General features: G+C 45.6%; 3 protein-coding genes across 3 annotated transcripts; all 3 read left to right on the top strand.

Moving 5' to 3' along the window:
- Positions 1 to 12,535: 12,535 nt before the first annotated feature.
- Positions 12,536 to 46,787, top strand: Abcb10 (ATP binding cassette subfamily B member 10). The gene is made up of 13 exons (XM_028856350.2): positions 12,536 to 13,038; positions 25,670 to 25,870; positions 26,720 to 26,922; positions 27,965 to 28,099; positions 29,809 to 29,955; positions 31,562 to 31,697; positions 33,864 to 33,959; positions 35,054 to 35,263; positions 37,922 to 38,001; positions 39,435 to 39,615; positions 42,977 to 43,020; positions 44,439 to 44,473; positions 44,637 to 46,787. Exons 1-13 carry the CDS (start codon positions 12,621 to 12,623, stop codon positions 44,866 to 44,868), a joined length of 2,118 nt encoding a protein of 705 aa, XP_028712183.1. The 5' UTR covers positions 12,536 to 12,620; the 3' UTR covers positions 44,869 to 46,787.
- A 3,060-nt stretch (positions 46,788 to 49,847) lies between these two features.
- On the top strand, positions 49,848 to 98,842 carry Nup133 (nucleoporin 133). The gene is made up of 26 exons (XM_028856351.2): positions 49,848 to 50,142; positions 52,298 to 52,416; positions 54,794 to 54,897; positions 57,331 to 57,438; positions 59,706 to 59,840; positions 61,102 to 61,272; positions 62,566 to 62,721; positions 63,377 to 63,447; positions 67,774 to 67,921; positions 71,062 to 71,209; positions 72,573 to 72,730; positions 74,957 to 75,048; positions 78,205 to 78,368; positions 79,533 to 79,627; positions 81,091 to 81,315; positions 82,793 to 82,915; positions 83,614 to 83,713; positions 84,204 to 84,455; positions 85,039 to 85,172; positions 87,015 to 87,173; positions 89,153 to 89,288; positions 91,752 to 91,870; positions 93,623 to 93,703; positions 93,949 to 94,013; positions 95,574 to 95,662; positions 98,603 to 98,842. The coding sequence occupies exons 1-26, from the start codon at positions 49,964 to 49,966 to the stop codon at positions 98,737 to 98,739; spliced, it is 3,468 nt and encodes a 1,155-aa protein (XP_028712184.1). The 5' UTR covers positions 49,848 to 49,963; the 3' UTR covers positions 98,740 to 98,842.
- A 4,573-nt stretch (positions 98,843 to 103,415) lies between these two features.
- Acta1 (actin alpha 1, skeletal muscle) lies at positions 103,416 to 106,518 on the top strand. Its single transcript, XM_028856358.2, has 7 exons — positions 103,416 to 103,522; positions 104,548 to 104,688; positions 104,783 to 105,107; positions 105,286 to 105,447; positions 105,549 to 105,740; positions 105,877 to 106,058; positions 106,135 to 106,518. Exons 2-7 carry the CDS (start codon positions 104,560 to 104,562, stop codon positions 106,276 to 106,278), a joined length of 1,134 nt encoding a protein of 377 aa, XP_028712191.1. The 5' UTR covers positions 103,416 to 103,522; positions 104,548 to 104,559; the 3' UTR covers positions 106,279 to 106,518.
- Positions 106,519 to 116,049: the final 9,531 nt, after the last annotated feature.

Genomic DNA, 116,049 nt, shown 5'->3' with positions numbered 1-116,049 from the left:
GGGATTAAAGGCATGCGCCACCACCGCCCGGTGACTTTAATTCTTTATAGGTAGAGTATTGAAGGTTCAGACTTTAGAGGTGTTTGCTTGGAGTTAATGTATCCTTTTAGTCTACTAAAGAAAAAAGAGTTCTGTATATGCCAAGAGATGGTCTGAATTGAAGTCCTCACCTACGCTAGGAAAACCATACAGATAAGTTAAACTGGAAGGCTTGAGTTCAGAAAAACATGCTATACTTTGAAATATAATATAGCAAGCACACCTAAAACTGTGTGTGCACCAATCCTAAAGGTACACACCTGTAATCCCAGTATTTGAGAGTCAGAGGAAAGAGGATCACTCTATGAGGCCAGCTGGGTACCCAGCAAGACCTTTTCTCAAAAAATAAAAATCAGGGAAAATAAAAATAAATAAAACCAGGAACTGTTCAATGTTTTAAGGATGCCATGATTCTGTATTTCTTGTGTTTGTTCTCATGTTTATCTTAGTTGCTTAAGACATCTACTGAGTGTAGACTAACAATTTTTCCTTTTCTCAGATTGGTCTTTTAATACATGTGGATTAAAAGGATGATCTATACTTCAGCCTGTTTCTTAGTGGCATGTTTTGGTGAAATGCTCATTTTCTACCCCAACCCACACCAACATTTCTGTCACTGATACCTGTAAAAAAGGAAAAGTGCCACCATGGGATTTTCTTGTTTTGTAGAACTAAGGTTTCAACCCAGAATCTTGTTAATGCTAGTCCCACCCTACCCTCATTAGGAAAGGTTACAAGCATTCCTTGTCAAATTGAGTCACTGAAGGGCATTTAGACGACTACAAATATGTGTTTCTCTTTGGTCCAGAATTTGTGTTAGAAGGTGGTATGCTGTGGTAAGCAAAATTAATACTGTCTCTAACCCAGAGACTGTTGGCAACAAATAACACCAATAGTAGGATTTCAATCTGTCAGTGCAATACAAGATGCTCTGAAGGAGGCTGGGGTCTAACTAATTAAGGTTAAGAATTTGCTGAAGCCCTCTTAGAGCCAGGCCAGGTAATACAAGCATATAATCCCAGATGTATAGGATGTCAGGCAGGAAGAGCAAAAGCTTAGGACCAGATTGGGCAGCCTTAGTAAGACCCTCTGTTGAAAAAAGTAAGAGGGGTTGGAGAGATAGCTCAGAGGTTACGAGCATCTCCTCTTGCAGAGGACCCGGTTTAGGTTCCCAGCACCCACATAGTAGCTCATAGCCCACATGGTTGCAGCCATCCTGAACTCCAGTTCCAAGGGATCTGATGCCCTCTTCTGATCTCTCTGAGCACAGTGATGAAAAGATGGTCTAACCTTAAGCTTCTGAAATGGTTTTAAAACAAGGAGATTGCCACTAGACACCCATCAAACAGACAGTAAGGGACCTTGCTCTCCCTGTGTTGGGTAGCTGTTTCCTCTAGAGTGGAAGATCCCTTCTTGGAAGAGGGAAGGCATTCTCAGGATCCGCTCTGAGGTTATAAGCAGTGAACAGTTACGAAGGGAGAGGGGTGGTCTAGCTGTCCAAAGGTTGTATCTAGAACTCCAGGGCTGGTAGCTTTTTTAAGTCCTCTCCCGGCCGGGTGTGGTGGAGCACACCATTAATCCCAACACTCAGGGCAAAGGCAGGCAGATCTCTTGAGTATGAGGCCATCCTGGTCTACATAGTTCCGGGATAACCAGGGCTACACAGAGAAACCCTGTCTCAAACGAAAAAGAAAGGAAAACCACACAGTACTGGGGTGGGGTTTTGGATGTGGCAGCTGCCCAAGTCACCCCAATAAAACCTGTTCATCAAGCTGGACTTGAATAATTTCTTCTGGGCTGGCATTGTTCTCTTTTTAGGGGTGACTAGAAATAGACTCAGGAAGGCACACCACACCCAGAAACACTGGGCCTTCATTAAACATTCTTAAAGCATGGTTAAAGTCATTATTAGCACGAATTAGTGTTAAAATCCTTAAGTTCTAATTTTAAGCACTTCCGATGTTCATTTTCCTGTCAATGAGACGTTGGTGTTAGGAAAATCTGACTTCCTTATTGACAGCTGTTGGACTCTCTTGCCACCCTAGCTCCTACAGCAAAAGGATTGTCAGTCCAACAGCCAGCAAGACGATCCTTATGCCAACACTGCTGTTTTGAACACACTGTGCATGCTTTGAGGAAACCACACACAACTACAGCTTTTTCTTTGGCTCCTGAAGGTATAACACAATCCAGGACTGTTTCAACTGGACTCTTTGCTGTAATAAGCGTCACTGAACTCTAGGTAGTCCTGCAGCCTTTCCACCTAGGTCAGAGTGGAGAGCACTTTCTCTGGTAGTAGCAGAGACCGCTGTTTTGGGTATAAAAGAGTGTTATGACTGGCACAGATAAAAATCTTTATTTGCACACACAGTTCTCTGTAACTGGTACAAACATCCCTTTGCTCTGTAAGCATTTAAGCAGCCTGTTAGCTCACTTGGTGAGTTGGCTGGGAGGCCCTCCCATGCTGCCTTTCTTAGTGTTGCACGGTGGATCCAAATGTTTCTCTTGAGTGGTCTTGGTACTTTCAGTATAGCTGCGGAAGCGATGCAGTGGCGTGCTGCATTGACAGCTGAAGAGGAGGCAGAGCTGAGCTTCCTGTGTCCAACGTAAACGTTGCCGAGCAGCTGGTTGCATTGAGAGCTGCCAAAGAGGCAGAGCGTCAAAACCAGCCATTGACAAAGGTAGAAAGAGCAGCCGCAAAAGAACGACGGTTGCTGCCTCCTGAACAGCTGCAACTGTGACAGAAGGCAGAACAAGAGGCGGTTGAGCAGCTCTAAAGAGTGGCCAGGGCCAGGAGCAAGAAGGACGGTGGAGTTGGGCATGGTGGCACAAGCCTGTAGTCCCAGCAGCACAGAAAGCTGAGGCAAGAAGATTGCCCCAAGTTCAAAAACCAATCTAAAATAAAACAAACTGGAGAGATGGCTCAGTGGTTAAGAGCTCTGGCTGCTCTTCCAGAGGACCCAGGTTTAATTCCTAGCACCCACATGGCAGCTCACAACTGTCTGTAACTCCAGTTCCAGGGATCTGACATTTTTCTGGCCTCCCTGGGCACCTGGCATGCATGTGGTACAGACATACATTCAGGCAAAACACCCGTCCACATAAGTAGATGTTTAAAAAAAAAAGAGAGTTGTCGAAAGATTCCATTCTTCAAATGTTAGTTGAGCATCTTGCCTCATTCCTGTAGTGCCAGCACTTAGAAAGCTGATGGGGGGGGGGGGGACGGACGGACGACTGCCACAAGTTTGAGGCTAGCCTGAGCTATGTAGTGAGATTCTGTCTCAACAACCAAAAGGAGAAAAGGACAGACGTCAAAACAGAGCAGAGCTGAGATTTAAGAATAGAAGGCAGTGAAGAGCCCAGAGAGGAGAAAAATCTAGTTGCCATAGAGTTTTAGAGAGCTGTCAAGGCTTTAGAGCCAAGGGTCTCCAACATTACAGACCCAGGAGCTCAAACATTAGCTACTATTTAGTGCTGAGAAAGCCCATTCATAAACTAACACCAGGGTAGCCTATGCAAGATCCAGTAACACTGTTACGGTCTACACGAAGCATAACACAAGAGGGCGCCATATACCTGCAGTTTACCTTCACCAGCTGCCATTGCTCTTTGCTGGCAAAGTTAGAGTAAGGGACAAAAAAAAGGACCGAAGTACCTACCTAAGAATTCAAGTTTGTAGCCAGTCTGGAAAGCAGTATGGTGTCACCAAGAAAAACACAGCCCATATACCTTATGGTGTTGAGTGAAGACAAAAAAGATGAATTCCTGAACGGTGAGTCCATTCATACAGAGTTCAGAATCAACACTGCATCACTTTTTCCATTGCTGTTAAAATACCTTATTTTTCATACTAAAGATACTTGCCATGCTTTCTCCATTTGTATAGACCCTGCCTAACTAGAAGGTAGGTAGAGAACTTTTCCAGGAATCTAAATGATCATAGGCCTCAAAGGAATCCGTTCAGAAAATATTAGATAAAACCCTTATTCAGGTATAGCTTCTGAAGAGGCTGTAGTAGAGCAGGAAGAGCAATCCAGTGTGGCCAGGTAGCGTAGGGCTGGGCTGGGGTTGACCACACGGGTTCGGATGGTTACTGCACTTGAGCAAACTATGTGGACATCTTTGAATGTTTCCATATCTGTGGTACAGATCTGCTAAGCTGTTACCAGATGTTGTGGTGACAGGACTTAGGTTATATTAGATTTCTGAATGGCTGGCCCTTGATGCCTTCAGAAAATGGCATTGATGCCCCTCCTCGGGCTTCCATTCCCTTTCATGTGAGTTACAAAATGTAGGCTCTTGTTTCAAAAGCCTGTCTGAGTTGTGTTAAGCATCTCTGACTATCTCTGACTTTAAGATCACTACCAGTGGGCATCTGATTGTAGCTCTTCCTTTGTTCTAGAATGTAGGAGCATACTTTCCTGACTTAGCAACATAAATTGTTCTCAGCATTACTGAGTGAGATAGCTATCTTTCCCAGCCTGGTGACTGATAGTCAGCTAATGCCTCCTTATAGAGCACACCATTGCCAGGCTTCCCCCACAGAACCTGGAGACTATAGGTCCAAGGTCAACAAGTCTAGGCTGGCTTCTCCTGAACCTGGTTTTGTAGATACCAGAGGTCATAATTTATCCCTAACCAAGGTTCGTTCTCTCTCTCTCTCTCTCTCTCTCTCTCTCTCTCTCTCTCTCTCTCTCTCTCCTCCCTCCCTCCCTCCCTCCCTCCTCCCTCCCTCCCTCCCTCCCTCTCTCTCTCTCTCTCTCTCTCTCTCTCTCTCTCTCTCTCGGTTAAACTCAGGTCCTTACACATACTAGGCAAGCACTCTCTACAAGCTACGTCCCTGGCCGTTTATTTACTTACTTAAAGTTTGAAATAAGGTCATGCTAAATGTCCCAGGGTGTATTGCCCTTGTAAGGCCTTGAATTTGTGATCCTTCTGCATCAGCTTCCTGGGGAATCACAGGCATTTCCCACCAAATGGCACAAAGGCTCTTTAATAACTATGTCTATGCCTTAAAAAGATCTCAGCAAAGCTTTCTATAGCTTGTAATGCATGATGCCACAGGGAGGCTATTGAAGTAGAATAAGGGGTTTTTTTTTGTTTGTTTGTTTGTTTGTTTTAAAGACCAATTGTTTATTTGGTTTTTTTTTTTTTTTTTTTTTTGTTTTGAGACAAGGTTTCTCTGTGTAGCCCTGCCTGTCCTAAAACTTCCTCTGTAGACCAGGCTAGCCTCAAACTCAGATCCACCTCCTTTGTCTCTGGAGTTCTGGGATTAAAGGTGTGTGCCACCATGCCCCAGAAGATCAATTATTAGATCTACTTCATTCGTTTATGTGGTGATTTATGGAAAGCACTGCTGCTGGTTCTGCTTCCTCGCCAAGCTGGACTTCACTTGCTTCCTGGAACAGAAGGTTCTGGAGAAATGGCTGAATCAGTGGGTCAGTGCCCTTAACAACCGCTGATTGCCTTGTAGGCTTCTGTAAAATCTTGCTTTTCTGCCTTCCCCACTTGAACCACTTTGTGGTTTCAGAGCAGTGGTTCTCAACATGGGGGTCCCAGCCCCTTTGGGGTCACATATCCGATATCCTGTATATCAGATATTTACATTATAATGCATAACAACAGCAAAATTACAGCAATGAAGTAGCAATGGAATAATTTTAAGGTTGGGGGTCACCACAACATGAGGAACAGTATTAAAGGGTTGCAGCATTGACCCACGTTACCCACATGTTGAGAACCAATGCTCTAAAACCACAAAGTGGGGCAGAAAAGCAAGATTTTGCAGAAGCCTACATGGCGATCGACAGGTTGTTAAGGGCACTGACCCATTGTTTCAGCCATTTCTCCAGGGTTTGGGGTTGAATTATAAAACCCTAAAGAAGCTGGGCATAGTGACTCATACCTGTGATCCTATCATTTGGGAGGTAGAGGCAGGGGGGCTGGGGCCAAAGTTCAAGGCCAGGCTGGAAAACACCGAGTTTGAGATGGGACTGCACTGTATAAGGAGTTTCTGAACCCCAAAAGCTCCAGGCAAAAAGATCATCAAAGTTGTCTCAGTGTCCAGTGACTTACAGGCCTGCTAGGAAACCTGTGTTTGTTGTGCTGCTTACAGCTGATTAGGGTATTTCCAGCTCTGAGGGAGAAAGATAAGGAAAGCTGACAGTGTGGCAAATGATATTTCAGAGTAAAGATAACCTAAAATATTATCAGGTGTTGCCATGTTGAAAATTAACTAGGTTTGTGTGTAATGAATGTATCAAGTTTATTGTGTCTTTGAAATAAGAATCTTTCCTAATTAAAGAATGAACTTTCTCATGCTCAGCATCTGTTGGTCCCTCATTGATTGCTTAGCAATAAACCTTTGGCACAGTTGGACTTCATATTTGTATGAGACAGCCATGCCTTGTAATTTTTTGACAACCTAAAAACTATTTTCAGCACTTAATTTAGCTGAAAAACCCCATCAGAATTTTTTTTTGCTTGTTTTTACTTATTAGCTGTTTTGTTTCTTTGTTTTAATCAAACAAGATCTCTCTGTGCAGCTCAGCCTAACCTGGAACTCACTGTATAGCCTGGGCTGGTGTTGAACACACAGCAATCCTCTGGCTTCAGCTTCAGGAGTCCTAGCATTATAGTTGAGAGCTACCACACCCAGCTTCTAGTGTGCTGTTGAACAGCCATGTAGATACCAACTTCCCTTCTCTGTCCTGGAGCTGAACAGGACTGTATGAAGTTAAGAAAGAGGCTGGTTTAAAACTAAGAAATAGCCAGGCGGTGGTGGTGCACGCCTTTCACCCCAGTACTCGGGAGGCAGAGGCAGGCCAGCCTGGGCTACAGAGTGAGTTCCAGGAAAGGCACAAAGCTACACAGAAAAACCCTGTCTCAAAAACCAAAAAAAAAAAACAAAACAAAAACTAAGAAATATACCTTTCATCACATGAATTCACAGGCTTAGTGGTGCACACCTGCAATTACAGGAGTCAGGAGGGAGCACCAGGACACTCACTGGGAGGCTGAGGCCAGCCCAGGCTTACACAGGGAGTTCCAGGGCAGCCAGGACTATATACAGAGATGTTGTCAAAAAACAAAAGACAGTAACAACTACCAGGACATTCTACAAAAATCCAACAGTGACAGCATGTCTCAACAAACCACAGCAACCCTCCCCCCCCCAAAAAAAAATCCCACCACCAAAATAACCTGATGGTTATCAGGTGTTGCTTTCATATTTTTTTAAAATAAGTGTTGATTTCTCAGGTTTTTTTTTTTTTTTTTTTTTCAGATTCTATGGAGCTAGTCATTATTTTTCTTCTTATGTGTATTAAGACGGTATATTAATGGATTTCCAAACATCCAATAACTCATTCCAGGATTAAATGTGTGTGTGTGTGTGTGTGTGTGTGTATGTGTGTGTGTGTGTGTGTGTGTATTGTATGTGCACATGAATCCAGGTGCCCACAGAGACCAGAGTTACTACATTCCTCTGGAGCTGGAGTTATAGGCAGTTGTAAGCTGCCTGATGTGAATTCTGGGAACTCAAGAGCAATGGGTTCTTTTATAAAAACAAAACTATTTATTTTAAAAAATAAATTGATTTTATGTGCATTGGTGTAAAGGTGTCAGATCCCCTGGAACTGGAGTTACGGACAGTTATGAGCTGCCATGTGGGTGCTGGGAATTGAACCCGGGTCCTCTGGAAGAGCAGCCAGTGCAATTACTGCCAAGCCATCTCTCCATTCCCACCCACCCCTTTTTTTAAAAGACTGAGTTTCGCTGTGTATTGTCCTAGAACTCACTATGTAGACCAGGATGGCCTCGAACTCACAGAAATCTACCTACCTCTGTTTCCAGAGTCCTGGAATTAAAGGCGTGTGCCACCATGCCCATTGAGCAGTAGCCTTTTAACTGCTGAGCTATCTAGCTCTGTATAATGTTTCCTTATATATGAATCTAACCCCAGGCTCTTAAAAAAAATACTGTATCTAAATATTGTAAACCTATAGAATTAGGTTCACTGTCTTATTTTATTTATTATTGTTTTGTTGGTACTGTTTTGAGACACAGTCTCACTGTGTAGACTTAGCTGGCCTGGAACTTACTTTGTAGACCAGGCTGGCCTTGAACTTACAGAGGTCTGTCTGAGTGCTAGGAGTGCTGGGATCAAAGACCTATGACATTATGCCTGGCTTTTTTTTTTGTTGTTGTTTTTATGCTTGAAACAGAGGTCCCACCTCTGTAGCCCAGGCTGGACTAAAATCCATCACATTTCTGCCTCAGCCTCCCCAGTTCTAGAATTACAGGTGTGAGCCACTGTGACAACTTATTTTATAAGTGTGTTTTTAGACAAGGTCTTTCAAGCCGTCCTTCCATCTCTGCCTCTCAAGCAGTTGGGGTGACAGGTTATGTTGTGTTTTAAGTAAGTCAGCTGGCATTGCCATAATGATGTACCACAGATTTAGTGTCTTAAGACACAAGGCTGTTATCTCAGGATTCTGGAGGAGAGACGTCTGGCATTCAGCATCACAGGGTAGTCTTTCCTGTCTCCTCACAGCTTTACATGGCTTGCTGGCAGACTGTTCCCCCTTGGGTGAGGACCTGGCAGGTTAACCACTAATGAGCACCACTCCCCCATGTTCAGGCTCTGGAGGGAGGGTTCATTTCTCATTTGTCTCCTCTTCAGTGAACTGCATCTGCCATCCCTAGTTTCCAGACAAGGTTCTGGACTGGGAGTTGGCATTTCAACCCGGCCATTTGAAGGGACCAGCCCTTTTTTTGGACTCTTCTGAGATGCTGCAGCAAACTTTGCTGCCCTGTCTTCCTGAGGCTCTAGCTGCAGCGTCCTCAGAAAGCGGAGTGTGGAGTCACCAGAAGCTTCAAGGCAATTTCTAACACACTTCTACTAGACTGGGGTCTATGACATTGTGGCCGCTCGCTACATAATTCGTCTCCAGGCATCAACCTTCCCACCACTCAAGCTCCAAATACAAGCTACAGGTCTGGTCAGAGCTCTCCCTCAGTTCCTGGATTGCAAGCCAGGACATTGTTTACTTCTGCTCCCACTGTACCCTATGTATTTGCTCTGTTGTCCTCTGAATATACTAGCCCCAGCAGGTAGGGACTGCTCTCAAGTTTCCTCTAGAGATCACTTTAGAATTTGACACCCATGAACCACTAAGCCTCTTAAGGTTTTGTTCACCTAAGGCCAGAACTCCTCCTGGCCAGTCACACCTCCACCCAGGGCTCTTTCTGTCTTGTGGGCAGGACTTGAACTTCCATTTGATCCCAGCATTGCTAAGCCTTTCCCTGTGTTGCTTGGGGATTCTGTACTATTTTGTTTGTCTGTTTGCTTTTTTCAAGTCGGTCTCACTGTATAGCTCTGTCTGGCCTGGAACATGATGTGTATACCAGGCTGTTCTTGGACCCACAGAAACCAAACCCACTGGCCTCTGCTTCCCGAGTGCTGGGGGATTTTGTGCCAGTGACTCGCCCACTTCTAAGTAGCCTGCTTCTTTCCTTGCCAGCATATTTTAGAGCATTCCTTGTGCTTTTATAGAAGCCAAGGAGATTGTCCTAATTTCTGGAGTAATCCATGTCTTTCATTCCTTCCTCCCATCCACAAGGTCTCACTGTGTATGTTCAAGTGTACTATTTTTTTGGGGGGGATAATTATTTTCAGATTATTTCCCTGCTTTTTAATTTTTCATTCATTTAATTATTTTTTATTACATCTGTGTGTGTATGTGTGTAGTTGTGTGGGCATGAGTATGCCTTAGCACACCTACATAGGTCAGAGAACGACCTGTTGGAGTCAGTCTTCTTCCACCAAGTGTGTTCTGAGAATTCAACCCAGGCTCAGCAGAATGCACCTTTATTTACTGAGCCATTTCATTGGCCCTCATTTCTTTTTTGCTTGTTTGTTTGTTTGAGACAAGGTCTTACTATGAGTCTACGTGGCCTGGCATTCTATATGTAGTCAGATTGGCTTTTTTTTTTTTTTTTTTTTTTTTTTTTTGGTTTTTCGAGACAGGGTTTCTCTGTGTAGCTTTGTGCCTTTCCTGGAGCTCACTTGGTAGCCCAGGCTGGCCTCGAACTCACAGAGATCCACCTGGCTCTGCCTCCCGAGTGCTGGGATTAAAGGCGTGCGCCACCAACGCCCGGCCAGATTGGCTTTTTATGTTTGTTTGTTTGCTTTGTTTTGTTTTTCGAGACAGGATTTCTCTGTGTAGCTTTGGTGCCTGTCCTGGAACTCATTCTGTAGACCAGGCTGGCCTCAAACTCACAGAGATCCGCCTGGCTCTGCCTCCCAAGTGTTGGGATTAAAGGTGTGCGCCACTGCAACCCAGCACCAGATTGGCTTTGAACTCATGGTGATCTTCCTGTTTCAGCCTCCAGGGTGGCATGACCTGTAATCCCCGAACCTGCTGCTCTTCTGGAGGACCAGGGTTCAATTCCCCAGCATGTAATCACCATCTGTAACCCCAGTTCCCAGAGATCCTACACCCTTCCCAGGTGAATGTGGTACACAGACATACATGCAAGCAAAACACTCATACACATAAAATAATAACAGCTTTTAAAAAGTGGTTACTTGGAGCCTGGAGAGATGGCTCAGAGGTTAAGAGCACTGACTGCTCTTCCAGAAGTCCTGAGCTCAATTCCCAGCAACCACATGGTGGCTCACAACCGTCTACAACGAGAGCTGGTGCCCTCTTCTGGCCTGCAGTCATACATGCTGTATACATAATAAATAAATAAATAAATTTTTTTTAAAGTGGTTACTTTTGCCATCCTGTACAATATTCATTCCTTGACGCCGTTCAGCTAGGTTCCAAAAAGAGAAGGAGGTACTCTGTGGGGCATTGAAAGGGACCTGAGTCCTCATGAGCTAGTGGAGTGCAGTTCACACTGTGACACCCTGGGGTTTAGAATTTCTGCACTGATGGGGAGGCCACTTAAGAAAACTCAAGTCTCACTGGGCTTCAGAGCTGGATTTTAAAGAAGGACATGCCTGCTTCCCACTTCCCCAACTTGTAAAAGGCAGGGTTAACCTCACTCACATTGCTGCTCATCCCTCTCTACCTCATAACTTCCAGGTGTGGGTGGGGTCTTTCTTGTTTGAGAGTGAAAACATAAAAGATGCTAAAATTCTGGATTCTCAGGAATCCAGACAAATATGGAAATTGTTTATATCAATATTTTGTTGGTTTTTTTGTTTTGTTTTGTTTTGTTTTTTGTTTTGAGACAGGGTTTTCTTATGTAGCCCTGGCTATCCTGGAACTCACTATGTAGACCACTGGCCTGGAACTCAAAGGGATTCACCTGCCTCTGCCTCTGGGTGCTGGGATTAAAGGCATGCCCAATATGTCTAGGCCAAACATGGAAATTTTCTAAGAGAGGAAAAAAAAAAAAAAAGAAAGAAAAAAAAACTCCGCCACCTGCTTGGTTTTGGTTTTTTTTCTGTCTGAACTCAGGTGACCTGGTGATGTGAAGGGAATGCTCTATCAGCTGAGCTGTATCATCTCCCCCCACCCCCCAGTTTAATAAGTGACGTTTCCAGGGTTGGGATTGGGGTAAAAAGAGGAAGAATCCTGCAAATTCAGAGACAGGTTCTGCGTTTGAAAGTCTGATGTTGTGTTCCTTAAGGTCCCCCTCCGCCCCCGCATTCGTGTTGGTTTTTAGGACTATTGAACTAAAGTACTTATTTTAGGTTGTTTTGTGAACCCATCTTTAAAATTTTTATTATTATCTTTTTTCTATGAGACAAGGTCTCAATATGTCCCTCGGGCTGTCCAGCAACTCACTGTATAGACCAGACTGTCCTCGAACTCATAGATCCGCCTGCTTATGCCTCCCAAGTGCTGGAAATAAAGGCGTGTGCCACTACGTCCGGCTGAACTCATACATTTTTAACCAATGGCGAGTGCCTCTCTCTTGCATTTCGTTCTGGCTCAGCACACTCTCCCCCTTCCTCACCCTGAGCCTCCATACGGTTCCCACCCCCACCCCCGCTGCTCTCCTTAAGACCACTGCAGGCGAGGCCACTTTTGCTCTCTGGGCCTCTACGCGGTGCAGCTCCGGAGTCCCGGCCTCTGCGGAACCTCCTACATTGCTCAGTCCTCCAAGATGTGGAGACTTCACTGTCCACCAACCGCACCACAGCGGCCCAAGAACTGAGCGACTAGGTACCATCCTGCACCCAATGGTCTCAGCCTTGGTCTGTAGTCAGCGACCTGAGCACCGCGCGTGCGCACTCCGCCTGTCTCCGGCGAGAGAAAGAGCTCTGACGCTCCCGGGTTCGCAAACGAAGGGCTCTAGAGCGCGAAAAATCTTCCGCGTGCAGCTCGCGGGCGCAGGCGCTTGCTACTGCCGCTTAGACCAGGCATTGCTCTGGAGCCACCGGCTGGTCGCCGCCCAGGGGTGGTCCCTGCGCGGCGGAAGGCGCGGCCCGGGCGCCCGCCCGATGGGGCGGGAGGGGCGGGTCGCTGCTGCGTCCCCGCCCTGCGCTCGGGCCGGGCCGGGAGGGTCCCGGGGCGTGCGGCCGGGCCGGCGGGTGAGGTTCTCCAGGCAGACGCAGCGCCATGCGCAGCCCCCCTGGGAGGGCGCTGCTGCTGATTACGCGCCGGGGCCCTGCCGTGCGTGCGTGGGCCCCGGCCGTCTCCTCTAGGACATGGCTGGCTTCTGAGTGGAACCCGCTCCTGCGCGTTTGGACGTCCCTAATCCATGAGCCGACCCCGGGCCTCCGCTTTCCCGCGCCCCTCTCCCGACTGCCCGGTGGCGTGGGGCGGTGGGCCACGTCCTCAGGGGCCCGCAGGTGCTGGATACTGGCAGGACCCCGCGGCTCACATCCCCTGTTCGCCAGGTTCCAGGGAGTCCCGGCAGCCGCCGCCAATGTGCGAGACCTTGGGAACGACTCGCGGCAGCGGCCCGCGGCGACCCGGGGCTCAGAAGTGTGGAAGCTCCTGGGGCTGGTGCGCCCTGAGCGCGGGAGGCTGTCAGGTAGGAACCCTGGGGGACCAGTGGGCTGCGGTGGGCCCCGACCTGACCTCGGCCTCGACAAGGGCGTTCAGATCTGCAGACACCTGTTGGAAGGCTATGGGTGCCTTTTCTTAACTGGCGGGCGCTCACCGAGTGAGGTCAGTAGAGCCGGTTACCAGAATATTTAGATCGGCCCCCATCAGCTTGTTGGCAGCGTCTGCTTTGGGGCATTGTCTAAATAAACTGGAGTTTACTCCTTTAAGAAAAAAGTTTTTGCCAGAACCATGTCTACTTTGTATTATACGTTTATAATGTTTTTAAAAACATCACTAGGGCTACACAGTATCAAGCAAACCAGCAATATTTCACATGAAGCTGAGCACTGTGAACCTCATGCTAGCTGTCACCTCCCTAATCGGTCAGTACCAGGCATTGGCCACAGCATAAAGAAACTAGACAGTAACTCAAACGAATCAATGAGTGACTTTAAAAAAGAAATCAGAATTGGCTGAGTCTAAATGAAAATATCCTGTAACTCCCCATTTTTAGCAGTCACTGGAGGGATGTTTGGAGCAAAGACCTACTGAGATCTAGAGAGTCCTGAGGGTTTTCTAGATCTACATTTCTTCTGTGACTATGGATTATGCCCTCCTTCTGTGGGATTGCCTTGGGAACAGACGCATGGAGTCCTGCTCCTGCTGGGATTCCCTGCTTAGTGGGCAGGAAAATATTTGAATTAGAGATGAAATGGAGATAGGCATGGGGGTTTTGCAAAGGGAAGGACCTTGTCCTACAACTCTTGAAACAGGCAGGACCCCAAGTTGTTTGCTGAGTCCCTCGCTGTACAAATGACTCTGTTTGGGAGAGATTGGGCTCGGAGAAGGGTGTTTATGGAGCAAGGGCACATGGATCTGCCATCTACAGAAGTTAGGAGGGTGTGGAGTCCTTAGGTATAAGAAGACACACTTTACTATGGTTGTCGTGGATTTTAATGGAAAAAGTCCCTTTCTTCTTGGCTATTTTGTAAGCCTTTTTACCCCTGTGTTTTATTTTTTTTTAATGAACTGTTTATTTTTATTTTATGTGCATTGGTGTTTTGCCTACATGCATGCCTCTGTGAGGATGTCGGATCCCCTGGAACTGGAGTTACAGACAGTTGTGAGCTGCCATGTGGGTGCTAGGAATTCAACCCAGGTCCTCTCAAAGAGCAGTTGGTACTCTTAATCTTCGAGCCATCTCTCCAGCCCCCTCCTCTGTGTTTTATTGAGGCAGGTTTAATGTAGTCCAGGCTGACCTCAAACTCACTGTGTAGCTGAGGATGACCTTGAACTCCTGATCCTTTTGTCCATCTTCTGAGTGGGGGATTACAGGTGTGAGCCACCAAACCCAGGTTTAAAATATATTCTTGAGTGGGGGGTACAGAGCAGAGTGTGCATGGAGGAGCTTGGAAACCTGGGCAGCTGGGTGTGCCCAGACTATGAGGGGCTGGGTTAAGAACCTAGGTTTCTGCTTCTGAAACTTCAGATTTCAAAGTTTAGGGGAGTCAGGCTCTGCTGGTGCCACCTAGCCCTTCCCTGTCTGCCCTTGTCTGTCATTTCTGACCTGTGACCTGACAGCATGCTGTGAAGTCTGCCTTAGAATAAGTCAGAAACTCTACCAACTTCCATCATCAGAGCAGTCAGTCTGCCTTACTGAAACATCAAACGTATGATTTGGGAATTAACCTTACTGCAGTTGGCATGGTAGTGGGCTTGTTTTTGAGTCAGGGGCCTGCTCTGTAGTCCAGGCAGGCCTCTAACTTGAGATCTCTTGCCTCAACTTCCCAAGTGCTAGGAATTCTTAAGGCTTCTAAGTAGATAGTAAACCTATTCTGTCTTCAGGGCTTCTGAAGAAGAACTCTTTATGTAGCCTGTGTTCTCTTCAGAAGTCATTATAGGTAAAGCCAGCCTGGTTGTTGGTGCTGGTGAATGTAAAAGGAAGTCGTGGTCACCGTTAATTTGTAATAGATCATGCTAAGCAAGAGTTGGCACATCTCTGAAATGCTGGGGGAACAGAGCTGTTGTGTAGGTTTGTGTCTGTCTGTCTATCTGTCTGGTTTTTGAGACAGATATGACTTTGTAGCCAAAACTGACCACAAATACACAACAATCTTCCTGCCTCAACTCCCCCAATGCTAAAATTATAAGCATGAGCTATCATACCTGTCATTATTTCATTAAAGAGTCCCGAAAGTGTGGGGGGAGGGGCTTAACGGTTAAGAGCACTGACTGATCTTCCAGAGGGCCCAGGTTCAACTCCCAGCATCCTCATGGCAGCTAACAACTGTGGTCTGTAGTTCCAGGATCTGACTCCCTCACACATGCATGCAGGCAAAACACCAACGCAAATAAAATGAAAATAAATAAAATTTAAAAAGCCTTAAAAAGCAGGTAATAAGAGAAGAAATTCTGATGTTAGATTCTCCACCCCCCTCTCTCTTTCTCTTCCCCGTTTTTTGAGATGTTTTGCTCTGTAGCCCTGGCTGACTTGGAACTTGCTCTGTAGACCAGGCTGGCCTTGAACTCAGAGATCTGCCTGCCTCCGCCTCCCGGGTGCTGGAATTAAATGTGTGCCCTACCACTGCCTGGCTTCTGATGTTAGTTTTCTCATTTTAGAGAAAGTTAACATCCCCTAAACTGCAGGGTGTGTTTCAGTAATAGCCCTTCCTTCCCCACTCTTCAGCAGTTTGTTCCCCAGAAGATTTTGATGTTGGAAAACAGGACCTCCTGTTTGAAATGTCTGTAGATGCTTGCCCAGAGCAGAAGTAGCATGATGACTCTTCCTCCAGGCAGCCAGCCCGCTCCTACAGGATTTTGGCTGTCTTGGTATCACTATGTCTGCAGTGCTACCCAGAGCCATTTTGCATTGATAAGTTTTTTCTTATCACTTTGGCCACAAGGACCCTCAGAAGGTGCTGAGCCCGGCATCATCTGGATGTGCACAAAGCAGACAAGAGGTACTTGTTCAGGCTTCCTGTGTGCTTAGCAGATAGGAGGCCAGGGCTCAGCTGTCCCAGTGATCAGTGGACCCCAAGATGAGAAGATGCTTAGAGTGCTGGATCTTCTGGCTCACAGAGCGGGCTCCCAGCTAGACTGTAGTTAGACTGTTGGATGGTACATTCTACTCTTTTCCCTTCGTGTTTCAGACAGTGCAGGTATGCAGGGTTAAGGCCTGCTGCTCTCTTGAATTACTGGTAAGGGCTGCGTTTCCCTGTGTAACAACCCTGCCCTGGCTGTCTTGAAACTCACTTGTATACCAGGCTGGCCTTGAACTCACAGAGATCCACCTGCCTCTGCCTCTCAAGTGCTGGGATGAAAGGTGTGTGTCACCACTGCCCGGCTTGATAATGACTGTTCTTGAAAGCTGATGCCTGCCTGGAACTATGGCTGAGTTTGTGGCTGACTTCTGTAGATATGCCTGAGGGGTGACCATAGTGAAATACAGAGAGGAAAGGATGGAGACTGCCTACAGCTGCTGTTTCCTGAAGCCTAGGCAGAGCAGTGGTCCAGCAGGACAGGGCTGAGGGACAAGAGGAACGGCCTGAGATGTGGGGGCTACTCCGGGGATCCGAGTATCTCCTGAACCCCTGTTTCTTGCTCAACTTCATTCTAGGTTTTCAGCCCCCAATCTTCACTTCCTTTCCTCAGCTTACGGGAAGAAACTGCCCTCCACCCTGTTCCCTGTCACACCATCCCTGAAAATGTCTCCCTGACCCCCGCCAGATCCCAGCATGTCTGCAAACAGCTACCACTCTCCTGAGGAAGCTGCCTTTTTGCCTTTTTCCTTCCAGTCCCAGGTCTCTGTGACAGAACAGCTGAATTATCTCTGGACTGAACCACAGCAGAGGTCATTTCTGAACTGACAGCAGGATTGATAAAGGATGTAGCTGTGTGCTTGTTTACTAGCTGCTGGGCCCCATGCCAGATGCTTTCTCTGTGTGTGTAATCTCCTCAGGGCAGCTCGGTGAGAGGGTGTTGTCGTTGTTTTGCTGTTTATAGTAGGAAAAATTGAGGCAAAAAGGATTTGAATGGCTTGTGTTGGGTCAGACATGTTGGTGGCAGAGCCAGGTTTTTTTGCTGTTAGGCTCCCCTTTAGAACCAGCTTTCCTGACCCCCCTGAGCCTCTGACCTCCCACACCTATGTCGCAGACCTGAGACCATCTGCGTTTACTGTCTCCGAGCCATCTGAACACCAGGACTCAGTAGAATGAGGATAAGGTCACATGTTTGAGAGCATCAGTCAGGAAACAGCAGTAGAAGCCACTGGGGCTCATCAGGCCAGATGAGAGCAATAGAAGCCGCACCGTGGTGGAGAGGGAATCCCAAGTCACAGAGTGAGGACCGGGATTTAGGGTGGAACATGATATTCCACAGCCCCATATGGATTCCACAGCCCCATATGGAATCCACAGCCCCATATCCCAAGAATCAAGATGACCAAAATCCATTTTATTTACATTCAGATTCTTAGTTAGCATTTTACTGCTGTGAAGAGACACCATGACCACAGCAACTCTTATAAAGGAAAACGTTTAATTGGGGCTGGCTTACAGTTCAGAGGTGTAGTGCAGTATCATGGCGGGAAGCATGGTGCACATGAAGACATGGTGCTGGAGAGGCAGCTGAGAGTTCTACATCTGGATCTGCAGACATCAGGAAGAGAATGTGAGCCGCTGGCCTGGCTTGAGCATCTGAGACCTCAAAGCCTGTTGCCAGAGACACACTTCCTCCAACAAGGCCACATGTGCTCCAGCAAGGCCACACCTCTTAATAGTGCCACTCCCTATGAGCCTATGGGGGCCATCTTCTTTCAAACCACTACAGATTGTAATACAAAGGGGTACACAATAGTGAAATAAACCTAGGGTTGAGATATAATATCTCAGTTGGCAGAGTGCTTGACCGAGCACACACAAAGCCCTGGGTTTGATCCCAGCACTGCATAAAACCTGGCATGTTGGCACACACCTCTAATCCCAGCATTCTAGAGCAGGAGGTAGAAGAACTATCATCCTTGGCTGCATAGTTAGTTTGAGGATATCCTGGTCTACATGAGGCCCTGCATAAAAATAAATCAGTAAATTTGGGACTGGAGAGAAGACTCAATGGTTGAGAGTGTGTATCATCCTTCCAGAGGACCAAGGTTTATTTTCCAGCACCCATATAAGGCAGCTCACAACCACGTAAAACTCCAGCTCCTGGGGATCTGACAGCTCTGACCTCTGTAGGCACCCATACACACGTGTATACACAGAATTAAAAATAAATAAATTGGGCCTAGAGAGATGGCTCAGCACTGGTTGCTCTTACAGAGAACTAGGGTTTGATTCCTAGCATCCATATGTGGCTCTCAACCATGCATAACCCCAGTTCCAGGAGTTCTAACATACATGCATACAGGTAAAGCCTTCATACATATAAAGTAAAATAAATCAACCTTAAAAATGTTTTTAAATAATAGAATAAATTGGAGCTGGAGAGATGGCTCAGTGGTTAAGAACATTGGCAGCTCTTTCAGAGGTCCTGAGTTCAATTCCCAGCAACCACATGGTGGCTCACAACCATCTGTAATGGGATCTGATGCCCTCTTCTGGCATGCAGGTGTACATGCAGATAGATCCCCATATACATAAAATTAATTTTAAAATCATTTTAAAAATAATAGTAGAATAAATTAATAAGTAGATGGAATATACTGGGATGATTTTGGATTTAGCTAAATAGCCCCACCCACCCACCCACCCACCCTTTTTTTTTCAGACTCTATCTCACTGTGTAGCCCTGGCTGACCTGGTTCTGGCTAGGGAGACCATGCTAGCCTTGAACTTGCAGACGTGCTTCGGCAAATCAGGTTACCCCCTCATCTTTGTATGGATGCCTCTACTGTGTAGGAACTCAGTTGGAACCAAAGATATCTCATTCACACAGTGCAGATTCTTCGTGTCATTTAGAAAACTAGAGAAGCCTGGCGTTCAGGAGTCAGAGGCAGGAAGATGACTGCAAGTTTGAGGCCAGCCTGCTCTGCATGTGTTCAGGAACGCCTGTAATCCTAGCACTCAGAGGCAGAGGCAATAGGATCTCTGCAAGTTCAAGCCTAACCTGATTTATATGAAGTTCCAGGCTAGCAAGACCTTGTCTCAAAACGACAAAGAAAAAAATTTTTAATTAAAAAAAAAAAAAGGAAGGAAGGGCGAAAGGAAAGAAAAGAAAAACTAGAGGAGCAGAGTCTTTGGGAAGGGTTTTGCCCTGATCTTCAGTCATCAGGATGGCATCTCCCAGTTCAGTAATTAGGGTTGAGCTGTGTGGAACAGAGTCAGCCACTCTCCCTGCCCTGTCCATCCCTGGGAGCATGCTGCTTTACATCAAAAGGGAATTACTTCTGGCCTGGTTCACATTATCCAGTTGGATTGAGATTATGAGTTGTGTTGGTTTGTTTTTTGTTCTTAATATATGTAGCCTGAGATAGCTTCAAACTCTATAGGTAGCCGAGGATGACCTTATACTCCTCCCTCTCTCCTGGGTATGGGATGGGACTGCAGGTTTGCCAACACACCCAGCTTGTGATTGTGGGTTTTGTTGTTGTTTTTCTATTTCTTTGAGATTTTTGTTTTTTTGCTTTTGTTTTTCAAGACAGGATTTCTCTGTGAAACAGCCCTGGCTGTCCTAGAACTTGCTCTGTAGACCAGGCTGACCTCAACTCACAGAGATCCACCTTGTTATTCATTAAGTAGTGCTGTTTACTGTGTGGGGGGGGGGGGGGGGGGGGGGAGCCACAAGGTACAAGAAAGCCCACTATAAGAGTTTATTAAGGGAAAGGAACAAGAGAGGTGTGCAGAGGCCTATGGAATGACTGTGCACAAAGAGAGGGGAGGGGTAAGTGGATCCTGCTTTTATAGATACACACACACACACACACACACACACACACACACACACACACACGAGTATATGGGTTTATGTAGCTATGCCACGCATGCGCATAGATTACATGATCACTCAGCGCACGGATTATGTAGGACGTAAGGCCCTAGGATGACTAAGCATCTTGCCTGGCTACTGGACAGGGCATGTATGGTCATGTAACTGGGAGAGTGGCAAGGAATTCTAACACGCCTCTGCCTCCCAGGTGCTGGGATTAAAGGCATGTGAAACCACTGCCCAGCTTAAGATATATTTTTTAAAAATTATTTATTTTTATTTTATGCATGTGCACATGTATGTATGTATGTGCACCACATGCATGCCTGGTTTCTGCAGAGGTCAGAAGAGGGCATTAGATCTTCTGGAACTGGAGTTATGGATGGGTGTGAGTCACCATGTGGGTGCTAGGAAGTGGACAAGGATCCTCTGCAAGAGCAACAAGTGCTGCTGACGGCTGGGTCATCTCTCCAGCCCCTGATGTTTTCACTCTTGAGTATGAGTTTTGAAAGCTGGTGTGTGAACTCCCTGAGTGGCCAGGCCTGACCTTCCCTGTTGAGCTGGCAAAGGACTTTGCTCTGGTAAGATACTTTCCTGCTTCCCTTGCCAAAGGCACCCTGCCCCTTCATTCATTCAGTAGGTACTGACTGAGTTCCTGCTGTGTGCTGTAGGAGAGGCTGGTGGACTTACTTACAGCAGCAAGCAAAGCAGACATAAACAGTAAGCCTGTGATAACGTTTAGAATTCCAGGAGGGAAAGTGGGAGACAAAGGAAGGGCAGGAAGGCAGGAAGCAGTGTCAGATGTCTTCATTTTAAGTGAGGCTCCAGAGCTGGTGCTTTGAAAAGGCGATGCTAGGATGAAGATAACAAGGCCTTTTGCCTGCTGAAAAGCCCACTGCCCCCACACATATGCTGAGAGCTCTGCTTACTCCCTGGTTGTCTCAGTTAGGGTTTCTATTGCTGCAAAGAAAGACCATGGCCAAGGCAACTCTTATAAAGGAAAACATTTAATTGGGGCTGGCTTACAGTTTCAGAGGTTTAGTCTTTTATTGTCCTGGTGGGGAGCATGGTGGCACACAGGCAGACGTGGTGCTGGAGAAGGAGCTGAGAGTTCTACATCTGGATCTGCAGGAAGCAGGAAGAAGATGCCACACTGGGCATGGCTTGAACTTCTGAGACCTCAAAGCCCACCCACTAGTGACACACCACCTCCAACAAAGCTACATCTACTCCAACAAGGACGTACCTCCTAATAGTGCCACTCTCTATGGCCAAGCGTTCAAATACATGAGTCTATGTGAGCTATTCCTATTCAGACCACCACATTCCACTCCCTATGGCTTGTAGCCGTAACATAATGCAGAAATGCAATCAGTCCTATTTCAAAAGTCCAAAGTTCAAAGTCTCTTCTGAGACTCACAGAGTCTTTTAACTGTGATCCCCTGTAAAAATCAAAATGAAAAGCAAATCACATACTTCCAACATATAATGGCACAGGATATACATTACCTTTCAAAAAGGGAGGAAAAGGAACATAATAAAGAAATACTGGACCAAAGCAAGACTGAAAACCATCTAGGCAAACTCCAAAGTCTGCATCTCCACGTCTGATGTCAACATGCTCTTCAGATCTCCAACTCCTTTCGGCTTTGTTGACTGCAACAGTTCTCTTGGGCTGGTCCCACTCCCTGTTAGCAGCTTTCCTCAGCAGGTATTCTATGACTCTGGCATCTTCAACATCTTGAGGTCTCCGAGGCAATTCAGATTTCACCTTTACAGCTTCACACAATGGTCTCTCAGAGCCTCCATGAAGGGACGCCCCTGCCAGACACCTGGCCTCAGCAGCTTTCCTTAGTCAGGGAGAGAGATTCCATAATCCCTCTCTTCTGTCTTTGACTCTAAAGCCAGGACCACGTGGCCAAAGCTGCCAAGCTCTGCTGCTTGCTGGGGCTAGAACGTGCCCCTCTTGTTCAAATACATCTTCACCAGCTTTCTGTTTTCAATGGTTTTCTTCACTGCCTAAGCTTGACTGTCTTGGAACTCGCTCTGTAGACCTGACTGGCCTTGAATTTAGAGATCTGCCTGCCTCTACCTCCTGCCTCCAGAGTGCTGGGATCAAAGGAAGCATGCACCACCACATCCGGCCCTACACTTTAATTCCTTTTCACAAGTTGGAAGCTTAGCTGGGTGGGATCTTTCCTTTATTCCATCTAACACCAGGCTTTTCTTTAATCTGTTTATCGCCTTGAACACAGGATTTAGCTCCACTCCACTTCCTGGTGCCCCCTTTCTCCTCAAATTGTCCATTTTGTAACTTCCTCAGCTTGTTCCTTTCCATCACAGATCTTCACAAGAGTGGCCACTAATAACCAGACAATGGAGTCAATGCTCGGCTGTTTTGAAATTTCCTCTGCCAGTGCAATTAATCCAAAACTCTTCAATTTAGCCTCAGGCAGACTTTTTTGGCAAGGGTAAAAGGCAGCCACATTCTTCACCATAACATCCCAAGAATAGTCTCTAGGCTGCATACTAACATTCTCCTCTGAAACCTTGTGCCAGACCTCCAGAGTTCAAATCACACCACTTGTCTTTCATGTTCCTACTAGGGTGGGCCATTAAGTTCCACTTGAAGCAATTAACTGAGCTAGGCATGGTGGCGCACGCCTTTAATCCCAGCACTCAGGAGGCAGAGGCAGGTGGATCTCTGTGAGTTTGAGGCCAACTTGGTCTACAAAGTGAGTTCCAGGACAGCCAGAGCTGTTTCACAGAAAAACCCTGTCTCAAAAAACAAAAACAATCAAACAAACAAAAATATCAATCAACCAATTAAAAAAATCAATAAATAAAGCAATCAACTGCTTTTCTAATCCAAAGTACCAAAGTCCACATTCCTCCAAACAAATACATGGCCAGGCCTATCACAGCAATACCCCAGTCCCTGGTACTAACGTCTGTCTTAATTAGTGTTTCTATTACTGTGAAGAGTCACCATGGCCATGGCAACTCTTATAAAGGAAAACATTTAATTGGGGCTGGCTTATAATTTCAGAGGTTCAGTTTATTTATTATCATGGAAGGAAGTATGACATCATGCTGGCAGACATGGTGCTGGAGAAGAAGCTGAGAATTCTACATCTGGATCTGCAGACAGCAAGCATGGCTTGAACTTCAGAGACCTCAGAACCTTCCCACCTAGTGATACACCACCTCCAACAAAGCCACATCTACTCCAGTGAGGCCACACCTCCTAATAGTGCCACTCTCTGTGGCCAAGCATTCAAATACATGAGTCTATGGGGCCTTTCCTATTCAGACCATCACACTGACCCATGCTCTCTCAAGCTTGTGTTAGAATGATCTCTTTATCTGAAGTGTGAACATTAGACCAAGGAGAAAGAAGTACCCATCCTCTGCAGATGGGACCAGGGAACTCTTCCCAGATTCATCAGTAGTCCTGCCATAAACCAGCAAGGCTCCGAAGAGGTGTGTTGTCCTAAACCAGGGAAGCCTGGAGGAACAGATCTACCCTACACCCAGGCACAGCACTGCTCTTAAAAGGAGCCTGGACTGCTCTTTCTTTTTTTTCTTTTCTATTTTTAAAGATTTATTTATTTATTATGTTTACAGTGTTCTGTTTGCATGTATTCCTGCAAGCCAGAAGAGGGCACCAGATCTCATTACAGATGGTTGTGAGCCACCATGTGGTTGCTGGGAATTGAACTCAGGACCTCTGCAAGAACAGTCAGTGCTCTTAACCTTTGAGCCATCTCTCCAGTCCATGGGCTGTTGTTTCTTAATATTCTTCCAAAAATGTTCTGTACGGCCAGGTGGTGGTGGCGCATGCTTTCAATCCCAGCACTTGGGAGGCAGAGGCAGGTGGATCACTGAGTTTGAGGACAGCCTGGTTTACAGAATGAGATCCAGGACAGCCAAGGCTACACAGAGAAACCCTGTCTCAAACAAACAAAAAGTTCTGTACTCATATAAACTCTGAGGAAAGAGAAAATAGGAAAACACCCAAAAGATGCTAGTATTATTATCTAGGACTTGTTTTTTAACCAATTTCTTGTCTTTGTCTATGTGTCTGTCTGTCTGTCTTTCTCTGCATTAACAGTTCTGGGAATTGAACCTAGGGTTTCACACATGCTAGGCAAGTGCTCTAGCACTTAGCTACATCCAAAGTTCTCTTTATTTTGAGATAGTGTCTCACTAAGTTTCCTAGACTGCTCTTGAACGTACTCTGTAGCTGAGGTTAGACTTGAACCCTGTGATCCTCCTGGATATCAGCTCTGTGTCGCCAGGCCCAGTTCCCACGGCTGAACTGTAGGTACCCAAAGAGTTACCTCATTCCTTATAATAATGGATTAATATTTATAAATTCTTCATAGTAGCTTCAACTTACCCTGTTTAGGTGGGTGTTTAAGATACTGATTCTTTTGCTGATATAATTAATGCTATAATTGCACATCCTTGGATTTATTTCTCCACACTTGATGTGGAAGTTTGTAAGTAAAATTCTCAGAAGTCCATTACAATTCAAAGGGATTATTCACCTAGGACCTCACTTGTAGCTGGTGTAAACTTGCTCCTCCATCAGTCAGTGTCTGTTCCCACCAATGACAGCCTCCTTCCCACATCTTCACCAACATTGTGAGCATGTAATCTTTGCCAGGCTCATGAGTAAAAAATTGCCTGTCCTATACTTTTATATTCCTTTCTATATGAATGTGGTTGTCTGTGATGTGTGTTCTTTTCAACTGGATTTTCTTAGATTTTTGTTTGTTTGTTTGTTTGTTTGTTTGTGCCAACTATGTAGTCCTGGCTGGCCTGAAACTTACTGTGTAGAATAGCCTGGCCTTGAACTCAGAGATCTGCCTCTGCCTCCCAAGTGCTGGGATTTCAGGCATTCATCACCACACCTGGCTAGAACTTCTTAATAAGCCTCTGTCCCTCTTATCTGTTGTTTAGTTACATGGACAATTAATTTCCTGATTACTGTCATTTCATGTATTCCCCAGAGAAATAATACTAAGAAGGGACATACTACATTCAGAGTGGATCCCAGGAACTGTTCTCCAAAGCTTATGTAGAGAGCTTTGAAATACGAAGCACAGTCAAGAACATTAAGCCAGGCACAATGGTGTATACCTATAATCTCATCACTCAAGAAGCTACGATATGTCACAAAAAGTTCAAAGCTAACCTGGGCTACATTGTGAGTTTGAAGTTAGCCTGGACTACAGAGTTAGACCTTGTCTCAAAAAAGCATCCCCTCCCTCATACGTACAAAAGAAAAAGTTTCCCTGGATAGTTTGACCATCCAGCTAAGGTGTACTTAGATGCCAAGGAGTAACAGCATGTAGCAGAAATGCATGAGAAGCAGGATCTGAAATGAGTACCGAGACCAGCAGACAGGAGGGGGCCAGTCAGATGTCCATGGTTAGCCTCAGGTTCTCCTAGCAAGGAAGGAATGCACAAACCATAACATCCTCTTGTCTAGCTGTGCACACACACATCCCCTCACAGCCATGCTTCTTGTTCTTAACCTGAAGCCATCTGGTCCTTCCTTGAGTCAGGTCCATTGATGAAGGAGGAGAAAGCCCAGCCACTGAGGCTGCTGTAGGTCTGAGGCCCTTTGTGCTGGGCACCTGCCCTGTGCTGTGGCGTGAGTTCAGAGTGTTGCTCCTGTCTTCCAGCTGCTGTTGGGTTTCTCGCTGTGTCCAGTGTCATCACCATGTCGGCCCCTTTCTTCCTGGGGAAGATCATTGATGTTATTTACACCAACCCAAGCGGGGACTATGTCGGCAGCCTGACTCACCTCTGTGCTGGCCTCACTTGTGTGTTCCTGTGTGGTGCTGCTGCGAACGCCATTCGTGTCTACCTCATGCAGTCTTCAGGTCAGTGTCATTAGGTGGGGGTCATCTCAAAGATGACGAAGGACCTGGGGTAATATCAGGGCTTCGAGTGCCACTGCCCCAGGCCCCAGTCTCTGCCTGGTGTTGCATTCCTTGGGGATAGATCCCACATCCCATCGAGATGACATTATGATCATCCAGTATATTTATTCTCTACTTTTGTGTGGTCAGGGTTGCGCAGGTAGTGAAAGCAAGACCTGTCTGCTCATGCTGTGTAGCTACTGGGATGGGAACCTGAGTGTCATGTCTTTAGAAAGGTCTCGTTAGCAGGCAGGGAACCACCCCAATGCTGGCAGCCGGGGACTGCATTCCATGACTACGTGGCTAGTAAGATGGGCTCTAGGCCTGGGTATCTGATGCTCCTCACACATCAAGGAACATTTTACCTTTTTAAAAAATTAAAATGTATTTTTATTGCTGTTATGGTGTATTTACATACATGTGTGGGCATGCATGCACGTATGGTGAGGTCAGACGAAAACGTTCTGGAGTCAGTTCTCTCCTACCTCTATGTGTGTTTGAGGGTTCCAGCTGATGACTCAGGTCGTCACGTGTGCATGGCAAGCACCATTATCTGACGAGTCATCTTGCCAACCCATGTTACCTTTATCACGATCTCGACTCTCCTTGTATCCTCAATCTGTAGTTACTAACAGGAAGTGAACATGCTGGCCTGTGTGAGTCCATGCCATGCCAGGACCCACTGAGCTGATGTGCTTACTCTACAAACTGGCTTTGACAACGGGCTGTAGACACGGGTTGTTTTTATATGGCTGCCCCGTGAGTGGCAGGTGGCTGCATTCACTGTTCACTGCTCTGTTTGCTTTGCAGGTCAGAGCATCGTAAACAGGCTGCGCACCTCACTGTTCTCCTCTATCCTAAGGCAAGAGGTTGCTTTCTTTGATAAGACCCGCACAGGAGAATTGATTAACCGCCTCTCCTCAGATACCGCACTCCTGGGGCGCTCAGTGACGGAAAACCTCTCGGATGGACTGAGGGCTGGGGCCCAGGCTTCAGTTGGTGTTGGCATGATGGTACGTTAGCCTGTTCCTCTTGGTGCTTTCTGTCAGGGCTCTCAGGGCAAGGGCTTTTGAGCACGAGGGGCTTGAGATGTCCCTGTCATTTTGTAAGCATGTAGAAGCAAGAACATTGCCCCAGACTGGGGACATAGGGATTATCTCTCCTGACCTGGCCTATCTCTCTCTTGAGTGAGTGTTAATCTGAGAATGTTTTTTTTTTCCTGGAGATGTGTAAGACCAGGGTGTGGAGACAGCCAAGAAAGCCAGGCCAAAGAACCCCTTTGGGAACCAAGTATCAGGTTGAAGGGATGTAGACCTCATTTTCTGTGCCCCTGCTGGGTGGCCCATGTTCCACAGCTGTCTTGCTCATCTCTGGTGGTTCAGACTCACTCTCTGGGTAGGGTTTGTGTTCCATCCAGCCCTGCTGGCCTAAGTAACTTTCCCAGTTCTGCAACGTGATGAGTGTTTTGGTGACTTCTCTAACTGGTTGATCCAGGTGGAAACAATTCTGGGCAGTCATGGCTTTAGGGTGATTACGGCCGAGTTTAGAACTCATGATGTGGTTTGCCCAGTGCAGAGCAGAATAGGCCTCTCTGCGGAACCCTCATCCCATCCTGCCCCTCTGTCTGCTGTTGAAGATGTGGGCTGGCATATTAGAGCATGTTAGGCTTGTCCAGAGGATAAGCTCTTTCCATCTTTCCTACAGCTGTCGCAGCCACCGTTCTCCTTGGTAGTATGCACAACTTGAGTTTTTGTGCTTGTTTTGATTTTGAGGCAGGGTCTCACTGTGTAGACCTGGTTGGCCTGAAACTCACTATGTAGGCAAGGTAGCCTCCAATCATAGAGATCACGTGCCTCTGCCTCCTCATGAGTGCTGGGATTGAAAGGCCTGTGCCAGCTTTGACGTTGGGTTTTGTAAGAATTAAAGATGCCAGGAAAATCCAACCCAATCAGGAGGCATGGCTTGGAGACAAGTGTCTTCCCACCTACACACTGTAGGTCTGAGGATGCCTTGCCACTTCAAGGAGTACATGCTCTTGACTTTCGTTCTTGACAGTTTTTTGTGTCACCCAGTCTGGCCACCTTTGTTCTGAGTGTGGTACCTCCGATCTCTATCCTCGCCGTGATTTATGGACGATATCTACGGAAACTGTCCAAAGCCACACAGGACTCTTTGGCACAAGCCACACAGGTACTGACCTCCCATGTGTGCGTTATCTGGGTGTGGGGCTCAGAGCCACAGGCAGAATGGATGGTGTGCAAAAGTGTGTTCCTTTCCAGCACCAGCACCAGGGAAGGAAAGTGCCTTCCTTTTCTCCCAGTAGACCTCAGTGAAATACAGATGTGGAATGCTCTACTCCTGGCTCTCCTCCTGGCTTGCTACCTACCCCAGAGTATGTCCAATTTGCTGTGTAGCCCAGGCTGGCCTGAAACTCATTGTGTAGCCAAGGCTGGCCTCAGATTCATGGCAATCCTCCTGCCTCAGTTTCCCAAGTGCTAGGATTACAGTTGTGAACCTCCATACCTTGCTTATTTCAACTTCTCACAGTTTTCTATCATTGCTCCTGATAGGACAAAAAAAAGCTAATATGACCAGCTGTGGTGGGACATAGCTGTAAGCCCAGCATTATGGAGCCTGAGGCAGGAGGATCATGAGTTTGAGACTAACCTAGGCTCCCTCTCTCTAGACCTTTTCTTAAAAAACAAAAATAAAAATAGAAACTAATATACTTTGGGAAAAAAACCTAACTGGCACTATGTCCTTCATTAATTAGTAAAGTAGACTGTGTAGTACTGTTTTTTTTTTCAAAAAAATATTCATTTTATTTTTAGTTTTATATGTATGTATGTATGTATGTATGTATGTATACATAAATGCAGTTACTCTCAGAGGCCAGAAGAGGGCATTAGATCCCCTGGAGCTGGAGTTACAGACCATTGTATGGTACCTGATGTGGGTGCTAAATCAAACTTAGGTATTCTAGAATAACATTACATGCTTTCAACAACCGAGCTATCTCTCCAGCCCAGCACTATCTTTTAAAGCCCCAAAATACTTGTATTTTCATGTTTCAAAAAGTGTGCTTTTTTATTATTGGAAATATGAAAATATTAAACAACATAAACATAGATAATACTGTTATCCACAATTCCAGATAATCCAAAACTCTGATAATTCGGAGTTAGTGTCATTAATGTTTTGTAGTTTAGTCTTTCCACCTGTCTTTCCTTCTGCTGCCCTATTACCTGTCTGTCTGTCTTTCTAAAGTGTATGGGCACTGTGTGTGTATCTGTGTCTGTGTTGTGTCTGTGTGTGTGTGTATCTGTGTCTGTGTGTGTGCACATGCATACACACACATACACTCTGACGCCAGAAGAGAGCATTTGACTCCCTGAAGCTGGGGTTGCAGGCCTTGTAAGCTACTCACTGAGGTTAATGTGCCCAGGCTCAGTTCCTCAGCAAGAACAGTAAGGACTCGTAACCACCTGCGGCATCTCTCCCGCCCTGCAGTTTATATTTTCTGTCAGCAAGAGGGATTCTTGCACTTCGCTATGTGACCTTGCTTGGCTGTGCTCCACATGCAACTTCCTTTTTAATTTTGCTGTCGATTGCCATGTGACACTCTTCCCTTCGCCGTGTGTGTGTGTGTGTGTGTGTGTGTGTGTGTGTGTGTGTGTATGTGTGAGCATTTTGCCTGCATGTTTGTCTGTGCACCACATGTGTGCTTGGTGTCTGTGGAAGTAAGAAGGCATCAGGTCTTCTAGAACCGGAGTTACAGATGGTTGTGAACCACCACGTGGGTGCTGGGAATCAAACCTAGGTCCTCTGCAAGAGCACCAAGTATTCTTAGCTGTGAAGCCCTCTCTCCAGCCCTGTGCTATGTGTTTGAATCCTCTTAGCTCGCTGAGGAGCGCATTGGAAACATAAGAACCATCCGAGCTTTCGGGAAGGAGACGATGGAAGTGGAGAAGTACACCAGCCACGTGGACCAGTTGCTGCTGCTAGCGCGGAAGGAGGCCCTGGCCCGGGCGGGCTTCTTCGGAGCAGTAAGTAGATCGTTGTGGGCAGTGAGAGTGCAAGAGAGTTTCATTCTGTGGCTCTTGACAGTAGAAGTGATTTTTTTCTTTTTTCTTTTTTCCTTTTTAAAGAAACATTTATAGTCATTATTTTATATAGATATAGATATGTAAATACAACATTGAGTTCAGCATTTTCCACTTAAATGTTTTTTTTTTTGAACATAAAAACAGGTTATAATTCCAAAGTCCAGAGTTACTTGAAACTGGAAAATACTTTCTCTGTAGAAAATAGTAAAAATGATAACATTTCCCAATAAGCCCCTTTAAGCCAAATATTAGCTAAATTATACATATAAATATTGATTAGATCCTGGGATATGGAAGGAACTTGTCTTCATCTGTTCAGAGAGCTATGTTTTACTTAAATTGTGTAAGTGAGATTCCTATTCATCTTCTCCTTCACTGTTTGACTTATAGTAGAAGTGATTTTATTTCAACCCTAAGAATGACTTGGACTTTAAGCTATTTTAAGGGAAGAAGAGGGGAACAAAAAAGTGGAATCAGAGAAAAGTAGTGGCCGGTTGTGGTGGCGCACACCAGTAGGATTTGCTGAAGTAGGCGGAGGCAGGAGGATCATGAGTTTGAGGCCAGCCTGGGCTACACATTTAAAAGAAAAAAGAAAGAAAGGGAGGGAGGGAGGGGAGGAGGAAGAGAGAGAGAGAGAGAGAGAGAGAGAGAGAGAGAGAGAGAGAGAGAAAGGAAGGAAGAAAGGAAGGAAGAAAGAAAGAAAAGTAGTGTGTGTAAGATCTTGTAAGATCTGGTGCTCATCCCCAGTGTGTGGCCAGGCAGCTTTGAGAACCACTGGCATTGAGTAACTGTGCTGTGTGGACCTTAGGACTGTACCACAACATGTTTTCACAGGCTTCTGGGTCCTTCAGATGTAATCTCATTTGGCTACTTCTGTTGAGGATTATATATCTCCAGTACATTCTAGAAGAAAGTATAAGAAACTGATCACAAAGTACCAAGACGCCCTGAATAGAAAACCAACATATGTGCTGGGCATACCCAGGAGGCTGAGACAGGCAGATTGTTGTAAGTTTGAGGCCAGCCTGGTCTACATCGTGAGTTCTGGGTCAGCCAGGGCTGCATAGCGAGACTGTCAAACACAAACAAAAACCAGAAAAAAAGGATAATTGAAACATGTCCATCTAAACTGGAAAGAACCTCTCCGAGGCTGTTTAATGGACTGAGAGGCAGAAGCGCCAAGAAGGCCTCTGTAGGGACCCAAAGCTCCCAGACTGGAGAGCAGAGCTCAGAGGCAGGGCGACAGGTCCATGTGGAGGTCCATGTGGAGGCCATCTCCTCTGAGCTGTGAACACAGCACACCGATTCATCTTCAGTTAGGGAGGCCTGGTTGTTACTCTCACCTTTTACAAGCTGAGTAGTTTGGGGGAAACAGCCTGAGGGGCAATAGCGTCTAAGCTTTTGAGGTGGGGACGCAAGTATTTTCTTCACTGTTGTATTTCAAACCTTTTTTGTAAGAAATGTTATATATTAAAGGGCTTGGTTTATACTTTTGTGTCCCAAGAGGCCTTGGGTCGTACTGACCTTTGTTTTCTCCCCCCTGTAGGCTGGGCTCTCAGGAAACCTGATTGTGCTGTCTGTCCTGTACAAGGGTGGCCTGCTGATGGGCAGCGCCCATATGACAGTGGGCGAGCTCTCTTCCTTCCTCATGTACGCTTTCTGGGTTGGATTGAGCATCGGAGGTATATCACATGAACAGGCTTTGAGCGTACACATTGAAAACCAGACCCCCTGGACGGCCGTTCTCAGTGTGCCATTCCCTGAGCAAAAATGAAGTTCTGGGAGTGGGTGAACGGGTTCCGGGTTGGGTCGGGGCTCTTGGTGTCCTTCCAGAGCTCAGGACCATGGGGAAGCTGTGTTTTCCAGCCTTTCCACGTTATGGAATGTGTCTCCCAGAACCCCGGGGAGAGGAGAGTGGCTGGCGGGAGTGGATGGAGACCCTGGACCTGCTTAGTGAGAAGTGCACCTCACACATTTTGCTGCCCCGAGTCTTAAACTCTCCATATTTAGTCTCTCCTTCCTCTCCCTTCCTCAGAATTAGTAATACATTTTTGTCATTTTATTTTGCTCTCTGACGGTTTCATACTTGCCATGTACCTGGCCCACTGTGCTTCCCCAGCCCCCTTCCTCCCCCTCCTACCGTCTCTCCAAATCTCTTCCCCACACTCAAGAATTTGTGTTCTGTTTTGTGTCCCACTGGGTTTAACCTGGACCGACAGCGGGACTCTGAATTGAGAACTGGGTTTGGGCTTGGTCGGTTCACCGGTGGGTAACAGCTGGAGACAGTGACGCCCTCTTTCCCAGAGTCTGTGGGTAGCCAGAAGTTCAGCAGTGAGTGGTGGGACCCTGTAGGACCCTTTCTTGTCCATTGCAGGGCCAGACTCATTCAGGCCTAGCGTCTGATCAGCCACAGCTGCTGTGAGTTCACGATTGCTGTGACATGTCGTGCCTGGAAGGTGGCATTTCAGAGCCCTTCTTCCTCTCTCCTCGCTGTCCCGTGCTTTGGGCCCATTCCTTGGCAGATGTTCCTAAGCCTTAGAGGGGGTGATGTAAATGCCCTGTGTAGGCCCAAGCTCTCAACTGAATCTCCTGCCGATTTTTAGCATCCTGGCTGAATCTCTATTCACGGCTGTTCGCTACAAGGAAAGGGTTCTCTGAGAAAAGCTGACATTTGTATATTGGCATACATAAATATTTAAATAAATATTTAGGTTTTTTTTTTTTAATTGAGAGTCTTACTGTATAGCACAAGCTGGCTTTGAAATCTGTCTTCCTGCCTCAGTCTCCTAAGTACTTGGATTATAAATGTTGGCCACCTTACTGAGCTTTGGATTTTTTTATTTTATTTTTTTGAGACAAAGTCTCTATGTAGTCTTTGCTATCCTGGAATTTGCTATGTAGACCAGACTGGCCGGGAACTCACAGAGGCCTTAGAATTCTTTTTAAAAAGCAACACTGTTGCAGTTACAGAGATTGCCCCTCCACCCCACCCACCCCCAGTTTCAGGATAGTCATTCTCTTCATCAGAGTGGTCCATTTGATACACAGTTGCTGAGTCTACATTGACACATTGTTGTTATCAAAGGTAACATTGGGCTTAGTTCTTGGTGATATATATATATATACATATATATATATACATGTATATGTATACATATACATACACACACATATATATACAAACACACACATACACACGCACACACATATATTTAAACACACACATATGCACATATTGTGTGAATTGGACAAATGTGTATTGTCCTGGATTTACCATTGGAAAATCACAAAGGAGTTGCCATTGCTGCCCTGTGTATTTCCACTTCTCCCTGTTAATTTTCTGCCCCTGGCATCCAGAGATCATTTTTTACTCTCTGTACAGCTTTGAAGTTTTCAAGCATCATGGGGTTGGAATCAGTAAAGCATTCAGCCTTTCCTGGCTGGTGCCTTTCACTTATTAATGCACAGTTCAGATTCTTCTGTCTCTCCTGGCCTAACAGCCCGTGCAGAGTCTTTGTTCTAGGAGTTTCAGTTCACGGGGGTGGGTTCCCCGAGGCTCTTGCTGTGCTCTGAGAAGGTTGCGTTTCTTGCAGTCCTATGACTTCTCACTGGTGATCAGTGTGGTCACATAAAGCTCCCCTTTTTTACTAGCAATCTGTGAAACCTGAGAAAGAGGAAATGTAGGAGGGCGAGGGTAAGAGGTGGGTGGGTGGAGCAGCTAGTGGCCTCAGCTCCTGTAGTGAAGGTAGCAGATTTCATGTGGCGAGCTGCAACTGCCAGGACTGCCCAGGACAGGAGGAGCCTGTGGCCTTTCTTGTCAGCTAACGATAGACTCTTCTTGTCCTCAGGTCTAAGTTCCTTCTACTCCGAGCTGATGAAAGGCCTGGGTGCTGGTGGGCGACTCTGGGAGCTGCTGGAGAGACAGCCACAACTGCCTTTTAATGGTGGGTCTGGGTGGGGGGGAATGGTCTTTGCTGGGGTTTTAAAAAGCATGCTTTGGACAGTTAGACCAGTATTCTGCCGTCCTCAGAGAATGGGCCACTGCCAGGAGGTGACCTCTGCCTCAGAGCAGGGAGAAGGTCAGGATCCCCATGGGACACTGGTGGGTACACTTCAGGGCATGTTCTGGAAATGGGCTGATGCCATGACATGCTTCTCATGCCCCTGCAGCCAGTCATTACCACCAAGATCAGGACAGCAACAAGCAGGCCTGGTGTGAATAGGAACACCCAGGTGGCTTTCTAGAATCTTCCTTAGTGATTCTGACATTTGCAAGAGGTTACAGGAAGAGGGAGGAGGAAGATGAATGAGAGGCCTTACATTTCTTGGCATTTGGGAATGCTGGTACTAAGTGTCCAGGACCACCTTCTCCTTCCTTGTCATCAACTTCCTTTGAGCCGCGGGCCTAGACCACCTGGAGGAGATGTGGGGGGAGAGTGGCCATAAGTAGCAACACTCAGCCATCCGGGACACCTGCAGTTGCTAGGTGTTTGCCGTGCAGCGAGTTGAATGTTGGTATCGTCCAGTATGATAAGAGCTAGGGCATGAAGTCGTGATAAGTGAGATGTGTACTCACTCCTTATCAGGCCAATCCAGTGATAAGTGAGATGTGGCCTCCATATCAGGCCAGGGTCACACTGGGGCTAAGTAAACCTTTGACCCTCCTTAGCCTCATGGCTATCATGCAACCCCTATCATTGTGCTTTCCAAATGCTTGTTTGGGGTAGATGAAGAGCTCTGCAGAGGAGTTACTTGAGTGCAATGGCACTGAGAAAAGGCACCGAGTGGAAACCAGACTGCCCCAAGGGCGGGTCTTCACATGGCACTTAACTTGAGCAGGCTATTGTGTACAGCCCTAAAATCCTCCTAAGAAAAGGTGGCACACAAGACTGTATGCACGTTGTCCTGTGCATGATAAGCCCAGCACACAGGAGGGTGAACTGCGTTGGGAAAGGACATCTATTTCTGTTCACTTCAGACAGGCATGGGAGCCATGGTCCATTTCTGCTTTAGCTTTCTGTATTCTCTTGTGTTTCAGAGGGGACTGTGTTAGACGAGAAAGGCTTCCAGGGTGCCCTGGAGTTCAGAAATGTGCACTTCACGTACCCTGCTCGCCCAGAAATGGCCGTGTTCCAGGATTTCAGCCTTTCCATCCCATCTGGATCTGTCACAGCACTGGTTGGCCCTAGTGGTTCTGGAAAATCAACAGTGGTCTCACTCCTGCTGCGGCTGTATGACCCTGTTTCTGGTAGGTGACTAATGATACTGTGGGCCGAGGCATCCCTGAGCTGTTCGTGTACTCTTCTGTAGCCTGCTCCCGCCCCATGCCCAGGAGAGGTCACACCTGGAGGAGACTTGTAGTGTAGTGCTCTAGTTTCCACTTACAACACTTCCCTACATTCCTACTGTTGGATGTAGGTCAGTGTCTTAGTTAGAGTTTCTATTGCTGCAACAAAACACCATGACCAAAAAGCAAGTTGGGGTGAAAAGGGTTTATTTGGCTTACACCTCAGCATTGCTGTTCATCATCAAAGAAAGTCAGGACAAGAACTCAAACAGGGCAGGAACCTGGAGGCAGGAGCTGATCCAGAGACCATGGAGGAGTGCTGCTTACTGGCTTGCTCCTCATGGCTTGTTCAGCCTGCTTTTTTACAGAACCACAGGACTACCAGCCTGGGGATGGCACCACCCGCAGTGGGCTAGTCCCTCCCCCAACAATCGCTAAATAAGAAAATGCCTTACAGCTACATGTTCTGGAGGGTTTTTCTCAATTGAGGTTCCTTTCAGATAACTCTAGCTTGTGTCAAGTTGACGTTAGACTAGCCAGCACAGTCAGCAAGACTGTGCCCAGCAGTACCCAGTAAATGCTCCCTAGTGCCAGCAGCCAAGGGTGCTGTGGAGTGTCCCATACCCACCCTGGAACACTGCTCTGCCACGTGCTGAGGTACCAAGCATCTTCTGATGCTTCTGCCTCCAGACTGTTCCTAGACTGGTTTTTTGTTGGTTTGTTTGTTTTTTATTTTGGTTGGGTTTTTAAAGGCAGGGGTGGCCTTGAACTCACTATGTGGATGAGGCTAACCTAAACTTGTGGCAATCCTCCTGCCTCTGCCTCCTGAGTGCTAGGATTCCAAGCCTGCACCACCACACCCACTTCCTTAGTTGTCTTATACACAGTTAATCTGGTGACCAGGGGTCCACTTCCATGTGGTGGTGATACCCCACTAAAAGAGTCTGAACTGGTAGGAATTTTTCCTGTAGACCAGGCTGGCCTCGAACTCACAGAGATCTGCTTGTGCTTGCTTCTGAGCGCTGGGATTAGAGCATGCACCACCACTACCCAGCTACCTTTTCTTTTGAAACAGGTTCTCACTAAGTTTTGCAGACTGACTTTACACTTGTGAGCCTTCTGCCTCTGCTTTCTGAGTAGCTGGGATTAAAGGCCTGGATCTACTATGGTTTTTGTTTTGTAATCTGTCGTGCACTTTATTGAATGCACATCTTCACGTCTATGGCAAGCACTCGACTTCCTGAGCCATCTCCCCAGCCCAGATATTTTCTTAATAGACTTTCCCAGTTTGGGTTTGTGCTTTCCTCTTTCTTTTCTTTTCTTGACACAGGGTCTTATTGTGTAGCTCTAGCTGGCCTGGAACTCACAGAGATCCGCCTGTATCTGTCTCTCAAGTGCTGGGATCAAAGGCATGCACCACCATATTCAACTACGTTTTCAATTGGATTATACCCCCTTTTAAGAGCAAAAGTGTGTTGTTTTATATCTTTATCCCTTTTCCTGCCTAGAGTAGATGATGTGTGCATGAGCTTTAATTTTTGGATTTAGAAAACAAGTCTGACACTGTCTCATTCACTCATAGGACATATGTATATATGCCCTGCATAATCTTAGATGAGGTGGCAAGATAGACTCTAGTTTAAACTTGCAGACACTTACAGAACTCCACCCTGAGCCAGGCCTTCATGGTCTATCCTGATACTGGCATGATCAGGAGACTGTAGAGTCAGGAGGCTGCCATCTGCACTGCTAGCCAGTGGGTGCTGTGTACTCCCCTGTCTCACACAGTTCTCTTTGGAGCCAAGGCTCTGCATAAGACATCAGATTGATGGAACACCAACATTACCAGGTACCCCAGCTTCCAGCAACCTACAGACTCAGGAAGGTGGGCTGGTTTGGCTTGCTGTCCGCTAGGGAGGTCCTAGCCTCAGACCTTCCAAAAGACCCCTCATGCTCTGAAAGTCCAAACCTTGTTGGTTTTAGGTTCCATGTAGACACTGGGGAAGTAAGTTTTTTTCAGTGGTTGGGACGAAACCCAGGCTCTTGCATCTGCTAGGCGCATACTTCACCACTAGCCACATTCCAAGTCCCGAGTACATGTTTAGTCTTTGAAAATTGCCTGTGCTTTGGGGATATGGATCAATTGGTAGACTGCTTGTTTAGCATGTGTAAAAATCTGGATTTGGCCGGGCGTTGGTGGCGCACGCCTTTAATCCCAGCACTCGGGAGGCAGAGCCAGGCGGATCGCTGTGAGTTCGAGGCCAGCCTGGGCTACCAAGTGAGCTCCAGGAAAGGCGCAAAGCTACACAGAGAAACCCTGTCTCAAAAAAAACCAAAAAAAAAAAAATCTGGATTTGATCCCCAGTACAGCATTAAGGGGAGAGGGGTCAAATCACTATTTGGCACACTCCTATAATCCCAGGTTGGAAAAGGAGGATCAGAAGTTTAAGATCATCCTTGGCTACATAGTGAGTTTGAAGTTAATTAGGCTAGGATAGATCCTATCTAAGAAAGGGAGGGACGGGGAGAGGGGAAATGCCTGGAATCTTCCACTGGGTCCTTTTGGTGTTCACTTTGGTTATCAGCCCTGACCTGTGGTGGCCTCTTGACCCTCAACAGGAACAGTCAGTCTTGATGGCCACGACATTCGTCAACTAAACCCCGTCTGGCTGAGATCCAAGATCGGGACAGTCAGTCAGGTAAGAAGTCAGGCTTCCCTTTCATCTCCCTTTGTTGAAACTGCTTTTCCCTTTCTTCTCGTTCTTTCTTTTCTTTTCTTTTCTTTTTTTTCCTTGAGACAAGGTTTCTCTGTGTAACAGTCCTGGCTCCTGGCTATCTTGGAACTCTGTAGCCCAGGCTGGCCTCGAACTCAGAGATCCGTCTGCGTCTGCCTCCCAAGTGCTGGGATTAAAGGCGTGCGCCACCACCGCCCTGCTCCTCTGCTTTTTCTCTTGTTTGATTACATGATCTCATGTTTCTCAGGAGAGGGACAGAGGCTTCCAGATGGACGACACCCATTCCACACACAAATGGCTCACTATAACTCACTCTGTAGCCCAGGCTGGCCTCGAACTCACAGAGATCCACCTGCCTCTGCCTCCCAAGTGCTGGGATTAAAAGCGTGTGCACCACCCCCCGGGCTAGTGCTGACTTTTTATTGAGAGCTGAGACTGATGCTTCTTTGCAGTGTAGAGAGTCTAGAGCAAGGAGAGTCACAGAAGCTCTCGCTGTCCTTCCCAATTCCCGTGCACGGGCCTGGGAACCAAGCATGGTTCCTCTTCTTGAAGCTGCTTGCTTGAGGCTACGTGGAGCAGCAAAATTGTCAGAGCCAGTTTCTCTTACCATTGTGCACCTGTAGTCACACTCACACCTCCAATTTCTACACTCGGATGGGGGACCCCTTCTGTACTAGAATGGATGGATGGTGTAGCTATGGGTACTGACTAGACCTTAGCAGTGAGTGTCATGAGGGCAGAGGAGAGACTGGAGGCCGGTGTGCTTCACGGGCCTCTGTCAGCATGCTGTGGTGGGGTCTGGTTGCCTGTCAGAAGGCAATGGATGGACATGGGCCCTTTGTCTGTAATGGAAGGTAGGCAGTTGGATTTGAGTCTTCCAGGCCTTACTAGCCCTAAGGGAGGGGCTGATATTGACAAGGTTGACATAGGCCAGCAATTGTGGGCACCCGTCTTGGGGTCTCCTTCCCACAGGGTGGTGAAGACAACAGATCAGGTTGGTCTTATTCACAGTAAACTGGTACTTTTTTTTAAATGCATTATTTGTTTGTTTTGTGTATATGTGTGTACACGTGCCATGGACAGATAACAGCTTAGGGGATTTGGTTCTCTTCTTTCGCTGTGTGAGTTCTGGGGACGGACTTATTGAACTCAGGTTGTCAGGCTCCACAACAAGCATCGTTACCCCCGGAGACATTTTGCTGGCCCCTAAACTGGGACTTTTAAAATTGTCTGGGTGAGGTTGTAGAAGAGCAGCTCCTCCGGGCGGAGCCCTGTTCTGGGAGTGTGGGGCACTCCTGGCTGAGGCCTGTCCTCAACTCCTTGGTACCCACGGTACGGTGCCTTGCTGAAGTTGGCTGGAATTTCTGACAAATGTGCTGCTGTATTTCCAATTCCAGGAGCCGGTCCTGTTCTCCTGCTCTGTGGCAGAAAACATTGCCTATGGTGCTGACAACCCATCCTCGGTCACAGCCCAGGAGGTGGAGAGGGCGGCAGAAGTGGCCAATGCCGCAGAATTCATCCGGAGCTTCCCTCAGGGCTTCAGCACTGTGGTCGGCGAGAAGGGCATCCTCCTATCTGGTATGTGGTACTCGGATTTTATTTGTTGGCTTCGTCCTGTCACGTGTATAACGGACTGCCCTGCTGTGTAGTGAAGCACTCACTCCAGGAAATCTTCACATGGCTCCCAGTGCACTGTCATTTGTAGATGAGGTTTTCATCCTCTCTGAAGGGAAGTGTTTCCTTCACTTGCTACCCAGAACTTTCCTCAGGACTGTTGAGTAGTACCCAGTGAAAACAAGCTTCTGTTTCCATCCAAGAAGAGGTGTGCTCTGAAGCCTGAGGCTATGGGGAATTAAAGAAAAGGAGATGGGACTAGGTGGTAGATGATGACCTGCCCAAGGAAAAGAGGAATATCCCAAAGAAGCCCAGTGATGAAAGTTGTCTTAGTTACTGCTCTATTTCTGTAAAGAGATGCCATTACCAAGGCAGTTTTTATTTTTTAAAAAAAGGCATTTAATTAGGGACTTACTTACAGTTTCAGAGGGCAATCCATTATCATCATGGTGGAGAACATGGCAACAGACAGGCAGGCAGTCAGGCATGGTGCTATGGAAGTAGCTGAGAACTTTACATCCTGATCGGAAGCAGGGAGGGAGAGAGAGACAGAGAGAGAGAGAGAGAGAGAGAGAGAGAGAGAGAGAGAGAGAGAGAGAGAGAGCGCGAGCGCAGGATGGACTGGTGTGGCTTTTGAAACCTCAAAGCCTACCCCCAGCAACATTCTTCCAGCAAGGACACACTTCCTCCAGCAATGCCACACCTCTTAATCCTTCTAATCCTCTTCAAACAGTGCCACTCCCTGGCGATGAAGCATTCAAATATATGAGCCAATGAGGGCCATTTTTATTCATATCGCCACAAAAGTGTTCTTATTTTCCAGTGTGTACCAGGGGCCAATGAATTTTCTAGAAAGGACAAAGAGGGAACTCTTTAATGGACCATCTATCATCTCTGTCAAATATAATGTCCTTTTATTTTTTTGTGTAGTGACAGAGATGGAGCCCTGGGCCTCAAGCATTCTAGGCAAGCATTCTGCCATGGAGCTGCTCTGCTAGCCTGTGCTTGTTGCCTTAAAGAACCCTTGAAAAATGTAAAGCACATCCTTCACTTGAGGACTTTGTGACAAGACTGTGATCTTTATGTGGCCTTTGGGCCCAGACATGTTGAAAGACTTTATCTCTGGGGGGCAGAGTTGGCCAGCCCGGGACATCTTCAAGGCCAGCAGACAACTGCACACTGTGGGCACCACATTTTGGGGGGAAAGGAAAGCTTGTTCCCACTTGCTGTAGAATGTGAGGTAGGACCTGTAGCGGAGCTAAAGGGAAGCACATTTTTAGTTAGACAAAAACTTTTTTTTTTCAGTGCAAAGGCTAGAGGTTCTGAGCTCCCATCCTCTAAGGTGTCTGATGGCTAGACCACGCAGTTAGATCACAGAGGATAAATGAAACAAAAGGATGGTGATTATTTTGCCTGATTAAAAGAAAAGCTAGTAGGGAGATGATTTTGGTGTTTTGGATGGACATCACAGGAGATTCATCATAGTGTGGGGTTCATCTTTCAGAGCAAGCCCCCTGTTCCCTTGGAATGATTTCTGAATGTTCTTACATCTTAACAGGATTCTCATGCTTCAGTTTGCAGTCAAGGAAGCTACAGGTCCTTCAGTCTTTTTTTTTTTTTTTTAAAGATTTATTTATTTATCATGTATACAGTATGTATGACTGCAGGCCAGAATAGGGCACCAGATCTCATAACAGATGGTCGTGAGCTACCATGTGGTTGCTGGGAATTGAACTCAGGACCTCTGGAAGAGCAGTCAGTGCTCTTAACCTCTGAGCCATCTCTCCAGCCCGTCTTTTTGTTTTTTTGAGGCACAATTTCACTGTGTAGTCCAGGTTGGCTTAGAATGTTTAATCTTCCTGTCTCCCCCTCCAAAGTGCTAGAACTATAGGTGTATACCACTGCACCCAAATGCCTTTGCAGTTTGAAAGGAATAGACACTTAATTATAGGTTTTCAGTATATTAGTTGGTGTTGAGGATAATATTCCAAGAGGCTGTTAGCTGCTGCTCCAGGATCCCAACCCAGGATGCTCCAAAGACCATTCTGGGGCACTCAGCTAACTACTTCAGAGGGCCAGGCAGGCAATGGCTCCATGTGAGTATGGCACCTCGGCATCTGTTGAATATGATGCACACCTGGATGAAGTGACATGCTACCTAGCATCACCGTGAATGAAGATGTTCCATCCATGGTCAACTTGAAAGGAGTACTGTTAGCACCTGAAGTAGAATTGGGTTTCATTAGACAACCCACATAAGGACGTGTGAGCCTCTGGGAGTTCTGGCTGCTGGAAGATGGAGTCCTTGAGGGAAAGAGCCAAATGCAAGGCAGATTGCTTGCTTCAAGCCTGCATCTTAACACTCCACCTGTTCCCTGGCTTCAAGGGGAATTTGGGCTTAAAAGAAAAGGGGCTTCCCTAATTTGTAACCTCCAGCTTCATGTCCACATGGAACTGCTGTGGGACAAGGAGGCAGAATACCACAGGAAGGGAAGGACTGAAGGCCGTGTGCCAACACAGAGCGATGGAGATGTGCACCCAGCTCGCTGGCTCTTTTTGCTTCCAAGGAGTTTGAAATTCCCCCAGCATGCTGGCCATCATGTTAGGAGGAATGTGTGAGTGAAGGCCAGAAGTGAAGACCCTCATATCAGTGTAGGTGTAAGCCTGCTCCATTGCCAGCTGTGAGACGTTTCACACTGTGCCTCAGGTTTCTTGTGGTGTGTGTAGTTGTTTTATTGTTGTTCTGTTTTTTTTTTTTTTTTTTGGTTTTTCGAGACAGGGTTTCTCTGTGTAGCTTTGCGCCTTTCCTGGAACTCACTTGGTAGCCCAGGCTGGCCTCGATCTTGTTGTTCTGTTTTTTGAGACAGGATCTCACTATGCAGCCTTGACTCACCCAAAACTCACTAAGTAGACCAGGCGGGCCTTGAACATGCAGATGCAGAGGTCTACCTTTCTCTGCCTTCTAAGTGCTAGAATTAAAGGTTTGTGCCACCATGCCTAAACTGAGTTGTGCCTCAGTTTTTATCTGTAAAAAAATGAAAGTAATTATAGGATCTGCCTCCAAGAACGATTGTTATAGATTAACATGCCAGATGCACTTAGCAAATGTCTTCTGTGAAGCAAATCCTCGGTATATATTAACTATGGTAATTGCTCATTTTTTTCTATTTAATAAGACAGTATGTATAAAAAATAAACTTCTGTTGTACTACCCATAAGTTGTGGTTAAATGGAAGAAGTTATCTTCAAATTGTCACTTGTGTCATCAGACAAAAATTTGTTAAGAACTTTTGTTAAGCTTGCCTTTACCGTTTGTTTCTGTCAGGTGGGCAGAAACAAAGGATCGCCATAGCCAGGGCCCTGCTGAAGGTAAGGAAGCTGACTGTTGATGACTTCACCAGTTTCTACTTTTTTTTGGGGGGGGGGAATATATTTGTGTGTGTGTGTGTGTGTGTGTGTGTGTGTGTGTGTGTATGCATGTATATCATATATGGCTGACAGTCTGGTAAAAAAGGTAAATTGGGAGTTCTACTGAGGGCCCATTGTTCAAGCATTTGTCATATTTGGGAAATTTCTCAAGAGTCCAGTGTTAAAGGAGTATCAGCATGGGTTATTAACAAAATGTCAGAGTGGTGCCAATATGTATGTCTAAACTTTACTCAGTTGTTCTGCTGAGGAAAAGATTGGAAGCCTCAGCTGGGCGGTGGTGGCGCATGCCTTTAATCCCAGCACTCAGGAGGCAGAGTCAGGCGGATCTCTGTGAGTTCGAGGCCAGCCTGGGCTACAGAGTGAGTTCCAGGACAGGCTCCAAAGCTACACAGAGAAACCCTGTCTCGAAAAACCAAAAAAAAAAAAAAAAAAAAAAAAAAGAAAGAAAGAAAGAAAGAAAGAAAGAAAGAAAGAAAAAGAAAAGGATTGGAAGCCTCAGGCAGACAGACTCCAGCCAGGAGCAGGAAGAACCTCTCGGTGGGGAGCCAGACATTCTTCTGTAAAGGAAGCGTGTATGTCTGTGCACCACACCTGTGCCTGGTGCCTAAGGAAGCCAGTAGAAAGCATCAGATTCTCAGGGACTGGAGTTACAGAAGCTGCCATATGGGTGCTGGGAAATGAACCCGGCTCCTTTGGAAGAACAACAGAACTTAACCACTGAGCCATATCTCCATCCCCTCCTTGTGGGAGCCCGTTCTGGGGTTCCTCGTGGCTTTACCCAGCAGGTCCGCATAGAGGATGATCAGGACCACGGGCCTGAGTGCAGGTGTCTGAGATGGTCTGCACTTGGCTGTGCTGGGGGAGGAGGTCTTTTGCTCCACCCCTTGGCGTCTCTATAAAAACCCTGGACCAGAGACAGTCCGGGCCCGTTGGAATAGGTTCCAGGCCCTCTCGAGGCTATCCTTTATTTTCTATCTGCTTATCTCCGCAAGATTCTCCGCTATAAATCCTTCTATCTAATATTTCCTGCTGCTCGCACTCAAGAAAACTCTGGGAAGCTGTGGGGGTGGTGGGTAAACGCCCCACACCTCCTTCTGTCTTTTAAAACTGTAATAGTTAACTTTAAATGTTTTTATTTTATTTATTTATCTTGGGGTCAGGGATACACAGAAGGTCAGCGAACAACTTGTGAGAGTCAGTTCTCCCTAATGAGGTGGGATCTGGAAATCAAATTCAGGTTGTCAGGCTCAGTGGTTAAGTGCCTTTACTTGTTGAGCCTTCTCGCCAGCCCATGTCATTCCTTCGTACTGCTCAGACCTATGCTTGCTAATACATCATTGTCCTTCTTCCTTCTTCAGAATCCCAAAATTCTTCTCCTTGATGAAGCAACCAGGTGAGAGTATGTCTGTGACATCAGTAATCCTGTTAGAGTTGTCTAATATGTGTATCCATGTTGGAGGGTGTCTCAGTGACATGTGTGTGTCAATAATGTGTGCAGCCGTGTATGCAACTCTGACATCTCTGCTTCCTCTTGTGTGTGACCTTGTCTGTTCCAGTGCACTGGATGCTGAAAATGAGCATCTGGTACAGGAGGCCCTCGACCGGCTGATGGAAGGAAGAACAGTGTTGATCATAGCTCACCGCCTGTCCACCATTAAGAATGCCAATTTTGTTGCTGTCCTTGACCAAGGAAAAATCAGTGAACATGGGACACACGAAGAGCTGCTTTTGAAGCCCAATGGGCTTTACAGAAAACTAATGAACAAACAGAGTTTTATGTCAGTATAATGGATCAGTTTCTGGAGCCGTCAAAGTACGCAGCCTGTAATCCCAGCTATTGGGAAGCTGGAGCAGGATTGTGAAGACTTCCTCATGTACTTATCAAGACCCTCTCTGAAAACAAACAAAAACAAAACAGTAGTTCCTGAGAGACTTTAAAACCATCGGAGAAAAACAGATCTTAAGAGACTGTGTGAAACCTGTGGATAGTACTTCAGTTATTTGAAACATGCCTATTTTCACAGAGAATGTAAAATCCTGTGTTTAGATGTGTCTGTCTTCTCAGATCTTCTTTGTCACTTTCTAAACTTGGGAAACGCTGAAGTTGCTGCAGGGTTGGAATGTTTAGTTTAGCACAGCCCCTCACTTCCTTTGCTGCCAGAGTCAGGCCGTGACGTCAGGCGACAGCTTTAAAAAGGGAATTCTAAACTAAAGGCCTGACCACTTTAAGCCAGGTTGCCAGTCACTGAGGCACCTCCCTGGGGCCACTGAGGGAAAGCTTGCCGTGTCTGTCCCCGCATCTCAGGGGTCGGAGCTCTGGCTGCGATGGTCAGGGCGTGCGGCGCACAGCACCAGGGTGTGTGAGAGCCTGATGCGTTTCGCCACAGGAGGAAGTCCCAGTCTGTAAACAGAAACACGTCTATTTTTTTACTCACTTCCTTGTTTTCTGACTCCTTTTGAAAAGCAAGGTACAAATGAGCAGGTATTAGCAACAAAAGTGAATGGAAATCAATTTTACATTTGCTGGAGCATGTATTTTGGAGAAAAAAAAAATCAATACCTGTTTAAAATATGTAATTCTCAGATATATTAATTATAGTTTTATACTTGACATTTTCACTAATAAGGCTGAATCTGAGTAATTTTCAGCCTTGAATATGGTGGCTCTTTGGCCTCAGCAGCAGAAGCATGATGACAGAAGGAACATTGTCTTTTTTTTTTTTTTTGGAAAGTGTTGCAATAAGATACATATTGTCTTGCTGCTGTGGTAAATGTGGCTACCCTGCCAAGTGCAAGAGAAGGTATAACTGGAGTGCCGAGGCTGAGATGCAACGCTGCTGGGACCGGGCAGATGAGGCACCAAAAAATTGTTTATCATCCATTCAGACAGGGATTCTGTGAAGGAACGATCTAAAGCCAAGAGGTCGCTGTTGCAGCATCCAGTTCATCTTGAAGATTGCAACAGTCAGTCATGAAACAATTGTTCTGGTTTAAAAAGAAAAAAACCAAGCATGGCGACTCACACCCCTAACCCCAGCACCTGGGAGTTCAAACCCTGCATTACAATAGTGAGTGTGAGACCAGCCAGGACATGAGACCTAGTTTCAAAGACATTGGAAGAGTTTGAAAGCCCTACCCTATGGAATACGTGGAACCTTAACATGGCACTGCCCTATACAAGGAGATGAGTAGTCTTCTCTCCTATGCTTGCAGTTTTAGTCACCTACAGTGTCTCCATTCTTACAGATTCGCCACTTTTTTTTTTTTTGTATCAGTGCTATTAGTTGGATGTTGCCTCAAGAAAAAGTGCTTTTTTATGCTGGTGATGTAGAGCCCGAGGCATAACTACCCTGAGAGTTAAATGGATACACCACCTGCCGTGCCCACTGGCCTCTGGCCAAGAGGAAGAAACCTCTTCATGGAAGCACAGAATGTCACAGTGTGTGGCACTTGAGTAAGACAGGCTCTCTGGATGAGTGTAGTGGTCTCTGAGTTAGTTAACAGCACATCTTTGACCATCATCTCCACTGTCCACGTTTATTCAACTTGAAGGGGGGTTCTCAGAAGACAAAACAGCCCCCAGGTTGGTGGGAAACCCCTTTGCTCCATGGATGTATTTAAAAAACTGAATTGAGTCATCACACTTTATTTCTTAATATGTTTGTCTTTAGCATTTTATATCAGATTAAAATTTATAGCGAATTTAATCTGTCTGTCTGTCACAGTGCTGAGACTGAGCCAAAGGCCCCACACATGCCAAGCACTTTCCCACTGAGTTTATCCACATCCTCAGCCTCCTGTCTATCACTTCTTTTAAAATTTTGTACATATTCAGTTTCTTCATAGAATTCGCTATGGAGACTCAAAGAATGTTTTAATCTAACATGCCAAACACAGAGTAATGACTACAAGTTCCATGCCTTTCTTTCCTCATCAGAGACTCTTAGTGTCCTCATTTGTTTGCTATTTATTAGCATTCTGTCCAGCTACTCCAGTTCCATTACTAAATATTCCCTGCCCCGCCACAAGACCAGTGCTGAGGCCATGAGAAGGGACTCAGCAGTGTCTGCCCTCTAGTGTAGGAGGGGAGAGGCAGGCAAAAATGAGTTTTACAAAAATCTGGCAAAGTACCGTGGCCAGCAAGGTGTTTGGGGGCCGTTTGGTTGCCAGTGCGTGTACACGTGACATTTGGTGCTGACGGACCCATGAGGCAGACAGACATTTAGGTGCCATTCCCCCAAAATCTGCCACTTGTCTTAGTTTCTCATTGCTCTAATAAAATACTGTGACAAAGGCAACTTAAGGGAGAGACGTTCCCTTGCTGTTCCTGAGGGATTCAGTCCATCGTGGCTGGGAAACCATTACAGCAGGTCAGGGGGCCAACCTCAGAGAAGGTTGTATCCAGAAGAGGGCCTTCATTGGCCTCTGGAGTTAGTTACAGGTGATTTGTGTATGGTGCTGGGAACTGAACTTGCTCTGCACAGGTGGTATATATTCTTAACCACTGAGCCATCTCTCCAGTCCCCCACACATTTGGCTTTGTTTGTTTGAGATATTTATTTGTTTGTTTGTTTTGAGACACAGTCTCACTATGTAGCTTTGGCTATCCTAGAACTCACTATGTAGACCAGGCTGAACTCATAGAGATCCGCCTGCCTTTGCCTCCCAAGTGCTGGGATTAAAGGTGTGTGCCACTACACCCAGCAATGATTTTCTTGAAGAGTATAATTTTTCCTTCAGCTTGCTTACCTTTCTGAGCATTTTTTTTTCTTATCCATAAATGTAATCATACCTATATTACCTAATCCTCACTACTCCAGCATCTCCACACAGGGAATGTTCCAGCTCACAGGTGCTGGCAAGTCATTCCAGCTCCACACAAGGGGTGGTTAGCAAACTTGACCTTCTGATCTACTTAACAACTTTCCGTCCACAGTGGTCTCTCCAGTAATTACGTTTTTGGTTTTTCTGTTTTTTGAGACAAGGTCTCATGTAGCCCAAGGTGGCTTTGAACAATCCTGGTCCTTCAGGTACAAGAACAAAACTGACCCCACCAAACCTCTTCAGACACCACCATCTCTACCTCCTACCGCTTCACACCCCTCCCAGTAAAATAGAAACAAAGGGGAAATGTTTGGGGCTTTGTACGACTCAAAGGCAGCTACAGAACAGGATAAACCTGTTACTTTCTCTCAGCTGGGAAAAGATACAAGATAACTGGCAGCAGTACAAATGTGACCTCGGGAGGGATATGAACAACTGGCACTCTGTCCCCACCTCAAATTCACTGCCCAGTGTTTACTTAACCATCCCCCTATTTCAGCAAAGATGCTGTGAAAGTCTCCCGTGTGTTTGTTACAGTGGACACAAAGGTAACAAAGTCACCCCCTCAAAGATATTTAGAAATAGCTGGCTGCAGTAGGGCACCCCTTTAATCCTAGCACTTGGGAGACAGAGGCAGGTGGATCTTTGTGAGTCAGTGTCTCAAAACACCGCTCCTTCCCCCGCTCCCCACCCCCAAGAAAGGCATTTAGAAGCAGCTACTTGGATCAGGTGTGGTGGCACACTCGTAATCTCTGCAGGACCAGGAGTTATTCAAAGCCACCTTGGGCTACATGAGACTTTGTCTCAGCTACCAAAACTACCAAAGACGAAATTATTCAAGAGGTCAATGTGGACACAAAGGTGTTAGGAAGATCAGAAGTATATATTATCTGTTCACGCGGGCAGGGAGGAGGAAGGTCATCCCTGATCTGAGGAAGGTTTCGAGAGATGGCAGCGCTAAATTCGATGCGGGTGGACGCCTGCCAGGAAGGGCAGGCAATCCAGGAAAAAGAAACTTGCGCAATGGCATCGGAGACTTTAATTCGTAGATTGTGGAGCCCAAGTGGGAAGCGGTGAAAAAGGGAAAGGCCACCGGAAGTTAAGTCACAGGAGTTCAGCAAGTAACCCCTGGGTGGTTATCAGCCCTGGATCTTTACAAACTCTAGTGCAGCCTCGAGCTTACGTTAGTTCACTGGCTGAGAGTGTGGGGAGCAGAGTGGGAAAGAAGACACACCCCCTACATGCACCGCGATCCTCCAAAACAGACGCAGGAGACTAACGTAGAGCTGTGTGCATGCCTGCCCATAGGACTTCTACAAGGCTCTGGAACTTCAGGGGTGGGGGGAATGAGAGTCTCTGGGGACGAGGGGAGAGGGGCGGAACGAAACAGCCCTCTTCGTGCCTCGGGCAGTAGGCCAAACCCATCAAACTGCAAAATGCGACTGGGAAGCAAGAGCTGGGGTCCAGGGGGAAGCCAGGACATTAGGACGAAGGCCAAGCCTGCGACCGATCTTGGGGTGGGAAAAGCTCTACTGAGTGCTTGAGGAAACTGCGCGCTACAGAATCGTCACCGCACACCGAGACACTAACTAGCACGGTGACTTCTTCAGCTCCGCCCGCGGACGCCTCCTTCCCCAGTCCGCGCTCCCCGCGGAGGGTCAGCTCCAGCCTGGGCACTGGAGAACGGGGCTGCTTCTCTCGCTCTATGTCCCCGGGGGGTCAGGACTCCGAACCGCTCCAGGTGACGGCCGCATTCAAGCCACACCACGAGCCAAGGGCTTCGGACTCCAGATCTCTTGCCTCCGGTACTGGATGTGACATCAGCGCGTCTTTCCAGTTCCGACCCCGCCTTGCAGTTCGGCACCAACCTTTGCCATCATCGCCCCGCGCCTTCCCTTCCCTAGTTGCACATCATCGCCAAGCGTCCCGCCCCACTCCGTACCCTCAACGTCATCAGTAGGCGCCATCCCGCCCCTTTAGTGTTCAAGCTCCTGGCGCGCGAGGCTCTCTCTTTTTTCCCCCTCTCACGAGTGGAGCTTTCTCTACGTTCCCCGAAGACATGTTTCCATCCGTCTCCTCTCCGCGGACCCCGGGGCCGGGGACCCGAAGGGGTCCGCTAGTCGGAATCGGGCCGGCGTCCACGCCTAGGGCGAGCAGAAGGGGTCTGTCTCTCGGGTCTGCAGTTAGCTCGCCCGTGCTGTTCTCTCCGGTGGGCCGGCGCAGCTCGGTGAGCTCCAGGTAAGTGGGGGTTCGGCGACCAGCAGGCTCAGCTCCAAAGCGGGCAGGTGAACCGGGCCGCGGGGGAAAGCTGCCGCCGAGTTGGAAAGTAGTCACTCTTGCATATTATTGCCTCCCTTCCATGGTGGCCCTCGGTTTGCACTCCCTTGGCTTAACTTTTCATTAATTCATGAATTCACTCAGTCTTCGCGCTACAGAAAAGAATGGAAGCACCTTGTGAGTATCAAAGCAGTGCTTTTGTAAGACAGGAACATACTTCAGATATTGCAAAGATTAAAACAAAAGTGGTTTCTTTATTATAGTGACACAGACAGGAAAGGAAATCAGGTCAGTTTCAGGGAGCTGTTTGTTTAAAGTGGTGGTTTGTCGCTGTGACATTTGTCACGAGTCATTAATTTTGGTTTGATCTAATCTTTTGGTGATCTAGTGTAGAACTGCAGCTCAGAACTGTCCTGCCCACTTTGAAACAGGTCATGCTATGTACCCAAGGCTGGCTTTTACTCAGTCCTCTGTCTTCACTTTTCAATTAAATTATGGCAAGCTAGTGCTATCATAATTTTATTTAACAGTTCCATCCTTATGTCAGGATCTCAGCATCCTTACCAAAGTCATAAGAATCAATATACAGTTGTCCATACAGATCTGACTCATGATGAAAGCCTACAAATCCTGGCAAAATGGTTTTTCAGTGCCTGACAACTGTCATTACTATGTACTGATTGGCAGTTAAAGTACTTTGGGCCAGTGTCACTGGGTTACATAAAACACTTTCTCTCTCTCTCTCTCTCTCTCTCTCTCTCTCTCTCTCTCTCTCTCTCTAGTATTACTAGGTTACATAAAACACTTTCTCTCTCTCTCTCTCTCTCTCTCTCTCTCTCTCTCTCTCTCTCTCTCTCACACACACACACACACACACACACACAGATTGATTTACTAAAACTGTTGGTGTCATGCCCAATCCACATGTCTAGTAGAATTGTTACCCTCTTCCTCATAATACAAAAATCCAGAATCAAGTAACCTTTGTTCCAGAGGAATTTATTCTATTCCTCTTTCAAAAGTGAATTTCTGGGATGGAAAGATGGTTCTGAGGTTAAGAGCACCTGCTGCTCTTCAAGAGGATCTGAGCTCACTTTCCATCCTATAACTCCAGCTCCAAGGATTCCAATGCCTCTGGCTTCAAGACACCTGCGCTTAGGTGTATGAATATACACAATCAAAAGTAAAATAAATTGGGGGCTGGAGAGATGGCTCAGCGGTTAAGAGCACTGACTACTCTTCCAGATGACCCAGGTTCAATTCCCATCACCCACATGGCAACTCACAACTGTCTGTAACTCCAGTTCCAGGGGCTCCAACACTGTCACACAGGCAAAACACCAGTACACATAAAATAAAAATTTTAAAAAGTAAAATAAATTTTAGGTGAATTCCTTCTGCATGAAAACAAGAAATACTGAGTCTGATTGAAACTTAATGGTTAGAAATTTATAAATCAACATCACAGAGATCTGCCTGCCTATGCCTCTTCTCCATGCCTGGCTTTGACTTTCATCTTTTGAAAAGAGTTCTTAACAGTACTGATCTTAGAAGTAGACATGTGCTCCTAATTACTGAGCTTATGGTCAAAAGCCAGGCATGTTGCTTATTTTTTTGTCAACAAAAACTAGAATCATCTGAGAAGAGGGAAGCTCAATTAAGAAAATGCCTGTGGGGTTTTTTCTTGATGTAGAAGGGTCCAGCCCACTCTGGGTAGAGTCATCCCTAGGCAGGTGGCCCTGGAGCGGATAAGAAAGCAAACTGATCAATCCAGTAAGCAGCATTTGTCCATTTTTCCTGCTTCAGTTCCTGCCTCCAGGTTTCTGCCCTGTGTTAGTTACAGCCCTGACTTCTCTTGGTGATGGACTGTTAACCTGGAAGTATAAGATGAAATAAACTCCTCCCCAAGTTGTTTTTGGTCTTGGTCTGTATCACAGCAATGTGATACAGGTTTCCCTAAGTTCTGTTGAAAAATGTGGTTAATTACATAGTACACACAAGCTAGTATCTTTCACCGTTATACCTCATCAGAGATCTCTTACGTGTAGATTCATAAAGGCTAAGATAGTGGGAAATTTCAGATTACAAGTAATATTACATGGTCTCTTTGCTTTAGAGGAACACCCACACGGATATTTCCTCACCATTCCATATCAGAGTCTGTGAACTACGATGTGAGAATGTTTGGATCGTCTCTCCCTGTTAAAATCATGGAAGCTCTGACACTGGCTGAGGGTAGGTGTCATCTTTTCTTTTCTTCTTTATTTTTAAATTTATTTATTTATTTATTATTTATTTTAACTTATTTTTATTTTATGTGCGTTGGTGTTTCTGCCATGGGTGTCAGGTCCCCTGGAACTGGAATCACAGACAGCTTTGAGCTGCCATGTGGGTGCTAGTAATTGAACTCCGGTCCTCTGGAAGAGTAATCAGTGCTCCCAACCACCGAGCCATCCCTCCAGCCCAGGTGTCATTTTTTCATTTGCCCCTGATATCAATCAATAACCAGGTCGAATGCAATGACATTTTGGCATCTGCCAAAGAAGTAGGCAGCCTGTTGATTTTCACTATCATTGAGACATAGGTTTGTGAAGCTGAGTAAATTATTCTAATATGATCATATCAAGTCATTAGTGAGTCAAAGTACTATGTGTGTAAATTTCAGTCCTCTTCAGATATCCCCAACTTTTGAGTTGATTGGATATATGAAATTTAGCTTTAAAACAATCCAAAATGTCGTAACTTGCACTGCTGGGTGAAATAATGTTTTAAGGTCAAGTTCTGCCTCCAGTTCTGTGTGCTGGGTGGTGACCCAAGTTCATGTGACAAGCTCACGGGCTTGTATGCGGTGCCCTTTAAAGACTGCTGGTGTAAAGATGGCGCAGGAGTTGGGGGCACCAGTGACACAGGACGAGGCAGCAGTGAGAATGAGGAGGGGGTGACAGGGAAGTGCAGACAAGAGGCCTTCACCCCTACCCAGGTCACTTTATTACAGGCCAGCTCTGGACCTGCAGTTTTCCAAAGCGATGTTTGCCCAACTGCAGTTGTGACTGAAATCCTGACAAGTGTGGAAGGGAGGTCACATGTTAGTGCATCTCAGTACTCACTGATTTTCATTCATTTGTTGGTTGGTTGGTTGGTTTTTCGAGACAGGGTTTCTCTGTGTAGTTTTGGTGCCTGTCCTGGGTCTCACTCTGTAGACCAGGCTGGCCTTGAACTCACAGAGATCCACCTGTCTCTGCCTCCCGAGTACTGGGATTAAAGGCATGCACTGCCACCGCCCAGCAATTAGGTGCAGACTTAAAGAACTCTCCTTCTGTTATAAAATGACCACGTCTGATGTGAGGTCAGACCTTCAAGGCTTGAGGGCTGAGAACTCTGTCAAGCAGGGTGCTCCGGTCGAGCAGAAAGCTGTGCATAGCTTGAGTGTGATTCCACGTTTTAGCATGTTCATTTCCAATGCTGTGTGTTTTGCACCGCTGCCCTGTCTATACGCAAAGAGCAGAGCTCAAATCAATTAAGATTCTTAAGACTGTGAACACATTTGTGGACGCTTACCACCAGTGCTTAGAAATAGTAGTACGTTGACTTAGTTTTCCCTTAATAAACAATGCTCTTTGCGTTTCCTTACGATGAAATGATTTACTGTATCTTTAAGGAGCTCTAGTTGAAAATCATATTCTTTTGAAGGAATGTGGGGTTTTTTTCTTTGAAAATAGTAGTTAATGGGAGGGTTATTGTTTGCTTTATCAAATTATAAGTAATTCTTGCAGAAGTTAAATTGTTTTTGATTTTTTAGGGCAGGTTGGGATAGAGGTAGATCAGACTGACCTCAGACTCAGAGATCCATCTGTCTCTGCTTCCTGAGTGCTGGAATTAAAGGCATTTGCCACCATGCCTAGCTAAGATTGTCTTTATAACAAAAATGAAAGAGTATTAAACATAAACCCAAATAGTTTTTGCCTTTGGATATGTTTCTAAAGGTGATTATTAAAGCTAAATAAATCTCATTTTGGGTATGGATCATTCCTAAATACTTGGAAATTGTTATGTGACTTGCTTTTTAAAATTAATTTTTTTTTTTTTTTTTTTTTTTTTTGGTTTTTTGAGACAGGGTTTCTCTGTGTAGCTTTGCGCCTTTCCTGGAACTCACTTGGTAGCCCAGGCTGGCCTCGAACTCATAGAGATCTGCCTGCCTCTGCCTCCCGAGTGCTGGGATTAAAGGTGTGCGCCACCACCGCCCGGCTTAAAATTAATTTTATGTTATTAGTATTGATGATAATTTTATGTGTGTGTGCCTAAGTATATATGTGCACCATGTGTATGCATGAGCCTGTGGGTGTCAGAAGGGTGAATCAGATCCTCTAGAACTGGAGTTCTGTATAAGTGGTTATGTGTTGCCGAGTGGGTGCTGGTAACCACACCCAGGTCCTCTGCTTGAGTAGTAAGTCCCTTGAACCACTGAGACATCTCGCCAGCCCGAGTTAATGTTTGTGTGCTTCCGTGACCTGTTTTGATGACAGCTATGGGAGAAAAGATATTGATATGAGGAGACCGAACAACTCCTCATAGTCTCCGTGTGAGATTAATTGTATGTCTTATTTTCCCTCAGCTGACGACCAGCTATCTGTCCACATAGATGAAGGTGGGTGGGCTTGCCTGGTGTGCAAAGAGAAACTCCTCGTTTGGAAGATTACTGTGTCACCTGTCACTAAGGTAACGGCTCTTTAGATAACAAGTGGGGGAAAGGGGTCCCAACTGGTTCTTTATTTTTGCCTTTATTCTTTAAAGTTCATGAGGGATGCTGGTCAGTCTGTGTAAGCATTAGGAATTCATGATATGAAATAATGAATGTAAATTTATAGTTTGTTTGTTGGGGAAAAACAAAACAAAACTGCTCCTCTTTTAATAATTTACTTTTCTTGATGTCTTTAGTTTCTTCCTTCTCAAAAGATGCACTGCAGCCAAAATAAATGAGCATGAGCTTGAGATGTTACTGTCTTCATGGGCTCTGGGTCGTGTGTCCTTTTCCCTCCTGCTCTCTGTGCTTGGTTTTCCACACTGTGTTCTCTCGGATCTGCAAGCTGCCCTGATGTGATCAGCCTTATCCTTCTTGCAGTTGAGGTTTTTCTGGAGGACCAGCTCCATCCACCCACCACAGCATCCTGCACCTTGTCTTGTACCGCACTTAATGCATCTTAATGAAAGTCCAACAGGGTTTCAGAGCCTTCATCATGTGTGAGGGAATACTTTCAGCCTTGAAAGACTCATAAGAGAGAGAGTGGGGGGAGTGGTGTGTGTATGTGCGTGCCCATATTCTCACACACTGAGAATGTAGATTCCTATCCCGTGAGTTACTCTGACCATCCATCTCTCTCCTGGGGTAACTCTCCTCTTTGCCTCTAAAGACCCTGGAAAGGGTTGTAGAGATGCTCAGTGGTTTAGACTACTTGTTGCTCTTCCAGAGAACCCTAGTTCAGTTCTCAGCAGCCACCTGGTGGCTCACAAATATTTATAAGTCTAGTTCCAAAGATATTCAATGCTTTCTTCTGGCCTCTATAGGCACCAGACATATCTGTGGTGAACATACACATGTGTAAGCAAAACACTCATGTATATAAAATAAATTTTAAAACATTAAACAAAACAGCCCAATGTGGTGGTGCATGCCTTTAGTTCCAGACTCGAGAGGCAGAGACAGGTCAGGTGGATCTTTATGAGTTCAAGGCCAGCCTGGTCTACATATCGAGTTTCAGGACTCCTAGGGCTATATATATATAGACCCTGTCTCAAAAGAAAAAAAAAAAAAAAAGAAAGAAAAGATAATCCTGGAAAATCAGCACAATATGTTCTCCCTCCAAGCTCTTGTTGTCTCTTCCTGCTTCAGACTCCAAAATGATTAGCAGGTGGGAGGAAGTGGGGCCAGCCATTGGCTAACATCAACTTTGGATAGGAATGGCTGAAGGTGTAGGGGAGGAATTAAAATATTGCCCTTCCGTGTAGAATAAATATAGACCTTGCAGCCCCAATCCTCAGCCAGTCTTAAGAATCCCCAGCCTTGATGAGGGGACCAGACTCAACCAACAGGTTCCTTCCCTGCACAGAGAGCCCTTCTGTCTTCCTTATCCTTTCAACCATTCAGTTTTAAAGCAAAATCTATATTATTTGCACTTAATAAAATTAGAAGCTTTGAGAATGTTCAGGGACCACAGTGCTGGGCAGTTTGCCTAAGCTGCCCACATACTAAGAACTGAGCATGCTTTTTTTCCTAAGTTGGAGTCGGGTGTGCGCTTTGTAGGTTAACCTTGAGCTGTCAGCTCCTAACAGTGGGACCATCAATGAAGTCTGTAATATTCTCTCAGCAGCCTCTTTTCAAGCACGTCTTCCAGCTACTGTCACTACCTTGTAGGTCATTGTTCCATTGGAGCTCAGGGCTCCTTCCTCCCTAACGCTTGGTGTCTCCAGACTTGCTGTCCTCCCTCAGATGATTAGAAAGGATGTGTATGGTTAGAAGTAGCAGTGAGGGAAAATTCTTAATGTACTGAGTTAGCAGAATGAGTCGAATGTTCAGCTGCAAGCCTAAGAAATAGTTTCAAGGAAACTTGGTTTAATTTCTCTTTGGCCATAATAATTTTACATGTCAATTAAATTATACCTCAGCTGAGAAAATTTTGCAGGATACCTGGTCACTTCTCCTAACACAGTGGTTCTCAACTTGTGGCTTGCGTCCCCACAGGGCTCACATATCTGATATCCTGCTTATCAGCTATTTACATTACGATTTTTAACAGTAACAAAATTACAGTTATGAAGTAGCAATGAAATAATTTTATGATTAGGGATCACCACAGCATGAGGAACTGTGTTAAAGGGTCGCAGCATTAGGAAGATTGAGAACTACTGCTAACCTAGTATGAACACACAGACTAGTTCATACAGAAGTCCATTTTAGCATTTGTGTATTCCTGCCTTTGTGTCTCTTAAGATTCTCTGTTGTACCTGATCAAAAAGAGCTGTGAAAAGAAAGGATATTGTAAAATACTATTCCAGCCATGAATTCATATGAAATATACAGAAGAAACAAAGAGGTCAGAATAAACAAACTGGGTTGAAGGTGAATTTTTTTTTCTGTTTGCGTTTGTCTTGCAGTTATCTGTTTGCAAAGAACTCCAGCTGCCCCCTAGTGATTTCCACTGGAGCGCTGACCTGGTGGCACTCTCTTATGCTGCAACCTCAGGTGAAGTACATTCCGTTCAGGTAGGTGACTTAAAAGCTGATTGAAGGGGCTGGGGAGATGGCTCAGTGGTTAAGAGCCTGTATAACTCATGCAGAGGACATGGGTTCAGTTCCCAGCTCCCTCTTTAGGTGACTCATGACTGTATGTAACTCCAGTTCTAGGAGATCTGACAATCCTTTCTGACCTCTGCAGCTACCTGCAAGCAGGTGGTGAACATACAGACAAGCAAATGTACACACGTACATGTAAATTTTTTAAATCTTTTTTTAATAAAGCTGATTGAGAGCCTGGTGTGGTGGTGTACACCTTTAATCCCCACACTGGGGAGCCAGAGACAGGTGGATCTCTGTGAGGTCAAAGTTAGCCTGGTCTATATCAAATTCCAGGCCAACAGGAGCTTTGATGAGACCTTGTCTCAAGCAATACCTTTTCTAAAATAAGAAAATGAAACAAGGTACAGACTGAGGACTTACATCCAGAATACAGAAAAGTCACAAAGCAAAGTTTGATGAGAAAACAAGCAATTCAATTTAAGAACAGACAGATGGCCCAGAGGTTCAGAACAGCAGAGGACCCCAGTTTAATTCCCAGCAGCCATGTGGTGGCTCACAATAATCTGTAACTCCAGTTCCAGGGATTCATCATTTTGATCCCCAAGACCAAATTCAGAGTTTGGAGTTGGGGGGTGGGGTGGGCTCCTTTTAGTCCACAGTTAGGGGGCAGGGTAAGGGGGTCATGTGCCTTCTGACTTCCACAGGCACCAGACATGTACATGATGCATATATGTACATGCAGGCAACACTCATACACATAAAATATATAAATGAAAGAAGAACAAAACAGGGCAAGGTCTTCATTAGACATTTACTTTACCGGAGAGTGGGTGTAGCAGACAAGCACATGAAGAGCTGTTTAGCATCATTTCCATTGGAACAGTACAGACACCACACCCGTGACCACTGCTGTACAGCTGATAGAATGGCTGATGAGCCTGACACTGCTGGATGAGACAGGATGTGGAGCAGCTGGAACTCCTGGGTGGGATGTAAAACTGCATACTCTTGGTTCCCAGTTTCTTATAAAGTGAGAGTACACATGCCCTGGGACCTAACAGTCCATTCCTGGCCATTTCTCTTTAAAAAAAATGAGAAATATATACGTATTATTAAGTTTCTTAAGGCATTTTTGTATATAGCCTAGCTTGTTTGTTTCAAGACAGGCTCTCATCTTTGTGGCTCTAGCTGTCCTGGAACTCACTGTGTGGACCAGGCTGGCCTTGAACTCATGGAGAGCCACATGCCTCTGCCTCCCAGGTGCTGAGATTAAAGGCGTGTGCCTTTACTATAGGGTCTATAACCTAGCTTTAATTGGCTCTCCTCCACCTGCCTGCTCCTTATCCCTGCTTCACCCCTCCCACTTCAGATCACGTGTTCTACTACCAGCCCCATGCCCCTTAGCGCCTCTTTTATTCTTCCCCACTTTAGTTTCCTGGTCTCTATACGACTCACTGCCACATGAGTAAAAATATGTAAGAAGGAAAAGCTAAGATTCACATGTGAGTGTTTCACATACAGTATCTATCTTCCTGAGCCTGGGCATCTCATTTAATGGAATATTTTCCAGCTCTGTCCATCTACCTGCAAATTTCATAATTTCATTTGAGAAATGAAAACACAAAAAGTCACTTGGGTTATAGCAGTTTTATTTTATTTGGAAACAACCAGCAGGTCCTTTAGCAGACAACTCGTGCAGTGACCCAGAGAAACCTCCGAGAAGCTGGGGTAGAGAAGCAGGGTTGGAATTTAGTCTGTTCTACTGTGTGACATTCTCAAAGTGCCAGATCTGCAGCGATGGACGGTTGCCAGGGTAAAGCAGGGAAGGCATGACCATCAGGGGTCAGCGTTAGGAGGTTTGGGATGACAGAACTGTTCTGTACCCTTAGGGTGGGCGATTACACCATCTACACATGTTGAAATTCACAAACCTGAACAGAAAGGTGAAGGCGGTTTTACTGTTGCATAATCTTAAAAGTAAAGAATTTTGATGGGCATGATTGTACACACCTTTAATCCCAGTACTTGAAATGCAGAGGTAGTCAGATCTCTATGAGTTCAAGGCAGCCAGTGCTACATAGTGAGACCGTCTCTAAAATAAATGAATATGTAAAATAATAATAAAATTATAATAAAAATTAGAAAGTCTTGTTTTCATCAGTATCATGATGTCATAGGCACCTGGGTTTGAGGCCGTCTTCCATTGCTGCTGATGACTGTGGTTTTGTTTTAAGGCTGTTGCTGTCATGGTTGCTACCAAAGAGGGGTCCATCCGCTACTGGCCCAGCCTCGCCAGGGAAGACACCTACTCAGAGACCTGTGTGGATCTGGGAGGCGAGAAGATGTGTAGGTTCCTGACAGCAGTGCAGGTGTGTGTGAGGAGAGCTGTAGTGTGGACTGGTGGGGAGATCTGAAGCTGGATGTGGATCCTGAACAGCTACAGGGACCCGGGAGGTGTAAAAGAAAGGCAAGGAAGAGAAGAGGGTGAGGGCTGTGGTGTGAACTGGAGCAGGGAGGCCTTTCAGTGGGGCAGTAGGATGTTGGTTCATTCCCTTTAAGTATTTTACGAAAGTAGCTGTTACAAACTCTTGGACAAGCCGGGTGCACACCTTTAATCCCAGCACATGGGAAGCCAAGGCAGGCAGTTCTCATAGAGAACTCATCTCTGTGAGTTCAAGGCCAGCCTGGTCTACAGAGCTAGTTCCAGAACAGCCAGAGCTACACAGAGAAACCCAGTCTCAGAAAACAAACAAACAAACTCTTAGACAAGCTAAGCCTGGTGGTACATAACTTTAATCCTAGCACTCAGGAGGCAGAGGCAGGCAGATCTCTGTGAGTTCGAGGACAGCCTGGACTACATATAGAAACCCTGTTTCAAAAAAAAAAAAACAAACAAGCAAATAAATAAATAACTAAAAAGAAGGAAACTAACTCTTAGACATGGGAGAATGCTTGTTGGTGTCTACTCTGCAGTTATGGAAGAAATCTGGGGCTGGAGTTAGGATTTGGTCAGCAGAGCACTTGCCTAACATGCACGGGGCCCTTGATTATGCCATCCCCAGCATTGCTTAAACCAGATGTAATAGTGCATGCCTGTGATTCCAGCATTCAGGAGAACAGGGAATTCAGGGCAATCCTTGGCTACATAGTGAGTTCAAGGCCGCCTTGGAATGAATGCATGAGGCTGCCCAAAAAAAGAAAGAAAGAAAGAGAGAGAGAGAGAGAGAGAGAGAGAGAGAGAGAGAGAAGGAAATCTGACATCTGTTAAACCTATAAATGGTAAACCCTTAATTTAAAATTCAGATTTTAAAAAGTGAACTTTTTTTGTTGTAAGAATATTTCTGCATATTAGTGAAAGGATTTTAATGGAATAATATACCTTTTTAAAATTCTCACAGGTATATTTAAGATAGGGGTAAGTTTTGTCAAAAAAATTTTTTCTTTTTTCAGTTGAGACAAAATCTTGCTGTAGCCCAGGCTGGCATTAATGGTAATCCTCCTGCCTCAGTTTCTCAAGTGCTGGGATTTCAGGCATGCACCACCACACCAGGCTTTGTCAGAGCTTTTTTGGTAGTTCTTGGTCCTAAGATTCTATGTATTCTGAGTTTATCTTGTTCTGTTTGTTCACAGGGAGGAAGTTTCATCCTGTCCTCTGTGGGGAGCCAGCTAATTCGATTGATTCCTGAAAGCTCAGGGAAGATTCACCAGCACGTCCTGCCCCAGGGCCAAGGCATGCTTTCAGGGATTGGCCGAAAGGTTTCTTCCCTTTTTGGGATTCTGTCCCCTACTAGTGACCTCATGGTATGTTTACCAAGAGCTGTTTACACTGAATTGAAAGTTTCCTGGGACAGTGTTACTGGTTTCATATGAATATAAGCTATTGTGTTCTGGGTTTGCTTTTTAATTTTGTGTGTATGAGTATTTGCCTGCATGTATTTCTATGTATCTTATGGTTGCCTAGTGCCTGCCGAGGCCAGAAGAGAGCATCAAATCCCCTCGAGTTGCCTTGTGGGTGTTGGGAATCGAACCTGGGTCCTCTTGAAGAACACTTAAGTATTGTTGACCAGTGAGCCACATTTCCAGTCCTACTATGGAAGTTTTTTTTTTTTTTTTTATGAGTTTTTAAGGTTGAATTTGACCTGAAGTGTGTCTTCTCCCACACCTCCAGTTCTGTGTGGATGACTCAGGATTACCCTCCTGACTTGTCTGGGAGGAAGAGGGCATAGGCCTAGATCTGCCAGCTGCTTCGGTTCTCTTGTGAAGCAGGGCCCTTTCTCTCCATTGTGCGGAAGGAAGCTCAGCTCCTCAACATACTGCTTGTTCCTCACCTCAGGTGACTGTGGCACATGTTCCCTTGAATGTCCTTTAAACCTAAACAGCATGTTTAGACACAAATTTTTCATCTTTTGACATGTCTGTTTCTGTTAATGGCACTGTCCCTTTTCTCAAGTGACCTGGGCTTCAAACCATGGTGATAGTCACTGCGCTTCCCTCTCTGTCATACATCCAGTGGTTCCCCAGCTGCTTCTGGGTACATTTCATCCCATGGTCTGTCTCTCTGTCTCTGTCAAAGCCCTGGACCGCCTCATTGTTGGCCCTTCTTGCCCTGTAACAGGAGAAATGGGATCACTGGGGGTTTAAACTAAAAACCACTGTGTACATTCAACTTACACACATCCATTTCATACAAAAGCGTCTACTCATCATACAAATAATGCCCATGTCTGATGCGTGTCCTTCCTGCCAGGCTCCCTTCAAGTGCTAGACTCAAAAGCTATGAACATCTCCTTGTCTCTCCAGGTTTATAGACACACACTCAAGACTCTGCTGTGGTTTCTTTAAAGAGTTCTTACATATAGTTCCAATTTTATAAGACACTGGTTCTCCGAGGACTCTGTAACTTTCCCATCTTCCAATTCTGCTCTTTCCAGCTCTTTTCTTCCCAGGCCTTTCCTTTGGAGATTTGGCCTTGCTTTCAAGGTCTGTTTCAGAGTTACTCCTTCCTACAGAGCCTGGGGGAGATTTATAGTCAGAAAGCTGTAAAGCACATGAAGTTGGAGTCAATCTCAGCATGGCCCCCTTCTCTCTGCACAGCTGGCCAGTGTTCTGTGGGACAGAGGAAGATCGAGTTTCTACACCCTGACAAGTTCAAACATCTGTAAATGGGAACTGGATGATTCTTCAGAAAAACAGGCTCACAGTTGGGATATGCACAGAGCCCTGAAGGAAAGCATTACTGATGCTATTTGGGTGAGGAACAGTAATGGCTATTTCTGGCTTGATTTATGGTGTGTAACTGTGTTCATTCCTTCTTTGTTTTCTTTGAGACAGGGATTCACTCTGTAGCCCAGGCTGGTTGTAAACTCAAATTTTAAGTCCTTCTGCCTCAGTCTCCCAAGTGCTGGGATTATAGGTAAGCATCGGCACAGCCATCCCATCTACCTCATTGAAACACATTTCCATGTAATAAGTAGTATATATATACATGTAATATATATACACCTATGCAGTAGGAATATAATCATGTGCCACCATACCCAGCTGACCTAATTTTTCTTTAAGACAGGGTTGCCAGGCAGTGGTGGCATATGCCTTTAATCCCAGCACTTGGGAGACAGAAGCAGGCGACCTCTTGAGTTCTATAGTTGGTCTATAGAGCAAGTTCCAGGACAGGCTCCAAAAGCTACAGAGAAACCCTGTCTCGAAAAAGACCAAAAAAAAAAAAAGACATAATTTCACTAGACCAGACAGCCCTGCCTGTCTTGGAACTTACTATATAGATCAGGTTGGCCTCGATATCAGAGAGATGGATGCAGCACCTTTCCAGGTGCTCGGTGCTCAGTGAGTGGAAAGAAAGACACAGTAATTACTGGGAGCTTGCTTACACTTTGCTATTTCCATTTAGGGATCTGAAAGTAACTATGAAGCTATTAAAGAAGGGGTCAACATTCAGTATTTGGACTTGAAGCAAAACTGGTAAGCAGCTAACTTGTCCTAAAGAAGTTGGATGAGGAGTTGACATGTTGTGGTGACCTGTGTCCTGCCTGCTCTGCTGGCACTGCTCTTTTCTGCTCTTCTCACTGTCTGCTAAGCCTCTGGGTGGTCTGCTGTTGCTTACATAGTGATGCTGGTTCATGTGGGAAATTGAAACATTCCTCAACTGTAAATGGTGTGTTCCTGTCCCTGTTGGACCTGAAGCTTCTTGGCTTGCACGGCTGGACCAGCTCTGTCTTTATTCCATCTTAAGGCCAACACCCCCGCCTTTCTGTTGCCAGGGGAGTCCAGAACAGTAGTCTCCCTGGAGACCTCGGGTTCTCATCACTGTCACTGAAGGAGCTCTCATATCCTGTAGTCAGTGGCTAAGCTGTAAGGAGGCTGTGTCCCTCCAGTGCAAGCCAGACTCGGCATGGCTTATGCTTGGAGTGAGTTTCCTCTTAGCAGTTCTCAGGCAGGCCTTGGCAGCTCAGTTTGTGGCCTCAGCAATCAGGAAGGCTGAGGCAGGAGGTTCCTGGCCAGCCTGAGCTATATACAAGACCCTATTGCAAACAAACAAAATTGAAGACTTTTTTGTTGCCTTTTTTGAGACAGGGTCTCACTATATATAGCCTTGGCTGGCATGGAGCTTACTATGTATACTAGGCTGGCCTCAATTTCAGAGCTGCCTGCCTCTGCCTTCCAGAGTGCTGGAATTAAAGGTGTGTGCCACCACACCTGGCACTTAAAGACTTCATGTTTCAGAGTCGTGTTTACTGTGTCCTGGTTTGGTATAGCACAGTTGTCATGCGTGTTTCTCACATGGATGTGTGGTTGTCTCACTGGCACTATTGAGACCGTTAGCATGTTTCTCAGCAGTATTTGAAGACCCTGTAAAAGCTACCAAGGAGGTAAAATGATAGTGTCTCCTTAATTTCTACAAGATTTTTATTAAAGACCATACTTGTTTTCATTTATCTGACTTTTGGATTTAGGGTGTGGCCCTCTGGGCTTGCCGTAACCTTTTTAGGTTGAGAATGTGGAATAAAGCATGTTTAGGAGTTGCTGCTCTGAGACTCCACTCTTCTGTGACACGAGTCCTTGAGAAACTGGAAAGCACTCTCGTTCTCTGTCTTCTTGATGACTGTTCTCTCTCAGTCATCAGTTCTCATTAACTGGAATGCATGCGGTTTCTTCTGGGTGAGAACATCATGTCTCCTTTGTCGTCATTGACTCTTACTAATAATTTGCTGGGTTTTTTTTTCATAGCCACAATCTGAGCTTACATGTTCAAGTGAGCAGACTTAGGAATTTTTATTGGATTATTAAAAGCTTTCTTCATTTTAGATATAAACTTAGGGTTGCTTTGTTTTGTGACAGTCTTTCTTTTAGTGTGTTAGCCTTAGGCTTGGGATCCTGCTGACTCAGTCCCCAGAGTGCTGGAATTACAGGCATGTGCGATCATGCCTGACTGAGATTTTCCATTTCAGTTTATTAATGTGTAGATTCTCCTTTATTTTACTTTTTTTAAAAAATTTTTATTTCATGTGCATTGGTGTTTTGTCTGCATGTATGTCTGTGTAAGGGTGTCATGGCAGCCATGAGCTGCCATGTGGGTGCTGGGAATCGAACCTGGGTCCTCTAGAAGAGAAATCAGTGCTCTCAACTGCTGAACCATCTCTCTAGCCCCAATGTGTAAATTCTTACATAAACTATTTGTCAAAGTTTTACTGATCTGTAAAATTGTGATTATGTACCTTTGTACATACTGTTGTCACTACCTAAAATAACTTCATGGATTTTTTTGAGGGGGGAGTTGTTTTGAGACAAGCTTACTGTGTAACTGTGTGACCTGGGAACTCACAGAGATCTGTCTGCCTCTGCTTCCCAAGTGTGGTTTTTTTTTTAATGATTTACATTCTTTCTCTTCCCTCCCTCCCTCCCTCCCTCCCTCCCTCCTCCCTCCCTCCCTCCCTCCCTCCCTCCCTCCTCCCTCCCTCCCTCCCTCTCTCTCTCTCTCTCTCTCTCTCTCTCTCTCTCTCTCTCTCTCTCTCTCGTGTGTGTGTGTGTGTGTGTGTGTGTGTGTGTGTGTGTGTGTGTGTGTGTACATGCAGAGGCCTGAAAACAGCATCTGATCCCTTGGAGCTGGAGTTTTATGATTGGGATCCTCCTGGTTTGGGTGCTAGGAACTGATCTCAGGCCTCCTGAAGAGTAAAAAGTGCTCATAGAAGTTGAACTGTCTCCGTAGCCCTGTGTTTTGTTTTCAGATTAGGAATTTGGGTTAAAAAAAAAAAAAGTTGGCAAGGAATAATGGCCCTAGGACTACTTTTTAAAGACCCTGTTAGATGAGTTTCCACACTTGGTAGCATGGTGATACACTCTTTAGTGACCCCTTCTTTTTTTGTGTGGGGGCAGGGTGGAGATAGGATTTCTCTGTAGCTTTTGGAGCTTGTCCTGGAACTTGCTCTGTAGACCAGGCTGGCCTCAAACTCACAGAGATCCACCTATCTCTGCCTCCCATGTGCTGGGGTTAAAGGCGTGAGTCACCACCGCTGCTAGTGACCCCTTCTTACAGCCCTGACATAGGCATGACCCACTGTGCCAGCTGCTTGGTATAGAGAGGACACCACCATGGCTTTCTCCTCTGAGACCTCACTTGTAACATTAGCATGATGCCAGTGTGCTGCCATTTGAGCTAGACTTCCTGAATTCCTTTGGTTGTCTGAGTGGCAGAAGGGAGAACTAAGGGAGGAGCTGTCACCTGGGTCCTTGTTCCAGTGCTTAGAAATGGCTGCCCAGAGGAGGTGCTTGCTACCCCATAGATTTCAGATCCTGGAATGAAAGTTGCTCATAGTGCTACCTTGGAAGAATTTGTATTAGAAAACATTTAATTTTTTTTGTTGCACAACATAGGTTAAGAACATATAAGCTTTTACTAGCAAAAAATGAGTTTTCACATACACAGCAGCTTGGATTTCTAGAATTGAGAGTTCAAACTGAAAGCAAAGTGGTTTTGTTTTTGTTTTCTCTAAACAAAGGTAAATTGTAAAGAACACACTATTAATCAATCCTGTGACTTACCTCTGAAGAGCTTTAGGTGACTGTTTCAGGCTGTGCAGCCCAGAGTAACAAGGGTACCACCTCAGCAGTGCTAAGTGAACATGGGTGGCCGTATCACAGCCTTAAATCCAGGCCTGGGTTCTACTTTGCCTGAGGAATGGACTGTTCTAATTCCCAGATTCATGTGGTGATCCTTTAAAAAATGTCTATAGTCAGGTTGGTTGTGCTATAATTCACGTGTTGTGATATTGATCCATTTTGGTATTGAAGTTATGAGGTTTTGCTTGCTTGCTTGAGACAGACTTTCATGTAGCCCAGGCTGGCCTTGAACTCCAGGTCCTTCTGCCACCATGCCCCAAGTAATAGGATTACAGGTGTGTGCCACCATCCATGCCTGGTTTTAATTCTGTGAGTCTTGCTAAGTGCATAGAGGCATCTTTTTTTGTTGTTTGTTGTTGTTTTGAGGTAGAATTTCTTTGTGTAACCTTGGCTATCCTAACTAGCTCTGTAGACCAGACTGGCTTCAAACTCACAGACATTCACCTACCTCTGCCTCCCAAATTCTGGGACTAAAGTCAGGTACAACCGCTGCCTGGCAGCGTATAGTCCTCTTGACCATAGTCATGACATAGGACAGAGCTGGGGGTGTTGCTCAGTGGTAGAGCAGTATCTACATATAGGCAGATTTTGAACCTCAGTAAGGAGCTGGGGGAGGAGGTAGGGAAAGAGATCACCTTTCCTCCAAAATTCCTTTGTGCCCCTGAAAGTCTGATCTGTTCTGTCTTCAAAGTTTTGTCTTTTTTAGAATAGTGTATAAATGTATCGTGCACTGTAAATACAGCTTTGATGTGGTGGATGTAAAACTGATTCAGAAATTTCTTTGTTTTCATTGCTAAATAATATTCAAGAGAATATATGTAGAGAGAGACCAGGATTTATCTACTCGTCAGTTGAAGACATTGGGTTGTTTTCAGGTTAGCTACTGTAACAAAGCCAGTGTAGACATTTTCATGAAGGCAATTATGAGAATATTTTTTTTTCTCCCTTGGGTATTTCTGTAGGTGCAGGGCTCTAGCATGTATGATGAATGTATTTAATTTTGTAGGAATCTGGCATACTGTTTACAAGAAGCCTGCAGGGTGTGGTGGCACATGCCTTTGGAGCTCTGTGAATTCCACAACAGCCAGGGCTATAGAGTGAAACACAGTCTCAAAGAAACAGCAACAAAACACACACACAAGAAGCCTACCTTTTCCCCCTCTTATCTAGTGATGGGCTCCTGGTTTTGGCAGCAGCGTGGCACCTGGGAGACAGTCCCTGCCTCATCTATTACTCGCTGATAACTGTAGAAGACAATGGTAACCAAATGTCAGATACCGTCACCGTGGAAGTTACTCAGTACAACCCACCTTTCCAGGTAAGTAAAATCCCACGGAAGCCACAACATCAGCCTCCTTTATGACCATTGGTGTCTTTTAAGGTGTCATTTGCAGGATTTGGAAATACTTTCAGATTTTACAAAAAAAAAACTTTTTTGTTCTTTTGTCTCATTCTTGAAAGATGACAATGAAGGTAGCCAGTGGCCAGTCCTCTGACTCTTCTCCTGTAGGGGCTCTTTGTTGAGTAGAAAGGAAGTTCGATGGTGAGGTGCATGGTGAAATACTTGGATTCAGATTTTGGTGTGTGTGTGTGTGTGTGTGTGTGTGTGTGTGTGTGTGTGTGTGTGTGTGGTATTTGAGATAGGGTCACTCTATGTAGCCCAGTCTGATTTGGGGTGTGTGTGTGGTGGGGGGGCGGTATTTAAGATAGGGTCACTCTGTGTAGCCCAGTCTGACTATGTAGTCAAGATCTTTCTGTCTCTTGTCTCCCAAGTTGTTGATATTATAGGTGTGTGCCACCCTATCTTCCTGGGGTTTCATTTTGAGACTTCTATATTATGGAAGAATTCCATGTGCCTAGGGAGTGGCTCTGTTCACATGGTCTACAAAGTAAGTCACCGGGAGATAGTCGCACTAGTGCTGAGTATGTAAACAGCGATTAGACACGTTATCTAATAACTGATAGTTAGCAGGGAAGCTATGGCAGCTGTGCCACATACCCCTTAACCTTGTGTAGCATTTAATTCTTTTAAATCTTTATTATTTATTTGAGACAGAGTCTCACTATGTAGCTCTGGCTCACCCTGGAATTCACAGAGTGCTGCTTGCCTCTACCTCCCAAGTGCTGGTGTTAAAGGTGTGTGTAACCACGCCTAGCCCTTATTTATTTGCTTTTTTATTTATTTATGGGGGGGCAATATTTGCACGTACGTACAGATGCTTGTAGAAGACAGGCATTATATGTGCCTCTGGAGCTGAAGTCACAGTTGATTGTAAGCCACCCAACATGGGTGCAGGGAATTAAACTCGGGTCCTCTGCCAGAGCATCAAGCTTTCTTAACCACGGAGCCATTTCTCCCGCTACTAAATCTTTATTCTTAATACACTTGCTTATCTGAATCCCGTAAGAAAACCTGCTGATGGGGTTGGGGAGTTAGCTCAGTGGTAGAGCGCTTGCCTAACAAGCACAAGGCCCCGAGTTTGGTCCTCAGCTCAAAAAAAAAAAAAAAAAAAAAAAAAGAAAAAGAAAAAGAAAGAAAGAAAACCTGTTGTTCTTTTATTTCTAACAAGAATAAACCTCACCATGTGTTTCAATTTAGTATAATTGGAAATCATAACTCATTTAAATTTTTTTAGAAAGTGCAAAAGAAGATAAAGAAAATTTGAGAATGAAAAACATTCTGCAGTCTCACTTTAATGAAATGCTTTAAAAATTAGTTTAGGGGACTAGAGAGATGACTTAGTGATCAGGAGCATCTGTTGCTGCCCTTGCAGAGGACCCAAGTTTGGTTCCAGGTGGCTTATATCTACCTGTCACTCCAGCTCAATGGGATTCAAAGTGTCTATCCTCTGTAGGCACCTGCGTTTGTGTGCACATACCCACTACAGGCACACACACACACACACATACACATTAAAAATAATTTTTATAAAATTTTAATACTTCTTTAGTAATAGTTGGTGACTGTTAGTATTTCCTAATTTTGTGTCTAGTGAGTTCTTATTGTATTTCTTCCTTTGATTTTATATGTGAAAAAATAAATTCAATTGTCTTGTATGTGAGTTTGTTTAGAGGCCTCAAGCTTGCTAAATGTAGGCTTGTATGTGATACTGGATGGTAAAGTAAAAGCCATTTAGGTGCAGTGGCACACCCTTTTCTGGAGGTGCACACCTTTTTATAGGTAGAGATGAGCAGATCTGTGAGTTTAAGGTCAGCCTAGGGAGCTCCAGGACAGCCAAGGTACATAGCAAGACTGTGTAAGAAAAAGAAGCCAGCCGGGCAGTGGTGGCGCACGTCTTTAATTCCAGCACTCGGGAGGCAGAGGCAGGTGGATCTCTGTGAGTTCAAGCCTGGACTATAGAGTGAGTTCCAGGACAGGCTCCAAAGCTACACAGAGAAACCCTGTCTCGAAACCACCACCCCCCCGCCCCCCAAAAAAGGAAGAAAAAAGAAAAAGAAGCCAGAACCATAATATTTTCTTTTGTATCTACCAGTTTAAAAATAGATAGCATAACAAATTAGAGCTTTTTGTTTCTCATTTGTTACAAGCTTCTAGTTATAATCTTTTTGTTAGCTTGCTTGATTTTTTTCAAGACAAGGTTTTTCTGGGTAGCCCTGGCTGTCCTGGAACTTATTCTGTAGACCAATCTGGCCTCAAACTCAGAGGTCTGCCTGCCTCTGCCTCTGCCTCCCAAGATCTGGGATTAAAGATGTTTAATCCTACTACTACTACGGGCTTACAATCTTAACTACATGTGTTTTAGAATTTTGCTAATTGCAGTTCAACAAATAATTCCTATAAGACAAATGTCTTAGTTCGTTTGGGCTGTTGCAGCAAAATACCTAAGGTTGGATCATTTATAAGCTATAGGAAGTCCTGGAGGTTAGAGGTCTAAGATAAAGGTTCCAGTAGATGTGGTGGCCTATTCCTCATCCTTAGCACCTTCTTGTTGGTGTCCTCACATAGAGGTGAACACGCCTGCTCAGCAGAGCCTTCCTAGAGACTCCACATGTTAACACAGTTAGCAGTCAGCATCTAAATTCTTGAGGGACACCAATGTCCATGCCGCAGCAATGACTGTACACCTCTCCTGTGAGTGAGTCATCTTCTGCAGTGTGTTACTTTCACAAGGAGAATCAGTGAACGAGAATTCTTAACCTTTTTGGGGAATGGTGTCAGACAGACAAACGTGGTCGCACACCTCACACAGACAAACGTGGTTGCACACCTCACACAGACAGACAAACGTGGTTGCACACCTCACACAGACAAACGTGGTTGCACACCTCACACAGACAAATGTGGTTGCACACCTCACACAGACAGACAAACGTGGTTGCACACCTCACACAGACAGACAAACGTGGTTGCACACCTCACACAGACAAACGTGGTTGCACACCTCACACAGTTTTGTCTTAATTCTTACTAACGATAATCCTACATGTACCTTTCAGTCTGAAGACCTGATTACATGTCGGTTGATGGTGCCAAACTTTTCAAGCCAGATGACCTATCTCTATATGGAGAATGCCATTTTCGTGTGCTCCACAGGAACTGGGAAGTTTTCTCTTCCTCAGGAGAAGATTGTCTTTGATACACAAGGTACCTGAGTGGCTGCTTTAGATGAAAAGATGCTCTTTCTCCATTGAATTGTATTTTCACCTTCGTAAAAATTTAGTTAATCATATGCATGTGGTATCTTTGTGGAGTCTCTCGTTCTCCCTGTATGTGTCTGTCCATCCCCAGTATTACACAGTCTTCAGTAAGTAATTCTTAAACTCACGCACTTCGGCCAGCTCGTTAGCCATTCTTGGCCTTTTCTCTTCTTTTACTGCACGTTTTGCCTCTGGTTTGCTACCTGCCGGGTAGAAATATTAGTACTGTTTGCAGCAGCTGTATTCACAGCTGTGCTGAATGGATACATCTGTGGGTAGAACTTACACAAGCTGTTATCTTTACAGGCAAAATTAGTACAAAATTTTTTTTTTTCCTCAGAAGAGACAAGAAAGTAAGAATTAACGCAGAGACGTACATGCTTGTATTGGTTTGTGAGAATGGCTCACTCTGAGTTAACACTCCGTAAGCTAGTTTGTCCGGACCCCTGGCAGGAGGAATCCTGGGGAGCTGGCCTAAAACGCAGACCAGACAAGTAGATACTGACCAGGTATAGCCCTACTATGACTGTACGGAGGACAGGGCCTGGGCAAGGCCACAGAGGGAGCCTGGGTGGTGGTCCACACAGGGGGACAGTATTGTGGGCTGTTCCTAAGGCACAGAGCAGGCTGGCTACTGCCTGGATTGGCCCAATAGAAAAAGACCATCAGGCACGGAGCCAGAGGATACCATAGGGCAGAGATGCTGCCATGCTGAGTTTTACAGAATGAAGAATTTGGAGGGACTGAGGAGGGCTTTGCTCACTCCTCTCTTGCAGGGACAAGTTTTGTCGTTTTTGTTTTTTGAATGGTTTTGTTTGTTGTTTGGTTTTGTTTTTTTTTTAGATTTTTATTTATGAGGGACAGGGACGCCAGTGGAGACCAGAAGAGGGTGTAGTCTCCTAGAGACACAGGAAGCTGTGAGCCTCTCGGTGAGGTCACTAAGACTTGCAGAAGCAGCGAGTGCTTCAATGTGGAGTCATCTCTGCAGCCCAGCTGTTCCTGTCTTTAACATGCAAAGACGGTCTGCTTCATTGAGTAGCAACAGGGTCTTGAGATTTTTTTGGAATTTAAAAGCTGAGGCCAAAGTAGAGCATAGACTCCGGGGGCTGAGGCGGGTGATAGCATAAGCTTCCCAACCTGAACCAGTCTGGTCAAAGAAAGTAAATTAAATTAAATTATACTAAATACATTTATGCTGTAACAGTTTTATTTTAGGTGTCATAAAAGAGGAGGGACACAGGTCATCGGGATAGTTGGGGTAAGAGATGTGAGGAATTGTTCTGTGCATCTTTGTGTATTTTTTTTCTCAGGAGATGGCATTTTGGGTGCTGGGTCCTGTGGCGGTGTTCCGATCCTTTTCTCTAGGAACAGTGGTCTGGTGTCTGTCACTCCAAGGGAAAGTGTGTCCCTATTAGCAGAGGACCTGGAAGAGTCTTTGGCCTCTTCAGTTGGTGGACGGGGCAGTGAGGTAAGGTGGTCCACAGACCACTTAGCGTTTGCTTTATCGGCATTTCACACCAGAAGAAAAGGCAGGCAACGTAGAAAGGCTGGGGTGAAGTCAGTTCTTGTTCTCTTGCTCCCATCTCTAGGTCCTCTTTCTCAGGACAGCTGCTCGTGGGCCTCAGTCATTCCTTCTGCTTTGTCCTCGGCATCTCTGAGCCGAATGTGTGTGTCGCTGTTTCCAAGTCACCAGTTTGAAAACAAGGTCTTGGAACAACGTCCGCTTCCTCCTCTCCTTTACCTTCCCTAGGAGCGCGATGGCAGGATGGGTGTTGGAATGGTTCGCTGAGCCCAGGACAGCACAGTGACAGTCCACCCACTGTCCAGCAGCTTTGGGAAGGTGCTTGTTGGCGTAGTTTTTCCTGTGGTCCCCTTGGGAAGTGATGAGGCTTATCCTGCAGTTTGTCTCACTGTCCAGACCCTGAGGACCTGTCCCCATCTGTGCTAGGCAGACCTGTATGCCACCTTACCTGGGCTCTGGGGGTCAAACCCAGGTCGCCAAACCTGCCCAGCAAGTGTCTATTCACTGAGCCATCTCAGTGACTGCAGCAGATGAAGTCTGAGAGGCTTAATGAGATTAAACATAAATAAATAAGAAATCAACTTTCATCAGGTGTGAAAGGTTAGTCCCAGCACTTGGGAGGCAGAGTTTGTGGCCAGCCTGGTCTACAAAGTGAGTTCCAGGATGGCCAGGGCTGTATGCAGAGAAATCCTGTCTCAAAAAACAAACAAACAAAAACCAACTTTCTATTATCTTGAAACCTGAGGTAACTTTATCTGTAAGTTTGGGGTTTTTAAACAGAAAAAATATTTCAGTCACAGAAGGCTAAAAAGAATATTGTTTAGGGATTTTTTTTTCATTTAAATAGTATATGAAATATATAGATAATTTTTTTCAGACAAACTGGTTATTTTGTTTTTTGTTTTTTTGAGACAGGGTTTCTCTGTGTAGCTTTGGAGCCTGTCCTGGATCTTGCTCTGTAATCAGGCTGGCCTCGAACTCACAGAGATCCACCTAGCTCTGCCTCCCAAGTGCTGGGATTAAAGGCGTACACCACCACCACCCAAAGAAACATTATTTTGATGCTAACACAACCAGTTGTATTTATCTTCCAACAAACTCCAAAGCTGGTAACATAAAAATGTTTTCAAAGAATATTTTCACATTTGCTAAAATATAAATGTCTTCTTCCACTGAAATGCATGACAAGTGCACATATTTGAGTTGGTTTACCATAAGACACTGGCTTGTCTGATGTCTGTAATCGTCATACATAGACTTTTTTCTTTTGAGACAGAGTTTTGCTGTGTAGCTCAGGCTGGTCTTGAATTCACGATCCTCTTACCTCAGTCTCCAAAGCACTGGAATAACAGACATGTGCTGCCATGTATAGACTTTGTGTAGACATTTTCATAATTAAAAATTGAAGTGAAAGAAGCCAGTTGGAATCCCAGCTCTTGAGAGGCAGAGGCAGGTGGATCTCTGTGAGTTAGAGGTCACTCTGATCTACATAAAGAGTTCCAGACCAGCCAAGGCTACCTAGTGAGACCCTGTCTCAAAGAAAGGGAGAGACGAGTGCTGGAGAGAAGGCTAAACAATCAAGAGCATTTGTTGCTCTTGAGGAGGGCCTGGGTTCAATTCCCAGCCCCCACATAGTGGCTCACAACCATCTGTTACTCCAGTTCCAGGAGATCCTGTGTCCTCTTCTGGCCTCTGGGTACATCAGGCCAAACACGTGTACACACGTGTACACATATGCGTGCAGTCAAACACACACATAAAATAAAAGCAAAAAATTTAAACAAAAAAACTTGCTTTGGCGGTTTCTGTAGCATGTAACGTATTGGAACTGCTGTTTGTGATCACGTGGTTATAGTAGTACTGCTGCCTGTTCCTGAATTTGTTTTGTACTGTTACGTTTCTTCTTAGTTTGCATTAGTCCTGCTTCACTCTGTCATTCCCCATCCGCTCAATGCATACTGTGAAAGTATAGGGACAGTTGAGACAGTTCCACTGGCCGTGATGAACAGGCCCTGGGTTACCTGCCTTTTCTGTAGGGCTTTGATTGGTCGTTAGCAAACAGATCTGGGGGGGTGGGGGGGGTGTTCTATCACAGGACCTTCCTTCAACACGTACAAACATTTCTGTGCCTTCACCTGCAAGCAAGAGCTTGGTTTTTGTTTTGTTTTCTAGAGTATGGTTTTTGAGACCACAACAAAAAATGAAACTGTAGCCCATGAAGATAAGACAAAACTACTTAAAGCTGCATTCCTACAGTACTGCAGGTAGAGCACATTTCTGTTGGTTTTTTAAGGTAGGGGTGTGTGTGTGTGTGTGTGTGTGTGTGTGTGTGTTCGTTCATTGAATCCAGAGAAGGACATCAGATCCCCTAGAGCTGGAGATACAGGCAATTGTGAGGCACCTGGAATGGGTGATGGGAACCAAACCCAGGTCCTCTGCAAGAACAGCAGCTGCTCCTAAGCAGCCTCTCCCCGCCCCCACTGTTGTTGTTTTAATGGTTCTGGCTGTGTAACGAGGCTGGTCCTCCTATCTTGCCTCTCTAGTGCTGGGATTATAGGCATGCCCATTATGCTCAGCTGGCACAGCACATTTTGTAAATCACAGTTTCCTTTTGTATGGGACCCATTTTACTGATGCTTACTGTGCCCTGGTGGGTAGTGACAGCTAGTGTGGTAGTGTGCCATTTCAAAGAACTCTGAGTGCTAGAGTTTTACCCGGGACTATCTGAGTGTGGCGGCTGTAAGAGGCCCCACCCCACCTAGGTTGAGAGCATCAGATCTAAATCCAGCCTCCATGGGAAGCAGTGACCCTTAAAATTGGCAGCCCTAAAGACGGCAGATAAAATCTCGCATAAAACATCACAGCAGATGAGTTGCAGGTGGAGTTATGTGGGTGTTATGAAAAGGTAGCCCCTACCCATTAGTTGAGATTTAGTCATCACAGCGCCAGTGGTTCTTAAGCCAAGAATCGCTGTGGCCAGACTTCAGTTTCGTACCCCGGCTCCTCACATTTCTAGGACCTTGGCTGGCTACTTCTTTGCTTCCTGTAGCTTCTGATCTCTTCGTTGACGTTTGAGACAGGTGACCATTTGGGGGCATCTGATGACTTGCAAGCTATTGAGCAGTACCCCGGGCCTCTTCTCACTAGAAGCCAATGGCCCTTCCCCTACTTGTTATAACCACATTGTCTCCAAACATTGTCAAATGCCTCTGAGTCAAACTTAATAGATAAAACTTTCAAGCACTGTCTATTTTTTTAACTTCATATTGTTTGGTTTTTATTTTACTCTACTCAAAAAAATGTAAATACAAATGTTTTGTTCATGAGAGTTAAGGAAACAGCTTCTGTAATTATTGGTCAGGTCTTGTACAAGTATTCCTACAACCTGTTGTAAGACTGATTCCAGCTTCAGCCTGGCTGTTCAAACTGCAAGATCATTTCAGCCATTTTTGTCTTGACCATGTATCTTTACCTTTAGCAGATGAGTCATCTGTCTAAAGAGCCTCTGGAACTTAACTGCACACCATCCTGTCTACTCCACTCTCTCACTGGCTATCTGGGCTTGTTTGGGGAATGCAGGATTTCTAATACTAGAGTATGCTTGGGATACAACACCCTTAGAACCATGAGGTCTAGGTATTATGGACATGAATCTACAGCAGGGGTGTCATGGACACAGACAGGTTCACGTTTCAGTTTATGATCAGCATGTTTGATGCCTATTACATACTTTCCTTCATCAGCAGAGTCGTTTCTCATTTAAATAGACACTTGGGAAAATCGTGGTCAAGCCTTGCTGAGTCTGCCTCTTCCCAGAGCTGTAAGGCTTTGGACAAGATAGTTCCTAATTCTGGCACTGTTTCTTCCCTTGTGTGTGGTTGAGAAGAGTGAAGGATCAATAGTTTGCCTAGCACATCTTGGTTTTGAAGAAATGATTTTTTTAGCATTTGCTGCCTCTACTGCCAAGTTCTTAGGTCCTGACCTGACATTCCATTCAGTGGTACAGGGTGGCTGCTCATTCACTGAAGTATAGTATTCGATTCTAAGCTTGTCAGTCTAAGACTGCCTTGCTAATGATCTGCTGCACTCCCTGTCCTGTCCAGATGGGGGCACCACTAAACCGGAATGCTTTACAACCTTGTTTATTGTATGATTGGTTCAATCTGACTAGAAAGATTGGCATTTCATCTTGCACATATGTCTCTTCAGTGACAATTCTGTTAAGTGTACATGATAATAGACCCAGCAACTGTAGTCTTTATTTTGATTTCTTGTGGCTACCAAAACAAGTTACCACCAACTCTGGCTTTGGGACTCGTATCCAACATTACAGGGTGAGTAGGGCTGTGCATCCTCTGGAGGTTCTAGGGAACACTTTCATGCCTCTCCTTCCTGTTCGCACTAACAGCCATGGGCTTGTTGGTGTTGTTACCTTTTCTGCATCTCCACTGCCTCACAGCCTCTTCCCAGGGTTTGTACAGTCCTTAACCACAGTCTGTGGGCTGTGGGTTTCATCTGTTTCGTTCCTTCTCAATGTAGGGCTACGTTTACCTTCCTGTTGGCCTTATTGGTGTCTGGTTATTTTCTCGTGTCTGCCCCATTTAGAAGAGTCCTCTGTTTAGGGCTCACTGTCCCTCAGGCTGTTGCTCTGGAACTTTTCCCCCAGACTCCCTTTCCTAGAAGACCTGTTTTTCATGTCCAATATGGCTTCCTTGCTGACCGGCAGAGCATGCTCTGAGTGGCTGATACCCTCATCATTCTCCTTGGCCTCTTCCTGCAGAGAGTTTCCCGTGCCCTCTGATGACTTTGGTGTCCTTCCTTGTGCTTGGTGCTGTGTTAGTTACTCTTCTCATTGCTGTGACCAAGTATCTGACAAGAAGCAGCTTTTGCATCCCAGGGGAGGCATGGCAGCAGGACAGTAGCTGGTCACATTGCATCTGCAGTCAGGAAGCAGTACAGTGAATGGGCTTACACAGTTCCATTCCGATTCCGTCATTTATTCAGCCTGGCAATCGGATGAACCTTTACCTCAAACTAGAACCATCCAGAGATGTGTCTTAAGGTGATTCTAGAGCCTGTCAAGTTAGCAATATGCTCCATCACCGTTGCTGTCCTGAGTCCTTGCCTGTGCGTGCCGCTGCTGTTCTGTGCTCTGACTCCTGGCGCTGTGACTTTAAAGCCTAGGGCTGGTTTCAGTCTTAGCCATTGTCGAGTGCCTGGCCCGCCAGAAATATTCAGAGTATTGCATTGCTGAAGCCATAGCCACACAGAAACTTTCTTCTGTGTAAGGAGGTAAGTCTTGTCAACAGTCCTTTGGACTAAAGCTGTACATGTGGTTTGTAACCTCATAGTTAGCTTTTCTGTGCTGAGTTGGAGAGTGTTTACCTCCGTTGTACCTTTGTGTTCCCATTTTACTGCAGGAAAGATTTGGGCCGTGCTCAGATGATGGCTGATGAGCTGTTTTCCTCTCACTCTGACTTGGATTCGGACTCGGAGTTAGACAAGGCTGTGACTCAGATCAGCATGGACCTGGTGGATGACTACCCGGCCTCTGACCCACGGTGGGCAGAGTCAGTCCCCCAGGGTAAGCCGACTGATTTATTACAACGGAGGAATTAATACAGAGCAGATGGGAATACTTGTTTCTGCGTTCAGTGATCACTCACTCAGCACATTTTGAAAAGGGCCCTAGAACAGATGGCCCTGTTTGTCAGTTAGAGAGGGTAGAGCCTGAGAGGACATTGAAACAAGTCCTTGTGATTTTCAGCATTTTATTTCTAAAAGAACCTGCCGGGCAGTGGTGGTGCACGCCTTTAATTCCAGCACTTGGGAGGCAGAGCCAGGCGGATCTCTGTGAGTTCGAGGCCAGCCTGGTCTATAGAGCGAGATCCAAGACAGGCACCAAAACTACACAGAGAAACCCTGTCTCGAAAAACCAGGAAAAAAAAAAAAAAAGAACTTGGTGTTCGTTTTGGTCAGGGTTCTCTAGAGGAACAGAACTGGTAGAATGAGTGTGTGTGTGTGTGTGTGTGTGTGTGTGTGTGTGTGTGTGTGTGTGTGTGTATGTACACTACTCCCTTGGGCTACTCTGCATTCCCAGTTACCAGAAAGTGTCTCAGCTACAAGTCTCTGCACAAAGGTCCCGTTTCAGGCAGGTCAGCTGAGCCTTACAGACAGTTGTTCCCTTGCTGTCTTCTTGGAGCCAAACCATACAGTGGCAAAACCAGGGGATCCTTTTGTTTTAAGTAAGTAACCCACTAGGATTTCCTCGGAATTTAAAAACTCTTTTGAGGCAAGGTCTCATTTGGTAGTCTAGGATGTCCTGGTACTTACTCTGTAGCCCAGGTTATCCTTGAACTCAGCAGTCTCCTGCCTCAGCTTACCAAGAGGTGAGATTACAAATGTGAACCACCACTGGGTTGTCTATCCCGTTCTAAAACTCTTGGAGTGCTTAACTAAGTTTTTTATCTATCCTGTTCTAAAACTCTTGGAGTGCTTAACTAAGTTTTCTATCTATCCCGTTCTAAAACTCTTGGAGTGCTTAACTAAGTTTTTATCTATCCCGTTCTAAAACTCTTGGAGTGCTTAACTACGTTTTTTATCTACCCCGTTCTAAAACTCTTGGAGTGCTCTAAGTTTTTTAAGGATTGGTGCTCCTCTCCCTCTAGATCCTCTTAACCTGTTACTTTCTAGCAGCTACTGTTCTAAACTGGCTTTGTGTGTGTTCCTTGCTGCTGTGTTCTGACAGAGGCCCCTGGGCTGAGCAACACGTCACTGATCATTCTGCACCAGCTGGAGGACAAGATGAAAGCCCACTGTCTCTTGGTGGACTTCCTTCACCAAGTAAGCATCAGCACTGGGCTAAGGGGTGGGCCTGGCATTCTAGCCCGGTGAGATACCCCTGCCCTCTGGGTATGTCCTTGGAGGGACCTGGATTGTATACTGATGCAGCAGTAAACAGTTCCAGGGCCCTGGCACACATGTGGATGTCAAAGGACAACTTTTGAGAGTCCTTTCTTCCTGGAGATCCAACCCAGGTGTCAGTTTTAGTGGCTTGTGCATTTTCCCAATGAGATGTCTCACCAGCCTGAATCCAGCATTTTGTACAAACAATTTCATACAGATGTTCTTTATGCTTTTGTGTAGAAACTAGATTTTTGTGTTTTTGTACATTGGTTCTATATTGTTGGGAGGACCTTGGCATTGACCAGATGGAAGGGCTTGGGGAGGGGGCCAAAGTCACACTGCAAAGCTGTGTGCTGAGAGCTAGTGACAGACGTGGATACACTGCTTATCAGAAGCCACAGACAACCAGGGTGTGGGCACACGGCAAGGTGGAAGCCAACAGCTCTAGCTTTCTGTGCAGACCCGATTCTGTGGTGCCTTTTGTGTTTGCGTTTCCTTTTCTGTGACTTGAAGGGGAGTTTCGTTTTGTTTTTTAAAATAGGGTTTCGCTGTATAAATCTGTCTGGCCTAGAATTCACTGTGTAGATCAGGCTATCCTCAAACAGAGACCCAAAAGAGTCATGCCCAGCTCATCTCCATAGCTTTGTCACTGAGCAGGTAGCATTTGCCTTCCTAGCCAGGACACATATACAACCAAGTGCTCTAAAGAAGTACTTCTGTATTTGCAGCCACCCTCTCCTGAATGGAGAAGGAAGCCATGCTAGACTGTGGCTGTGGTCCTGGTGTGTGGCTGGATGATCTTAGTGCACAGCTGCAGCCGCACTCAAAGTGCTCCCCTGAGCACTCCCTGGTGACCTGTGAGAGAAGAGGAGATTTTGAATTCAAATCATGGAACTGTAACTTTTTCTGTGAGAATAAGCCAGGCTGGGCAGTGGTGGCCTACGCACACCTTTAATCCCAGCACTCGGGAGGCAGAGGCAGATGAACCTCTATGAGTTCTACAGAGATATTTCCAGGACAGCCAAGGCTACACAAAGAAACCCTGTCTCAAAAAACAAAACAAAACAAAAATTCAAGTTTCCATTTCCCAAAGGTCTGTGATCCAGGATGGGTCACTGGTACAAATCAGAAAAGCCATTTGATCATTATGATATCTAAACAGTGCTTTGAGAACTGTAATAGCCATGGATAGTAACGGTGAGGTGACTGACAAGAACCTCTGCGTTTCCCTGTGTGGGTGCTGTATGAGCATACCTTGTACACATTGGGAACAGTGGCAGCCAGAGGTGGCCTATGGCAGGGAAGCTCCTAGGAGGATGTGGCCACATTTTCTATGAGTGCTTTCTATGAACACGTGCTTGTTTTGTTTGTTTGTTTGTTTGTTTGTTTGTTTTGGTGAGGTCGGCTTGTTCAGACGTCTGAGCTCTTATCCAATCAGAGGGACGCCCATGACTACCCGACTGCTGCTCTGTGAACATGCAGAAAAGCTGTCAGCTGCCATCACACTCAAAAATCATCACTCTCGGCTGCCTGACCTGGTGAATGCAGCTATCCTGCTCGCCCTGAACAAGAGGGAGTGTGAGGTCCCATCCAGCCTGACTCCTGCTGATGTCTTCTTTCGAGAGGTCAGATACACCCTCGTTCTTGTCGTCCTGTGTCTTCGTCACACTGTGCCGTGTGTGGACATCCCTGGCAGGGCAGAGTGTTAAAGGACCTCACTGAAATGTTGACTTGGACTCCCTGCTTTATGAATCCTATTACTCAGTGTCTCTTGTTTACTGTTTGCCCTGTAAGAGGGGCATATGGTTGACTGAGAAAGAGATTCCCCCTTTCCCTTGTCTCTCCAGCTCCTGTGTGACCAGCACAGGAAGCTGTTCTTGTTCAGTAGGCTCCTGGACCCCTAGCTTGCTGCTGGGGTGAAGAGTTGGGGCACTGAGCAGGTAGAAGGTCAGAGTAGCTGCTCTCCGGCATGTTGGCATTTCCCCTTTGTCAAAGACCAGCTTCTTTAAAAAAGAACAAATTGTTTGTTTTTACTCATTTGTGTGTGTGTGTGTGTGCAAGTGTGCACATGCAACACATAATGGCATATATGTGGAGGTTAGAGGACAACTTAAGGCGTTCTCTCCTTCCACCATGCGGGTCCCAGGGATCAAACTTGCCATACGGCATGGCAGGAGGCACCTTTACCTGCTGAGTCGTCTCACTGGCCCAAGGCCAAGCTTCTGTGCAGCTGACTCCCTATGTCTCATGACCATCCCCTCCCCTCACCCCTCCTGGAGCACTACTTTTCTCCTGTCCACTTGCAAGTAGCAACATCATATTCCTAAAGGGTGCTATTTTTTAAGAAGAGATGGTTGCTCGGCTCAGCCGTAGAGAGAGGGTTCTGCTTTGGTAGCCCTTATAGAAAGTAAAAGAACAATAGGCTTGCTCCTGGAGGTGCAGCCCCCACCTTGCCATTGACTCACTGTGGGAAGAGGCCCGGGACCACTCAAGGCTTCATAAAAGTAGTATTAGCTAGCCAGGTGGTGGTGGCGCACACCTTTAATCCCAGCACTCAGGAGGCAGAGGTAGGCGGATCTCTGAGTTTGAGGCCAGCCTGGTCTACAAAAGCAGTTTCAGGACAGCCAGGACTGTTACCCAGAGAAACCTTGTCCTGGGGGCGTGGGGGGAAGTAGTACCAACTACTCAGAGATAGGCTGTGTTGGGACAGCATAGGAGCTGTGTTTGCTACCACTGAAGACTGGGGGTAAGAGCATGTAGCCTTTTGTTTGCTTTTGTTATAGTCATCCTTGATGTATGCTGAGAACTTGTTTCAGATCCCCCGCCCTATAGACCCCCTAAATCTAAAAGTCCTGTAAATAAAATGGTGTAAGATACAAGCTACACACATCTTCTAGTGTACTATAAATCATCTCTAGGTTCCTTTTATTACCTAAAAGGACAATAACTGTTTGTAAAAAGTTGAAGGCTTTTTTGGTCTTACATCTGCTTTCATCATAAAATCAATATATTAATGTCTGGTGAGTGATGGGAAGACACAGCTTACCAGGTGGGATCCATTATCTCTAAGAGTCTGATGACTGTGACTCTGTCTGCCCTCAGGTGTCCCAGGTGGACACTATCTGCGAGTGCCTGTTGGAGCATGAGGAACAAGTCCTGCGTGATGTTGCGTTGGACTCTCAGGAGTGGGCAGAGGTGGCGATCCATGTCAATACAGTCCTCAAGGTACCACACCACAACAGTGATGTCAACAAACCACAGTCCAATATAGGGAGGGACAAGAAAGTGGTTATCTTATTATGCCTGCTCCATGTTCCCTGATCTAGTGAGGTTACAACTGTTTGTCAAGTTCGAAAAGCTAGAACAGCTTATATTTTTATGAACTGATGAAATTTCTGAGTATTTCCTTTGTGCATACTAATGAGTTTCTGTAATCTTTTTCTGCTTGGTAAAGTTTTTCTTTGAGGAAACTTTTCTCTCTTATATCGTTGCAGATATTGGTGTTAATGTAGCTATCAAAATCCATTCATTTCTCTAGCATTGAACTCATGTTTCAGCCTCAGCCTTCTAGTTACCTGGGGTAAACACATACCACATCTGCCTTCTATTCTTTAATTACTCAAAATTTGTTTCTTAAATTATTACCTAAGGGGTTTCATTCAGTTTTACCTATTAGACTTTATAGTGTTCTTTTTTTTTTTTTCCTGCTTTGGTTATCATAGTTTTCCAAAATGAAGTTAAATTATGGAATAAAACAAATTTTTGAAGGCAGAACCCTCAAGTGCTGAATGTTTTTCTTATTGGTAGGCTGGTATTGCGGGTCTTCCTTAGACACAGCATCCCACAGAAAGAAATTAACTGAATTATGGCATTAACAACAGCCTATTGCTTCCAATGTGTGATGATGCATTTCATTTTCCCAGGACATGCTACAGGCTGCCACTCATTATCGCCTAAACAGAAGCTCCATGTACAGTCGGGAAGAACCACTAGGGGAGGAACCAGAGTATGTGCCGTGGACAGGTACCATGCTGGAGTGTTGACAGCTGTTCGGAGCATGTTCCTATTGGTCTGGCATGTGAGATGTTGTGTTAGTCCCTAGGGACAGTCAAGTGACATCTCTAGACTCACTAGGTCCCTTGAGTGTATTTATTGATCCCACCCTGTTATTTCTTTATCTGAGTGGATTTATGATGCATCTGTTAGGTTTTAGTACCAAGTCCTTCATAGAAACAGATGCTGGCTTTGGAGAAACAGGCTGTATGTTATATTCATGTCACAGAGTAAGTAGAATAGCATTAAAAGAATTGAGTAGGAAGAAGAATCACATGGACCTGTGATAAGGAAATCTCCACTGAGAAGAAAGATGGGGTTCACCAGGGCATGAACAGGCATCACCTGAACACTGCTTTGTTTTCCCAGAATAGTGAGGTAACCTGATTTTTAGGCAGTTGGTCTTTTCCCTTTCCATCATGGAACTCTTTCTTAGGAAGTTACTTTGTGGACTTTACAGCTACAAGTGGTCCGTCCGGTATCCGCACAGCAATCATGCGCCAGCATGGGATCATCCTGCAGATGGTGTACCCTCAAGCTGATAGCAACCTCCGGAGCATTGTAATGGAGCAGCTGGTGGCACTGATTGACTGCTTTCTGGACAGTTACGTTTCCCAGCTGAAGTCTCTAGAGAAATCCAGTGACCAAGAAAGATACAGCAATCTGGAAGTGGAATACCTGCAGAAGAGATCGGACCTCCTCTCTCCGCTTCGTGAGTGTCTGGATTGGAAATGGCTGTGGGCTGCAAGACAGGTGGAGGTCGGAGAACTCACCCAGTGCGGTCCATGCAGAGTTATCTACCTGAGAACAGAGACAGAGCCAGGCACACTCGAATAGCTTCCCGTATTCACGATATCCAGCTTTTTAAAATTACTTATTCTGGTACAAATACCGTAGGAGGTTCAATTGACTGGGGAAAAAAAAATCAGGAAGTTAAGCTGTGGAGATGCCCTTGGTCATTGAGTTCAGCATGCTGAGCTTGGTGGCATTTCCTAGCACTTGAGAGGCCGAGTCAAAACAAACAAACTCAGCCCCTCAGGCCTTCACATGAGCAACTGGTCTTAGAACAGAGCCTAGCAGTGGTTGGTGAAGGGCACAGGTGGCCCAATGTGGCTGCTGAGCAGAAAGCAGTTTTCTTTCATGTTCAGAGTCCGGAAAGTTTGTTCTAGTGAGTGATGGGAATCTCACCTGGGGAGGTAATGCTGGATCCAGGGCTGTGTTTCCCTCTTCGGAAAGTTCAGATGGATCAGTAATGGACATAGTTTATGTTATATCATTTGTTCTTTCTCCTGAAGTCACACTAGGCCAGTATCCATGGGCAGCTTCTCTGGCAGAGAAATACTGCGACTTTGATATCCTGGTACAGATGTGTGAACAGACAGACAACCAGGCCCGACTCCAGCGCTACATGACCCAGTTCGCTGACCAGGTAACCACACTGATGTGTGTGTCAGGGGGCTTGTAAACATACCACACTGTCTGAGGTTTCCTTTCCAGAATGCTGTTTTGGTTTTGAGGTGAAGAATGATTTAGATAGGAAGATGGCAGATTTGCACGTTACATTGTCTTTCGAGCAGACACTTCCTGCTTTTATCTCTGAAGTGTTGGGATTAAAGTCATATGCCACCACCGCTTGGTTTTGTCCTTTTTCTTTAATGTGTTTAGTAATTCCTTTGGAGTCCTGTTGTGACATCACAGTCTGGTCATTCTCCGATTGGCTTCAGCTGCCTGCTTTTTACATTGCCAATGAGGCTTTTCTGCTTTGTACATCATATAATATTTTAGTTGAGTTTTAGATGTATTTGAAAAGACTAGAAAGAGATGCTCTTTTTGTCCTGGGCAAGTCTCCTCCTTTACTGCTGCTTTCCAGTCATTCTTCCCAGCATCCCAACACTTGGTGCATGCCATATGGGGACCACCAGACCCCATGACATTTGGGCTTCTCTGGATTGCATTTTGGCAACTGGCTCATTTAGTTATCTGTATAGGACTCCACTTTAGGGTGACATTCTAGGGTGTCACCTCTTGGTGCTGTTGATAGAACTCCATGTGATGACTGAGATATTTGTGTTATCCAAAAAGGGAACCACTGGTTGTAAGTGGCTGTCAATGGCTTGAGGTATGTATGACCAGTGTGCCTGAGGAAAACAGGTTTGGTTTTGTTTTCCAAGATAGGATCTCTTTCCTGTCTGACCTGGAATTCCTTTTGTAGACTAAGCCTGCCATTCCCTCTGAAGTGCTGGAGTAAAGCCACTGTGCCCAGCTGAAAACAAGTTTTAATGTAATTAAGTTCCAAAAGCGACATTTGGCAGTCAGCTCTCATGAAGGCCAGTGTGTGCCAGTCTACCGTTATTAACACTGATGCCAATGGGAATTTTTCTTTTTTTTCTTCCTTTCTTTCTTGCTTAATTTCTTTTATGTTTATGAGTGTTTTGCCTGCACGCAAATATGTGTACAACACATGCATGCCTGGTACCTGAGGAGGTCAGAAGAGGACATCAGATCCCCCGGAACTATAGTTATTGGTGGTTGTGAGCCATCATGTGGTTCTGAGAACCAAATCCAGGTCTTCTGCAAGAGCAACAAGTGCTCTTCACTGCTGAATCATCTTTCTAGGCCTCATACCGTTGCTTCTTAGGATCCCTGCTGAGCCAGTCGAGGTTTGTCAAGAGAGATTCAGGAGTAAGAATGCATTGTCCATGTGGGATAGACACTAACTGTATGGAACACATGTTTTGTTTTGTTTTGCTTTTTAATCAAATGTATGTGGATGTTTGCCTGCATGTATGTCTATATACCACATGCCTGCCCAGTGCTAAAGGAAGCCAGAAGAGGATGTTGGGTCACCAGGATTTGGAGTTGTGAGCCGCTGTGTGGGAGCTGGAAATTGTACCCGGTTCCTCTGTAAGAGCAGCCAGTGATTGAAATGCTGAGCCACCTCTCCAGCCCCAACACGAGTATTCTTAGAATACAAGAATTACTTGCTAAAAGATTCTATTCGGGGAACTGCAAGGTGGCTTAGTGCCAGGCCTGCTGACCTGAGTTAGAGCTCCAGAACCTCCATGGTAGGAGAACAGACATTCCTCAAGTTGTCCTCTGACCTCCACATGTACACCATGGCACATACAAGGGCACACACATACACAAATAACAAATGTAAAATAAAAATGTGAAGATTTCTCCCAGGAGGTCTTTGAAAGGGACTTACTTAGTGTTTTATATTTTAAAGCTGTCTTACTAACTTGATACATTCTTACTGTATTCTTTGTAGAATTTTTCAGACTTTCTCTTTCGTTGGTACCTGGAAAAAGGAAAGCGGGGCAAACTATTATCTCAGCCCATTTCTCAACATGGACAGTTGGCAAATTTTTTGCAAGCCCATGAGCATCTCAGCTGGTTACATGAAATTAATAGTCAAGAATTAGAAAAGGTAAGACGGTTTGGTTATGAGAAGCAGCTGGTTATGCAGTTTAAGTATTTTTAATTAATCTGAGTCTTAGTAATTAAAGTATTGTTTATATCCATGCAGCCTGGATTTTTTTTCTTTTCTCGCTGGAGACAGGGCCTCACTTTGTAGCTCTAGCTGACCTGGTGTTCACTATATAGACCAGTCACAAGGATCTACTTGTTTCTACCTGCTGAGTGCTGGGATTAAAAATATATGCCACCATATCTGACTTAAAATCCTCTTACATCATTTTGTGTGTGTGCATATGCATGAGCACTGGGTAGGGGTGGGGAGAGGTCAGAAGACAACTTGAAGTTAGTTCTTTCCCAAAGATTCTAGGGATTAAACTCAGATGGTGAGGCGAGGTGCCAAGTGTGTTTATCTGATAAGCCATCTCAGACTCTCAAATATAAGTTCTTATGGTATAGATATGTTAATTAGCCTTATTTACCTTTCTTATTGTATGTATCTATTTAAACTTCATCTTGCATTCTATGAATATATAGATATAGTTAAGATGTGCCAACATACAATTTTTTTTTATTAAAACAAGCTATGAATGGATTGTTAACACATGTGCTTCCTGTCCAAATTTACTTTCTGATGGAGTGATAAACACTGTGACCAAGAACAGCTTAGCGGAGGAAGGGCTTATTTGGCTTACATATCCCAGAATCACAGTGATCGTTGAAGGGAGTTGAGACAGAAACTCAAACAGAAGCAGAGGCAGGAACCGTAGAGGAAAGTTGTTTACTGGCTTCTTTCTCTTCAGGCTCCCATTCAGCTACCTTGTTTATATAGCCCAAGCCCATCTGGCCAGCATAGTACTGCCCACAATGGGCCCTCCTACATCAATTAGCAGTAGAGAAAATATCCCCAACAGACATGCCCACAGGCCATTCTGAGAGAGGTAATCACTCAGTTAAGACTCCTTCTTCCCAGCTACATCTAGGTTTGTGTCAAGTTGACAAAAATCTCACCAGCATACCTCCTGTATTCTCACATCGTTGCAATGGTATTGTCTTACTTCTCATACTTCAAATGTAGGTCACTGTACTTGGTCTATTACAATTTTTAACATTACAGATATTTTATTTTACATAAAAGTCATTGGTCTTTTTTTTTTTTTTTGGAAGTTTATTTATTTATTATGTATACAGTATTCTGTCCACACGTATGCCTGCAGACCAGAAGAGGGCACCAAATCTCATTATAGATGGTTGTGAGCCACCGTGTGTTTGCTGGGAATTGAACTCAGGACCTCTGGAAGAGCAACCAGCAGCCAGTGCTCTTAACCTCTGAGCCATGTCTCCAGCCCCAGTCTTTTCTTATTAATCACTTGTAATGAAAATTCAAATCATGGGATCTAGGAAGGTGGCTCAGTCAGTAAAGTGCTTGCTACACAAATGTAAGAACCTGAGTTAGGATCCTGAGAACCCATGTGAAGAGCCAGGCCTGCAGCGCACACATACAATCTCATACTGGAAAGACAGAGACAGGCAGATCCCGGGAGCTCACTGGACAGCCAGCCTTACCTAGTTTATGAGCTCCACGTTCAGTGAGAGCTCCTGCCTCATAAGAGAAATCAGAGAGCAACTGATAGACACCAAACATTTCTGGCCTGCATATACACATATGTGCATGTGCAAAACTAGTACACATATGTGCAAAACTCAACTTACAAGTGAAAAACGGTACAAATTAAAGTTGTGCTAGTAACAGAGTGCTAAGTGAATACACAGATGTTATGGAGTGGGTATTTTTTAATTCTTCCTTTCCAGTGCTTGCCAGTGTTCGCTTGAGAGTTTGACGTGTATTGCTTAGTGCTTTGGCACTGATCCCAGGTAGGTTTACTGCTTACCAGCATGTCTTCTTTCAGACCTCTTAGAGAAGAAATGGGTTTGGTAGTTGCTGAGCGCCTCCAGGAGCCTCTTGTGACTTTCTTGTTTTGTTCATTGGAGGCTCATATGACACTGCTCGGTTTGGCAAACTCAGAAACTCGTTACTTTGCAAAGAAAAAAACCCTTCTTGGCTTGAGTAAACTGGCTGCATTAGCTTCAGACCTTTCAGAGGACACGCTGCAAGAGAAAATTGAAGGTAAGAAGGAATCAGAATGAGAAGGCACATGGGTCAGTTGCACTATGACCACCTGTAGGCATTCCACACCTGTAGGAATGCTGTTGCTTATTTACTCAACGTTCATACTTCATCATTCAGACATGTGCTTGGAATCATCAATACCATTATTATTCTGCTGGGTAGGAAACGAGGATCCCTGGGGCTTGCTGGCCAACCAGTCTAGCCAAATGAGGGTGCTCCAATTTTTTTAAGAGACCCTATCTAAAAAAAGAAGGCATAGCAATTGCAGAAGACATCCAGTGTCAACCTCTGGTTTCTACACATACAAAAGCTAAACCGTTGAGTTGAGGGCTTGAGGAAAAGATAATCCTGTGTTTCAGTGTCCATACACGGACCTCTCCGATAAGACAAGCCCATGTTCCACACTTCAGAAGCGCTGTGACATGGTCATGTATGTCATCCCACGTATCCGTTTGCCAGAGCTTAGCCTGCATCTGCATCTCATCACGAGGGAATACGGCATTGTACACTTGGTTAGCCTGGACTCGTCATAGTAATGTGAAGACAAAAGAGCAAACTGTTTTAGATGAAAGGAGCCATGGCACTTGGTCACCAAATTAACGCCTTTGATTGGTCATCCTTCAACCAAATAACTGTAATGAATATTTTGGGAACAACTAGGAAAATTTGAACTATTTTTTTTTTTTTTTCTTGAAATAGGGTTTCACTATGAAGCCCAGGTTGGCCTTGAACTTATAGCCCTCTCACATCAGTCTCCTGAATGCTATGAATGAGCATATTTAATATTAGATTATATTACCATAAGCTTCTTAACTTCTGTAGACTTAATACTGCTTGTGATTAGATGTCCTTATTCTGTTATTGTAGCTGTAAATTTCTCTGAACCTGCCTTGCCCATCAGTCCGGATGAATCTCCCCCACCCACTGGTCCCACAGCCACTTATAAAATAATTACTCAGAGGCTTATATTAATTACAAACTGTATGGCCTATGGTTTCAGCTTCTTGCTAGCCAGCTCTTTCATCTTAAATTAATGATTCCTTTTAATATATATGTTGCCACGTGGCCATAACATTACCAGTCTGCTGACATCTTGTTGCTCCTTTGGCAGTGGCTGGCATCTCTCCTGCATCTGCCCTTCTTCCCTCTCTATCTTTGCTTGGATTTTGAGCCTGGCTGTAAGCTTTCTTGCCATAGGCCAACACAGTTTTATTTATTATCCAATGGGACCCACACATACTCACAGCACACAGAAAGACATCCCACAGCAAGTTTGTTTGTTTTTTGTTATTGTTTGTTTGTTTTTTCGTTTTTTCCCAAGACAGGGTTCTCTGTGTTGCCCTGGCTCTCCAGGAACTCACTCTGTAGACCAGGCTGGCCTCAAACTCAAGAGATTCACCTGTCTCTGACTCCTGAATGCTAGGATTAAAGGTGTGCCCTTTTGGTTAGAAATACATACTGAAGATATTGAAGCACTTAGAATTTCAATGCCATGATGCCTGCAGCATCCCTGTGATAGCAAAGGCGTGGGTGGACAAGGAAAGCCAGGCATGGTGGCATACACCTATGATCACTGCACCTTGGAGGCTAAAGCAGAAGAGCTGGACTTTTAAAGCCACTCTTGGCTACATAGTAAACTGAAGGCCTGGGATATATGAGACCTGTCTCAAAAAAAAAAAAAAAAAAAAAAAAACTGAAAGAGCTAGATGTGGTTGTTCACGCCTTTAATCCTAGCACTCAAGAAGTAGAAGATGGCAGATCTGGGTCTCAAAATTAAATAAATAAAATTTGGTTCTATGAGTAATTCCTATGGGAAATTTTAAATTATGGGGAAAGAGGGGTTGTGTTGGATTGGAGGTTCCACCTCCTGAAGTAACTACTGTGATTTTGGTTGTGTTTTGCCCACTGGCAATTTGTGGAACACTGCTGCTGTGTGTGTGAGTAGAAATGCTGTGCTCTTCGGCCTTTGCCTATTGTGATTGCTGTGGTGGACAGACAGCAGTCCATCCTCTCTTCTCCAGCAGCCCAGTGCACAGGGCAGAGAATCTGTAACATGCAGAAGCCTGGCACTTCATCCCAGGTATTCTTATCCATTAATACATGAGTGCACATAGAAAAAAACCCAGGTTTTGTTTTTCTTCTGCTGTATTGTGGTTTCTGAGTGATACTGCCATGCTCTTCCACTGAGATGCTCTAAAGTGGGCCCGCAGCTGGGCCTCCGACCTCCAGAAGTACCTAAGTAGCTTTCTCTCTCCGCATCCGCTTTCTGCTAGTGTGGTCATGTATAGGCCTTGGATCAAACAGTAAATACGTTGTTAGCAGTGAAGAATAAACAAAGACATAACATCTGGAGACTCTGGGGTAGCAATGACTTGCCTTTAGAGTTGTTTGTTTTTAATTTGCATTTGATTGATGATAGCAGAAATGAAAATCTCATCATTGTCTGTTGTTGACCACCAGCAATGGCTGAGCAAGAGCGCTTCCTGCTACACCAGGAGACCCTGCCAGAGCAGCTTCTGACCGAGAGACAGCTGAGTCTTAGTGCGATGCCTGTGTTGACTGCACCCCAGCTCATCAGTGTAAGTGTTGTGTATGTCACGGCCTTGTCCTGTTTCCACACTCAACAAGCCTGAGCTTTCTAGGCCATACTGGGGAGCTTCCAACAGGATCTTTTTCCCTCCTCCCACCTGCCAGAGACCTTTCCCCTAGAAAAGCTATTAGGAGCAGGCAGAATTAGCAGGATGCGGCTCCCCAGGCTCTCCAGGTGCTCATTCATGGGGGACTAGTAGGAATCATGGTAGTTTGCTTTCTCAGAATAGGAGTGTGTGCTGTGAGGTAACTATCCCCCTAGATGTTACTCTGCAGACTCTAGTTAGCAAAGATACACAGGCTTCCGGTACCACCTTCACCTGTTTCCTGGCAACCAAATAATCCAAGGCAAGACCAGAACATCTAGGTTGCAGCAGATGAGCATCTGGTGTTGCGTGCACAGTCTTCCTCCTCCTCTCGGGCGTCTCACCGAGTGTGCTCTAATTGTAGTTAAAGGAAAGCAAGCAGTCCAGAGTCTTGAGTGTAGGCCACTGTGGACAACTGAGCTTCCGAATAGTGCTCTCTGCTGGGAGAGCATTTACTTGAGAGATCTAAAATGTAGGCTGTAAGTACCAGTATTTTATTTGTCACTAAGAAGGAAAGTATGGTGCCAGTCTTGCTCAGACACATCATCTATTTAAATGCTACTCTCCGGTTTCAAAAGTGGAGACAAAGGGATTTTACAAAGTATTAGGTTTAAGCCTGTGTGACAATGAAAACTAGGAGATAGGTTATTTATAAAAGATTTTTTATATTGTTAAAGGATTATATGCTGTTCTTAAAAATGAAATTTGTCCTATTACATATAGTTGTTAGCAAAGGAAGATAGGAAAAATTCATATTGATTAAAAGATGGCAGGATTGGCTGGGCGGTGGTGGCGCACGCCTTTAATCCCAGCACTTGGGAGGCAGAGCCAGGCGGATCTCTGTGAGTTCGAGGCCAGCCTGGGCTACCAAGTGAGCTCCAGGAAAGGCGCAAAGCTACGCAGAGAAACCCTGTCTCGAAAAACAAAAAAAAAAAAAAAAAAAAAAAAGATGGCAGGATTTTGGGGAACATGTACAGTTATCTAACATCTAACTCACCAGGGAGACTGGATCACACAGGAAGTGTTGGTTTACTTCTTTACAGTGTTGAGCGTTGGAACCCAGGGCCTCAATGCTAGGCAGGTACTGACCACTAAGCCCAGCTGTATGCTAGGTTGTAGTTTTTAAAGCCATTTGAAAGAGTAGCATTCCAAAAGCCATGCACTGAGTCCCCTGTGAGCCCAGGAACAAGAATTTATGTCAAAGATTATACATGAAAGCCTGATGAAAAGCTTGCAGTATCTTCTTAATCTCAGAATATACATTTTCTGGGGTTTTTTAAAAAGAACAGCCAGGCGGTGGTGGCGCATGCCTTTAATCCCAGCACTTGGGAGGTAGAGCCAGGCAGATCTCTGTGAGTTCCAGGCCAGCCTGGTCTCCAAAATGAGTTCCAGAAAAGGCACAAAGCTACACAGAGAAACCCTGTCTTGAAAAACCAAAAATAAAAACAAAAAAAAAAAAACATATGTCCCATTATAGAAATTAATTTCTGGTTTAGAATATGCATTGTTAGACAATTTGCTGTAGCCAGAATATAGTTCCCAAATGTGACATTGTTCTTGGCTACAAAAATAGGCTCAGATTATATGAAAGAAATCAGTGACTTATTTTCTTTCTCAACTTTCTTGGGTAATTTTCTACCTGGGGACTTGTTGCAGCTGTACATCTGTGAGGAGAACAGAAGAGCCAATGAGTACGATTTTAAGAAAGCCTTGGACTTGTTGGAATATATTGATGAGGTAAGAAATCACTCTGTCTAGGGGGCATGGTGGCTGGCCTCCCAGGGCATCCTGCACACATACAGTGCACTTAACATACATACAAGCAAAATATTCATATACATAAAAAATTTTACAGCTGGTGGTGGTGGTTATGAATTAATGCAGAACAACAGTGTTAACTATGGGTTAATATAATTAAATTTAAATGTACATTTTAGTTTTAAAGCCTAGCTTTAATGGGGTTGTTCTGTTTTGCTGTGAAGGAGGAAGACGTGAGCATCGATGAGCTGAAGCTGGAGATCCTGTGCAGAGCACTTCAGAGAGATGAGTAAGTCCTTGTTTGGGTGCCAGGTCCATGGGCCGGAACTGCTCCCGTCAGAACTGGAACTTGGTGCACAAGATGGGCTTATATGCTTCTGGTGTTTCAGCATGCTTTGAGCATAGTAGTAGTTGCATTGGTAATCTTTTTTTTTTTTTGTTTTGTTTTGTTTTGTCTTGTTTTTTTTAAAGATTTACTTATTTATTATGTATACAGCATGTATGACCAGAAGAGGGCACCAGACTTTATTACAGATGGTTGTGAGCCACCATGTGGTTGCTGGGAATTGAACTCAGGACCTCTGGAAGAGCAGCTAGTGCTCTTAACCTCTAAGCCATTTCTCCAGCCCGTTTCATTGGTAATCTTACTCTTTTGTTTTGTTTTGTTTTGTTTTTTGAAGCCCTGTATAGCCCTGTCTGTCCTGGATCTTGCTCTGTAGACCAGGCTAGCTTCAAACTCACAGAGATCCACCTGCCTCTGCCTCCCAAGTGCTGGGATTAAAGGTGTACGCCACCAACACTCGGCTCTTTTTTTTTTTTTTTTTTTTTTAATTATTTAGTTTATGAGTGTTTTGCTGAATGTGTGTGTCTGTGCAACACATGCATGCTTCCCACAGAGGTCAGAAGGTGTTCATCCCCTCCAAATTAGAATTACAGACAATTGGGAGCCACGATATAGGTATATTTTGATGAGAACTCCCTGTCCTTGTTTAAAATTTTTTAAAACCGTGTGTGTGTGTGTGTGTGTGTGTGTGTGTGTGTGTGTGTGTGTGTGTGTGTGTGTGCGCGCGCGCACACGCGCGCGCGCACACAGGCCACAACACACATATAGAGGTCAGGGAATCACTTTCTGGAATGAGTTCTCTCCTTCCACCCACCTTGACCAGGTGTCAAACTTGGGTCGTCAGACTTGCAGGGCAAGTCTGTTTGCCCACTGAGCTCTCTTGCCAGCCTCTGTCCTGGCTTCTAATCGAGTTTAGGTTGCCTGTGGCTTGTATACCTTTAGCACTGGAAAGCAGTGCTGTGTGTTCATGTCCACTGGAAAGCAAGCCACTCTTCTTCACCTTGTTGGGGTGAGTTCATGTCAAGAAAGACAGAATTTGCTGAAAATTGTTTCTACTACTGTGCTCAGAAAGACAGACAGCATTTTAGGATGCTGACTAGATTTGTTACTTGAAGCATTTTCTTCAGAAAGATGCCTCACGCTGGGTATAATGATACACACCTGTAATTCTAGCACTGAGAGGTGAGGCATGAGGATCAAGAGATTAGGGCCAGCCTGCACTACATAGCAAAATGCTATGCCCCACCCCCACCCCCGTCCCAAAAAAAGCCTTTTTAAACTTGTGTGATGTGGTGGTTGTGATGGCATCTGCTGCCAGTGTAGTTAAGTCAAAACAGATTGGGATGTGTCCCACATTTAGAATCTATTATTTTGATAACTTGAAGCAGGATCACAGAACTTGACACTCTATCCCGCGGCCATCAGGAGAAAGCCACAGTAGCAAACAAAAACCATTTGTCTCAGCTGCCACGATGATTCAGTTTCCCTCATCATTTTCTTTTCTAGCTGGTCCGGTTCAGATGGTAAAGATGATCCAATCGAAGTATCTAAAGACAGTGTATTTGTGAAGATCTTGCAGAAACTTATAAAAGACGGTAAGTGGTTTATTAACTGTTACAAATTAAATGTTGCAGCCAGAAGTGGTGGCACATGCCTTTAATCCCAGCACTCGGGAGGCAGAGGCAGGTGGATCTCTTTGAGTTCAAGGCCAGGCTGGTCTACAGAGTGAGTTCCAGGACAGCCAGGGCTATTATACAGAGAAACCCTATCTTGAAAAACAAAAATAACAAAAACAAAAAGAAGAAGAAAGAAAGAAATGGAATGTTGCTCTTGGTTTTGAATACGTACCATGGGAATTGGGTGTTGCCAGCATGACATGGGACAGAAGGTCAGATGGAACGAGACCACGTACAGGGTGGAGCTTGTTCTCAGTGAGGCTGCTTTTCTACTCTCCCGCACTGGGGGACCAGGGTAAGGTGCAGGTCTCCAGCGATGACACAGACTCTGGTTGTAACAGCAAAAGTCCCCTGTCAGGCAGCTCACAACTGCCTGTAACTCCAGTTCCTTAGTAAACAGAACCCTCTCTTGCCTCCACAGTCACCTGCACACACATGGCACAAACACATACACATGAAATAAAAACAAAGGCTGCTGAGCATCTCAGCAGGTAAAGACACTTAGACCAAGCCTGAGGTCCTGAATTCAATCACCATGAGCCATATGGTGAAAGGTGCAGTCAGCTCCCCAAGTTGTCATCGGACCTTGACACATACACACACTGAGAAGTGTGACAGTGCTGGAGAGTTGGCTCATCAGCTAAGAACATCTCTTCAGTTCCAGCACCCACATGGTGACTTGCAACTGTCTGTAACTCCAGTCCCAGGGAATCTGAGTCCTATTCACCCGTGCAGGCATCAGGCACACATGTGGTATACATCCATACTTGCCAGCAAAGCACTCATACACATAAAACAATAAAATAAATAAACATAAATAGATATTTTTAAAGAAAATGTATTAAATTACAAATTGGGACTGGAGAGATGGCTAAAACAGTTAAGAGCACTTGCTGTTCTTCCAGAGGAGCTGAGTTTGATTCCAAGCACCCACATAGTGGCTCACAACTATCTGTAATTCCATTTCTAGGGAATAGGACACCTGGCCTCTGAGGACACAGGACACACGTGCACACACAGACATGCAAGCAAAATATTCACATATAAAATCTTTTAAAAAGTGAAATTTCAAGATATTTATATACACATCCATTTTAGACATTAAGACTAACATTCAATTTAGAAATAAAAATAAATATGTTTTATGACTATGTTCTGTGAGAGAAATACCATTTGTGGCTCACACCTTTAATCCCAGCATTCAGGAAGCAGAGGCAGGCAGATTTCTGAGTTCGAGGCCAACCTGGTCTACAAAGTGAGTTCCAGACAGCTAGGACTGTTACACACAGAAACCCTGTCTCAGAAAACCAAAACAACAACAAAAAATTCCATTTGCTGAAAAGGGCTCAAATATGGTACTCTTTGGGAAAGATGAATCTATCTCAAAAAGAGACTTCTGTCTTTCATATACTGGGAGCTTAAGACATGAAGAATGTTGGAAAAGACACAAAGGACAGTACAGTTCATACACAGAAACAGGTCTGATTCTTAAGAATTATTAGATAAAATACTCGGTGGTAGTGCATGCCTTTAATCCCAGCACATGGGAGGCAGGGGCAGGTGGATCTCTTGAGTTGACACCCAGCCTGGTCTTCAGAGCAAGTTCCAGGACAGCCAGGACTACACAGAGAAACCTTGTTTTGACAAAAAACAAACACAAATCTGTTAGATCAAAACACAGGATGCCAGGTCCAGGTAGTGTGCAGACCAGCTAACCTACCTCTAGCAGATCCTTTCATATTTAGAGATGCTATATTTGAGGAACATACAATGACATGTATCCTAAGTCCAGTGATCCTACAGAATGAATAAGAGTTGTATTCATTGGTGTGGCATTTACATGACTCCAACATTTGCTATGCATATGCATGCAAGATATATCATTTAATCTACATAAAACATGCCTGCCCCTACCTGGCACAAAGTAGACCTTTGTTTTTTGATGTTGCAGAATTATTCAACTAATCATTATAACAAATAGAAAAAGATGGTGCTGACTGCTTCAAGAATATTTTTACTGGACAAGTGACTCCTCTCAAGGATATCTTCCTTTAAACTAGAGAACCTTTTAGTAATATAACAGATTATATGCTCTTATTCATGCAAAATTTTTGACCCATTTTCTTTGTCAAATGGGGTTACATGCTCTGTTGTAATTGCTGTGGCTCAATAGTCCGTTGGTTGGTGCTTCCTGGCTTTTCTGACCCCACTATCCTTCTAGTCTCTGACTTGAGTTGAAATGCTACAGTATGTGTGATTTCATTTCTTTGGGACAGAGTCTTGCTGTGCTGCCCAGACTGGACTTGGGCTTTCAGGCTCAAGGGACCCTCCTCCCTCAGCACGCTGAGTGCTGGAAGGATGCACCCAGGTTAAACTGTGACACCTTTACAGTATCGTGGCCAGCTCTGTGGCACTATTTCTGCTACATTATTCCCCAAATAGGACAACACAGAAATAACTATTAGTTGAAAACTTCCACATTGAAGAAATGTCTTTTGGCTTTTTGAGACAGTTTTTCTCTGTAGCCCTGACTGTCCTGGAACTAGAACTCGCTCTGTAGACCAGGCTGTTCTCAAACTCAGATCTGCCTGCCTCTGCCTCCTGAGTGCTGAGGGCTGGCATTAAAGGCGTCTTAAATGGTAGAAAACGAAAGGTGCAGACTCCACTGCAGACCTCACCTGGAGTGGCTGCTTGACCAGTGAGGGCCTGCAGGTGGCTCTGAAAGGTTGTTGTCAGAGGGAGGGCACTGGGACTGGGAGGAGGCTCCAGTGTGGGGCCTGTTAGCTCAGTGACCACCACCAGCCTCTCATCCACTGGGGAGTCTCTGAAATTGTAAGTGACCGTGTCTCTTGTTTGCAGGCATCCAGCTCAGCGAATACTTGCCAGAGGTGAAGGACCTACTTGAAGCAGCGCATCTGGGAAGCCTGAAGTCCAACCCTTACTTTGAGTTTGTTCTAAAAGCAAATTATGAGTATTATGTCCAAGGACAGATGTGACCTTTGTAGAAATGGTTGTTCTAAAATTTGTATAAATATTTGCTTATAAAAAAATTTGAGGCTGAAAAAACTAGGTTTTAATCAACTTGAAGTTTATATAGTTTCATCTGTGGCAGCCGGGTTTTTTCATGCTTTATTTGGGAGCTAGAATATAAAGTGGGGGCATAATCCTAATTTTCTTTCAGTTGTAACATATTTTCTTCTTATTTTCCACGTGAAGTCACCATTGTTTGCATTACTGCCCTTTCTCCAGCCTCCCTTGGTCCAGTGAGGCATGCAGTTCTCTCTGGCACTGCCCCCTTGGTCCAGTGAGGCATGCAGTTCTCTCTGGCACTGCCCCCTTGTGCACATCATGCCTGTTTTGAGGATTGTAAGATTGAGTCAAGTTTGGTGACATGCACCTATAATCCCAGCACTAAAACCTGAGACAGGAAGATACTGAGTTCAAAACCACTCTGGCAAACAAAGCAAGATCTTGTCTTAAAAAACAAAACATTGCCTCCCTCACCTCTAATTGGTTAACCAATACCAGCCCTTAAATAATATACATATAAATAATATTTTATGGACTGAGCAGGTTGTGTTTATATATTTAGGTCAACAATTAAAAGAGGCCATAAATTTAAAAGCAGTGGAGCAGGGAATAATATGAGGTGTTGGAGGGGACATGGGAAGGGGAAAACAATTTAATTATATTTTAATTTCAAAAAATTAAGGAAAACCATGTTTTTCAAGATTGCCCTAGCCGGGCAGTGGTGGCACACACCTTTAATCCCAGCACTCCGGAGGCAGAGGCAGGTGGATCTCTGTGAGTTCGAGGCCAGCCTGGTCTACAGAGTGAGTTCCAGGAAAGGCGCAAAGCTACACAGAGAAACCCTGTTCTTGGGGGGGGGGGGGGGGGGAGATTGCCCTAATCAGTCTCTGGAGTCACTGTGACTCTGGGTATGGTACACTGAGAAGTCTCTGGTGTACTGACATCTCTTTAGGTCAGAGCCAGAAGGAAGTACCTACTTAGCAAAATGAATGTCAGATTTTACTGAGTTACTATATGACTGAGAAACCAAAACAGGGGGTCTTAACTCATGAGAGTTGACAGCTGATAACTCATTGGAAATGAACCTCACTTTTTGCACTGATTAAAACAAACAAACACCAAAACATTTTAGAGGTCTCATTATGAAGCTCTAGATGATCTGGAATTCACAATTCACTGATGTAGACCAGGCTGGCCTCAGACTCACACAGATCACCTCCTAACTCCTGGGATTAAAGTTCACCACACCCATCAATAATGGATGAATCTTAATGAAAGTGTTTTAGTGAGTAAGATGTTTGTGTGGCTTTCTGAGCTATCAGTAAATTGTCACTGCTACCAAATAGGGTACTTGCATTGACTGTAATCTCAGTATTGACTCAGTGAGCCTGAGTCAATGGTTTCATGATGGTTCCTAGTTTCACCATAGTTGGTCCTTTCACAAACACTGCAATGCTGAGGCCAGTCTGCCCATAGATGTTGTTTTATAAGCCCCAGTAAGGGGCCTAGGCAGCCTGTATGGGGCATAGAGGCAGAGGCAGAGATTTCGTTGTTTCATTCTCTTGACTGGATGCTGTGGGAAGGGCCAGAAATCTTCAAGACGGATTCATGGCATCTTAGGCTTTCATGGCCCCATATTCCTGAGTATTTCCAGGCTAACTACAGTTTCACTACAGCCTCCCCCATTCCCATTCTGTCCTCAGAATGACTATATATTCATGTATAAAAAGTCCACATATGACATAGTGGCACATGTCTTTAATCCTAGCACTTGGGAGGCAGAGCTAGGTGGATCTGAATTTGAGACCGTCCTAGTGTACATAGAGAACTCCAAGCCAGCCACTGCTGTATAGTGAGATTCCATCTCAAAAAAATGACAAGAACCTACACACTGATGCAATATGTACTGAAAAGTGTATATGTGTGTAGATATATATTGTATGTGTATATACATTATGCGTGTATATGCCATACAATATGGATATGTGTATATCTTTTACAACATATACATGTATGTATGTATGTATTGTATAATATATATAAAAACGAGCTTCTTTTGTATGCAGCTCTGACTGGCCTCAAACTCTCAGTCCTCCTGCCTCAGCCTCCCAAGTTCTAGGACTACAAGTGTACACCACTATCCCTGGCTAGAACATTTTTAAGGCATGTGGAGAAAATATACACAAGTAACTGTTTAACCTGGAAGCCAGGGTTCCTGTTTTGAAATGGGCCTTGGATGGTATTGGACCATCTTTTGTTTTAAAAATATGAGGTATGGTGAGTACTTTGCACACCTTGACTCTGTTCTCAGTCAAAACCTTTTTTCTCTCCTGCTAGGATGGCAGGTCCATGTACAGATGTACCATGGCCTTAATTAAAACAAAGGGTGTTTTGTCCATAGGAGTCCATTTCTGGGGCCAGTGTACGGTTCAGCAGGCAAGCTCAGCAAGCCTGGCAGCCTGAATTCAATCCCCAGAATCTCCATGAGGGTGGAAGGAGAGAACCAACTCCAGAGCTGTCCCCTGACCTCCACGTGTGCGCCTGCCTCCCTGGGGCTCTGTGGGTCCAGAGCTGCTACAGGGTTAGAAGGGTAGAGTTGACCTGTGCCACTGCCCGTTGCAGTGTTAACCTGTTAACTGCCCCGTTTGCCTCTGAGTAGGGTGTGAGAAGTGAAGGGGCAAAGTAGAAAGAAAAGAAGTGTGAACATACCAGCTCTGCCCACAAGCATTTGCGAGGCCAGCAGGAAGATGGTGAGCTCGAGTCTAGCCAGGATCCCAGAGAAAGAGACCTTGTCAGGAAAAGAAAAGACAGTGCCGCTGAGGTTAGAGAGCGCACCTGCCCTGCTCACCTGCTTGCTGCTGTGCCGGGGGGTGGTGCAGCAGGTCTCCTGGAGTTCGAAGACACTTGTTCAAGGTCAACTTTGGATGTGCTGAATGTCATGCTGAGCTGAGAAAACTTTGTAGTGGGATGAGCTAGAGTCACAGTGAGCAGGCTTGCTGCAGTCTGGGGCAGTCCTTCCAGCCCAGCCCCTGTGATGTCCAGGGAGGGCATCAGCACATTTCTCCCTGCACTCACGGCCCCAATAAATGAGTCCCCAAAGCTGCACGTAGCATGCGTTTGCTGCTTGTTAGTTCTGCTGTCCCAGCGCAGGGTAAAGACAAAGCCACGGAGCTAATAATGGCCCCGTTAGGCTGTGCAGCCCACAGGTTAGGAAGAGCTGTGTGGGAGTCTGGAGGAGCCTCAGCAGAGGATCTGCACCTGTCCCAGCTGCCGAGTTCCACTCCAAATGTGAACAACTATTTTGGGAACGCTTAAGCCATCAGAAAAGTGAATGGCTCCATGGTGGCTTGGCTCTGATGCACCCCTCAAAGTATGTCGTCTGGTTGACCACAGAACACTGTCTTGGGCTTTCTTGTCCTCCCTACCCAAATTGCGAAAGGCGCCAAGAGACAAACGACCTCTGTTCACCCCTACTCCACCTTCCATAAGTAGCTCCTAGAAACCCAAAGGATCCCCATCTATCACTGGTATAAATAGGCCTGGCAGGTGGTGGCTCCAAGGTGGATGGGAAGCCGCCGGGCTGACAGGCATCATCCTCTAAATATAAAGATGAATCTGCCCGGGAGAAGCCACTCCTGGGCTCCAGTGTAAGGTCTTGGTGCTCCTTAGAAGGGACTTCCCTCACCACCTCTCTGCCTCAGCCCCCTCCAGGCTCCAATAGTTCCACTGTGACCCTTTCAGACCCAGGGGAGGGACACAGTGCCACCAAAGGGGAAGGGGTATCATTGGCTCAGCCCAGCCAACTAAATGAAAGTCAGTTCTGGAGTTACACACACACACACACACACACACACACACACACACACACACACACACACCTCTGTTCTTTCCAAGTGTGCACTGCAGAACGTAGGGGGCAGCTCTCATGCCCTGGTCTCACAGGCCGTGTGTCAGGACACAAAGCCCCCATGGCTCTTCTCACCGCTGCCGCCTCCTCCTCTCTCCAACAGTTGTCTGCCCTGTGACAGCTGCATGTCCTACACTGACTGACAGCCTGCACCGAGTGGGGGGTGGGGTGGGGGTGGGTCAGATCTCTGGATTGGGGGGGGGAGGTTGAAGTGGGAAAGAAAATGAAGTTCAAGTGTACGGCTTATTTTCCATCCCTACCTGGGGCCTGTGACCCCTCCCAGCTCACCTGATCCCAGGGCTTGGGCTTAAGCACCAGGGCTTGGTAGCCTGAGTTAACCCATAAGTGGGGTGTAATGTGTGAGGTCAGGAATCAGGTACCTTCTCAGCGACTCATGTGCCCAGGGTGGGCAGAGCTGGGGAGACCTTTGAAACAGGTGAGTTTGGGAAGTGCAGACCAGTCATCTGCAAAAACAGTGACCTTTGGCCCAGCCCATCCCTGCAGTGAGCATTGGAGCCAGTTGGGAGGGGCAGACAGCTGAGGATACTCTCCATATATGGCCCGGTCCGGTCCTAGCTACCTGGGCCAGGGCCAGTCCTCTCCTTCTTTGGTCAGTGCAGAAGACCCGGGCGGGGACCCAGGCTGAGAACCAGCCGAAGGAAGGGACTCTAGTGCCCGACACCCAAATATGGCTTGGGAAGGGCAGCAACATTCCTTCGGGGCGGTGTAGGGAGAGCTCCCAGGGACTATATAAAACCTGAGCTAGGGGACAGGCAGTCACAGGACGTGAAGCCTCACATCCCACCCTCGGCAGGCATCCAGGGCCAGAGTCAGAGCAGCAGGTAGGGTGGAGGTGGGGAGGGTGGCCTGGAGGACCCAGCAGATCAAGCTGTCTAGCCTTGGGCCTGTGTCTAGCATCACACTCTGCCCTAGAGGCAGACGGTTTAAAGAGGAAACTTGGCTCTGGAAATTTCTCCAAACTCATCTCCAGACCATTTGAGCTGCTGACTTGGCATTTAGGATATGCCTGAAGCTCTGATATCTACCCATCACCACCCCCACCCCCACATCCCCCCTAACCCCTCCCTGAGGACTAAATCCAGGGCCTCCTGCAAGTGAGCAAGCCAGTGCTCTGCTACTGAGCCACGTGCCAGCCTTGGCTGCTTGAGATTTCTCTCCCTGAAATATCCTTTTTTCCTTCCCTCCCTCCTTTCATCCCTCCTTCCTTCTTACTCTTTCTCTGCTGGGACCAAATCTGGGTTCGTAGAGCAACACCCCAGGCCCTGGGAGACTGATTTGAAGATGTGTTTGGAGAGATTCAGCATTGTCTTACTCTTGGCTCAACTCCCTCTGAGTCTAAGGCTTTTCTAAAGTCAGCAAGGCCTAGGAAAGCTAATCTTCTCTGGACTAGGAGACAGGTGGAAGTGTCCTTTCTGAGTCTGGAATATTGTGGGTGTTCAAACAGGCAACTTCTCCATAGTTGGGACGGTATTGCCCTTCCCTGGGCAGCGTCCTCCACCCTCTCACAGGACAGGCAGGTGGGCAGTGTGGGCCTTCATGTCTCCCTCACAGATGACATTGGGAAGTAGAGAGGATAGCATTAGTGCCAGCTGTGGGGTGAAGGTAGCGGGCCCCAGGTCTCCAGAGGATGTCCCCTGCGTCCCTAGTTGGAGGACTTAGTGTGGTCCACAGACGGTGATTCCCTTAGCAAAAGCACAGCCTCGGACTGGGATGGCATCCTCTAGCCCTCTGCAAGGGGCTGGGGGAAAGGAATCTCTGGATCTCCAAAGGGAAGGTTGGTTGGGCGGACGTCACCCTAACACACACACTAATGCTTGTCAACACCACTATGGCCTCGTCCTTGCAGAAACAAGACACCATGTGCGACGAAGACGAGACCACCGCCCTCGTGTGTGACAACGGCTCTGGCCTGGTGAAAGCCGGCTTTGCCGGGGATGACGCCCCCAGGGCTGTGTTCCCATCTATTGTGGGCCGCCCCCGACACCAGGTCAGTCTGCTGCCGGGATAGGGCAGCTTCCCTGAGTATGGGCCCATGTTTCCCTCCATCTGTGGTAACAAGTGTCTGATGTCTCCACCTACAGGGTGTCATGGTGGGTATGGGTCAGAAGGACTCCTACGTGGGCGATGAGGCCCAGAGCAAGCGAGGTATCCTGACCCTGAAGTACCCCATCGAGCATGGCATCATCACCAACTGGGACGACATGGAGAAGATCTGGCACCACACCTTCTACAATGAGCTTCGTGTGGCCCCTGAGGAGCACCCGACCCTGCTCACTGAGGCCCCCTTGAACCCCAAAGCTAACCGCGAGAAGATGACCCAAATCATGTTTGAGACCTTCAACGTGCCTGCCATGTATGTGGCCATTCAGGCGGTGCTGTCCCTTTATGCCTCTGGCCGTACCACCGGTAAGTGCCCACTTATGGCCCACTCTGGGCCAGGTCGTTTTGTCCCAACATAATGTCGTCCTGGTTCTGTGCCCTGCGCCATACCCATCCAATCCCTGATGTCCACTTTCCTATCCCAGTGCTGTCCCTGCTCTCCCTGCTGGTCCCCTCCGCTTATGCACGCCCCTCCCCCTCGCAGGCATCGTGTTGGATTCTGGGGACGGTGTCACCCACAACGTGCCCATCTATGAGGGCTATGCCCTGCCACACGCCATCATGCGTCTGGACCTGGCCGGGCGTGATCTCACTGACTACCTGATGAAGATCCTCACCGAGCGTGGCTATTCCTTCGTGACCACAGGTGCGTGCTTCCAACGCCCGCCCGCTTAGGGCAGGCCACAGAGGGCGAGCATGCGCCCCAGGCCTTGCCCTGAAACTTCCCTACTGCTTCTGCCCCTGCAGCTGAGCGTGAGATCGTCCGCGACATCAAAGAGAAGCTGTGCTATGTGGCCCTGGACTTCGAGAATGAGATGGCCACCGCTGCCTCCTCCTCCTCCCTGGAGAAGAGCTACGAGCTGCCTGACGGGCAGGTCATCACCATCGGCAATGAGCGCTTCCGTTGCCCGGAGACGCTTTTCCAGCCCTCCTTCATCGGTGAGCCATCCGCTAGGCTGGTATAGGCTAGTGTACCGGGATCTGTCTCCCCTCCCACCTCCTCACGCCTCAGAGTACCGGTGCCCTTAGTCCCTTGACTCTGTGGTCGCTCACACTGCCTCTTCCTGGGCACCAGGCATGGAATCTGCGGGGATCCATGAGACCACCTACAACAGCATCATGAAGTGCGACATTGACATCAGGAAGGACCTGTACGCCAACAACGTCATGTCAGGGGGCACCACCATGTACCCTGGTATCGCTGACCGCATGCAGAAGGAAATCACAGCTCTGGCTCCCAGCACCATGAAGATCAAGGTGGATGACGTGACTGGTGTGGGCGGAGACGCAGGGGCGGGGGAACACGCAGGCACCTGACACTCTTGTCTTACAGATCATCGCGCCCCCTGAGCGGAAGTACTCAGTGTGGATCGGTGGCTCCATCTTGGCCTCGCTGTCCACCTTCCAGCAGATGTGGATCACCAAGCAGGAGTACGACGAGGCCGGCCCCTCCATTGTGCACCGCAAATGCTTCTAGACGCACCCTCATCTGCGTCCACTCTCTCTCCTCAGGACCGCAATCGTGCTGTGCTTGCAGGGTGGCCCCATCCATCCTCTGCCATGGCTCCATCGCCACCACTGCAGCCAGCACCTGTTTTTGTCCTGTACAGAGATTGACTCGTTTTACCTCATTTTGTTATTTTTCAAACAAAGCCCTGTGGAAGGAAATGGAAAACTTGAAGCATTAAAGCCAGCCATTTTGTTTTGCTGCAATAAAGTGTGTGTTGTCTTTATTTACCCGGGATAGGGGGTACGTCACTTTTCCCGGAGCTCCAAGTGGGTGCTGCTCCTTAGGAAACAAAGTTAAGAAGTTAGATCTTCTCACCCAAACCCCACGGTTTCCACTTCTGGATCGTAGCCCCTCCCCCTATAGGGAGTTGGAGAGGCTTGCCTGGTTCCTGGCGGCTGCTGGGTGAGGCATCTTCTTCCCCCTTTACAAAAGCTGCGGCCACCGCCCGCTGAGTCAGCGGGCGCTGACCGTGGTGCTGGCCGGAGTTCCTCTCAAATCTGCCTCAAGCCAGGGCTGGAAATCAGATCCTCAAATCTAACCAAAAACTTGTATTCTGCATGTAATAAAAACTCTTAACAGTCACCGACTCTTCCAAACTGGGAAGTCCTTTGCTCTCTTCCCATCAAATGCTGGTGGCTCGGAGAAGCGCTCTTTTTTTTTTCTTTTCTTTTTTTTTTTTGGTTTTTCGAGATAGGGTTTCTCTGTGTACCTTTGGAGCCTTTCCTGGAACTCACTTGGTAGCCCAGGCTGGCCTTGAACTCACAAAGACCCGCCTGCCTCTGCCTCCCAAATGCTGGGATTAAAGAAGCGCTCTGCTTGTAGGGCTGTGGAGAAGCTACCAGGGAGGGAGGGCAAGGAAGGATTTGGAGTTTGCAGAGAGGAGGCGGCTATGGAAGGCAGCTGGCCAAGTCCAAGGCTGGCAGCCAGGCTCATAGGGGAAAACATAAGCACAAGAATTGGTTACCACTCACCATTTTTAAAAATCTAACCCAGTGCCTTGAGCATCCTATGATAGCACTGTATCACGAAGCTACATCCCAGCCAACATCAAATGTGAAGCAAACCATGACAGTTTGAAATCCTACAGGAGATGAACAATACCTGCTTTTTGTCTATGTCTTAGACAGGCTCTCGTTTGCAGTGGAGACTGGCCTTGAACTCCCAGCCATCCTCTTGCGGAAGTCTCTCTATTGCTGGCATTGCACCAGTATCAATCACCAGACCCAACTTGCTGTTAGAAGTAGCTTTCTATTCCTAGTCAATTTTCCAGAGCAGTGGTCCAAATAAAACAGATGCCAACTCAAGGAAGGAAACAAACTCACTTAGAAGCATGTTTACAGATAGAGTTGCATATGTGGCTGGGGCCTTATTTCCTCCTTTCTTTCCTATTGACAAGCTCCAGGAGTTTCCAACCCCCCCCCCCAGGATACTGATCAGAAGAACTGGCTTCTAAATAAAGCTTCAGACTTTATTACAATGAGCACATGGTACTAGACTTACTGAAAAGCACCTGTTTGTTCAACCCAGCATGAAGGAAAGTTTTAAATGGTCTATTTTCTAGCCTACAGAGGAGCTCAGCATTTATTGATAACACTAAATATAAATAAGGATGTCTGACCTGCTGGTACACAATAGTGTCTTTAATGCTGGACATAGCTGAACAAACCCCATCCACAGCCCGAATAATTTGCACAGCAAATGGCCTGGATCAGTATTCTCTAAGCTAGCTGCCATCTTGAGTGTGTTTGAGCCAGAGGCTTAAATATGAGCACAACAGGTAATGGCCCATTTCTCCTGCAGAGATAATCACTCAGTAAGCAACTCGAGACACTTCAAAGCTGACAGAAGTTTGAAGACACTCTGGAATCGAATGATCTCCTTGAGCACCAATCAGCATCTAAGACCCACTCTCCCAGCGAAAAGGAGACCAAAATCATGAACTCTATAATTTCATTCAAGATGTATCGAGCCTAAAATTACATTCCTCTCCCTGATATTTCACTGAATAGAAGAAAGCATCATACATTTTGTTAGTGTTCTGTGTCTTTTCGTGCTCTGGGAGAAAGTTGTTGATGTTGTGGGGTATTTACCAGAGAAGACTGCTCAGATATGGGTTTAAGCCAATAGAAAGTCTTTATTAGCTGGACAGCGACTACGGTGGATGTTTGGAATTCCAGTGTAGAACCAAACCTTTCTCAGGGTGAGCTTTTAAACACACAAACCGTGTCCTGGGTTGAAGTACTTCAGTTAACAAGAACATTTAGCCAGAAGTAGAACTACAGAAGCCAAAAGGCAAGGTTAGCACATTTAGAGACTTTCCCACAACTATATGGACTTTGATGGATTAGGCCTTTGTTTTAGTTTTGGCACACGGTGCTGTCTACATGCTGAGTTTAACAGCCTGAATGGTATGTCCATCATGGAGTCAGTTGTGGTAAGGCCTGGGGGCTACTAAGGTCTAGGGCCCTATTACTGTTGATATCTGACAAATTGTGTTAAAAATGAGGCCTGAAAATTCAGTGTAGTGTTTTGTGTGGAAAGGATGACAAGACAAAAACCTAGAACACACAAACATTTGTGCAAGGTTGGGGAACCAATGATTTTCACCGTTATCTAGTGCCTACTGAGTAAGTTGTTTTTGTTGAAAAGCTGTTCAGAGAATCAGTACACATGGCAGTTCTTAAATATTGTTTAGGGAATAAAGATAAGAGAGAATTTGTTTTTTGTTCCCAGCACAGAAACACGCACACACTGGATATGGTAGCACATGCCAGTAATCCCAAGAGTGGAGAGTTAAAAGCAGCGTCAATTCAAAGTCATCCTAGGCCATGCAGAAAGTTTGAGGTCAGTCTGATCTACATGAGACGCTGTATCAACACAAAACTACATAGCATGGCACAAACTATGTCACAGCTGGCAGGCAGGCAGGCAGGCACGCACGCACGCGCGTGCGCGCACACGCACACACACACACACACACACACACAAAGAAAAGAAATAAGACTTGAGCTGTGCATGTCAACGTGCAGTCAGATGACTTTTCATCATCCCTGGGGCTCTGGCTTCACAGTGGGAAGTATCAGCACCATTATTAAGAAACCCGTGGGTAGCAGGCCAGGTGAGCTGTGGTCCAAGCACTGCTTTAGATACTGCACAGAAGCCCAGAACAAGAACAGACAGAAAACACAGCCCACAGGTCGTAGAAAAGTGTCAGTGTCCCTTCCTTGCTTCTGAAGCATTGCTCAGCTCCTGCTTGGAGCCTGGGGAATTTTGCCCCAAACTCTGCTGTTAATGTTGTTTATTTGTTGTTGTTTCCAGTGGGTTTCTTTTAGCCAAAGACAGGATGACCTTGAACTTCTGATCCTCTGGGGCTACAGGGGTGCTCTGGCATAGCCGGTTTATGGAGTGCTGGGGGTAGAAACGGGACTTCACATATGCTGTGCAAGCTGAGCCCGCCCCTAGCCCTGCTGCTGGGTTTCAAGCTGCTCTGTTTCCTGGACTAAACATGAGTCTGCCAAGTCCCCCGGAGGTCGAGCACCAGCTGGGAAGCCGGGGGCCTGGAGGCCCTGCAATCTAAAGCTAACACATAACATGTCCATGAACCACGTGAACCATGAAAAAGAACAAAACGAAGGGCAAATTGACAAGGGAATTAGGTCAGAATGATAAAGCACCACAAAGCTCCCATGGGTAGCATGAGGGCTGGGTTTTGTTTTTCCTGCTTTTTTTTTCTTCTTCTTCATTCTTCCATGTTCCTTCCAACTTATTTTTCCAGCAAATATATGTCATGTTAATACCAAAATGTTGATGTGAAATCAAAACCAAATAATTAAGCAAAAGAAAAGGCCAAACTGTCCCAGCTGCAGGGGTTCTAGTTTGGGTGGCCAGGATGGTGTATTAGTCAGGGTTCTCTAAAGGGACAGAACCAATGGGATGGATACATATAAAGATCGTCTTGTGTTTCTTGTAAGATTTATCTGGGGACTTACAAAGCCTCATAGCTTAACAGTGTATACACAAGCAATGCTAACTTGTTGCATTATCTTTTGTGTATAGCTTGGTTCAGCTTTCTTTCTTAGGATGGTACTATACAGCAGTATTCTCTAAGCAAACAACTGCCATCCTCATAAGACCAACTGCGGAGTCTTATAAAAAGACCATGACAGCTGGGCTTGTTGATTGTAAGTGCTCTGAAGGAGTGGCTAAGGAGCGTCACTGGACCCTCATCTGAGAATCCAGCCTTTCCTCCCAGCCAGGGGTGTGGAACTCGGCCCTAGTCAGAGGTGCTCTCATGGTTTGGGGGGAGGAGCTAAAGTATATAGGTTGGGGAAAGACTAGGGAGAGGGGGACCATGTATGCAGCTATGGGGAAGCCCTCGTACGTACGGGGTGAGAACTCTCCAGTGTGGCTGCTTTTGACAGAACTCTCCTGTCAGTGACCCTTCACTATGCTCTCTAAGGAAGTTCAGTAAATTCATTGGCTCCCCCAGGGGGAACTTTGATAAAAACCAAAGTTTGGTTTGTCATTGGGGCCTTATGAAGAGGAGGCAAACATTGCTTAGTTCCCTCTCCCCAGAGGGAAAGTTTTCATAACAGATTATGAATTTATTTCTTAATGTTATTATGTTGTTGCTGAGTATTCACCAGAGATGACTACTTGGACATGGGTTTAAGCCAACAGAGAGTGGCGTTCCGGATCCCAGTGGAGCCCAGGTCTTTCTCAGAGTGAACTTTTAAGCACAAAAACCATGTCCTGAGTTGATATACTTTAGTTAACAAGAATAGTTAGCCAGAAGCAGAACTACAGAAGTCAAAAAGCAAGGTTAGCACATTTAAAGACTTTTCTAGAACTATGTGTTAGGCCTTCGTTTTGGTTTTGGTGGGTGGTGCTGTCTACATGCTGTGTTTTACAGCCTGAATGGTATGTCCATCATGGAGTCAGTTGTGCTAAGGTCTTGGGGCTACTAAGGGCTGGGGCTCTGTTACAGTGTCTTATGGTATTAAGACAGGAAAAGAATAAGTAAGAGAATGTTAAAAAGATGCAAAAATGGAAATTGCATTCAGGCAGCAGAGGCATGCAGACCTCTGAGTGCAAGGCCAGCCTGGTCTACATAGTGAGTTCCAGGATGGCCAGAACTACATAATGAGACCCTGTCTCAAAAACAAACAAACAAAAATAAAATTGTGAAATTGTTTTAGTGAAAAAGACTTTATATGTGAAACTAAGATGGCTGGATGTTTCCAGAATGGGAAGGGAAACTAGAAAGTTTATGCAAGTTAGTAAGATCTGAGTAAATTATTTAAGGTATGCAAAAATTGAGACTTAGAGATGATGAATATAGTATTAAAGTTTATAAGGTCATAATTTAATACAATTTTTTTTCCCTGAGACAGGGTTTCTCTGTGTAGCTCTGGATGTCCTGGAACTTGCTCTGTACACCAGGCTGTCCTCAAACTCAGAAATCTTCCTCTGCCTCCCGAATGCTGGTTTTAAAGGCATGTGCCAAAGTTTAATGTATTGGTGTTAAAGCTCTGCTTAAAATGATGGAGCTATTGATCTGTCCTTGGTAATCATTTTAAAAAACTGGCTTAAAGAACAAAAAAGTATGTCTAACCAAAGTTTATCTAGAAGTATCAGGGTCTTTTGATTGTTTCTTGAGACAGGGTCTCACTGTATATTTTTGGATGACCTAGAACTATGTAGACCAGGCTGGCCTTGAACTTATATAGGCCCATCTGCTTCTGCCTCCAGAGCACTAGAATTAAAGGCCTGTGCCTAAAGTATTTGGTTTTTGAGAAAGGTTTATCTAAATAGTATACAACAGTTAAAAGTACTAGACTATTGTAACTGACTTTCTGGGTGTCTGTTTGGAGGCCTATAGTAATGTGGCCAGAGAGATTAAAAGAGAACACTGTCCCCTGGATCCCAAGGTCAACTTGGTTCCAGGGAACTATGGGTATATCTTGAAATGTTCTGTAACTAAGGGAAGTCACCTGTTCTTTTATTCAAGGAGGCCATGAAGACCATATCTGGTGAATTCTAATCTGTGTCCAGTCTACAAAAAAGAGGGTCAACACAGGAAAATTTTTCTCAACTCTTCCAATTGAAGCCACAATCAAGCAAGGCCTTTTGACATATCCTCACACAGAAAACTGGTACAAGAAAGGTTAAAGGAGCCAGAGGTTCCTCTCAAGTCCAAGTGATCCTGAGAACTAGATCTTCAACTGGCTTTGACGGTACAAAAAGTAAGGGGAAAAAAAGACTAATTCTGGACACCTACATGGTCTTTAAAACCCACTACGAAAGCATAGCCAAAATCTAAAATGATCATTGTGTTCAACAGTCCAAAGGATCACACTCCCCAAATGTTAGGCTAAAATCTATATAAGATGTTATTTATGCAACTATTTCTCATTTCACTAATGATTCTCTTCTTGATTAAAAAAAAGAAATGATGCAGGCCAGGAAGCTGGCTCAGCAGGTAAAAATACTTGCTTCCAAGTGTGATTAGCCAAGTTTAATCATTGGGACTCTGCTGTGGGATGTTCTGTATGTCCTGTGGGAGCCCTTCTTGGGTTCTTTGTGGTGTTACCCAGCAGGTCCGCATAGAGGATGATTAGGACCATGGGCCTGAGTGCAGGTGTCTGAGATGGTCTGCACGTGGCTGTGCTGGGGGATGGTCTGTATGTCAAGTTGCTCTGATTGGTCAATAAATAAAACCTGATTGGTCGTGGCTGGGCAGGAAGGATAGGCGGGACTAACAGAGAGGAGAAATAAAAGAACAGGAAGGCAAGAGACACTGCAGCCGCCGCCATGACCAGCAGCATGTGAAGATGCCGGTATGCCACCAGCCACGTGGCAAGGTATAGATTTATGGAAATGGTTTAATTTAAGCTACAAGAACAGTTAGCAAGAAGCCTGCCACGGCCATACAGTTTGTAAGCAATGTAAGTCTCTGTGTTTACTTGGTTGGGTCTGAGCAGCTGTGGGACTGGTGGGTGACAAAGATTTGTCCTGACTGTGGGCAAGGCAGGAAAACTCTAGCTAAAGGACTCACAAAAATTGTCCTCTGATCTCCACATGTGTGCTATGCACACACACATACACACACACACACACTAATTAAATAACTAACTAAATAAAATGTTAAAAAAAGAAGAAAAAAGAAGAAAGAAAAAAGAAAGAAAAAGAAAAAGAAAAGAAAAGAAAGAAGAAAGGAAAGAAGGAAGGAAGGTAGAAAGAAAAAAAGAAAATTCCTAGATATGAGACTTCAGATCTTGTTGGCTCATTGTAGCGAATACTTAGCATCAAGAAAGATAGGTCCACTATTGTTAGTTTATTTATTTGTTTGTGTTGTTGTTTTGCCCTCAGCAAGGTTTCTCTGTGTAGCCCTGGCTGTCCTGGAACTCGCTCTGTAGACCAGGCTGGCCTCAAACTCACAGAGATCCATCTGCCTCTGCCTCCTGAGCACTGGGATTAAAGGCGTGCACCACCATTCCCAGCTATTGTTTTAGCCCAGACATCAAATGATGGCTTTCCTAAGCACAGAACTTCTGTTTGGTGTGATGGAAAGGCCCCACAAACGGACAGTAGTATCAGGACATATTATCATGAATGTAATAAATCAATACAATTAATGTAATTAACGAATATCATAAATATAGTTATTGAATGAATACTGTGAATGTAATCAATGAATACCACAAATATAATTAATATCATGAGTGTAATTAATATCTTGAATGTAATTCATGCCACTCCACTGAATTGTGAACTTAAAAATGGTTCATTTATTATGTTCATTTAAAAAATAAGGTGGAATATAGTCACCATACATTATGTGTGTGTATGAAATTGAAGACAGCGATGTTCTAAAATAAAAATAACTAAATAAAAATTAAAAATTTAAAAAAAGATAGCTAAATATCCCTTCTCTCCCTATCTAGCAGCCTTACGAGAGGACCATCACACCGGCCTTAAACACTCCTACAGCCATCAGAGGGTCTGGAAGCAGATCCTGGGCTCGTCACTCTGGAGAACAGCTTAGCAACTAGAGGAGGGGCCCAAAACCTGGAGGCTCTTGTGAGTCCATCAAGAGATTAATGGACTTTGATTTGTACATTTTAAAATATCATGTTCTGCAGTCTCCTGGTTCCCTGCCTAGGACTTGTAATGCTAATAACTCTTGCCTTTACTTCCTCCTCACGTCTCTTTCCAGGCATCAGGCAAGGACGTCTTTCCCTCCCTACCCCTGGGTATTACACAAATGATTCTAGGCTTACCTCTGTGCTGGGTAAGGGGGTAGAGGGTAGGGGTGGGGGTGGGGGGCAGAATGTTAGAGTAGCAATGAAGGCCTGTTGAGAGAAAGGTCCTCTTAGTCAAGAGACTAGAATCTCTGGCCTGGTGCAGACCTAACATTCCAATGGGGTCAGGTCAATCTCCTGGCCAGGGAATCATCCCTAGGAAGGCAGGCTCCCATTAAACCATGCCAAATGAATAAATGGAATAACTGATTCCTTGTAGTAGGGGCCTAACTCAGAAGCTCACTGAGCCAGCTAAAGAGGTACTTCACCCCCTCCTCATAGCAGTTTCTCCCTCCAAGAGACGACAGGAAAACAGTCCAACTCCTTCTTAATGAGTGTGAAGAAAAATGTTTAAAAATAAGGTGAGATTTATTAGAAATAACATTAAGATTAGTTTTTATTTTCTATCAAACACAGTCAAACTTGTGTTTATGACAAGGGAATCAAATTTTTTATGTCCCCCACCTTGTAAGACTTTTATGCAAATGTTTTAACCTTCCCTCTTTCCAACACAAGTCACTGTAGACAAAGTGACAGGAAGGAACATCTCCAGGAGAAAAGCTTATGAGGTGCCTGGACTCCTTCCTGAAATCTGAATGTCCTAATCTTCATTCCAGCTTCTAGTGCTCAGCACAGAGCAGGTGGGGCAATTAGGACTTGGGGCTCCTCAAGGCCCAGGCAGGGCTAGCTGAGCTCCCTAAGAGTTTCCAGACAGACTCAGGAGTCACCATGGGGAGAGGGCTGTGTCCTGCTCCCACCATGCTGGCCCTGCCCTACAAAGGAGGAATTTGGGAGTGGGACCACAGCCCCTCAGAAATCACATAAGGCTGGGTATGGTGATAATCCCAGCACCCGGGAAGGAGAAGGCAGGCAGATCTCTGGGAGGCCAGCCTGGTCTCTGTAGAACATTCCAGGCCATTCAGAGCTACATAGTGAGACCTTGTCTCAAAATAAAAAAAAAAAAATAAAGAAGAAAAAGAAGGAGGAGGAGGAGGAGAAAAAGAAAGACATTACATATGGCCACTTATGCCAGGGCAGCTGAGGCATAAGAACCACCACCTTGATCTTCAGTTCTGACTGCGGCTGTCTCTGTCTAAAGATCAGCCAGGCACTGGCGGGATAATGGATTGTTTCGCTTTTCCTATTGGCATTATGTTCACTGCACATGGCACAGGGTTACATAAGGACACTTTCACTTATAATGTGCTTTGAGCATCTCCTCCACCCACCCTCCCCTTCCCTCCCCTTCCCTCTCCTCCCTTCTCCTGTTAGTGCCCCGTGCTCTGCTAGACAGTTTCACCTCCCTTTTGGAGGATGTACCAAAGAACTCCAAGTCAAGCCACAGAGACACCTGCACATGGATGTTTACTGCCGGATTGTTCACAATAGCTAAGCTACAGAACCAACCTAGGTGTCCATCAGCAGGAAACGAGGA

Source organism: Peromyscus leucopus, chromosome 5 (assembly GCF_004664715.2).
Source record: "Peromyscus leucopus breed LL Stock chromosome 5, UCI_PerLeu_2.1, whole genome shotgun sequence".
In the NCBI taxonomy this organism is placed as follows: domain Eukaryota; kingdom Metazoa; phylum Chordata; class Mammalia; order Rodentia; family Cricetidae; genus Peromyscus; species Peromyscus leucopus.
This window is presented reverse-complemented; position numbering and strand designations above follow the sequence as displayed.

What these genes read in the sequence shown, in the direction of transcription:
- Nup133 (XM_028856351.2), top strand. Translation starts at nt 49,964, where the DNA reads ATGTTTCCATCCGTCTCCTCTCCGCGGACCCCGGGGCCGGGGACCCGA. An exon ending in GTGAAGTACATTCCGTTCAG is followed by an intron (nt 57,439 to 59,705) that starts GTAGGTGACTTA and finishes TTTTGTTTTAAG; the next exon opens with GCTGTTGCTGTCATGGTTGC. An exon ending in GATTGTCTTTGATACACAAG is followed by an intron (nt 71,210 to 72,572) that starts GTACCTGAGTGG and finishes TTTTTTTCTCAG; the next exon opens with GAGATGGCATTTTGGGTGCT.
- Abcb10 (XM_028856350.2), top strand. Translation starts at nt 12,621, where the DNA reads ATGCGCAGCCCCCCTGGGAGGGCGCTGCTGCTGATTACGCGCCGGGGC. An exon ending in CAGTTGGTGTTGGCATGATG is followed by an intron (nt 26,923 to 27,964) that starts GTACGTTAGCCT and finishes CGTTCTTGACAG; the next exon opens with TTTTTTGTGTCACCCAGTCT. An exon ending in GGTTGGATTGAGCATCGGAG is followed by an intron (nt 31,698 to 33,863) that starts GTATATCACATG and finishes TCTTGTCCTCAG; the next exon opens with GTCTAAGTTCCTTCTACTCC.
- Acta1 (XM_028856358.2), top strand. Translation starts at nt 104,560, where the DNA reads ATGTGCGACGAAGACGAGACCACCGCCCTCGTGTGTGACAACGGCTCT. An exon ending in TGGGCCGCCCCCGACACCAG is followed by an intron (nt 104,689 to 104,782) that starts GTCAGTCTGCTG and finishes CTCCACCTACAG; the next exon opens with GGTGTCATGGTGGGTATGGG. An exon ending in CCAGCACCATGAAGATCAAG is followed by an intron (nt 106,059 to 106,134) that starts GTGGATGACGTG and finishes CTTGTCTTACAG; the next exon opens with ATCATCGCGCCCCCTGAGCG.